Source organism: Necator americanus, chromosome III (assembly GCF_031761385.1).
Source record: "Necator americanus strain Aroian chromosome III, whole genome shotgun sequence".
NCBI lineage: Eukaryota > Metazoa > Nematoda > Chromadorea > Rhabditida > Ancylostomatidae > Necator > Necator americanus.
In genome coordinates, this window is record NC_087373.1 from 36,079,217 (window position 1) to 36,223,395 (window position 144,179).

Consider the following 144,179-nt stretch of genomic DNA (forward strand, 5'->3'; position numbering starts at 1 on the left):
CAAACAATGCGGAAACTCGTCCAAGATAAGCTGCACCCACCTTGTTTGTTAACAATCGGCGTCTTGACAGATAGTTGGTTATCAAGTGGAAGTTAAGAGAAATTAGGAAGAGAGGAGGGGGAAACTGATAAGAGCAGGAGAAAACGCTGGGCTTAGGAAATAGTACGATCTTCATAGTGACCAATTCCACAAAAATCCAAAAAATCAGAAAAAAAAAGATCCACAATTTGGTTGCATGAAAAAACTGAGGTTTGGAAAAAAGTGCTGTAGAGGTTTAAAGACGAAAAAAGAAAGAAAGATGAAAAACGAAAGAAAAAGAATAGCAGAATGAACAGAAGAATTCATGTAGATCGTGAAAAAATCCAGAGATTCAGCAAGTTCTCAAGGAGAAAACCCCCCATTATGATGGAGAAAAAGCTCTTTGCGATGGTCCATAGGCAGGCAAAAAAACGTAATCCAGGTGATAATCCTTCCTGGTTTATCGCTAGATAGAAAAGCGCCGAAATGTGACGAAACCAGACAAATCCTGTTCTATGAAGAGAGGGGAGATGGAATCATCGTTGTCGCGATTTGCTGCTGGTCATCGCGTAAACACATGAAGGACATACGAAGAAAAAGTTCGAAAGAAACGCGAAATATATAGATAAAATAAAAAGTAAGAGATAGTGGAGAAGTGAGGACCTACATACCCCTACTCCGATCCCTCTACAGAAAAACATAAAAGAAGATTACAGGGAAAAGAAAAAATTTTAGGGTAAAGAAATGTAGTGAGAAGGAGAAAATCCTCCAAAAAAAGGGAGTTTCGATTATCTCAATGAGAAAAAAAAGAAAAAAGAGAGGTTCCAGAAGAAGGAAGAAAAAAAACGCGATCCGGAGAGCGAAGTGAAACCAATCTGGGATGTTATTGTGGCGATAATCGACAAAATCGCGTAGCAGACGAAAGACCACCGGCGCCAACCGATAGATCATGCAACGGTGGTTCAATAAAGATCAATTGTGGACTCTAGCAGAAAAAAAGTAGGAAAAGTAGTTCGCAAAAAAAAAGAGAACAACCTAATGGCGACTAGATATCCGCGTGTGCATCCATAATTCTTCTGGATGAGACACTTGGTGAAATCAAAACTAGTCGAATATGGTGCCGAAAGGTATGTAATGATTGACATCCTCGTTGATGAGGGATATAAATGGAGCGAATATTTCCCTATTTTGATTTTTAATTTTATTTTCATTATTTATCTCACACTATTATATTATTATATATTATATTTTTATTTACTGCATTTTATATTTTATTTTTTTATTTTTTTAAATTTTATTTTCCTTAAAAATACCTATTAACGATACCGAAATAATGTTAATAAGTAAATAAATAAGTCAAAAAGTAAACAAATAGTACATAATAATAAATTGTAGTAAGTAAATAAGTGAAAAAACAAATAAATATGTAAATAAGACAGAATCAAGGATTTGTCGAAAAAACTGAATAATTCGAGAAACATGTCGAAATGTTTTTAATTTTTTAGATCTCTATTTTTTATTTTATTTTTTTTCGGATTCTAGATACTTCGCGTACAAAGTTTGTGATAAATAATAGGTAATAAAAGTATAAGGAATAAGAAAAAAGATATATAAGGATGGTAAATAAGTCCCTAAACTTTTTTTGGGAAAGTTTTAAAGCTGGAAAAGTGAGAAATTTGAACTGACGCTATAGCATTCAAAAGATGTTTTTCACTTACAGTAGTAGTCTACGGTATTAATTTTTAAAAGTTCTTTTTTTCAAAAAAAAAAGGAACTGTAGCTCCTATTTCCAGTACGTAGCAGTAGAATCCTGAGGTAAATTGAGTGCAATCACGTGAAAATTCCGCAAAAACATCTCTTCGCTCACTTTTATTACAAGTTCGACAAGGCTATGGCTACTATAGCGTCAGATGCTCTATGCCGTAGTCACGGACTTTACGAGCATCGTCAATGTATCGTAGTCGTAGTTTAATTATTCATCTATGGTGGAAAAAAGCGTCTTAAACAACCAAAAACCGGCCGGATATGTGTGGCCGTCGACCTCGAAATGTTATGACCACCCGCGGTGAACTGTTTGGGGATTAAGGGTATACGGATGGGTTGGGTGGTGAACAACACGGAAAAAAAACGCCAGAGAAAAGCGGCGGGAAAATAGCAGATGATCGATACAAGAAGACAATAAAATTTGCTTCATTTTAAAATTATTGCAATTTTCTCCTGGATCCAATGTTTCTGGAAATCCAGAAGGCAAAAGATAGAAGAACTCTTAACTTTTTTTGTTGTTTTTTTTTAAAGATCCGTTCCTTTCATCTGACTAGACGCTGTGGGACCGCAACGATGAGCGTGGGTCCCATAGCGAAACTCTATACGCAACCGCTCCAGCAATTTCAACAGATTTTAACTAGTTTTTATTCGATTGTAAGCATTCTGAACAGCACCACAATAGATTTATGACTTTGAAAATTTCGATTTTTGAGATCACAGATAATTTTGGACGCTCGTACAAATGAATTATTAATTTTAATTGTTAAATTGAATGACGTAACTGTAATAAATACGAACCACTACCATCACAAAAAAAACTGCCCCCCTACGCATTAATTTATCGCGGACGTCATACAGCGCGTACTGCAAACAGAGGTGATTTGTCGCCATGGCTAATTAGAAATTCGGTTCTAGCGGGTTTTTTTTTCTGGAATTATTCCCCGGACTGAAAAATAGTCAAATTAACCACGAAAAAAACGTTGCTACCCACAAAAGCGTAGAAAACACAAAACAGTTGTGTATTGAGCTCAGGATCAGGATGATTTGCAAATTTTAGAAAAAAAAGAGAATTAAATTTAATCAAATTTAAACATTATTCACTGTCAAATTAGTTAAAAATTATTAAATTGGCTAAACATTGTTAAATTAACTAAGTATTATTATTATTATTATTATTATTATTATTATTATTATTATTATTATTAAGTTGAATTAGTTAAATACTTTCAAATTAATTAAAATTCTTTAGTTATTGGCATCACTTGAGTGTGTCGGTATTTTGAATTATTCGTTGATGCTCAATTTATAAGTTTTTAATAAATAATTTAACTTATTATTATTAATTTATTTATAATTTATAATTTTCGTAGATTAATGTGCAGTGTTTAACTCTCGCAGGGCGACCACTATGGTCTGTAATATTAGCTCTTAAACATTCCGAATATTATTCACTACTTAGGACAATGGGACCCTAGCTGGTTACTAAATCCTGTAGGATTAGCTATTTCCCTTTCTGAATGATATTCACTGCATAAATGAACAATGGGACCTAAGACGGTTACCACGCTATATAAGTTGAACGCGATTTCTCTTTTTGAAGAAAATATTCATTAGTTAAGACAATGGGACCCCGAGCCAGTATAGACGGTTAGCGGTTGCGAAACATAAATTGCTGTCAAGTTCTATGATTTTTCCTGTAAATCAGGGTAATCAGGGTTTATAGTACATAATTGGAGGATGTGAGGATAATTATGAGTGACGCGTTAAACATGAGGAAAACGCGTTAAACGATGACATTAACGAGTATTTGACAGGTTCACACACGTTTATGGACTCAATCCAACATCCAGAATTTTCCAACAATCCAGAAACGTCCCGAAGCACATCTTCACTCATCTGCATTTAACAGTTATTTTTATTTGCTTTTCTACTTTGTTTTTGTTTACAATTGTTTATTGTATATTTATGTATTTAAAAGGGCTAGTTTATACTATGGCGTACAACTATGTACCTAATGGGGGAAAAATTGTTCAAGAGCGAGAGTTGAGGTAAAAACGGGAAATAAAAAATAAAGTTTTATTTTTATAAAAATAAAAGTAATAGAAATAGGAAAATATAGAATAATAAAGATAAAAAAGATAAAAAAAGTAATATCGAATAATGAAAATTGAATAAAATAACAATAAAAAATAGAAAAATAAAATGATAATAATAAAAATAATAGAAAAAATACCTTTCGGAATATAATAAGGATTTCCTCCTCGATTATTCGTAACCCCATACTTTCAAAGAAAAATAATGGAGTTTTTTTCTGTGAACTTTTTGAAACCTCAAAGAAACTATGTAGATCAAATTGGCGGCAGCAAAGAAGTGCGTGGGCGATAATAGTCGTTCAAAACGGGGAAAATCCGAGCTGAAAACCATCCAGGTGATTCTCATCACGTACATATCGTCACCTCCTCAAAAATGAGGTGAACTTCCTTATAGTGACAGGAACGACGGTTGGAACCAACCACACACATTAATTGACTAGGACGTTAAATGACCTCAGAATCTGTGAAATCTGTGAAATGTCCGATCATCGTGTGTTATCGTTCTCCGGATGCACATGAACAATTTGGAAAAAGTTACAGTAATAGTACAGTAAAAGCGGATGAGAATGAAATGATGAAAAGTGAAAGTTAGCAGCGATTGCAGCGATGCGGTGGTGATTGTTGTGAAAGCTTTGATGAGCCGAGAGAGATAGAAAAACCACCCACGCGGTACTTGAGTGGAGCCGACAGTTAGTCAGGAAAACCCCACCCAGGATAAAATGCGTCAATGACGCAAATCGTTCAGCTGCTGCACAGCTGTACCAGTACCAGGGTAGAACTTGCTTTCGTACCGCTTGACGAAGAATACTGTATCCACAAAGTACTGTAAGGACCACCGTGTAGGAAATGATGTCGTCACAACTCAATACCACATACGTATGAAAGCAGTTATTGCACTGTCGGTGCGCTTCCGTCCGTCCGTCGTCGAAAAGACGTTTCCTCCAGGAGAACCTGGAGGAAGCGGCACGGGAAAAGCGCCGGGCGACCACACGCGAAACAGCGAAGACGCAGACAGGTTCGGTAAGTAAACATTGCCAACGGAGCCGGGCGATATCTGCTCTGTATGTACGCACACGCAACGGTATCTCGTCCCTGTGTGGTAATAGAAAAACGCAACGGAACACACATAAACCGTCGCCGTTTTGCTTTGAGAAAAAAAAACACGGAACACTCAAAATAACGCGATGCCGGAACGTCTTCGCTATAGGTATGGACAAGGGTATGAAGAAAGAGCATTCGTTTTTTTTTCAGCAATTCATTCGAAATTTTGTATGGTGATTTGAATAACCTAGTCAGATCTGTCAAAAGAAAAGTCGATTGCAAAAAGAAGTCGAATATTCATTCACTCGACGTTTTGTGATCCGGTTCGAATATTTCGGTTAAACATTCGAAATATTGGAGAAATCCATTCGCTATCCTTTCATATAGAAAAACACTTTTGAAAAAATACAAAAAATCGATTTATTCGGAAAGTTGAATGATTCGAAGATCCTTTACCTTATTGTGAAATAAGTTTGATTATTCAAATATTCGACGTCGAATAATCGGATATCAATGAATAGAACTGTGATACAGGGTTCACATAGTAATTATGTAGTAATATTAAGCGCTATTTCAGATTCCTTACGAGAGGCTTCAAAAAGATTTTTCTAGAAGAGAATTCAAAAAAAAAAAGCAAAAAGAAATTAACCTCAGGTGAAATTAAATTTCATTACTCCGTAAATCATTAACAGAGTTATGAAATTCGGCAGTCATTCGAACATTCGAATAGTTCGGATTTCGAATATTTACCATTCGAAACCGTTGAACAATTTAAAAAACCCATCATTATTCGGAAGTTTTCTTAAAAGAAATTTATTTATTCGTCAATAAATTAATGATCAGCGCAATCAGATTTAGCAAAAATTCTACTTTTTACTTTATTTTCATAATAATTCAGGATAACTTTTTTTCGAAAAAAAAAGAACCTCAAACAAACATTTAACTGGTTTTTCTTTGTTGCTTTTTTCAGTTTCTTAGGTTTTTTGAGGTGTGGATTTTTCCTGCGGACGCAGCACAACTCTTGGTCGCATTAGCAGTGTAGTAACATAAATAATGTAAATAATAATGTAAACAATAGAAATAGATTATATATATATATAAGTTAATGTTAGTGTTATGTATATAACTTATAGTAATAGTGTTATGTAAATTATAATACGGTATAATGGTATATTGTATAATTATGGTATAAATAAAGATATAGGACCCTGTTTAAAGAAATCTGTAGTGGAAAATCCTTAGTGAAATAGTCCTGGGTTTTCTTCCGCAGTGTTTGAGGGTTCAATCACATGGATATTCGAATTTGAAAAACTATTTTTATAAATTAACTTTTAATAATTAATAATATAGTAATTTTTAACAATAATTAATTTTTATTTTTACTTATTTATTTAAAAATACCATTCACCATTCAAATGAGTGATGCATTTTTGACCATATCAATATTTGAATATTTGTATAAATAAATATTCAAGGACTTAGCAATGAAAGCGCGGATCACCCAAACAGAATCAGCCAATAATTTACTTTTGTTATGTTTTATAAAATAGTGTTATATAAAATAAATATAGTGTCATGTAAAATATAATATTTATAATGTGGATAGTAAAATTTACTTTTCCTATAGATAAATGGAGAAAAATCTGCCCAAATCCTTTTATTTTTCCTGGGTCTTTTCCTGTCTTCTTTTCTCTGTCCACCACGTTGCACACAGCTGTAGCTGGTCATTAACGACACAAAACAAATACGGGGGAAAGCTGTGTTAGGAGCATAATCGCCTTAAAATTTGGACGAGTCCAGTTTGGATGTGTCGCATGATCGTATTATGGTTGTTTGTCCAGTGAAAAGCTGTTTTCCCGGCTCGACAACACTTTTTTCACCTTTTCCTTCTGCCCGGTTGTGTTCGGAAAAAACTAAACACTAACAGGAATGTTAGAATTAGTTCCGTGGATCAGGAACAATACGTTAGCAACTTGTTCCGGAAATGAAGACTAGTATTAGGAGAATTTATTTGTTTTTATTTATTTATTTATTTTACTTATTTATTTAGTTTATTTAGAATTTAATTTATAATATTTTAGCAATATTTTCCGAGGAAAATTTCATCCAGAAACTTTCTTGTTTTCATTTGAAACAATTTTTGTTTTCACATATATATTTTAAGGATTTTACTGGCTTACATCCTCGTTTTAACCTACTGAATTTTTTTCCTGTGCGGAAAAAAAACAGAAGAGCAAATTAGGCTAATTTTGATAGGGGGTAATCCGCGGTTTTACTCCCATGTCCTTGAATATCCATAAAAATATTCAAATATTGATTAGTTCGGAAATGGATCACTCTCGAAGAGTCAAATTTTCGGGTTTTTTTTAAAATTTGAATCTTCAAATGATTGAACTTTTTGCTTTTTTGAAGCGCTGCAGAACAAAATCCAGCTCTAAGTCACCAACTATTTTCCATTAAAGATTTTTTTAAACTTTTATATTTATTATTATATTTACTATTTAATTTATCTATTACTATTAACTACTATTTAATCACTACTGCCTCTCTTACTTTACTGTTTGATTTTATAATTTTAAGAGAACATTATCAAACAAATAATAATTAAATTAAATAGTTCTGAATCTGATCCTTCGCTCTGTTAACGTCACGGAATCTCAAGCTTTAGCGCTAGTAGCGCGGCAATTTGAATTTAAAATAATTCTCATGCTACCATGTACGTAAATTTAAAATTAATTAGAGACATGTCATTATCAGAATTAACAATTCAGCAGCCTAGTTTTTTTTAGAATTAATATTCTTTTTTTAATATTTAGAAGCACAGGAGGGTGAGATGAATTGTTGTTTTTGTGTGGAATGTCTTCGTTTTAAGTGTTTTTCGACAAGCCAGGCTCCAACCGTGAACGAAACCAAAAAAAAACCCACACACAGACACACATACGAAAATTTGGGTATAATCTGGAAAGGTCAGCGGTCGCTGAGACGATTCCGTCCGTCCGTGAAGAAGGGGACAAGTCTTAGGGACAAGGTCTACGTATGTACGGTGCCAACCGGCTATTTGCACCTTTAATTGACCGTAATTACCGTAACATGACGAAGATCAATTGGGCGTGCGTAGAAATGTGAATAGAGCAATTTCTAGACTTAATAATGGGAAATTTTTCAACATAATTATTTACTTTGTGAAGTGATTTTTTTTCGCGAAAATCCAGCAAGGAACGAAGTTATCCAGGACATTGTACTGGAAGTAAAAGGCGAAGAAGTGGAAATATTTTTTTATGTCACCTAAGCAATTAAGGAATATTCAAGCATAATTGTTTGTTTATTTATTTTTCTTGTGTGGAGAGAAAACGCCTGTTTTAAGAAATCTGCACCGAAAAGTCGTAAGTCAGACATTTCTAGATTTTTTTTCACAATATTTCAAAAGTTCAAAATTTCAGCCATTCGAATATTCGACATGTTTAGCAGAAAGAACCCAATGTTTCGAAGGAAGAAACAAATATATGTATAAATGCAATATAATACAGCAATAAAACATATCATACATATCTACCCAGGAACCATTAAGAGAAAAAAAAGAAAAAAAACCGAAAAAAGGTCATCCAGGCAAAGTTTAAAGGATAATTAAAGGACTCGTTCATATAGCAGACGGCAATTTAACACTGCCAAAGCTATAAAACTTGACATATGTCATAGTGTAACAACAGCATACCACAATTACAACCATAACTCGCTTTTTTACTGTAAAAAAGTGACATTAATTAAATTATCGTACAGTTTACAGTGATATGGTACTGTGAATAAACGCTTCTACTACTACGAGTTGATTTTAAAATAAAATAAACACAAATGTTAGAAAATAAACAAAAAATAGGAAAGAAAATCATGCAGCAGAGTGTAGATTACATAAACACATTAAAACGCATTTTAAACAAGTAAATAGACGTAGATAAGAAATATAAATATAACAAATAAAAATGAAAAGAATGTAAATAAAGGAAATAATTAATAACATTAACACGTACAGTAATAAAATCCAAATAGAACATTAATTTTTGGTGGTTGATGAATAAGCAACGGCGTTTATTTTACTTATTATTTTTTTACTTATATTTTACTTTTAAAAAGTTTTTTTTACCCATTTTTATCTTAATTTAAACTCGCGCACCGGAAAACAGAGTTTAGCCCTATGCAAGGTGTTGTATGAAGGAGTATTTCTTTCTCTACAAGAAGGTGTTTCTAGTTTTTTTTTAAATGCTGATTTAATTTTTTTTGAATATTTAGATCAATAAACACCTACCGGATAAATATAAAACATACAAACACAAGGTGGATTTAGCGGAAATGATGCCATCGATCGATGAACTGTAGATCATGTGGATGTAAAATAAATAAAATCATGTATGAAATAAAGTGGATCTAGTGGAAATGATGCCATTAATCGATAGACCGTGGATCATAGAGATGTAAAATAAATAAAATCTTGTGTAAAATAAAGTGGATTTAGTGGAGAAGATGTCATTAATCGATAAACTGTAGATCATATAGATATAAAATAAATAAAACGTATAAAATAAAGTGCATTTGGCGGAAGTAATGTCACTAATCGATAAACTGTAGATCATGTAGATGTAAAATAAATAAAATCATGTATGAAATAAAGTGGATCTAGTGGAAATGATGCCATTAATCGATAGACTGTGGATCATAGAGATGTAAAATAAATAAAATCTTGTGTAAAATAAAGTGCATTTAGCGGAAATGACATCACCAATCGATAGCTATAGATCACATAGACACACCAGATTGCAGATCTTATTTGCACTTAAATTAGGCGTACAAAAGCGAAGATTTCCACCCCCCGTTAGCGCTAATCGCCGACGAAAAGAAGAAGAACTGAATGAGTGTGGAGGGAGGGTGCTTTGACCTGTTCGGTCGGTCGGTCATTCCCACCACCACCACAGCACAGCAGCGATTCACTCTGACCGATCGCCGCGATCGATCGGTAGTTACTTTGGACGACGGATGGGCGAGGATTTGGAGAGGTACACACACGACTAGTTAGCGGATAAATTGAAGAACACAAGAGCGGGACGAAAACAAAGAAAGAAAGGAAGAAAAAAGAGGATTTGAAGGAGAAAAAAGAAAATTTCTCTAGGGAAAAGGATGATATAAATCATAATCTATATCTCTGTTAACTGTTTTTTTTATCATAAATTCTTTTTTTTTCCCAAATACTTTGTTCTCTAAGACATCCATTCGTGTCCATTCACTAACGATTTTCTTATCTTCTCTCTCTCTATTTTCTGGATTCCTTTTCATACACAGGAAAAAAGCTGCGAAACACAGATCTACCACCAATCAAACTTGTTCTATGAGAGAGGAAATTAGGCTTATTCTAAAGAGAAATAGGGATCAGAAAGGAAAGATCTGGAAACGCTTGTCGCTAGCAATTTTTCAGGAAAAAACGGTATCATTGACAACGATGTAGCCTAATTATTCCTGAAAAAAAGAAAACGGAGTGATATTCCAGAGAAAAACTAGCGAATAGTCTATCTATTCTATGGATAAAAGGATAAAAAATTCACGGAAAAACTGTGCAAGGGGTATCCCGAAAGTCTTCTTCAAGAAAATTTATTTTATATGTTGGAAAAAACAAATTTGAGTGAAATCTCAAAAAAAAAAGAGTGACGAAATTCTATCTAGTCTAAGGATAAAAAATCCACGGAAAAACTGTGAAGGGGTATTCCGGGAATCTTCTTTGAGAAAATTTTTTATATGCTTACAAAATTCAATCCAGCAGTCAATAATTTAGAAATACGAAGACGAAAAATTGAAAATGCCTGGATAAGATGGGCAAGTTCGATTTATGGTACCGATAAAATTTTTGAGTGTATTCTTCCTCTCAAACACTTCCAAAAATTACAGATTCGTTTTTTTTTCATAAATTTCCATACTTTCACATTTTTATTCACTGAGGAACACTGCGAAAGAAGCGATTTTTAATTTCCGTGAGGATTTGTTTCCTGGACTTCCCTAAACTTCGTTTTTACTGCTATAAATGCAAATATTTTCCTGTTTTCCTTTTTTTTTAGAAGATAATGAATTTTCCACGGTATGCATTTTTCGAGACAAGAATTCTTCATTATTCATTACATCATTCATTGTGGAATAGGAATTAATTAACGCGCCTTCTAATTAATGCATATTGATCGATTTCAACCGTTTTCACGTGGCTATCATCCATCCATCAAAAGCAATCATCTGTGCATGAACAGAGACGATTAGATAGCTCGATCGAATGGAATCAATAACAATAACAATAGTGCAGTGTTATTCTATAAAAAGGAACAATTATAGTGCATTGGATCAAGCATGGTAACAATAACAATGAAGTTAGATAGGTAACAAATCAATAAATCGATTCGGAATAAAATCTCGGAAGGAAAATTATGGCGTGACCCAGTGCAGAGCATTTGAGTGGCCCATTGTTTGCGTCATAACTAGCACCGTGGTGGACGGGACAAACAAATTTTTGCGCAAAAGTAGGACGTAATGGGGCCGGTGATCCATAGATTTCTTGGATCAACCGGAAAAAATCAATAACACTCACTTGCACATTTAACTATGTGTGTCCGTGTTGTGGTTTGTGTTGTGGTAAGCAGAAACTTCCCCCCCCCCCCCCCCCCCCCCCGGGACAAGGAATGCACTACGTCCGGAAATATGAGGTGAGTGGTGGAGGCCCCGCCCCGTTTTAAGCGTTCACCCGTCACCGTGGGTGTGTAGAATCGCTTGTTTTTCTGCACATTTCCCCACAATTTGTGATTGATGAATTATGGGCGGGGACTGCGGATGCCATAGGAGAAAAATGACCGCAATAAGTGGGATTTTTCCGGAAAAAACGATGGAATTTTGACGCTGTTAAGGGTCAAAATGGCCTAATTTAACAAAGACCTTAAGAGAATAATTTTTTCCTCTTATGCATGGAATGTTTCACTTTAGAAGACTTTAGACTTTTTCTGTAAGCATACTGTAGAAATATTTTTTCCCATTAGAAGCGTTATTTACATGCATTATGCGATTAGTAGCAAGATTTTGGCGGGAGGAGAGGTTCTTCCCAAAGGACATTCGGCGGTAACATCAAAAGATTCCCGTCACTCTTTCGGTGCCTCTGGTTTTATGATACCGTAATAATAGTTGACATGAACGATTACGCCAAATACAGAGGTATCGAGGAATTGCATTTTGCAATGCACAGAACATGTTTTCGGCGAAATGTCCATACGTTTTCCTAAAAATCAAAGAGGAATCGAGGTGGAAAATTCCTCCTGAAAACTTTCCAGAACGATAGAAAAACGCATGTATAGAAACTGTAACTTGTTGAATAGTGGAAAAGGGCAATATAAAGAGTTTCTCAAGGATGAAAATTACCAGAGAAAAAAACTTCATTTAGTTGTTTGTTTACAAGTACAAGCTGAACGCTGGGATTAATAACTCCCTGCAGGTCATAGAACCTTTAAATTAGCGAAGATACTCCGAAAAGGGGTGGAATGGTGCTGAGAGATGATCGTAAAAGAGGAAAAGGAAAATGGAGCAGTGGACAAAGTTGGTTCGAAAAAAACCAGAAAAAAATCAAAAGGAATTATGGATTTAGAAATAAATAGATGGAAGCGATTATGGAAAAAAAACAATGGAAGAAATGAGCAGAAATATGAAAATTTACTTTTTTCAGCTTCCTTAATTTCTTCTTTTTTCTTCGAAATCTCAATCACGTGCAGTTCAAAAACTTTTCTAAAAGTGCTTTTATCCATTTTAGAGGGAATAGAACCAGAATCTTGGATCCAAGAAATACTAAGATGTTTTTTCCGAGAAAAATATTCCCAGAAATTGTATTTCAGGCATCACAGATCCGTTTCGGTTTCGATCCACAAATGAAGTGTTGGTCGAGTTTTATCACTTTGGAGGCGTGTTTCCTCAAAGGACAAATGAACGGTCAAATATAAAAAAATACGCTTTTTTGCAGTTTCATAGACAAATTTTTGGAATAATCGACAAGAAAAAAACGGAGTCACAAGGACCGCACCGTGAAATCTACTTAGAAACGTCGTGTTTTTTTCTTCGCGATACTTTTCTTAGGGTCGACAAAATTGGACTGGAATTTTTAGTCTCCTTACGGATACGTCAGCAGAAAAGTATCGAAAAAATTACTTTTTAGTCTCCTTACGGATACGTCAGCAGAAAAGTATCGAAAAATCCTATCCAAGAAGTCTATGGAAAATTTTCTATGGATGTCTGGATGAGAGGCGAGCGGACTAGTATCGGTCGTCTTAAAGCTAACCATACATAACAATACATCGTATCGTATATAAGAAACCTGTATAGATTAGCATATGAATGGAGAGCGAATGCATTAAGGCTTTTCGGGGTCGGCGGTGGTGGCGGTCGCCGACCGCCGCCGCCTCCACCGCCACCGGCCGAGAAGCTCACCGAAACCGCCGGGCGTGATCTAAGAGGAATCCCCAGAAGGAGGCGTTCTGGACAACTGCATCTTTAGTTTCCCGGAGCTGAACTGATTCCACTAATTAATTCTGACAACTTGCTAACAGACTAAAAAGTGGTCGTATGTTTAGAAATGTTTTGAAGAATGTTTTAAAGAATGTAACCGGTTTCTAGCATCGGAGCGATTCTGCAAAGTTTTTCCCTCCTTATTCCATACTCCTGTACATATTAAGATATTCTACGAATAAAGTGAGAAATAAATTCTGTAATTATCCTTAAAAGTAAAGTCACTGGCGTATCAATCCACTCGGGATGCGCCAACGCGTTTTACTGGAATTCGTAATCGTTGAGGTTTTGATGCGTGTTGGCCTATAATTAACCTTATTGTTAATATATTACATCAGTAATTTTGTGTCCATTTTGGAGTGGCAAATAAAAATAATTCGACAAATTCTACACCTCATTCTTCAAAATTAGGATAAACTGAAAATTAAAAAAATCTGAAACATCCTCTCTTTCATTTTTAATTGTGTTGTTAGATTTATTTTTTTGCCGAAACAAATAGATTCTGGATTGAAAATGAATTTGAAATTGAACACTGAACATTGAAAATCTGCCCCAGCACAAAAGGAGAAGGCGAGTATATTTTGAAATAGAAAAATGTTCTAGTCATAATAATCCTTTATGAGAACTCTAAGCTACTTGTATTTATTTATTTATTTATTTGTTTATTTATTTATTTATTCATTCATTCATATATGCCCAAATGGTGAACCAAAGAAAGAATAAGAAAATTTCGTTACTTTTTATTTATACACATAATTATTTTTAAGATAACGTTAGCAGGAGTAGATTCTGAAGCAAAAATCATAGTTCAAAATCAATAAAAGCATAAAAATAAAAAAAGAAAACGACGCTATTATCAATTCTCGTAGGTACTAACTATTAATAAAATAATTAGCATCTAATCCGGAAAAAGTGTCTCCAGAATATAAAATATAATAATTATAATGATAATATTATAGTAATAAATAACTATTATCATTATCCCAACAGAATACCGTAGGATACACTTAAAAAGAATTCCAAAGGAGTCTCCCCTTCAAAAATTGAATAATTATTTTATCACATGATTCCATTTGCAGCAAATCAGTGCATTAATTAGAAAAACTGGAAATTAATCACGAAATCCATTAAATTTCTCAACATTCACTGAAAGGGCAAATCTTCTTTAGCGCTAGTGATTTTCGGAATGTCTTTCGGAACAGACTAAAAGTTCTGTTTGATTTTTCTCTTAATCTCTCAAAATCATTGTAAATATGTATGTAGGAGAAAATACTAAATAAATATAATACTATGAGAAAATTCTAGAAATTCTTTTCTTGCACTTATGTAAAATGAGGACGAGATAACGGAATGTCGATTTAAATGTCGCGATTTGATGAAAATGTAGATAACACAAATGTGAAACACGTGTGCATGTGAAAGCAAAAATAAACGTTACTGTTGTGCAGTGCAGCAGAATTTGCGGCGAAAACTGGTCCCTATTTCGAGCTATCAAGCTGAATTAGATAGTTTCAAACTGAACTGTACAGCTAAGGATGATCTCTTTTAGGTTTTAAGATCCTTACTTTTCATAGAGCTGGAGAATAAAAATCGATATTCAAGCAAAATCTAGATTTTTGAGTAGAAGATTTTAATCATTTTAGATCATTTTTGTTGATTATTCATTTTCACAATTTTTCCATTTCCTGCATAGAATTTAATGAATAAATAAATACAAATTTAATCAGACGAATATTATTAACGCCGTGTAACACTACATATTGATGTCAATCACGTGGCTTCTTCTCTTTGTCTTTCGAATAATCGTAAATATTTGGACATACATACATGAATACTTCACTTTATTCGATTATTTTCAAAGGTGAATGGAAAAGAAACTGGATAAGTAGATCCCTTTAAAATGAAAAAAAAATTCGGAAAGGTTTTTGAAGGTGGATCCATAGTGAAGGGGAAATTCTTCAATAGAATTCTTTCACAAAAAGCAGTAAGCTTTAAAAGAAAAGGTTTAGAAGAAAAAGAGAATCTTTTTTTGGTAGTTTCTTCTGATGGATTCGGAAAGAAAAATAAATCTGTTTTAAGAAGAAAAGGGGAAAAATGGTGGAAGGCAGGAAAAATTCTACAGAGGAAGGAAGTGTAGTGAATGGAAAGTTGTTATGGATAAAAAAAAATAGAAAAAGAAAAGAAGAAAAGAAAGAAAATTAATGAGTTAGGAGGATAGAAATCTGGGAATGTTCTAAGAATATCGGAAAAGAACTCTAACCAAAATCCATTTTGAATCATATGCTTCAAGATTCACCGTTAGAGAAGAGAAAATGTGGAGAGGAAGGAAAAAAAGTCACAGAGAAAAGAAGTGTAGGTCATAAAAAGTTGAGTTATGAACTAAGAAAATAGAAAAGAAAGAATAAAAATTGTGAGAAAAAAAATTGGGAAGTGAAAATTGAAAATCGAGATGGAGGAGGGATGCTGTGTAGTGTTATCCACGATAAACCTAATGATGCAAAAAAAAACGAGCCCAAGGAAGTTTGAAATTTCTTGGCGGTAGTGTAAGAGCAAAAGATGAAGAGATTACCTTTTCAGAACTTTTTTTCCGTTTCTTTTTATAATACTTTGCGATGCACATGTAGAACGACAGGATCGAGCGATTTTACATCCAGAAACCCCAGTTAAAAACTTCAAAACTGCTCTACAGTATCTCATTGAAGAAAACCGAAGAAATTTGCAAAGAAATGCAGAATTGGGACATAAAGATGAAATGAAACAAAATAAAATAAAATGAAATAGAATAAAACGAAAAAATAAATAAATATAATAATAAAAATAAAATAAAATAAAACAAAATAATAAACAAATAAATATAACAATTAAAAAACAAAATAAAATAAAATAAGATAAAACAACAAATAAATATAATAATAAAAATAAAATAACAAATAAATAAATGAATAAATATAACAAGTTAAAAAATAAAAGAAAATCCAGTATCTCGAAAAAAAATCCTCTTCTATATATATATATATATATATATATATATATATATATATATATATATATATACGGACCGGGTGTGGCGCAGTCGGTTAGAGGTCCGTAGTAACTACACGGTCGAGGGTTCGAAACCGCCGCCCTAGTGGAAAATAAGCCTTTCATCCCTCCGGGGTCAATAAATTGCTACCAGAGTTATCTGGGAGGATAAAAACTCTGACTTCGTCATTCGCTGACCCCCGCAAGTCATTGTTTGGGTTCCAAAACCTCAACGATTACGAATTCCAGTAGAACGCGTTGGCGCATCCCGAGTGGATTGATACGCCAGTGACTTTATCCTTTTATATATATATATATATATATGTATAGAGGAAAAAATCGTCCCGATAAATCGTTCCTGAGAGCTTGAACGTGGATGAAAATCGCAGAGGGACAGCGAGTGCTGAAAGGAAGATCCCTATAAATATATATGTGGATGTAGTGAGGAATTCGACCTTGTTCATTGAGACAATTCCCAGTCACAATCAACCTAATTTTTTTCCCGGCTCCATAATCGCAATCAGGTTGCGCTGTTGTTGTATCGTGGTGGGAAAAAGTTGCGAATACGCGCACACACGCACACACATTTGCGCAATGAAGATGATCATCATATTGCATCAGCAAGAAGTAGCTAATCGTTCAATCGATACGTATCTTTACTGTAGTCGGTTGGCTATGCTTTTCAAAAGTTTCGTAAAATATTGAATGATGTGTGTATAAAACGTTTCTTCTATTGTATCTATGTACTACTATTTATGTTTTACAGGGAATGTTTGTGTTGTGTGTTCTTGTGTATACCCTTAAAACATACATGGAAAAAATAAATAAATGAATAAATAAATAAATAGATTAATAACACACTGTAGGAACCACGCATGAAATGGAAAAGTCATTGGGTTCGTTTCGGAACTTCCGCCAGAAATTTCTGGAATCTCCAACAATGCAGCAAACGGGACCCCATCGGGTAGTCCCGGTGAATAATCGGAAGCGAAGCTGCCATGTGAAGGAAAGATTAAGCTTCGATCCAAATAAACAAATTTTTTAAATAGCAATAATAAATAATAGTAAAAAAACAAATAAACAAATATATGGGGAATACAATGACAAAATTTGTATTCCATTAATTGTACATATAATTTTTGCATCAAACTAACAACATCGTTGAACTTTAGAATTTTTTTTTCGCAGCGCAAGAGTATAAACGCAAATAGTAACAACAAATAATAATGAAAAATAAACGAATAAACAAATATGCAGAAAATACAACTACAATATTTATGTTCTATTACTTGTACATATAATTTTTGCACCAAACTAACAACATCATTAAACTTTAGAATTTTTTTTTTCCGCAGCGCAAGAGTATAAATGACGTAACGCAGCAGAACCGAACTCAAACGTGAATTTTTCGAAAGAATAAAAAGGTTCCAAACACGTAAAATAGAGACTAGATTTTAAAAAACTCATAAAATAGAAAACAAACACCTTAAATAGAAATTAAAATGTTGACGAATAAACTAGAGAATAGAGGCGAGCATTATTTGATTAAAAACACTGAAGAAGTCACTGTTCCAAGATTTTTCTGTCTAGGACCCAAAAAATATCATGTGTTTGTGGGAAGAAGACGAAAATACATATTCTAAAAATTACATTATTATAATTATAGTTCATAATTATTACTTTAATAATTAACTTATAACTATTACAAATAAGATATATAAATTAAAAAATTAGAAAACTAGAAATAGAATAATAATTAAAAAATAACTAAAATTAAAAAAATCTAAATTTAATTGTGAAATAATTAAAATAAAGAAATCTAAAAATAGATAGATGAAAAAATAGATAGAAAAATAGATAGATAGAAAAATTAAATATTAAATGATAGTAAATGGTAATAATTTTAAAAAATAAATAAAATCATAGAAATCGCAAAAATCGTAGAAATATTATCTATGTGTAACAAAAAAATATTAGTGGCGGTGATTTCGCAAAATCACGTGAAAGCTAGTGAACCGGACCGGTCACGACACTCGAGTAATGCGAATGACAAACAAAAAAACCACGAATCTGCACCGCATCGATATGAATGGATGACCTCAAAACAACCGCCATCGTACCTACGATTGTATGCGAGGTCCTGGCACGAAAAGAAAAAGAATCGAGAATCGAGAAGAAGAGAAAAAAGGAGAGAAAATCGCTTAAATGGAACACAACACGGAGAACAAGGCGGTTCGAGATGGGTCACAGAAATCGGAATTCGAACGAATACTCGAACGTCTTGACATCTACAGGATCTACAGCGAACGGCGAGCGTTCGAATCATTCGAATACTTGGGGAAATTCGAGCATTCGAACACTCAAATGAATTCGAATCCGAATAAGCAGTCGAGTGCCAATGTATAACAAACTAGGAGAAGAGAAGTATGGCCGGGATTTGCTAGGATTTTTTAGCCGAGACAAAGCTGCAGGAATTCAACAGAATTCTGCGCCAAAACGTTTTTTTTGCATCGAATTTTAGCAAATTGATTAGAGACGCGTTTCCTTCTATTTTCCAGTTTTCGTCTTCCTGGAAATTTTCAGGTAACACGTAATTATTTTCAGGTTTCTGTGAAGGGGATGGAGGTGATTTTTACCCGATCGATTCTGCGGAGGGAATCTATAAAAATAATCATAGGATAGCAACTTGTTGATAGTCGAATTTAAGCAACAGCCAAGATTGTTAACAAAATTTATTACGGCTAACGTTTCGGCGTTGTCTCCTTCGTCAATCATAGGATAAAATAAAATGTTTTTAGAACGCAAGGTAGAATTTAGGCAACCCGGAACATTAGAAAAAAGGATTTTAATTGTGGACTGAATCTTGGAAGATCGATACAGTAATTGACATGGATATCGATCGATGCGATATGCGAGTACAACGAGAAACACTGGAATTCTAGTGTCGCAAGCAAATCTTTTTTGCTCACTTCTACACATTACAGCTACCATGGTAGCAAAAAACTGAACTAGACACTACAAGGCATAGATTCTTGCGATTCGAGGGATCCACTCGACCAGAACTGATCACCGGAAGAATTTTGAACTTAAAAAAATACGGAAATGATGAAACTAAGGGAGAAGGGAAGAAAATGTCATCGTTTGTGTTTGTTTTTTCTTTTGAATCATAAAAAATTAATACTTTTAAATTTTTTCCTTTGACGTAATCAGAAAAGGTAATAAAATGTTAGATAAATGGGTTATAAAACATTTTTAAAGAATTTTCTCGTTCTATTCACAGGAAAAGTCAAATGCGGTGCGGTTAACCGCACTAGGAACGGTTTTTTATGTCCAGAAATAGCTGAGAGGGTGGAACCGGCAGCGCATATTCTTTGGCATGTTCTAGGATATAACATTTCAGTGAGGATTCAAAAACGCTCCGGAGGAAAACCTGAGTTACAGCATTCACATCTATGAACGACCAGAACTACATATGCACAGGAAAATCAACCGAGCAAAGCATTAAAACGGGAAAATCCGGATTCGAGGGAAAAACGAAATACAAAATGCGAAAAAAATGTACAAACAAAATATATGTATGCTACGCATGAAATCTGTAATCCAAACATAAATAAATAAATATAAAAACATGAATAAACGCAAATGATAAAACATAAATATAAAAAAGTGGATAATCCTCAAAATTACCACATGCTGTTCACTAGAATTAATTTAAAAAGAAATAAATATATAAATTTATAACTAAATAAATATAAAAACATGAATTGACACACATAAAACAAAAAAAATGAATATAAAAAACGTGGGTAATCTTTAAAATTACCACATCCCATTCACTAGAGTTATTATGGTTTAGAAAATCTATTTTCCTTCAAAATTCCACGAATCCCCGCTGAATTGTCTATTGCTGATTGATCACTTAAATATTTTACCACTAAAAAAGTAGTAGTTTTTTGTAGTTGCTTAGTTGATCGCTACGACTCGAAGAATTGGAGCAAAAAATGAGAATTCAGAAAATTTTTTCATCAGTGGAAGTATTATTCTTTCAAGATAACCAGTAACAGTTTGGTTCTTTTTTTCTAAAAGTCTTTTTTCTGCCATTTTTCTTTTTCTAAAAAAGAAAGAGAAAACTTTATCATGAGAAAAACTTTATCAATCCTGGAGAATTGCATCAAATTTTTGACGCTATTTGAATGCAATTTCCTTGAACATGTTTAAAAAAGTCATTTCTTCTCGATCCTAACAATTAACGTAGCGGTCGGGCACCTATTTTTAGGATATAAATGTTCAGGGACAAAACAGATCCCTTACAAAATAATAAAATATCCTTAAAAGCAGAGTTGGATGGAGGAGAGTGTTTTTTGCTACGTTACAGAAGCAAATCTCTTTATAAAGTTTTTAAAAATAAAAATTAAAATTAACTAAATTTAAAACAAAACTAAAGCAAAAAAATTGTTTTCAAATTACCAAAATTTAAAATTAAATTACTAAGTTTAGTCTCTGCTGCACCGCTGGGCTTTTTCGATGTTTTCTCGCTAGGAAGCAAAATTGTACTGTAATTGATCTGCTACTTATTAGGATAAGTATTAGAATAAGTTGAACTGTCGAAACGTTCCAATAAGCCTTCTCCTTTTTATTTATTTATTTATTTATTGAAACACCTGCAGGTGTGCCATAAACAGAAAAAAAACAAGATGGAACAGAGTTCACTAGAATTTCGCCTGAATTTTACACAACAAGGCTGGCCCTTTAAAGCATGAGGAGTGCTGGGTTGGCAGGTCATTTTCCTGCTACAGAAGGTGAGAAATCCTCACGCGAGGTCCTTTTTCCAGACCCAGAACGCTAGAACGATAAACAGATACCAGGGTTTCGGTGACCAACTTAATCTCGAACGGAGGAGTTCGTCAGGGACCGTGAGCGAACGGATAGGGGGACCACAAGCGCAAGGGCTCACCAACTTTGCTATCCTTGAACGGCTTTCCACCACCAAGAGAGAATAAGGACCAACTGTGGGGAGAAATGAAATTTCCCTTAATTATTTATTATTTGTTTAATTAATTGATTATATGTTAATTATTGATTAATTATTTGCGTATTTTTGAATTAGTTCATTACTATCAGATCAAATCAGATATCAAATGAATTATTATTAATACATTAATTATTGGCCCATTTTTAAATTGGTTCATTATTATCAGATTAAAAGTGCTTGATCGAGGGAGATCGCATCCGTGGAAGGACTTTATTTCTCCAGAATCTATGCTTAGAGTGCAAATATACAGTTGATATTGACAACAAAAAAATCTGCACGACAAGCAGCTGAATAGTGTATCGAAATTGAATACGAGGCAAGGAAAAATTTCTTCAGGATTCTCCGGACCGGATATTACAACACACACAACGAAAGGAAAAAGCGAGAAACGTTAAAGAACAGTACTAGACGGCCGGTCGGTCGAATTCAATGGTGGAGGTGTAGACCACTTGAAATACCCGTTGGAAGAGGGGATCGAAGGACTAGGGTAAACAGAAATCTCCACCAAATACGGGATCACCATATGTACATAGTATCGAGGTCAGATTTAATTTTGGGAGTCGAAATATTCGACGAAATTTTTAGGGGGACCTTCAGATTCCAAATCCAGAGAAAAGCAAAAAATCTCGCGTTTTTTTTTCGGACGGAAACGATTTCTTTTTCGCTTATGGATAAGGTCCGTACCTTATGATATCGTCAATTTTAAAAATAAATGATAAATAATAAAAATAAGTGATTTCCGCCTTAGAACGGCGTTCAGTAGTGCTCTTCGTTTTGCCACGATCACGTGATCTACCAGAGTGAATCATCACGATGAGATGAAAATTTCCATGATACAGGATCACATACGTTCCACAGGGATAGGAATCCATTACGAAATAGTAAATTTGACCAAGAAATCCAGGAAAATTTATAAAACAAATCCTTACCTCTAGTGACTTCATTATCTCCGATTCCTCTCATTGAGAAGATGAAAACGAGACGATGAAACGGGAATTTAAACATAAAAATTGATTTAAACATTAATTTAATTTAAACATCTTAACGTAATAATTTAAAACTCTTATGAATAAAATAAAATTCTATTTCAACATAGTTATTAAGTTAAAATTCCTAGCCTCCTGGCTATGGGTTATGTGCATGGAAATTATATCATAAGTACATGAACAAGGACGTCAATAATTCCCGGGGGAAAAAAATAAACAAATAACAACAATTCGTGGGAAAAAAAAACCGAAAAAATGCAGCAGATGAGGATGTTTTCGATTGATTACAGCAAATAAATACATTAAGGTGAGGGAAAAAAAAACAGGATTCAGAAATAGGCCGGGATCAGAAGTGATCGGTCGACCCTAAGACCCTGCGAGTCGGGTGACCGTTTGAATTGTGGATCGATGGTAGATCACGTCAATTACTGGTCGATAACTCTTCGATAGATCCACAGGAAATTGGACCACACATGGCTCGTTTTATGGATTGCTTTCACAGTTATTTAAAAATCATTTATCACTTGTAATTGATTATTGACTATCTAATCATTATTTACGTACTTATTTATTATTCGTTCTGTTATTTTCACATTTATTTCCAAAATTCACTTTTTTCTGCTACTTTACTTACTTTACTCTTTTATCACTTTTTTTCTGTAATTCTTCTGTGATCACGTATGTCTACGATACGATAATCGATACGATATACGAATACCTCTGTGAATATTTTAATTTCTTATCAACAATAATTCTTAATCTTCTTAGATTTTAATTTTTACCTTTTTAAATTATTTTCGTATTTTGTGTCATTTTATTCATTTGTATTATTATTTTATTGTTTAATTAGTTATTAATTGTTTTCTAATTAATAAATTTATGGGTTGCAGTCAATCCTAACACAGTTCCTGTAAATATTCTTAATTTAAATATTTTTTCCGAAATTTTCCCACACATTAAAAATATTATATTTATACCGTGGGATAAATGCTTCAAGCAAATGAATCGCACAAAAATACGACAAAATTACGTTGACCCTTAAGTATCGTGGTTCAAGGATTCGATCCGAAGATATCCGCTCCTCAATCATTCCTTGCCGTTGGAACATGAGCTTTTGCATGACTGGCGAATGTTCTGGAATAGATCATTCAGGGTTTTTTCCCCTTTGACCCATAGTAAACAGTAGTTGTTTTTCCTTCGTCGCAAGCACATACCGTATGATGACAGGTAAGACGAATAATCCATGAAATAATCCCGTAGCGACAACCAACACCGATGTTCGTGCAAACATTCGAACAGCATTTGAGGGAACAAGAATCATCACAACAATCGCTGCAATACCCGAACGGAAGGTGTTTATAGTCAGCGGGAAATTTCTCGTGGATTGCTGTGAAAAATTACCCAGGAGAGTGGAGCTTCCCGCTTGTAGTACCGGCCATGCTATAGCGCCCATAGCATCACGAATTCGTTCATTCGGATCCTTACATTCCGATCGATAAATACGATATCCGACATGCGTGGCAAAATCAATACATTGTCCAATAGACATCTAAAAAATAAAACAAATAAAAATAAATAAATAAAATAAAAATCTTTGAACAAACTGCTAAAGGAAGGAGCTGGCCGTAAAACGTCAAAAATATGAAAAGGAATTCCGAAGAAAACAAAACTAATTGGATAGTTTCTTTTTTTATTTTTATTATTTTTTATTATTTTCTTTTATTTCATACAACCTCCTTATTTGTTACAAGCGACGTGATTAGAAAATAGAGAGAAAATAAGAAGAAAAGGATAGGGAAGTCTATGTGAGGTCTAGAACGACCTTCTTAGCGTTCCTTATTTATTTATTCACTTATTGAAAACAAATGCAGGTGTCCGATAAAACAAAACAAAAGAACAGGATGGAAACGAGAGCTCACTAGAATTTCGCCTGACTTTTACACCAAATTTTCTTTCACAATTTTACATTACATTTTTTACTACATTTTTACATTTTTACATTACATTTTTTACAATTTACAATTTTACAATTTTTTTCACAATTTACAATTTTACACTAGCCCTTCAAAGCATAAGGGGTGGTGGGTTGGCAGGTCATTGGTCTCCTGTTACAGAAGGTGAGAGATCCTCACTGAAGATTCTTTTCCCAGACCCAAAACGCCTACGGTAGATAACGAATAAACGGATTCTTTCAAATTCCTCTTTATTCGTCAACCTTTCGATGCCTTTAATTTGTTTGTTTACTGTACTGTTCATCTATTTAGTGTTTGTCTTTGTTTGTTACTGTTACTAATGTCACAAGCGGCTGGATTGTTATATTATTTATTATTATTATATTTATTAATTATTATATTTATTAATCATTATTATATTTGTTTTATTATTTATTTTTTACCTATATTTTTGAATCAAACTATCCGTCTTCCGTGTTTTCGAATAGTGTGCCTGCGAGGTTTTTTTTCAGATAGAACTTTTATTTATGGGCATTATCATTTTGTTGTTGTTATTTTTTAGGCACACTACTTTAAAAAATAGGCAGAATATGCCGAAGTTTCAAGACAAGGGAACGTTCAAAAACTACCCAGCTTCTACTTTATTTGTCTGCCTTACACTAGCGTTACGCTTAAATTTTTGATCCGACGTCGTTGCTATAGTCCGGTCAGAACGACATGAATCACGAGTGTAGTTGCGGTGCGTATGCGTACGCGTTCGAAACGGCGCGATGGAGGGAGCAGTTGGAACCGAGACGGGACCGTCGCAAGCAGCAGCAGTGGTTGGTGTCACCACGGGTTTGACCACGCTCTTAGCCGCTACGCTCCACCGAAGCGCCTCGAAACATTGATAACTCCTCTGGCCTTAATAGCTAACATCCTGAATTTTGGACGCGTTTGAATACTAAATCATCTTTGTTCCAGAATCGTAAACGGGACAAATCCTTGCTCGTTGTATTCTTGTTGCAGTTTTTTTTACCATGTATTTTCTGTATTTGTTTATATTCATCCTTGTTTTCACACCCTTTCGACATGCCATTGAACGTAACAAACAAATAAAAGCAAGAGTGAACCGCCCAAGGTGACTAGAAAATAAACGCTGACCATACTATTATTTAGTCAATTGCTTCTTTATTTGCTTGTTTTTTTTTAAAATATTTTCATCCATTAATTGTTTTTTTAGTCACCTTTTTAGATATTTATTTACTCATTTACTTCATTTATTAACTTATTTCTTCCGCATAATTATTATCTCGAACCAAAGAATGGCCACAGGGTCCAGGATGAGAAATATGTTCCAAACTGGAAATAAAGTGAAAATTTTCCCTTCGTTTTTTGAAATTTTCGGACACCAAGTTTATGAGATAACAAACAAAGCGGTCAATTTTCCAGAAAAAAAAAGTGGAAGAAATTCCGTAGCAACCACTCAGGAGAAAACAATAAGGACTTTGAAGTACGAATAATATTGAAAATAATAATAATAATAATAATAATAATAATAATAATAATAATAACACAGATAATGGGTACCTTCGCAAGAAACTCACCAAAATGTTAACGACAGTGGTAGGATCGAGATCAGCACCCCATAATGAGAGGAAGCCAGCTGTACCGATATCCATCGAGATCAAACTGAACGTTACCCAGAAAACTATCGACGATTCCGCAACAAAAAGTATACATACTGGAATTATAGCGAGGAATTAGCAGATACATCCGAAAAAATCTTTTTCTGTTTACTCATACTAAAAATCAGCAGCAAAAATGCGAAGAAAAAAGGAAAATAGCAATAAGAAAACACAAAACCTGATATCAACGTGAGAATCGCGGTTCCAAGTGACTGAAGAGTAGTGGTTTGAAGTTCGAGCATCTGAAAATTACGATAGTATCTCGGACCTCAACATTATTTATTGAGAATTGAATTTACTGCGAAAGAATGTTATTTATTTATTTTATTTTATTTATTGAACATTTATTAAGGACCTCGGACCAAAATCCTCAATAAATCACTCGAAAAATCGCGAAAAATCGAGATTTAAGGGGAATTTTTTCCCGTAGAAAACGGACTAATTAGAAAAAAAGGAAAATGTTACATAATGGAAAAAATGGAAAAATGCTGCACGAATTGAACGCTGAATATCATGTTAAACTCATTGAAGCATTGAAGAAAGTATAGGTGAAACTCCGCTTACAAAGTATGGATAACTCTTTAAAAATTTCCAACAAAGTTGCATAATATTATAAAATTCGTCGTATCTCTGGAATCCTAAAAGTGAAGAAAAATTTGTATTTTATCCAGATTTTTTCTACCGAGTACAGTCGTAATTATTAGCAAAAAAAATACACTTTTGGTGCAAGCGCTCATATTACATTTGCGTCAGTATGTTAGACCGGAAAATGCTTTCCAGTATTTTTTTTTACAATTTTTGAGATTCTTTACAATCTCTGAAATACAATGTTCGAAATGGGATGAGGTAACTTTGCAAAACGTTGTTCTCTGGATGTTCTCTCGAAGTTTAGATTTAACTCCGAAATCGTTTAATTGGTCATATCTGGATCATATCTGGCGAAAATACTCGTCAATATCGCAGCATCGTTGAGTTTATATTAATCTATAGAAAACTAACTTTTGAGAGGTATCTTCTACAATTTTCTTCTAATTTATCTTTTGGATGCAGATTTAGCGCGGTCAGGAAGAGGTCCGGCTACGGATGTACGGTCGATGTTTCGGTACCGCCCTAGTGTTACTCAAACCTTGATATCCATCCAGGTTTGATAAATTGTTACGAAACTTGTCTGGGAGGATAGAAACACTGTCGTAACGGATTGGTTTACCATCGCAGGTTATTTCGAGGCTGCATACGTGTTTAAATCGAACGCGTAGACGTATCCCCGTCAGTATCCATTAACGCCTTGCACTTGATCAACTTTTCTCCTTTAGTCAATCAATTTTCGACTCGAACTAGGAAAAAGGGTGGTAGCAACGCAGAGAGCATTCGATTGCTGTGACCGTCGCTATCGAAAGAGGGTCCCGTCGGGAGATTAATTGTCACTGTTATCGAGTTTGAGTTCTTCCAGAACTTTGAATTCTATCGCGATTCGCTCGTCGTTCCACACAATTAGAGTGGCCGGGGACATTACCCACCGCGTCCCACAGGCAATATATTCGGCCTCACACCAGCAAGCCGGCGCATTGCCTACTTTCTCTCGCGTAGCTATTCCCACTCAGACCTCAGCTACCTAAGGGCAGTGTATCACGAAATTGACATGGTACGGAAACCCAAGGGAAATCATAGGCTTTGGGTTATAGGTTACGGAAACGAGCGTGACCATGCTCAATTCCTCCTAAACGTCCTAGAAAGTGGCGTGGGAACTGCTTTAGTTCCTACGAGGCGCGTTAGAACGCGCACTCTTGTGCGCGCCGTGGTCCTCTTGCAGCCTACTCAATGATTCTGCTCAACTAAGCTGATGAGAAAACCCCATCAATCCTCGACCGCTCGCTCGTTGACGCGGTGCGTGCAGAAGTCTGGCGCACTGCAGCTGATTTCGTAGGAAAGAACATCGTCTTCCACGCCATTTTTTAGGACAATCAGAGGGGAATGAGTGGACCCACGGTTGTTTCCGTAATCTACTACCCGAACTCAATGTTTCCGCGGAATTTTCTGCAATACGTCAAATTCGTGATACGATGTCCCAGCAGTTCCGGTTATCTCTTTTGTGCTTTTATGGTTCCACATCAATCCTTCGAAATGGTCGTCGTTTACATTCTTCGATTACCGTCCATTTTGAAATCGCTGGTGCATTGATAGAGAGATAGTGTGTTGTATTTCGTGATACCATCTGAATTTGTTGTGGTGCACATGTTGTGCGCGTGCTGGGAAGATACAGTATGACGGAAAAGCGTTCAAGTGTCGACACAAAACAATGGACGGAGCCGAACCGTCGCCGTAAGGCTTTGGCGGAAAGCGGCTAGGACTAGTAGGCATGATCCAGTACATATCTTTCTACCATTTTCGTAGCCTCCTAGCTATTCTTAAGATAATAAATTAATTCTTAAGGTCGTTCTGCGGTCAGTAAAGAAGCTAATCCTGCGATACAATAACGCGCTTATTCTGTCACGTGTGTATGTGTCACGAAATTCCAAAAAGAGAGGAAGACGGCTCCCAGATTAGTGCGTCAGCGCCAGAAAGCTATTAAATGGAGTGGTACGGGTCCCACGTCGTCGGATTGGTGCCAGAAATTAGAGTCAACAGAATTATTGTGCCCCAGCACTGCTCAACAATTCCACACGATAGTGTCGTAAAGTAAATGGGACATTGTGAACCGTTTTATGGCCGTGACACTGCAAGCAATTAAATGTACGTCTCCGTATGCCTACTCGACTGTTTTTTACCTTCACCATGTTTGCCGAATCCTTCGTTCAAAGACTGGTTACATTTCACTCTTTGAATGAACTGGCTTCCTTTGAAAAAAAAAACACATGTGTAATTCTCTGACAGAAACTTACGGGAAGTGGTCCTGTTTTGAATTTGTACTTATAATTGAAGTGAAGCGGTCACCAGGAGAAGTCTGAAGTCCGGCTTCAGCCAGACGTTCAGACTGGTAAACATATAAGGCAGGTTGTGGTGCTGAAGCGTGTGAGGATACACAGGTCGTCTTACGGTTGGAGACAGTACACGATTTAAAGGCATCACCCCACGAATCTGAGGTGGTGCAGATTTCAGATAGAGTGTTCAGATGGGAGACTACGGGGGGGGGGGGGGGTGATTACGTTTCTTGCCGTAAAAAACGGCCCGAAAGATGCGTCTCCGCACAAGGCTGGCGCGCTCCAGTCCAACTCCTTGTGGAAAATAGTGCGCCAGAACGTCTTAAGCCGTATCTTCCGGGCCGTTTTTACGGCAATTACGAGAAGAAATGGACGGAATCACCACCTTCTCCATAGTCTCCCATCCCGTATACGAATACTCCACCTGAAATCCGCACCACCTCAGATTCGTCGAGTGATGCCTTTAACAGCGTAGACACAGTGGGAGCGGGTGCAACTGACTAACACGGAGTGGAAACTTCGATATCAACGATAGAGGGAACCTCGAATCGCCACAAATTCTAAGAGCAGGACTACGAAGAAGAGATCACACCTAATTCCAGTAGTGTCCTTTCTGCTTTCACCGTTCGATAGAGAAACTTACGAGAGTTATGTTAGTTACGAGTTATGAGGTCAGAAAAACTTTGATCCTCTGAGACTGTCGTTCTTAAAGGCATCATCCCACGAATCTAGGGTGGAACGGATTTCAGGTGGAGAGTTCCTATACGGGGTCGTAGATTATGGAGAGGAGGGTAATTCCGCCCATTTTTTCCTAATTCCCGTATAAAAAACGACAGGAAGATGCCGCGCGTGCATAACTCCAGTCGAACTCGTCGTAGAAAGTAGCGCGCCGGAGCGTTTGAAGCCTTATCTTCCGGGCCGTTTTTTTTTACGGCAATCAGGAAGAAATGAACGGAGTCACCCTTCTCTCCATAATCTACGATCCCACATACGAATACTCCATCTGAAATCCGTACCACCTCAGATTCGTGGGTTGATGCCTTTAATGGAAATAAAACTGTTACTAGACATGCCTAAAGGAACCTCCAGTTCAGTATTAGAGTTCAAATTTAAAATGGAAGGAAATTAAACTTGAAGAAATTAAAATAAAAAGGAAAAATATTTTTAAACAAGGCAAAAGATGCGGGAGACAGCAGTGAAATATAAGGAATAAGTAAATACGATGTCACCTGATCCGAATAAAAATTGTTCTCATCGAAAACAAATGCTTGCAGATCCGGATAATGACTGGTGATATTTCTCCACATCAGCAGCAGTTCCGTTCGAACATTCCAACTTGCTATCTTGAACGCTGTGGTGAATACAAATTTATCCACACGTTCATTCTGTAACAAAGGTACAATGCGAGTAGGAAGTAATTTTAAGGATTATCTAGTCATCTGCTCGGAACTCTTGCTTACCTTTTGCCCGTAATTCGCCCATTGAATATCTGTTTCCCAATGGTTGTTGAATGAAACTTGTAAGAAGGATTTCAACGTGGAATAAAATCTGAAGAAACCTGAGAAAAGTATTAAAGTTAAGAAAATTTCTCCGAAAAAACCTTTGCGCCCCCCACATTTCCACAAAAATGCAGAAAACAAAAATAAAAAAAACAACTGAACACATGAAATTAAAAAATGATAATTATAATTGAATGTTTTAAAATTAAACTCGACCACAGAACGGTTCTTTGAAATAAGTCGGTAGAAAAGACAAGGAGGGAAAAAGAAAAATTGTTTGTGATTTTTTTTTCAGAACGTGCAAACCTGCTGGTGTACAGGAGGAAACATGTGTGCACGAATAAGTGTTTGGTTTGAGAAAAAAAAATGGGCGCAAAAATCTATTTTTCTGAAAGAACTCATATTATATTCTTAATATCCCCGTTCCGAGGGTGCATACGTACTTTGATTAAGTTTGGAATTTTTAGCTTCGGAGGAGGAGTAAATTTTACCGTAGAAAATCATGGAATTCACAAGATCTTACCATAAGGGATAGAATAGAAAAAAGTTGTTTTCTTTCCTTTTTAAAAAAAAAAGATTTCGTTGAAAGTGGTAAAATAAACTATTAAAAAAATAAAGAAAACAACATACGGAAACCTTGTTATATGATAAATATAGGGGCAAAGTCATCAGAGATTGTATAACGACGTGACACGGCAGTAAAAATCAAAGAGTGATGATCGGAAGAAAGATGTCAATTTTTTTTTCTTCGGAAGAGAAATCCTTAAACTTTTAAAACGAAACATTTTATAGTTAACGATAATTTATTCAGGGGATATTGGTTTTGGTGTCTCGACATACAACGAAACGAAGGATTTAAATAAAAATAAAGATAAAAAATAAATAATACGTTACTATACACACATATGGTACCTTTCATTATCATCCACAAAATACTGCCTGTAGTTGTTGAAGTCTTTTAACCAGAATGAGGTCGAATTAGGTCCCATCGAATACGGTGTGCTTTCCAGATCATGAACAAGATTTAGGACTCTTTCAATCTGAAATCTCTGCTGTAAATACTAAAAAAACCAATGAATAAATATCAGAAACTTTTTCTTTTTTTTCAAGAAAGTATGAATGTGATCTAATGTGACCAGTACCTGATGAGGATCCTTAAAGTCCGGAGCTTTATTAATATATACTCTTCCGATCAGACCTTCTGCCCAAATTCTATTTTCCGCTAGATGGAGGTAATGAAGAAGAGGGGAATCGTCGACCACTAGTCGTGATGGCGTTAAGTTCGGCTCCAGTTGCGCGCATCCATAGAAAGCCATGAATATGTAGCAGATGTAAACTATAACCTAGAAAAACGGAGAATTTTCTCAAAAAAATTTATGAAAGTGAGGCATGACGGTTCCAGAAAACTTGCAATAGTAATTCTAGATGCCGGATGACAAAGAAGTGGAGCAAATACGTTGCAGAAGAAATGTCGCGTAGGAGAAATAGCATCCGGAGCTTTGGCCTGGAAATGAAAATAGTTAAAAAAACAAAAAAAATTTTAGTTCTAAAACTTTCAAAGAGGGACCATGGGATGTGTTCCAAACCTTCTCAATTTCGCCCTTTTCACATCTTTTCCAGACAAAAATACAATGATATCCAGCCGCTTCTCTTCTCGCTCCTAAAACCATGACAGCAGCGAAGAAGGTCAACTATAACAGCACAAACTTCGCCATAGATCTATCATTCGTTGTATAGAAAAAATCGATAGGGGCGGAGCCTGTACCTGATAGAACCAATCAAATGCTACTGCGACCATGATGAATTTACAAAAAATCGATATAGCAGGTGTGGAAGAAAAGGAACCGATTCCAAACGATAAAATCGAGGTTATTGAGGTGACGGAAATAGCGCTGGAAATATTTACTATTATTTATAGGAATGTGAGAGAGTTTGACCGTGACAATACCTTCCCGCTTCTTCCAGAGCTAGCGCCATTCTCTTTTCAGGAGATAAAGTACGTCGTGTGTCCTGCCAAGCTCCCAGCATCACGTAGACGTCATCTACACCAATCGCCAACGCGATGAAGGGCATAACTGTGACCTTAACGTGTAGCTACTAGCGAAAATAGCAGAAAAAAGACAAAAATAGGAGGAAGTCGGCCGCATGCCGCCGGTGGGCCGGCTGCAAGCCGCGCTACCTCAGCGCAAAAAAAGAGGAAAATGTATCAATCCAAAGAGAACATCTTCGAAAATCGTCACCAGCTTCGGGCAAACACCTACCTGATAAATAAAAGGCTCACCAAGAGCAAAAAGAACGCCGCCAGCACTGATGATAGCCATTGTGGATGTGAGTACGCCAATCATTGCTTCAATCGGTTTCGAAGTGATCCAATCACCAGTCATGCTGAATCCCGACAAATGTAGCTTACCGTATCCGCATGTCGACGAACTATAAACGCTGTCACTAACCACGATCCGACGGTGAAACTGACAAGCAGCAGAATTGTCAACGAAATAAACGGTATCGTATAGGTGGCATTTTTTTGCATTTCCTCTTTCAAAATTGAGTGACTGAATATTGAGGTCCTGAACGGAGCCAGCGGAGTGCCAAGCACATTACGTAACGCATTCGAAAATGCTACGGACACATCGTCTGATGATGTCTGGAAGAAGATACTGGATTTCGAGACATCGTTTGGGAAGCTGTCTGAGAAGGGGAAAAAAATGAACTGACATTATTGTATGAGGGGATTTGATAGATCAGATGAACCATTTCAACGTATTTGATCTCATTTTTACCGTCCAATCGTACACCATAGAGATGTGTTGGTAGAAACATTTTATTCTCGAAGAACGTCATTATTGGATATTCGATTTTGATCCGTGGATCAGCTCGAAGCTGTAAAAAAAAGATTGGTTCAACTCAACAAATCTTTTGAATCAACCTTCTAAACCACTCAATCCATCTTTATTACTTTGGAGAAGAAGAAAAAAAAATGAAAAATTGGAATGGCGTCCAAAAAAATTTTCTTAGCTGCATATTTACAGTTCAACTCAAAATCACTAAACTGTTCATTGGTTGATTGGGGAAAGGGGAAAAATTACCGTACTCGACTATTCCAAAACGTATCAAAAAAGATATCGGCAATAGTGTTGCTGAGAGTGCATTGTTTGAGCGATGGACATACATCACTTCCAAAATTCACCTGAAAATTATTTTTTGATATCTTTTACTTTATTCTATTCTTTTTATCCTATTTAAACTGTTCTAATTAATACTCAGAATAAAATTGTGTTGACCTACTTGAATTTTAAGTCGGAAATTTTTTCAAATATTTAGTCATGAGGGTTACTAACGTGTTTACAGCGTTTCAATCTTTCCAGAATTTACGAATTAAATGTCTTCTGAGTTCATAGAATCAGCTCTAGGGATAGGGAAGTAATATAATTCTCAGAAATTTGTGAAAGTTGCTAGGAAAAAAGAAAAATGTGGTGGCAAATGACGAAGGATAGTGTTGAGAAAGCTGCTGCGCAGAAACAATAAACCAAAGTGTTCTTTTGAACGAAAAGACTTAGGTGAACTTTTTCAAAAAATAAAAAAATTATGTTGATTCTGCAGTCATTCATGAAAGCGTGCCTACCTAGGAAAATCAGCCGACATAACTGAATGAATAAAATTTTAAATTGAATACGAACTTAATTGGAAACTAATTTATTTATATCCAAATTAAATGACGTCAATATTAATCTCCCATAATCCTTCATTTAAAAAAATAAATAAGGTAAAAAAGCTGCAGATAAATAAATAGAAATAAACATCTGTGTATATAAATAATTGATGAATTAGATGAGGTAGGTTTGGTTCAATACTTCGAGAAAATCGTAAATCTTAAGAAAAATCATTTTTGCTTTGTTCAGGAGAGCAAATGAATTCTCTTGAGTCATATTACGGATCGCTACCGTGAATTAGGCAATGGGACCCTTGCAAGGTACGGGAACGTAGGTTATAAGTTATAGTATTCGATAATCAAAGTTATAGGCTGCGTTGAGAGATGTTGAGGTCCCTTTCCCTCGTCATCCAGAAAAAAAGCATGCGAATTCGCCTGGATTACGGTAAGAAGGGGTCGCTAAAACTGCTTTACACTCCGCGTGGGCGGAGCACGTCATTGTGCATTTCATTAGTTCACACATTATAATTCACATCTAAATTAGGATTACGATGGGACTGAAATACCATGAAATATTGCGCAGGAGTTATCGAATCTTCTAGTTTAAGAGTAAACATCTTATGTACTACAAAAGAATACAGGATTAGAACGATCCATAAATAAACTCACCTCGTCCCCGTCAATGACTATGGTCATGTTTTCCAGCACGTATTTATTTAAATTCCGGATTAGGTGGCATTTCTCCTTGTTCAACAGATTCTTTTCATCATCCATGGACTCCAATGTCACGGAAACGAATGAGCTGGAATTATCGAATAAAGATGGGAAAGGACGAAGGACAAAATGCAGCGTTGATCAATCCGCCTGGGACCTAATTACGCGTTCGACTTTAAAGGCAGCATATCACAAATCTTGGGTGGTACGGATTTCAGGTGGGATATCCGTATACGGGGTCGTAGATTATGGAGACGGAGGTAGTTCCGCTCATCTTTCCTTGAATCACTGCAAGCAGCCGGTCCCTGAATGCTGTTTTGCACGATGCCTTCTATTGCAGCGCGCCACCCTTGCACGCGTAGCGTCCATTACTGCCTATCGGGGCAGTCCGAATTGATTTTGGACGAATCGCAGCGCGGAGGCGGCGCAAGAGGTGGAGCGTTCCAACAGATGGCGTCGTACAAAACAGCATTCTGGAGGCGGCTGTTTGCAGTGATGCAGGGAGAGATGAGCGGAACTACCTCTGTCTCCATAATCTACGACCCCGTCTACGGATTCTCCACCTGAAATCCACAGATTCGTGGTATGCAGCCTTTAATTCAGACTTGTTTGAGGTTTACGCAAGGACCATCAATGACTAGTCACAATATATCAAGAGAATTTCTGATTGATTTGCTTGAAGTGTAGCCAAGGATGCCAACGATCCTTCTTTGTTAACTAGCAGCCATCAGTGTTATCCCCTTCGTCAGAGACTGGAAAAATCAAAGCTATCAGTGATTTTTCCTCTAAAACGCCTCCTCTACAAAAAGATAGACAAACTCATAGGACTACACATCGGGTAGTGTTTATCTCACTTGCTGAGCCTGGTAAAGTAACAGATAGCCATGTACTACAACTACTGATCACAAAGGTTCTAATAACGGAGTTGATGGCTCGCCCACGCACAGGTCTTGATATGGGGATAGTTCGTTTGTGATTGCTCTGCACTTGCGCTTTTTGTCCATTTGGAGCGGAAATATTGCTGAGAAGGATCTTGAACCGCAACTGTAGTAAGTTTCGGATACTTAGCAGCAAAGATAGGGATTTTCTTTCCTGCCGCACACGTGCACAGTACATGATTGAGTGATGACAAGTGCTTCAGTTTTTTTTAATCGTTTTTACCCTAAACTTGACGGATGTTTTTTATCATCGCACTGAGCCCGATCATTAGAGCTCCTTCTCGAACGGCCATTTAATATTTTCCAATTTCAAATTCCTTGTTTGATAGAGTTGCTGAAAACAAATGAAGCATGTTTCTGACCGAAGATACTGACGCGGCGCCAGAAAATGAGAAGCAGAGATTGGATTAATGATTATTTACCAGACCAGGACAATGAACAGCTTCATTTACCAATAATTCCAAATTGGAAAGTACACTATGTGCAATTTTTTCCCATATTCTCCACTATCTTCTCTTGCGGTCAACATTTATTCAATGCTGCGTTTACGAGAGAGCAGAAGATAGCTGTCAGAACTCAATTCTAGATTTAAAGATCTGCTAATATATAATATTTGAACAAAATATGATAGTTTGAAAAAATCTTCTTTCCAAAACGAAGTTGAGTACAGCAGGAATAGAGAAGCGCCGTGTGTTTTTTTTTCAGCTGTGCTGATCAGTGCTTTACACAGAACTTTGTTCATTTTCTTCTGGTTTAAATGCATCACTCCACGAATCTGAGGCGGTACGGATATGAGGTGGAGTATTCGTATACGGCATAGTAAATCATGGAGATGTGGGTGATTCCTTCCATTTCTTTCTATTTGCCGTAAAAGACAGCCCGGAAGATGCGTGCACAAGGCTGGCGCGAATCGAACTCGTTGTAGAAAGTAGTGCGTCGGATTGCTAGAAGCCGTTTTTTACGGCAATTAGAAAGAAATGGACGGAATCACCCTTCTTTCCATAATACCGATCCCGTATACAAATACTCCATCTGAAATCTGTACCACCTCAGATTCATGGGGTGATGCCTTTAACTTGATTTGTCTTCAAAAGCGGACAAAACTTTATTATCCCTTCAATGATCTCTGTAATCACTGTGTTGGTGTTGATGATGTTGTAGCCAAACTTCCTCTCATTTCTACGTTGTTTTTGTTGAACAATGGCAACGTGCTAAATCTGCATTTGATCTCAACATACAGGATCACAGAATTCTTTTCCAGCTTAACCTTTACCCAGCACCCCAATGAAACGATGAGCAGAAGGAGCAACGTTTGACAGATGAATGACAATACACTCTTCATTCGCTGAGGAAGGTTCCGTCGCAAAATGTAGGCGGTGTTGGTTTTGTTGCACACCCATCTGTCGTCCATCTTGTCGATTCTCAAGAGATCCTGTAACATCGTCTGGCCATTCTTCGCCTCCGCCCTCTGCGCCAAAAACCCATCAGTATCATCAACTGCTACCCACTAACATCAGTAGCTGATGAATCCGCATTGGAAGCGTTTTACGAGGAGCTGGAGGAAGTGATCCGTAACGAGAAGTCCTTCTACAAATTCGTTGTCGGAGACTTCAACGCAGAACTAGGGAAGGCCACAGAAGAGGAATGCAGGATCGAAAGATTTGGGGTGCGGAACCGAAACGAAAACGGCTGTCGTCTCGCAGGGCTGCAATCCGCCGCTCGCCTCTTTCATGAGAATTCTGTTCTCATGAAGAAAGGTCGTCTTCGGTTGACATGGGAATCGCCCAATGGCCCGATTCATGCGGAGATTGACCACATGCCCACCAACCGACGGTGGTGTCTACTTGACGTTGCGGTAGCACTATCTTTTTGTAGTGGCTCTGGTCGCCGTCCCCTTGTGTAAAAACACGACTCAACCTCACGATGGGAAAGAGCACCTGATATCGGCAACGAAGGAGAAAAGGAGTCGTCTACGACGATTGCATACTCAAACGTGGACTACGAGATGCTGTTCGGATGACTACATGCCTGAGCTAACCGTGTCTCGAAGCCGCATACGACAAACTTGGATCGAATTTCGACGACCACCAAGGAATTGTTGAAAAAAAGTAGGACTTTGAGGCTTGATCCAAATGCATCGCACATTGAGCGGTTAGTAGCAAACACTAGCTGCAGAAAAGCGTTACAGGAGGATCTCTCGCAATGCAGACAGAAGAAGATTTTGGAAGCAGCACAAAGAAGAACGAGTCTAAAGAAGTGCCGCAGGGATCTCCGCGAATATAACATTTAGCTAGCAGCTTTCCTGAGCGAAGACGGGACTTGCACCTTCTCTTCTCTTCGTGAGATGAAAATAATTACAGAGAGGTTCTACTCAAACCTTTTCTGCTCATCAACTCCTGTGTCAAGCCCGATCATCTCCACTGGTGAAGTCCCAGCACGGATTTTTCCTTCGGGAGTACGAGTCGCTATCAAGAGCATGAAAGCTGGCGCAGCCGCCGGACCTAGTTTTATATCAGCAGACTTTTTTCGGGATGGTGGCCATCCACTTCATGAAGTCAGCGGCGTACATGACGTCCTAAATTCAGCAAGAAAGGATCCTAGACCAGTGAAGGACCTCGCGAACCGTTCTTATCCATAAGGAAGGTGACCGAGAAATCCTTCGGAACTACCGTCCGATATGCTTGCTGAGCGTGTTATACAAAGTATTCACCAAGATCATATCTAGGACGCTGGATGAAGTTCAGCCTCAAGAACAAGCTGGATTCCGCCAGGGGATCAACTGCTTGGGCCAAATCCAGACCGTGTCGAGGGTCATTGAGGTTCCACCGCCTCCTCACCATACTCATTGCAAAGGGGATGCGACAAAGCGATACTGCATGGTCGAAGCTGTTCAAGATGGCTACATCACGTTACGGAGGAAATACGAGAACAGCGTGGGCACATTTGCACCTGTCAGGGAAGCTACGGATCAAGAGCTCCATGCTCATCTGTTTGACTTGAAAGTTCTTCCGGCAGCGAAGACGCAGTGAAGACGTTGGCAGACACCTCTGCATGTCTAGAAAACCACGTACTACCCACTTCTGAAGTTTAACCGAGGCACACAAGCAGATCCGCAGCTTCGACTTAAATGCAACCCTTCGTCTTCGCGAAGCAGCGGAATATGCATCGAAAGTAAAGCATAGATGGGCCGGTCACATTATGAGAAGAACCGACAGTATATGGACTGGAAAAACGCAAGAGTGGATCCCAAGAGATGCTAAACGCCCTTGAGGAAGACGAGATCCACTGAAGACAGGCCTTTTAAGTATCTTAATACGTAAGTAAGTGTCACCAACGGAGAAGGGTGGTATGAAAATAGATGACAGTTGAATTCATTGTTCAACGTTCAGATTTGGTTTGATTTTCAGTCAAACTGTCTAATAGAAGATTCTTTTGGAAAAAAGCTCATCCGCATAAGAATAGCAACTAAATTTGCAAGTATATAAAGCGTCTAGTTCGAGATGATGGTTGAATGTGCACACGTGGCAGTTGCAGTCGAATCACTTAGTGCTTGTCCTGAATCGAAATGTTCTATAATGATTTGGATGAAAATTGTTGCAATACATTACGTAGGATATGTAGTGCACATTAATTGCTAGTTTAAGGTCAAACCTGTAGGCACATCCCCACAGAGATTGATCAGTGCTGCGCATTTTATCCAAAACTTTGGTGAGTTCTCAATCTATTTAATTTTAGCTTGTTTAAAACTTGTGTTGAAGGAGAGGGATGCGATAGGATTCATGGAACGCTGTGTCCAGCTCATAACACAGGCCCACGTTTATCACTGTTTTGCATTTTCTAGTTGAGACCTCGTAATTTCGTAATTGAGATATCCATTGAGGTCATCCATACCTTTTCTGGTTCTTGCATACCTTTTTCTTTTTTTTGGTGAACCTTTCACGAGAAATTGCTAAGTTCATGAATTTCTGTCAAAATCTTTTCCGAAATGAGATCAGGATTTTTGCGCTATATTCACAGTGCAGCGTTGGTGGATCGGTTCGTGTTTCAGGCATCAGGGTATGGCTGATGTCTCCGAAGTTCGTAGAGTTTGGTTGGCCGGGAAATGGTAGATATATCACAATTCATAGGTGAAGCTTGCACTTGCAATGTTGTCACGTAGCGAACACCTTCTAATAGCGGTCTTAAAGGGATCATTCCACGAATGTTGTGTGGTACGGATTTCCGGTGGAGTATTCGTATACGGGGCCGTAGATTACTGAGAGAAGGGTGATTCATTTCTTCCTAATTTCCGGAGAAAACGGCCTGGAAGATACGGCGTCGAGCTTTCCGGCGCGCTATTTTCTACAAGGAGTTCGATTGGAGATCGCCAGCCCTGTGCACTCGCCGCATCTTCCGAGCCGTTTTTTTTTAAGGAAATGGACGGAATCACACCCCTCTCCATAATCTAACATCCCGTATACGGATACTCCACCTAAAATCCGTACCACCTCAGATTCGTGGGGTGATGCTTTTAAGTTCATGAGGGGATCGGCACGTACTTTCATCTGATATTTTGTAGGAGACTCGTAACCCCACTACTGAACTATTTTCGTAGATGAACAAGATTTCAACCCAAACAATTAAGAAAACAGTGTTTTTCCGGTTTTTAGAAGATTCTGAAAAATGTTTCGGTTTGAGATTGAATAAATTTTTCGAGAGCTTCTCTCGCTGCACACCAAACCCATTAAACGCAATGGAAAATTGATATTCTGCTTCTAACGTTCATTTACACTGGCATAAAAGAAGAGCACAGTCACAAAACTCAGCAACAAAATGAAACTTCTTCTACTCGCTGCCGTTGTTCTACTCCAGGTGAGTTGCATAGCGCAGATATCGATCGCTACACACTTTTGTTGCTATGTGATAATAAATAATCTTAGATCTGTGCTGCATTCGGAGTTGAACGGAGAAAAACGACATTCACGGTTATGATAGTCACCAATAAATTGTACGAGGAGGAAGAGGTAGAGAATGACTTAGAAGAGTTGAACAACGAGGTAATTTACATTAATTAATCAATTAAGCATTAAATCTATTCAGCATTAAGCATTAAATCAATTCATTATTCTGAAACAAATATGGACAGAGTTACAGCAGTTCACTCTCATTCTCAGCTTTATGAACTTTACAAAAACTATGGAAATGAACTGGACATCACTGGTCCTTCTATGAAAAAAAGCACAAAGAACATCAGCGGCTTGTTTTCCGCCGCTTACAGAAGCATAATTAGACTCGAAGATTGTTCGAAGGTAAATTTAATTGTTATTTTGAAAAAAAATTCATATAGAGCACTTTTCCTTAGATTTGATTCTCTATTGCACATCCCTAACATGTTGATATGTAGACTAGATGAAGTGCAAATTTTCGTAACTTCTTGAAATTATCATAAATTTCTAAACTTAAACAAAACTGTAAACTTAGCTTAAAAGCTGTTTCTGGATATTTCTGGATAAAACAATGCATAACTTAAAATTCTACTTACTTTCTCTCTGTTTCCTTGTAAGAAAAAGGAAGTAAATGATTATTTTCAGATAAAAGAGTCCGCAAAAAAAGTTCGGCTGGAAAAGAATTCCATGATCCTGTATGTTGAGATCAAATGCAAATTTCGCACGCTGAAATTCATCAACAAGAAGAACGTGAAAGTGTGAGGAACTTTGGCTACAACATTATGAACACTAACACAGTGATCACGGAGATTATTGAAGGGGTTTTCGATCGCCATGGAGGACAAATCTAGTTAAAACAGAAGAAAATGATCAGAGTTCTCTGTAAGGCACTGATCAGCACAGCTGGAAAAAAAAAACATACGGCGCTTCTCTATTCCTGCTGTACTCAACTTCGTTTTGGAAAGAAGATTTTTTCAAACTATCTTATTTTGTTCAAATATTATATATTAGCAGATCTTTAAATCTAGAATTGAGTTCTGACAGCTATCTTCTGCTCTTTCGTAAACGCAGCATTGAATAAATGTTGACCGCAAGAGATGATAGTGGAGAATATGAAGAAAAAATTGCACATAGTATACTTTCCAATTTGGAATTATTGGTAAATGAAGCTGTTCATTGTCCTGGTCTGGTAAATAATCATTAATCCAATCTCCGCTTCTCATTTTCTGGCGCCGCGTCAGTATCTTCGGTCAGAAACATGCTTCGTTTGTTTTCAGCAACTCTATCAAACAAGGAATTTGAAATTGGAAAATATTAAATGGCCGTTCGGGAAGGAGCTCTAGTGATCGGGCTCAGTGCGATGATAAAAAACATCCGTCAAGTTTAGGGTAAAAACGATTAAAAAAAACTGAAGCACTTGTCATCACTCAATCATGTACTGTGCACGTGTGCGGCAGGAAAGAAAAACCCTATCTTCGCAGCTAAGTATCCGAAGCTTACTATAGTTGCGGTTCAAGATCACTCTCAGCAATATGTCCGCTCCAAATGGACAAAAAGCGCAAGTGCAGAGCAATCACAAACGAACTATCCCCATATCAAGACCTGTGCGTGGGCGGGCCATCAACTCCGTTATTAGAACCCTTGTGATCAGTAGTTGTAGTACATGGCTATTTGTTACTTTACCAGGTTCAGCAAGTGAGATAAACACTAAACGACACTACAGTTACACTAAGTTACACGATAAACACTACCCGACACTACAGTTTCACTAAGTTACACGATAAACACTACCCGACACTACAGTTACACTACAGTTCAAGCAAATCAATCAGAAATTCTCTTGATATATTGTGACTAGTCATTGATGGTCACTGCGTAAACCTAAAACAAGTCTGAGTTAGAGGCATCACTCCAAAAATCTGAGGTGGTACGGATTTCAGGTAGAGTATTCGTATACGGGAGAGTAGGTTATAGAGAGAAGGGCAATTCTGTCCATTTCTTCCTAATTGCCGTAAAAAACGGCCCGGAAGATACGGCTTGTGCGTTCTGGCGCACTATTTTCTACAAGAAGTTCGACTGGAGCGCGACAGCCTTGTACGGTGCCGCATCTTCCGAGCTGTTCTTTAGGAAGAAATGACCGGAATCGCCCTTCTCTCCATAATGTACTATCCCTTATAGGAATACTCCACCTGAAATCTGCACCACCTCAGATTCGTGGGGTGATGCCTTTGAAGTCGAACGCGTAAGTGCGTAAGCCGTAAGCCGATTTCACCCGCCTCCGCCTCATATCGGCATGTAATATCGCTTTGATATTCATTTCGTGTGCGTGCAATGGTGTTACGTTGCGTGTCGTGGATTGACGAGGATACTGCGCAGGTACACACCACGTGCTTAGGAAAGAACAGTAATCTAAGAAAGATCGAAGTGGAACGCAATGTAACAGGGAAAGCTACGCCATCGCTATAAGCCTAGGTGGCTCGCGGCAAGAGCGTGATGGTATGATTCACATGATACTTTTTTTCTCCCTCTAAGAAGTCTCCATAGCGTTTCTCACACTTTGCAAGATACTGTATTGTGTAACAATAGAGAAAATAATAAACATGCAATGATGCAATACTGAGGCAGAAGAAGGTACACGAAAGACAGCCGGCCCAAAGCCAGAGACCTGAGGCACCTAAGTAGCGTAGATGGAAAGTAGGAGCAGGTACACTGACCATCCGGAGGTAACCCCTTAAAGGCAGCATACCACGAATCTGAGGTGGTGCGGATTTCAGGTGGAGTTTTCGTAAACGGGATAGTAGATTACGGAGAGGGGTGTGGTTCCGTCCATTTCTTCCCAATAGCCTAAAAAACTGCCCAGAAGATGCGGCGCCGCACAGGGCTGGCGCGCTCCAATTGAACTCCTTGTATAAAATACTGCGCCGAAACGCTCGAAACCGTATCTTCCGGGCTGTTTTCTACGGCAATTAGGAAGAAATGGACGGAATCACCCTCCTCCACATAATCTACGACCCCGTATACGAATACTCCACCGGGAATCCGTACCACTCCAGATTCGTGGGGTGATGCTTTTAACACGGAACTGAGCCACGAGTGGCAACATCATCGTAAGGATAGTTAACATTTTATGTGAATTTTTCATTAAAAAATAAACCCAAATGATTCACTCTTAACCGCACATAGAGGAATAACGTTGCACGAGAACCAACTTACTTGTTTGATGATGCTCCTGTGAAATTTTTATGAACCTGATATTCTAATCTAGATCTGGAATGTTCCGGTGAATACAGGAAACGCAAGTCGTCCTTAAGAAATGCATGAAAAGAGAAAGATAAAAAAAAGAGTACAAGGAAAGAAAAATTGAGTATTTTGTCTTCTTTTCACCTCCATTCTGACGTTGAATGCTCCCAATGCAAGAATACATGTTAAAATTAGTGGCCCAAGTGCAAATGCACGTGGATGTTTGCTGATAAAAAGTCCGTACTCATAGAAACATTCGGCCAAAAAATCCTGAAGGATCCCAAAGGGATTCACACAAGCGAGCAATCCCATCACATGCGATCAGTCTGGAAATGGAGGTCACTATAATATGTCCCAAAGAATGAGAAAACCGACGAAATTCGATTTGAACCTTAAGACATCAATTGACTAATTCACCATCAATAACGCGAATAATTTTGTGGAACAGCTATTTAGGAAACAAAATAAAAACCAAAAATAAATTAAGACAAAATAAATAAAAATGAATAAAAATAAAACAATTGAAAGCACGAAAGAAACAACTTTGGTTCAGGATTATTTAGTCTTAATGTTAATTACCATCCACAACGGTTTACCGCCTAATAGTGGCGTGGAGGTGACGCTGGGCGTCGAACTGCGATGCACAGCGGATGTTCGTCCTCCGGCAGGGTCTCTCAAGCTGAGAAGGAGTTCGACACATCCGACATTCCGACTTCTCGGAATCGGAAGCCTAGCTAAGAGTAAACCACTGCTAAGATTCACCACCGTCTTGGCAAAATGTCGCAAGGTGGTTCCCTGATCCATATAGGTTTGGCGACGACCTGTGGTGAAAGCTAAGCTCGCCGTGGCATTGCTGCTTAGTTTGGGGAAAAGTCTCTTTGCCACTCCAGCATATTCGCTGCCTCAGTACCGTGCACACTGGGCCCTGCCGTCTCAGACGTCGGACGGTATGGCGACCGGTGAGAGCTGACCAAATCTCAGGTTGCTCAGGACGTCATTGATTCTGGACCAAGGCGACACACGCACGACTCGCCATGGAGACTGTCTCAGACTGTGTACTTACAACGCGAGAACAGTTTCCACAGACGCCGACCTGCATGCCCTTCTCGGAGCTGCAGAGCGTATCAAATTTCACGTGATTGCTCTGCAGGAAACCAAGTGCAGAAGGAGCGACGTACGTCAGATGAATGACGGTACACTCGTCATTCGTGGAGAGGAGGTTCCGTCGCGAAATGTAGGCGGTGTTGGTTTTGTTGCACATCCATCTGTCGTCCATCTTGTCGATTCTCAAGAGATCCTGTAACATCGTCTGGCCATTCTTCGCCTCCGCCCTCTGCGTTAAAAACCCATCAGTATCATCAACTGCTACTCACCGATATCAGTAGCTGATGAATGCGAATTGGACGCGTTTTACGAGGAGCTGGAGGAAGTAGTCCGCAACGAGAAGTCCTTTTACAAATTCGTTGTCGGAGACTTCAACGCAAAACGCAAACAGGAAAGGCCACAGAAGAGGAATACAGGGTTGGAAGATTTGGACTAGGGGACCGGAATGAAAATGGCAATCGTCTCGCTGGGCTATTGTCTGCCGCTCGCCTCTTTCATGGGAACTCTCTTTTCATGAAAAAAGATCATCGTCGGTGGACATGGGAATCGCCCAATGGCGCGACTCGTGCGGAGATCGACCACATACTCACCAACCGGAGGTGGTGTCTACTTGACGTCTCAGTAGTACCATCCTTTTGTAGTGGTTCTGATCACCGTCTCCTTCGTGCGAAAATACGACTTAGCCACACGATGGAAAAGAACATCTGCTATCGGCAACGAAGGAGAAAAGAAGTCGTCTACGACGATTGCGTTCTCGAGGACTCCTTGTCCCAAGGTGACTGGCACATCGAGGAGGACCCAAACGTGGACTACGAGATGCTGCTCAGAGGATTACGAGCCTGTGCAGAACGTGCCTCGAAGTCGCGCACGACAAACTTGGATCGAATTTCGAAGACCACCAAGGAATTGTTAGGAAGAAGAAGGGCTTTGAGGCTTGATCCGAATGCATCGCACATTGAGCGGTTAGTAGCAAACACTAGCTGCAGAAAAACGTTGCAGGAGGATTTTTTGAAGTACAGGCAGAAGAAGATTCTAGAAGCAGCACAAAGAAGAACGAGTCTAAAGAAGTGCCGCACGGATCTCCGCGAATATAATGTTCCGCTAGCAACCTTGCTGAGCGAAGATGGGACTCGCACGTCTTCTCGCCGTGGGATGGAAATCATTACGGAGAAGTTCTATTCGAACCTTTTCCGTTCATCATCTCCTGTGTCAAGCCCAATCATCCCCACTGGCGAAGCTCCACCACGGATTCTCCCTTCGGAAGTACGAGTCGCTATCAAGAGCATGAAACCTGGCACAGCCCCCGGACCTGATTTTATATCAGCAGACTTTCTTCGGGCTGGTGGCCATCCGCTTCATGTAATATTAGCAGCGCACATGATATCCTATCTTCAAAAAGAAAGGATCGCAGACCAGTGGAAGACCTCGCGAACCGTTCTTATCCATAAGAAAGGTAACTGAAAGGACCTTCGGAACTACCGTCCGATATGCTTGCTGAGCGTGTTATACAAAGTATTCACCAAGATCATCCTCACACGCATATCTAGAACGCTGGATGAAGCCCAGCCTCAGGAACAAGCTGGATTCCGCCAAGGGTTCAGCTGCTTGGACCACATCCAGACCGTGTCGAGGGTCATACAGGTTTGCCGGGAATACCGCCTGCCCCTTGTTCTAACCTTCGTCGACTATGAGAAAGCCTTTGACAGCGTAGAAACGAATGCAATACTGTCAACGCTGGTCGATCAAGGTGTGGACGCGTCGTATGTGAGGACATTAGCCAATTGCTACGAACGATGCACGACTAGGATACAGCTTTTCCACCGCCCTCTCACCATACCCATTGGAAAGGGGGTACGACAAGGCGATACTATATCGCCGAAGCTGTTCACGGCTGCATTGCAATGGATAATGAAATCACTATCCTGGGAAGAAAGGGGCATACGTGTTGATGGAAGATTTCTTTCGAACCTTCGTTTCGCGGACGACATCGTTCTCTTTTCGAGCAGTACCAATGAAGCAGAAACGATGCTCAACGAATTGAACGAAGCAGGGAAGAGAATAAGACTACGAATAAACAGAAAGAAGACACAGTTCATGAAGGACGCCCACTGCGAGGACGGAGGAGTACAACTTGAAGGCTCCCAAATCGTGGAAACTCCGTCATACGTATACCTCGGACGTTCTATGAACATGGAAAACGACTTGAAGGAAGAATACTGAATACTGAATACTGAATAGAAGAATGAGAGCAGCATGGGCAGCATTCGCAGCCGTCAGGGAAGCTACGGACCAACTGACAGACCAAGATCTTCGTGCCCATCTGTTCGACTCGACAGTCCTTCCATCGCTCTGTTACGCAGCGGAGACGTGGGCAGACACCGCGGCCACGTCTAGGAAGTTACTTACTACCCACAGAGCCCTTGAGAGATGTCTCCTGAAGTTTAACCGGCGCACACAACACCTTGCCGGTCTTCGTAGCTCCGACTTAAGAGGAATGTCCCGTCTTCGCGACCCAGCAGAATATGTATCGAAAGAAAAACATAGATGGGCCGGTCACATCATGAGAAGAATCAACGATAGATGGACTAAAAGAACGCTAGAGTGGATCCCAAGGGACGCTAAACGCCCCCGAGGGAGACCGCCAACGAGATAGGGTGACGTGTTCGCTGCACGGATGGACCAACTGAGAGCTCAGCTGGATACGGCCCAAGGACCTCGTCAACGTCACTCACGAAGCTTGAGAACATCTTGGATGACAATGGCGAGACAACGAAACGAGTGGAAGAGATGCTGGGGCCCGCACGTCGAGTGAAGACGGGCCATCTAAGCATCTAAGTATCTGAGTAATGTTAATTACGGTGATTGAAAAAATTGATATGAATGAGTTGTTCGGAGATTGCAGCTGAGCGTAATATAAAATCTATGTCGGAATCTAAATGTTTCAAACATATAAAATAGAACAAATACCTGTGCTATAAAGGCTTTTATTCAAAAAAGAAAAGAATTTTACGTTTTTTCCAATTCCTTTCGAACAATTGATATAATTAATGTAGTTGAAATCGTGGTAAAAGCAAAAATTATGCACAATTCCGCACAGCGTTTTCGAGCAGCGCTGTGGAAGAGACAGAAGGAATACCCTAACAGCTAGAAATTGTCCGATTTCATCATTTTCGTGGACATAGAATCTGAGCGTTCTTCTTTTGCTCCCTCGTACAGAACCATGCGTGCGTTGGTCAGTAGGTCGTAGTCCATGTTAATGGCCTCCTCGATGTGCCAGTCACTATGAAACAAAGAGTCCTCGAGTATGCAATAGTCGTATAAATCTTCTTTCCTCCTTCGTTACTGATAGCAGATGTCCATTTCCACTGTGTGGGTAAGTCATATTTTGGCACGAAGAAGACGGTGATCAGAAAAACTACAAAAGGATGGTTATACTGTGAAGTCAAACAAACACCGCCTCCGGTTGGTGAGTACGCGGCCGATCTCGCACTAGTCGTGTCATTGGGCTATCCCGATGTCCACCGACGGTGATTTTTCCTCATGAAAAGTGGATTCCCATGAGAGAAGCAAGGAGCTGACTACAGGCTTGAGAGACGATAGCGTTTTCATTCCGGTCTCCCAGTCCAAATGTTCCAATCCTGTATACCTCTTCTGTGGCATTTCCTAGTTTTGCGCTTGTTTCCAACAACGGATTTGTAGAAAGACTTTTCCATCATCTCGGATTCATTAGGTGGTGATGTTGGTGAGTAGCTGTTGATGATGCTAATGGGTTTTTGGCGAAGAGGGGTGGAGCCAGATGAGGTGATAGGACCTCATCAGAACGAACAAGATGGATGTACAACAAAACTAGTACCGCCTACATTTCGCATTTCGGAACCTTCTCTCCTCAAATGACGAGTGTACTAACATTCATGTGTCGTACATCGAACCTTCTGCTTCTGGTCTCTTCCAGAACAATCACGTCGAATTTGATACGCTCAACAGCTCCGAGAAGGGCATATAGATCAGGTCTGTGGACCAAATTCCGTGTTGTAAGTACACACGGCCAAATGCTGGGGAAGAACCTTAGCGTTCGAGTTACCGGATTATCACTGTGATAGTGAGGATGAATTGCACATCAAAAGTGACAAGGGATAAGAATAGATAGAAAAAATACTGCACAAAACAATTAGATATGTAAGCATAGTGTCAATAATACTAACTAAAGTAAATAAACACGATTTGTAGATCTCGCCCCTAGAAATCGATTTGATCGCAGGTGAAATGATGGACACCGCATGGGGCTACTTAAGGATCGATAGCGTGGTGGTAACTACTACCATCGTTTCTCCTCGTGTACAAACTATCTGATTTCCCTCTGACTTCTTTCATCGACCCATTATAGACTGCCCATCAGTAATGGTACCACTGATTGTTGTATTTTTGTTAGTGCCTTGACCCCTTCACTGCCCAGATTAATTGTTCGATTGAAACCAAAATTTTTCTCTCAGGAAATTGCGAGCCCAAATGATTTTTTTTCATAACACTCTTTTTTTCTCCTTTGTCATTAGATCCAGGGATGATTCGGTTTCTGAAGACGAGGTCTATAAAACTAGTTCAACAGTGTACTTTGAAAATTTCCATAAATTTTCTGCCACTTCCTAGTGCGGGAATTTTACAAGGAACTTGTACCCAGCGTTCTTAACTACGCGACAAAAAGGAAGGAAATTCTAGAAGATTTTTTCTCCAAATTTCCCACTTTTAGTAAATAACATACATATTTCGCATTTAACTGTGCACTTAGCTGAGTATGACACCTGGACGAAACAAAAGAACAAAAGAAAAGTCGGAAATAATGAGAAAAAGGAATTATACATTCACTCTTTAGTACTACATTACTGTAATATATAATTTGTTTTTACATGCTAAAAAAGACTTATTTTTATTTTTAAAAAAAGTTTATTAAAAAAACGGAATCATATATTAACTATTGGTTCGTTTTGTGGTTGAGGAGTGATGAGATAAGTCAACTCCTCTTTTTTCCATTCGGTACTTAGCGTCTTTAGCATTTTATGACATGTGATTTAGAAAAATTTTGAAAAAAAAGTCCTCTTATATTTCCGAAAAAAGCCTCATATTTCTGAATGTGCGAGCCTGATCAGCTTCGTATGTATCAGATGATCGACATTGATTCGGACTTATCGATCACCGCCAATCTCGTCTATCACGCCAAGTTTTTGGCCCCCGTTCTCAAAATACATATTGAAACTTATAGAAAAAAAACAGAAAAGTAAGTGGTTTTTTTCCGAAATTTATAACTCGAGCTAATCCAAGGAGATTCGTAACAGTATGTAATATCAGACATAATATTATCACCTATATAAGAAACTTTCTCTCATTGTGTAGCAGTACGGTAGAAAGAAAAAGAGATCAGGTAAACTGTGCCCATCTCTATTCTATATTCATGGAACATGGCTGAAAAAATGCCGACAGAGAGAAAATCTAAAAGATGAAGATGAGACTTCAAAGGTAATAGCAGGGGAAATTTTCTAAAGTGATAGATAAGTAAAAATTTAACAAACATTAACACATGGTTTAAAAACAACAAAGAAGTAAACAATACAAAAATTTAAACCAATAAAAAATAAAAATGCATGAATAAATGGCCGAAATATTCGTATTTACGGAAGAACGGCGAGCTTTGGTCAAGCGATATGAATTATTGCAATAAAGGACAAAAGCCAGTCACATGAGCGATGATGATGCGTGGTTGTAAGAGTGTTGATGAATTTCTTTTTCTCGTAGGTAGAAAAGTTATGGTCACGAGTCAATATTTTATAGGAAAGAGTAATCGATAGAAACGAGAATCGATAGGGGAAAATGAATCCGTTCGAGTTATAGCGCGAGACGCGACCTCTTTTCACATCCATCACGTCCTTGAACGGCATGTACTCACACACACACACACCACGTCGACGATGGTTGTTAGTATACGACTAGTAGGTGAATTGAGAAAAATATTTATTTATTTATTTATATTTTGTCGTTTATGGTTAGAATAAGATGACTTCGCGTACAAAAGGACCAAATAAGATCCCTTAGCGGGCTATCGTATCCACTTGCCAGGAAATCTCATCTGTTTCTGCACAGTACGGTCCTTCACGTACGTGTTCACGTATTTCTCACGTACACGTTCCTGCTTTCTCGCTAGTTTCCATCAGTTTTTTCGGAGTCGTGTTCCTTGATTCAATGACAACACACCACGAAATCAACAATGCTGCTGGTCTCATCACAAACAGGAACGGGGCTGTAGATCACAATGATCCCATCTGCCCAACGTTGCAACTTAGTACGCGATAGAATGAATGTGAATCTTGTTGTCCATCGTCCGTAATCCAGCCAGCACATTTTAAATAGTTAGCAGAAGTTGGACTAGTCGCAAAAACGTGGATGTGTTGCATATTGCACCTGTTGTTGTTCTGTTATCCGTAATCAGTTGCATCGTAGGCGAGATCACACAAGATTGCTTAGCACGCTTTTTTCTGGACTAGACTACTAAGAGAAATTCGTGGTGTTCACGATTTTATTCGTCTTATACTAGTGAATTACACCTTCAGCCATATTTATTCGTGGAGAAATCTCACCATTGTCATTTGGTGCTGCGTTGCTTTTAATTCAAGATTGAGCACGCATTCAAAGAGAGATTTTCACGATAACCACTGCGACGATAACACTTTAAGGGTTGAGTCCGTAACTTCATGTTAGCCTTTTATCAACTTAGCAAAAAGATCCAATCGTAATCGCTGCAAATAAAAAATATCTAAAAAATATCTATCTAGGATAATAAAATAAAGAAAATAATGAAAAATAATAAAAAAATAAAATATAATAATAATAGAATAAAATATAGTAAAATATTCGAGGAATATTCGTGTAAAATATCCAAAGCCGGATTTATCAAGCTTACCTCACAGCGTCCTTTCTCTTCCAAGTGGATTTCACAGCATAAACGTCCGGCGCCCCGCTTCAATCCCCGCCTGAACTTCGCCGTCGTGGATGTAAAGAAAACATGGGAGACTCCCCTACGCCGCATTGAAGCAAGCGAAACTCTCTAGCACCTGAATTTAAGAATAATATTTAGATTTTCATCCAATTTCACTTCGTTTATAGTTGTTAGAAGGCGGTTACTGGGATAGCGTCGTGACTAGAACTCGGAGAAATCGAAGAGGAAGAACAGGTTCGACCTTCCTTTAACCATTTCGTAATAAGACTACAACTTGAAGGTAAAATTTATACAGTATGCACATATATGATACGTATAATTTCAGTATGTACTACAAATTATTTGTATAGCGTATATATTTTTTGTATTCGTTCCTTGTATGCTTCATTCACACGCACACATGGATGAGTGTGGAATGAAATGAATAAAAGTGAATTATTAAAAAATAACAAATAATAATAATAAGTGAAGCAAAGGCTAAGATTCTTACCACTCTTTACTGCAGCTAACGTTTTGGGACAACGTCACCTTCGTCAGAAGGTGGGCAGTCAGAACATTTGTATCATATCCTCCGAAATGATCAGGACAAGAGATCATCTCGTAAGAGATCAAATCCTAAAACAAGAACTAAAAAAGTCCAATTCGTTGGTTCAATTCTTACCTGGTTTGCTGCGTTCCCACGACTAAAGGAGTGATATTTATAAAAAAAGAAGGAGGAATTATTTATTATATTTATTTATTTATTTATCTTTATGAAAGATTGGATATGGCAGAAGCCGTTCGTGGAATGCACAGATATAAGAAGAACGGCGACTAATGCATCAAATAACATCGTATTGAATAAAATTAAATTTGAGGAAAAGGTGAAAACGTGACGGGCGAAGGAGAAGTGAAACGACAACGTCGCAACTGTAAGATGTTGACTCAAAGCCGATCAGCCAACCATTTTTGATCTACTTGATTCAATAAGCATGCTTAAGTGTCATCCTCATCGTTTTCTCTTTTTTTCTCGCCTCATAGGGGTTAAAGCATGAAACTTGTAAGAAAAAGTCTTCTGTTCAATAATGCTTATATCCATAACGACTTTTGTACATGGTGTTATCCGAAAAAGAAATGTTTGCAAATATCAAATGTATGAAATTACAATGTAACACATAACAGTTCAAACAACGCTCAATCGATTCATGTTATAGGATTTTTCTCATAAGCGGCGAATCCATCATCGTTAGGCGTGTGAGCGAACAACACATACACTGAAGAACGATTATTTAGATCTTAACTGTTCACACTGTATTTGTTTACTTGTTTACTTATTTTCGCATTTATTTTCGGATAATGTACCATCGAAGCAGCATCAAAATGAAGGATTTCAGCAAAAATTTTGACAAATTGTTGAGGACTCATTGGGAAAGCACGAAGGGGTTCTTGCAGAAGGAGGATCATTAGGTAGAGGGAAAAGAGGAGAAGGAAAAGAAAAAGCAAGAGAAGATGTATATTTAGAAATTAGATCACATTCCAGAAATACGCTACGAAGGCTCATACGGATATGTAGGAATTCTAATTTTCTTTGAAACGTCCAGATGCGTCCTCATTCCACCTCTTTCATTTCCATTTGCTGACGGAACATTGAGAAAAGTCAACGGCGAAAAGTGATAAAATGTGTGCGAATTTTCCATTTTATTCTATTTTTATTTGCATTTACAAAAAGATGTTAATAAGATAAAGTGGTATTTAGAATGATTTTTCAAATATTTGCACTATGAAAAGTTCAAAGTTTTTTAATTGTTATTCGATGTATAAAAGAGAAATATGGGGTCATTTTTCCACTTTCTGCGTCTGAAAATGATTCGCTTTATAGCGTTTTTCACCATCATCCACGTTATTTTGGTGAGAAATGCGTTTTATATATTCCTGTTAGTCAAGTCAAGTAATATGTAGCTTATAATGGTTTCCATGATTAAAAAGCGTTGAAAATTTTCAATGGAAAAAATTTTCCTCGCTTTCTCCATACCATTAGTAAGTACAGCTTAGAAAAGCAGCAATAACACAAAATATTCTCCTAAAAATATTTGAATCAGAAGCAACAGCAACGCCCACGGATTTCATTTCATCCGACTAGACAACTATTTACACTCGTAGGGCTAATAAAACTTACATTAAAGGCATCACCCCACAAATCTGAGGTGGTACGTATGTCAGGTGGAGAGTTCCTATATGGAGTCGTAGATTATGGAAAGCGGGGTGATTTCGTCCATTTCTTGCCGGATCGCTCGAAGCCGTATCGTCCGGGCCGTTTTTTACAGCAATTAGGAAGAAATGAACGGAATCACCCCTCTCTCCTTAGTCCACGATCCCGTATACGAATAATCCACCAAAAATCCGTACCACCTCAGATTCGTAGGATGATGCCTCTAAGTGACCGCATTAGGTGTAAAGAGTTGCATTTTTGGATGAAACTGTCTGATTTCCGAATGTGTGGAGATATTCCGCGTTCACATAAAGATACCTTCAAACTACATAGCAAACTTTATCGACTATCCCAATTCCATTGAAAAATTTTACTTGTAAAAGTAAAGCTAAAGTTTCTGGCGTTAATCAGTCCGGTTCCGCCCCCACGTCCACTTCAATTCAGAATCGTTTGAGGTTCACGAACGTGTAACTGGCCTATACAATGGCTTGCGGGGACTGGCCAATGTGTCAAGTGAGTGTTTTTATCCTCCTAGACAAGTCTGGCACCAATTCTGGAGGGATAAAAGCTTGGTGAGCACTAGGGCGGATTCGAACCTCCGATCGATCGTGCAGGAAGCGGAACCTCTAACCGCTACACTACACTCGCCCCTTTTTAGTGCTTAATATAATTACTAGTGAATCGCATTCTCGAATTCATTCTCTTTTGCGATTCACTAGTAATTATACTAAAATTACAATCATACTATTACATTTATAACAATATGAATAATTATTAATGGTACGTTTTTATTACTACGAGGAAGAGTACGAGCCCGAAGTCATGCGTTTCTACGATCTTAGAAACCATTTACAAAGAACCACTCCTCCCAAAACTACATCCAGCCAAATTTTCTCGTCGTAGTCTCCCCTTCATTATGTAGATTACGCTGTTAAGATTTAGCATTACCTCTCTTTTTCTTAAAAAAATCGCTTCAGTCTCATGAACGACGTTTCCACTTCTTATCGTAAGCGGGCAAAACTCAAACTTCTCGAGCAGACGACATATTAGTCGTGCTTAGACTTGAATCTCTACGATAGATACCATTTTATTTCCCTGAAAAGTAATCACGTTGAGAACAAAGGCTGATCATTCTCGAGTAATTTTAACGACAGTGGAATTTAAATTCGCAACGAAAAATTCACGAAAAGAGCAGAAAAGTTCAGTTACAGTACTTTTCTCCAAGATTGATGTGAGAGGACAGACTATTTGCTTAAGTTTATTGAAAAAATCTAGTCTGCACGGCGTAAAAATATTAACCAAGTTGGAAAAAAATAACATTTTTGGTGAGTTATAGCAAAGAGAAGTTCGTTTAGTCAATATCGTAAAATAAAAGAGAATACGCAAATCAAAGTAAGAGGTAAAAGAAATTCTAGTGTTGGATCTTTTCCCTCTCCTTTTTTGCTCTTTTTTACTGCGGGAAACAATGAATTCTAATCAGTTTTAGCATGAAAAAAATGGCTCATTTAATTTTAGGGATGCGGTCCTGCGACAGGACCACTACTACCGGCAATGGTTGCCCTGTTCACTGATGAAAATTTCGACGCAGCAAAAACTGCCTACTACAAATCATTGGCAACAGATCTAGTTAGGCAACCGAATAACCTCCGATATTACTTCCATAAATTTCAGACAATTTCACATTTTTCAGATGAAGAATGTCTTTAGTAAATATGGGCTCCCATACATAGAAGGTTGGGCGCAAATAACACCACGAAATGACGGCGGGATGGTCACTATAGATGTGAAGATTTCGAGTGTGGATTGTGGACAGGTGTGCCTCAGATACAGTATCTTGTATGGTTGCATTTTCTTAATTAAATCCAGCTACATCAACTTGTCACTCTGCTGAAGAATGAAATCTTCCTCATCGAATACGCGGGTTACCGATGTGGATCGAATCCTATAGTTTATGTACGATAAACGAAAAGAAATTGCAAGAATGCAGACTTCGGAGAAAATGAAAATTCTCCCAATAAAGAATTTCCTTAGAGAAAACTTTTACCGTATCCTACAATAAATCATTAATGCTATGATTCAATATTTCTGACAAAAGCGGACGTACTCGACACCTATAATAATCGATCAATCGGTCATAACCGAATTCAGATCGTGGTTTAAAATCATGATCTGAAGATTTTCGTATAACATTCCGCGACGCTATTTTTCACTTCTATTTTGTGCCTATAAACTCATCAGTTTTGACGTTAAATATCTTCTACTTTCAAACACTATGAGACTGCTGTAGCGCAGTTGGTGGGAGGTTCAGCTGCGATTACACGGTCGATGGTTCGAAGCCGCTCATTAACAACTGAAGCTAACTGGGCCTTTCATCTATCCACTATCGACAAATTGATAACACACTTATTCGGGATGATTGGAATAGGAATATTGGTATGATACCGATTGGTCAGCCACCGCAAGCCATTCTATATGCCAGAAACATGTTCATAGACCTAAGTCAGTTCTGAGTCAACTTAGGTGCTGATCCTAAACTAACAGATGCGTCCTATCCCTAAGAACTTAAAGTATTTGATTGGTAATGGTAACTTTTAGTACACTGAATAGTATGTCTTAAAAGAACGCGTTGATCTAGTCAAATCAAACGTGGAACTGTATCAAAGTGCTATTGATGAGTTCAAGAAGAAAAAGAAAACTGGAGGATGTCCTATGAAATATCTCGGATCTTTTTCAGAAGCACGAACACAATTATATCCAAGGCGGTTCATGTTGTGTATCATAGAATTATTTGAGTACTCCTTCCCTGAATGTTCCTGGTTCTTTTACTAGCAAAAATGTGTGCCCGGAGTAGGTATCGATCCGGATTTTGTAGGCGACACATCATAGAAAATACATTTGAAAGGCTCTTCTCATTAATACAACAGGACATTCAACGGTCCGTAACATATTACTCGATCTACAATAATTGAAACCGTCATATTCTAGTATGAAGAAAGAAAATGAAGAGGGTTAAGAAAAGGAAGAACTGAGCAGGTAGTGATCCTAGTTTGCCTCCTCGCTAAGAGATCAAAGATCGAAAAAAAACTCTATACTGTTGATCTATACATCCTTCTCTAACTTGTCCACTCTCCAATTTGAACTGTTCTGCCCCTACTTTGGCATGTCACCGAAAAGCTGTAATTTGCGAACTTTTTTTTGGATCAAAGACAGCTGTTCAGCTTCTTCAAAGGTACCATACCACACCATTTCTATAAGTACAGCACATCCGTGAGCGGGAAAGTCAAAGCAAATAAGGCCTCCCCTGCGGCATGCAAAAGGGATAGGTTGCTGAGAGAATCGGTGGCTCTCCAAGCGTGGCGTTCTTAGGAGAGTTTGTGCACTAAAGGGTTATTTTCAACGCCGTTTCTTAGTAGTGACTTACTTGTCGTAATCGGCGTGCAGGAGTTACAGCATATACATCCGCATCTTCGATGGGAGTGTCGTCCTTAAATATGCTCGAGCCGATACTGTTCGATCTTCAGTTAGAGTTCGCACAGAATCTACCCATCCGTCGCTATTCCACAAGCGGCGGAATTTCACGTCTTGACCGAACTGTTTGTCAACGCCTAGTGTCCTCAGATCTTCCTTCATCACCTCCGTTCAGAGGTTTCTTTTCCGATCAGGAGCCCTTTTCCAGTAAGAGTCTGGAAACATCCTCTGCTGCAAATCCTACCTCACGCTTCAAAGCGGCGCATCGGTGACTCTGGCCGTCGGACGAGACTGGTGGCGAGACTTCGTCTCGGCAGGTTCAACCATGCCACAAAGGTGTCCGACTAGTAGCCCGGTCCTTGGGCCAAGGTTACAGGCTAGCTAAGTTAGGAGGTAGTGCGACGATTCAGGTGCCAGGCTGCTAGCTTGCTAGTGTGACAAGTCGACCGATGACAACACCCCCGTCACGTCATACTGCTAATGTCTATTATGTGTTCTTCAGGAGCTATTGTACCCCCAGAAGCGACGCGATTTGTCCTCGCCCGGGCAATGTGACAGAGGACGGAGCTGACCAAAGAAGTTAGTCCGTCATCGTCAACAAAATCCAGTGCGCTTAGCAACACTTAAGGTTGGAACGTTTACTGCAAGAAGTCGTGAACTGGCAGACAGTCTCAGAAAACGCCGTGTTGGCATATGCTGTAAACAGAAGACTCGCTGGAAAAGCTCCATGTCAAGGGAATTGGGCGATGACTACAAGCACATCAAATAGCAGTTTCGTTCGTATCATATTGAACGAGTCGTTTAGAAACAGCGTCACAGCGGTGGATCGACTATCGGATCGCCTGATGGCTGTAAAAGTGGACACGAGAGAAGTGGAATTGCGAGTCGTCTCTGCTTATGCGCCACAAGTGGGTTGTAGTGAAGAAGAGAAGGTGTGCTTTTGGGAAGATCTGGAGCAGTACGTCCAACCCCTGGAAGGCGAAGAAGTACTTCTAATCGGAGGAGACGTCAACGGACATGTCGGTTCTCGGAAAGACGGGTTCGAGAGTTGTCATGGTGGATACGGCTGTGGAGCTCTTAACGACGACGGGTTGCGAATCCTGGAGTATGCTCTTGCAAGTGACTTGATCATTGCCAACACGCAAAATCGGGAAAGAAAATCGCATTTGATCACTTACACCAACGGAGGTCCTGAAACACAAATAGATTTCTGGATGTTACATCGACGAGATCGCCGACTACTTCGGGATTCAAAAGTCATCCCTACAGACCATGTCGCTGCCCAACATCATTTGCTCGTCATACACTTGAAAATCTTCCGTCCTAGGAAAAGACATCCAAGGACTGAAACACAGCGCATCAAATGGTGGAATCTGAAGGATCGAAAGAGGTATTTTTCGCGTCCATGGCTCCATCTACACTTTCCCACCCTACTCGTAGTGTGGAGGAAATGTGGTTGTCTACTCCCAGCGTCGTACGCTTGGCCGCGGAGAACACTCTGGGGAAAACGATTCTACGAAAACGATTCTAAGCCAATATACAAAAGTCTACGTGTTTCAGAAACAAGGACGTTCAGGCGGCAATTCGTGAAAAGAGGTCCAAATGTAAGCTCTGGTGGAGGATACGTCATCCTGAAGATCGTGATGCTCACCTAGCAGAGAAGAGGGAGGCCAGGAAGGCAGTCTTCATGGCGAAAACCGACCGCTACAAGGCTGTGTACGACATGCTTGATACCAGAGAAGGCGAGAGGGCAGTGTATCGTATAGTCAGAGCGCGCCATCGCTTAACGTTGGATATGGAGCACACCGAAATCGTTCAGGGAATTCTGATGAAGCCGTTCTGCGCCGCCCTGGTCAGATCCTGGAGAGGTGACGAGAGTACTACAATCACTTGTGTAACGAAGAATTCTGTCATCCTTCCATTCCAATTGTTCCCAGGGTCCTGTTCTACCCAATACTGCACTCGAAGTTAGTGCCGCCCTCCCAAAAATGAAGACAAACAAGGCAACCAGTCCTGAGATCGAGGGTCTGTGTGGTTCGCAACTCTTTTTAACAAGATCGTTGCAGAAGGACGGACTCCAGACGTTTGGCAAACTTCCGTGAACGTGCCTGTCTGAAAAGGGAAAGGAGACATTGTTGATTGCAATTCGTACAGGCCTATACGACTGCTGTGCCATACGATGAAGGTCTTTGAGCGGGTCCTGGAAGCTTGTCTGAGGAAAATTGTCAGCGTTTCACTCAACCAGTGCGGCTTTTTGAAGGACTGCAGCACTATAGATGCTATCCACGCTATCCGCATCCTCCTGGAGAAGCATCGAGAGAAAAACCGAAGTGTGCATCTTGCTTTTCTCGATCTCGAAACATGGAAACATCCTCAAGACAACTCGGACAAGACGATTTGACGGTTTCCGCATAAGGTGACCAAAAAAGTGAAGACATTTTTCCGCGACTGCTTCCGCCGAGCAAGATGTTAATGTTCTCCACATGTCATCCGCCGATACATCATATCCACCTTCGAGCAAAGTTCTTTGTTATGGCACACCATCGGCCAAAAGTAGACTAACAGTTGTCTAAACAGCTTTCCTTTCATAAAATAAAGCTTCTCCGCCGACAGGTCGCCAAGTCTCCGATCCGTACATAATGATAGGGTGATTAGCGGATAGGTATACTCGAAACTCTACTTTGTTGGCGGTGGGAACGCGAAGGAACTTGGTCAGTGAGTTGAATGCCGAATCATTAGGTTGAGTACAATGTTCTCGGACAATGTGGCTGTGGAATTCTAGGGATTATAACTCAACAAAGAGCTAACGAAAATGGATGCACGATCTACCGCTTGTTAGAGTATAAAAGGCTCTTCAAGAGGCTAACAAACAAACCAAACCAGTTCCTTTCCTGCCACCAAGCCGTTCAATTTCAAGCTGTTTCAAGCTCCACATCTGCAAAGCCATACCCTTTCTCTATCTATCTGGCCAAAAACCCGCGGATACCTATAGACGCCTGAAGGAAGTTTACAAGGAGCACGTTCCCACTAGAGGTACACTCCACAAGTGGCACTCGAAGTTCGCGTCGGGCGACTATTCCACCAAAGATGAAACTCTGCATCTGGTAGAGAATACACACAGCAACGAAAAGTGGGAGCAGTGAATGCAGACGTCTACACTGAGTAACTGAAGAATTTAAAGGGAAATCTCGAAAATGCATGTCCGCAATAGCACGAACTCTACTTCCAGCACGACAACGCAAGAAGGCAAAGCCTTGCAAGGCATTGCAAGAACGACCGAAGTTGAACTGATGAAGTTTGGCTGGACAATTTTACCACACCCACCGTATTCGCCAAATCTGGCTCCCTCAGATTACAACCTTTTCTACTATCTCTAACGTCATCTGGATGATGTCAAGACTCCCAAACCCGCGACGACATCAAATAAGCACTCGAGCAATTCTTTAAGGACTGTGTACTACTTTTTAAGCAGAACCAAGATTGTTATTGATCTTTATTCTGGCTAACGTTTCGGCGTCGTCGCCTTCTTCGGAACCTAGAAAATCAAAGACACGCGTAATCTACTCCCTCAAACGCCTCGTCATCGCACAAGATATGACTTCGCGAACAGATTATTCAAATGCAACGTAGCCATAGCGCTCACCTTGATAGCCACAAAATCGTGATGTTAGCGGACCACCATTTGTTAGAGCTGCGCCGCTAGTATTAACTAGTAACGATGCCCCCGCCTCTAATCCCTTAGTTCAAAACCCGCAAAGGTCTTGATATGGGGCCAGCTCGTCGTTCACAGCGATGCATTCTTCTTTACGATTCATGATGGGACTTTTGGCAGTGATATAAAACGCTTCCAATGTATTCAGCGCCAGAACATCTGATTCGCGTGCTGAGATCCTGACAGCTATCTTGAAAGAGGTGTTATCATGACACTGTCTGCAATGCAGCACGAGGAAGCTTATGACAGGCGGGTCTGCGAGACTCAGTCAGAGTAGTGGACATACCACCTGCGAAACTGAAGCAGCAGCTAGTCCATTGGTACATTGGTGAAACAGGAAGATCACTATGTATCCGCGTCAAGGAGCACCTAGATGGGCTCGTAGAATCAAAAACATCATCGCCTCTAGGTGCTCATCGCAGACAGTGTCATGACAACACCCCTTTCAAGATAGCTGACAGGATCTCAGCATGCGAATCAGATGTTCTGGCGCGGAAAACATTGGAAGCGTTTTATATCACTGCCAAAAGTCCCATCATGAATCGTAAAGAAGAATGCATCGCTGTGAACAACGAGCTGGCCCCATATCAAGACCTTTGCGGGTTTTGAACTAAGGGATCAGAGGCGGGGGCATCGTTACTAGTTAATACTAGCGGCGCAACTCTAACAAATGGTTGTCCGCTAACATCACGATTTTGTGGCTATCAAGGTGAGCGCTATGGCTACGTTGCCTTTAAATAATCTGTTCGCGAAGTCATATCTTGTGCGATGACGAGGCGTTTGAGGAAATAGATTACACGTGTCTTTGATTTTCCAGGTTCCGAAGAAGGCGACGACGCCGAAACGTTAGCCAGAATAACGATCAATAACAATCTTGGTTCTGCTTAAGAAAGTAGTATACAATCAAACTCTACGGTGCCAAGATTCAAAGAAGGTCGAACTTGGAACTTACTCTTTAAGGACTAGTCCCCAGCGTTCCGAGCAAGGACATCTACGATCTGCCTAAACGTTTGTAGAAGACCATCGATGCTAACGGGACATACTTCAAATGATTCACAGTTATCGTGTAAAAATTGTAAGATAAATAAAATATTGCCAATTTGTCCGAAAAGTCTCGACTCAGTCTAATAGCTTAAGCGCATCTTTGCTGAATATCACTCTCGTAGCTGCGATCGTTTTTCGCCATACGGGCCAAGTAACGGGACTCATCCACGAGTTCAAAAAGTTGCCCATCCACCCTGATTCCTGTTGAGGTCCCGAGGAGATCCACATCTGCCTGCATTCATCAGGCGGAGTTGCAATCCGTAGCCTGCAGCCAAATTCAATACAAGGTTGACAACATGTTGTAACTTCGCGAATATTACTACATCGTCAGCGTACTCAAGACCCACCAACGGACGTGCAGAATGTGCTAGAATGACATTGGCGGGACAATGCTCAAGTGTTCTACGCATTACGATACGAATTACGATAGCAAAGTTGAACAGAAAGGGTCCCGCCATAGTCCCTTTTCTCATTCCAGTTTCCACCTTGAGCGTTGTGTTACTGCTGGTGCTCAAATCGCAGTAATCGGTCTTCTATTCATGTCGCTCATTAGGCGTGCGATATTTCCTTGAACTCCATCAGCGCATTGAGAAGACAGCCTCGGTGAGAAGAATAAAAAGCGGCTTTGAACTTCAAAAAATCTAACTGTAGAGAATTTAAACACCCCTGCCACACTTCAATCACTCTCTTCACAATAAAAATCTGATCAATGATCGATCGTCCTGGGCGAGAGCCGGATAGTTCAGCGCGGTTGGTTTCTTTGCGATATCGGATTAGCCGATCGAGGACAATATGCTCCAAAACTTTGTATATTACACAGCAGTGATATTCCCCAGTAATTCCTGAGTTCCGTGACCGACATCTTGTTGATAGCGCGTCTCCACGAGTCAGGTATCCTTTCGTCAATCCGTATTGAACGGATGATCTGATGATGATACTCTCGACCATATTTTCCATTCTTCATTTTTTGAGTACAAACCAGAATCTCCGATTGCGTCGGCGGTTCTTCGCTGACCGCGGTGTATGTGCCTTTGGGAGTGCACGAATTCAAGTACTGAGGGCGCTTCTCGGTTAAGGAAAGTGTTGAAATGTTCCCTCAAGATAGACAGGGCTGTCTCCACGACAGCGACTCCGTTGGCAGTGTTTAGGCCAGGCAAGCACCTCTTCATCTTGCCACTATACCGGCTTAGCAGAGTATATACTTTTCTCGTGTTCATGTCCTCCCATGCCCCCGTTTCTTCGCTGTTGATGTTCATTCGTCCTCACAATCACGTTTCAGTAGACGACATTGCGTCCCTCTCATACTCTTCATCTAGCTGAGGGCATCAGCACTGCGAACAACAGATACAGAGTTGTACGTGGATATTGTTTTCTTTCTTCTTTCAGAACTTCTTTCTACTCTCCTCATTTTCGGGCCTGCCGGGTCTAGCTTCCGTTCATATTCAACTCCACGGTTTCTTAGTTTTATGAAGGGAAATTGACCGTGAACACGCTCGTAATCTGGACCTTTAACTTCGATTGTGGCATTACAGTACAATTGGAAAATTCTGGTCGTGATGTTACATAACACAGATGGTTTAATTGCCGACTATCATCTTTCAATCCATTTACAGCTTCCGCGTGACATTATCGAGAGTGACCGTGAATATTTCAGGTGAAATTGTGTCACCCTGTCGAACCCCTCTCTTCATGTCGATGATGATATTCTTGTAGAATGGTGAAATTTCGGTCGTGAAGTTACTGTAGAACTCTCGAAGTACCTTCGTGCATATAGTAGGAACGGCTTGGTTAGTCAATGCCTCTATGACCGCTTCCGTTTCCAACCAAATCGAACGCCTTCTCCAAGTTGATGGAATTGCGACGCAGTGATATCCTATGCTCTTGCTGTGCTTTTGTGAGTTTTGAAACGGTTTGTACGTGGTCAGTTCTGCTCAACTCTTTTTGACATCCAGCTTCCCGGCACAGGTGCCTTTAATCTAATGTTATTTTAACGCTGTTTAAGATTACTCTTGAGCAAAACTTGTATACGACAGACAGTAACCAGATTGGGCGATAGTTGCAGATGTCATGTCATGTCATTTCCGTTCTTTGACGCAGCAAGATATTGCTGATTTTTTAAATTATTTAGGAACCTTCCAATCCGACAGGTAAACGGATAACAAGCTTCCCAGGTGTTGTTAAGTAGTGGCGGTAGGTTCTTCAGACTTCAGACTTTGTCAGAGTGGAGGACGATTGTTCACTGACATAATGGAATGCCGGACATCGGAATGGAAGAACTCTGGGATGGCATGTCCATCTTCTCTCAAATGGTGAGGAGCCGAGTGGACGAGGCTATGAAGAGATATTAGTAGAAGTCGTGAGTGAACTTCATCATTCCTTTTCTTGATGCTGTTGTTGCTCCATCTAGTTTTAGAGAGCAGTCATTTAAGTTTAACGATTGGCGAAGTTCCAACGGACGTAACGAATAACCCTCCATGCCTGTGCTGCTTCAGGCAATACTGCTGCGCTTCTCTCTTTTATGCAGAACACACTAAGGAGACTATATGTGCAAATTCTAACTTTCTTTGATCCTCTTTTTTACTCCAGTCTGACAGAAAATAGGGAAGAGTACATAAACTTTGCAACTTTTCCGGTCCATTCTATTTTTATTTGCATTTAAGAAAGGGTATTAATAAGATTAAAGAGTGTTTAGAGAATTCAATATTTGCGCTATAAAAATTTGAAAGCTTCAATTGTTATTCAATGTATAAAAGAGAAATGTGGGATCGTTTATGCACATTTTGCTTCCGAGAATGATTCGCCTTGTGTCGTTTTTCGCCATTACTTATGTTACATTGGTGAGAAATACGTTTTATGTAATTGATTTTTTTCTTAATCAAACAATAGGCTACGCTGTTTTTTAGGATTAAAGGTAGTGTTTGAAGAAATGTTCGATGTGTGGTCCCTTCTACTAGCATGTACTTGGAAAAACAACTTGGAAAAACAACAACAAAGAACAATAACAGAAATAAATATTTGAATCGGAGAGATCAGGGATCCCATTTAACTCGACTAGGCAACAATTTACAGTGAGAAACTATAGTCGATTTTATTTTTGATTCACTTCAGATGACTTTATTTTTCTACAGTAGGTGTAAAAAGTTGCTCTTTTGAGCAAATTACTTAGTGTGATGCTGCGATCTCGATGTGAATTCTGGAGTAGTACGGATATTTTGCACTATCACCGTGATAGCTACAAACTACCAATTACCGAATGCTATCGACTACTGGCAAGGAATAGGAATAGCATTGAAAATTTCCCAGTTCCTTTGAACAAATCCAATGTTATTATTAATTTTGATCATAAAAAGAAAGCATGAACAGAATGCGAGGTTTTGCAATCTCAAAAATCATTTATGGACTATTGTCGCCACCGAAAAATCCTTCCAGACAAATTATTTTCATCGTATGATGTTATCTAGATTATGTTAAATGGACAAAGTCTAGCAATCGTCCTTCCTTTTCCCTTACGGAAATAACTTTAGACTCATGAAAAGAATTTTCACTGGTTACCGTATCGGTACAGGCTCAAACTAGATGTAGACTAGGTATCGCCCGTGTTTGGACTTATGTATTTCCTAGCTTAGCGATAGAACCTACTTTATGTTCTGAAAAAATAATCAAAGTGAGATCAAACGTTGATCATTTTCGTGCAAGGCGACGGCGCAACTTGAATTTTCAAGAAAAATTTTACGAGGAGATAGAAAAAGTCTTAATACAGCATTTTACTCAATGCAATTTTTTAATTTTAAAGTATTCACTTCAAAAAAGGACAAAAGAGGATAGATTTGACTTTTCCTCCAGCTTTGTGGAAATGTTCTAGTCTTTACGACCGCAAAATTATTCCCGGACTTAGGGGAAAAACATTTCCAATTAAGTAATTATGACTAGAAAGAAGTCGTTCACTCATTGACGTAGAAAAAGAAGAAATTCACAAACAAAAGAAAGAGTTGAAAAAATCAGAGAGTTGTTGCCTTTTCTCTTTTCTTTCTTTCTCTTTTTACTACTGAAAATATTGAAGTGTGAACAGCTCTACCATGAGGCAGTGGAAGGAAAGCAAACGATCGCAAGCTCGTTAGAGATCCCATCCCAAATCGTTGCTAAACAACCGAAAAAGAACAGATCCTACGAAAAACCGTCCACAGTTACATTCGAATTTCAAATTTCTCAATTTCCGCATTTTATTTCAGGGATGTGGTCCTGCGCCGGGAACACCACCACAGCAACAACAATCGGCAGTCGTTGGTTTGTTCACTGATGAAAATTTCGACCCAGCCCAAGCCGATTACTACAGAACTTTGGCCATAAATCTAGTTAGGGATTCTAATGACCTTTGAAGTCATTTCCCGTAAATTTCATAGAACATGTTTTCCAGATGAAAAATGTCTTTGAGTCCTACGGAATCCCTTACGTTGATAACTGGGCGCAAATATCGTCACGAGATGATGGTGGAAAAGTCACTATAGATGTGAGGATTCCGAGTATTGATTGTCAACAGGTACGACACATCCAGATACAGTATCCCGTACAGTTGCATTTTCTTAACTAAATTCAGCTACATCAACTTGTCACTCTGCTGAAGAATGAAATTTTCCTCATCGAATACGCCGGTTACCGGTGTGGATCGAATCCGATAGTTTATGTACGATAAACGCAAAGAAATTGCAAGAATGCAGACTTTGGAGAAAATGAAAATTCTCCCGATAAAGTATTTCCTTAGAGTAAACTTCTATCATATCCAACAACAAAAAAATCATTCATGCTATGATTCAATAATTCTGACAGAGACGGACGACATACCCGACAGCTAATCGATCAGTCGGTCATAACAAAAATCAGATGATCGCGGAGATGATCAAAGAACTCTCGGATCACATTCCACCAATCCGTTTCTCTTCAGTTTCAAACCATTCCAACGCTAAACACCTTTCATTATCAAACTCTATGAGACGGATGTAGCGCAGCTGGTAAGAGGTTCGGCTGCGACTACACAGTACTCGATGGTTCGAAATCGCATGTTCTATGTACTCCACGAACAGTCATTAAGGCTATTACAATCTAGTGAGAAGAACGAAAAAAAAGGAAGAAAAAAGAAAAAGAAAGACTAAGAGAGTCTCATCATATGGTGGTACTACATAGTTTGGCGCCTCGTTGAGAAATCAAATGTAAAGAAAAAAAATCCATACTACTGATCTCTACATTGTTCACTAATGTGGCCAATTTCTAATCGTTGGCATCGGCTCCCTTCGCAAGAAAAAAAAACTCTCTACTGAGAGAGCCGACGCCTACAGAAAGGTGGCGTTCTAAGGCGTCTTGTAGGGAAATTCGTGCGAGGAAACTCTTTCCTACGCCATTTTTCGGGATGATTAGGGGGATATTGAACGTGATCATGATCATCCATGCAATCTACTCTGCCTTTAACCTTATCTTTCCTTAGAGATCCGAATATCATTAGTTCCGTGGCACGATGTCTCTGAAAAATACTATTACTATAAAATAATAAAAGAAATGAGCAGTTACTAACACTTCGACGACAGTTTGTTCTTTAACTCTTAAAGCTTCTTAAGCTCGAAGCACTTTCGAATATTAGGAATAATAAATTAAGGATAATAAAGGTATAAGAGATAATAAATGAGAGCAAATATAAATGGAGTGGGTGTAGTGTAGCGGTTCGAGGTTCCGCCGCCTGCACAATCGATCGGAGGTTCGAATCCGACCTAGTGCTCACCAAACCATCTCTAGATTGATTGATTAACGCCAGAAACTTTAATCTTTTGTCCTTTAAGTAGATAATGTCAATATTTAGGGATTTCACGATTTCTCCAGCTGAAATACTTCAACCCAGTACACGAAAGTGTACAAAAAGCTAATGTACAAAAAGGTTGATCTACTGAAGAGCCATTAGTTTGCTTCTGTTTACGGAACACACATGGATATTTTCAAGCAATTAAAAATTTAATTGATTAAACGAGTAAATTTAAAAAATGAACAAATAAAAATAAATAAATGGCAAATTAAGTAGGTTGAAATTAAATCAAATTAAGGTGTCAGAGATAACAAATTCATTTAAAGACATCACCCCACGAATCTGAGGTGATGCAGATTTCAGGTGGAGTATTCGTATACGGGATGAGAGACTACAGAGAGGGTATGATTCCGTGCATTTCTTCCTAATTGCCGTAAAAAACGGCCCGGAAGATGCGGCGCCGCACAAGGCTGGCGCGCTCCAGTCGAACTCCCTGTAGAAAATAGTGCACCAAAACGCCTAATGCCGTATCTTCCGTGCCATTTTTTACGGCAGTTACGAAGAAATGGACGGAATCACCCCCCTCTCCATAGTCTACGATCCCGTATACGAATAGTCCACCTGAAATCTGCACCACCTCAGATTCGTGGGGTGATGCCTTTAAATTCTGTGTACCAACATACGTTGTCCACTAAGAGCCGGTTGTCTTAAAGGACCAACGGGGAAAAAAACTACCGATCCCGTGCATAGATGTGAAAAAGTCGCATTTTAGAGCATTTCATATCATCAGTGGGTACCAGTGCAGACCCTCATGAACTTAGTAGTGGGTCATCATGTCAACGAACATCTAAGAGTTGTTATTGGAAATAGTGGAAATATTTATTATTTCGTTTATTTCATTTACTGTAAACACAGAGATTGTTAGTAGATCAATTTACTTCTTATTTTCTCCCTTATACATTATTTTTTGACGTAAAACTCTTTAAAATTGCATTATTTTACTGTGCCTGCGAAAACATCCGGTAAACACGTACCTAGTTAGATGTTCGGAGACCACACCTATTTTCATCAATGAAAATAACAGAAAAATCTCAAAAAAAGAGAAAACAATCTCAAAAATGATCATGTATGACCTCTTTGAAACTTGGGGAACAGAAATAGAGAAATTACCTTATAGGAGGATATAATGATCTATTTTTATCTTGCCATTCAACCGTTTTCGTTATGCACTTTTCATTCCCAGGCTGAGGAGAAAAAATAAACAAAGCATTTCTCTTATGAATTTAAATTATTTGTTGGAATAGTTGATGATAAGGATGTCTCACGATTTTATTAGAATATACTATAAAATTTTTGCAGCCAGCCATTGAACGTGATCATTTATGACCATAATCAAAAATAATGTGTTGTTGTCTGCAGATGTGCAAAAAATGTGGATTTCCTTGCCAATTGGACCTGATCCAAGCTCCGAGTAACGTAAAAAAAAGTTCTTTCTTGTTGAATAAATCGCAGATAATTCTTTTAAAGGCAGCATACCAGGAATCTTACGTGATGAGGAAATCCAGGGCGAAAAAACTAAAGATGTGGATGTTGGCTGCGGGATCAGCGTTGTTTCCTTTCATCTCTCCCTAATCGTCCCAAAAAAAAACGGCGTGGGAACCATTTTAGTTCATACGAGAAACGTTAGAACGCTGCTCTAAGTATACGTTCTGGTCCCTCAAGCAACCTATGTAGGGAGAACAGGGAGTCGAGGAGAACTCACCGGATCTCGACCGCTGCGCAGCTGGATGCGGCGCGTGTACGAGGATTGCGCGTTGCAACTGACACTGTCGTGAAAAACGGAGTCCTTCATGTCTTTCTTTTTCACTACGATTAGGGAGAGATGAGCGGAACCAGATCTGATCCCGCAATCTACGATCCACGTTCAGAGCTTGTCCATCGGAAATCCATACCACGTATACCGTACCCACTTCAGATTCGTGGGGTGTAGCCTTCAAATAAGAATAGAACAAGTCAATATGTCTAGAAGAACTATTGTATCCCACCGAGAACGACCTGTTTACTCGTTGTTGTCGGTGCGGTGAAAATATTGATCGGTCAAGGTTCAGGTTCTGATTGTTTGAAATAGACAGTGATCGACGGCGACGGATGGCGGGAACTTCTTGTCGCACACGCACACGCACGCACACATTTGCGCAAAATAAATTGGTTCTCCGTTAGGATCAGGTGACAGTCAAGCGACTTCTTCAAATGGAATAATTCTGCAACAAAACTGTGCGTGTTCTATGCACCTCTGGATCCAGTTCCGCTTGCGCCTCGTACTTAATTTTTTCATTTTATTTTTCAACTTTTCTTTGTTCTTTGACAGGAATCTCGATTACGATCGAGTTATTGCTGTATTGCTTTGCAAAGACAGCAAAAAAGAGGTGTTTTAAGGCGGTTCACTAATTTTTTTTCTATTTTTTCTTGGTTTTTGTAGCCTAGGAGTTCGTTAAGGGGGGAGGTGGATCAAATTTGAAGAAAACTTGTGTATAAACAGTACGAGGACTATGAATTAATTGGAAAGAAGAACGAAGATGATTTAAGAAAAAAAATTGAAAAGAAAACAGATCAGAACAACGTCCGTGGATGCGGTCATCATTAATCACGCGGAGATGATAATAACAAGTTGGAGAACCCGAGTGTTAAAGAAACAAGGGTCTTAATGGACAGTACATATTTATATAAATATAAATAATAAATAAATAATAAGTAATAAAATTAGGAAATGATTGTGATCGTTTTTCGGATGATTGTTTGATTCCTCATAAAGTAACTATAAGTGTAACGCCAGACCTCAGAGTTCGGAGATTCAGGGAGGGGGAGGGGGTCTGCTGGAGGGCTTGGCCACAGCGCTAAATCATAGATCACTAGAGAATGAACATAAGAGGTTGAAGCTCGAAAATATAACGAAAATCACTTCTTTCACGTTCCATGGGGTTCAATGAAATTCTAATTAGTTTAAATAATTCGAATTTTGACGGGTCTTGGGACTTTATTCAAGTCTGTTGATAAATTAATTGTTTGTCAATTACTTTTTTTTACGAATTTTAGTGCTAAACGAGGAGAAAAAAAACGCTCACCAATGCTAAAGGATAAGAGGATAAAGTTTCTGGCGTTAAACAATCCGCTTGGGACCACGTTCACTTCAATTCGGAATCGTTTGGGGTTCTGGAGTGTGTAACTAGCCTATACAATGACCTGCTTAGGCTAGCCGATGGGTCAAGTCAATGTTTTTATCCTCCCAGACAAGTCTGGTGCCATTTTTTTGACTCCTGAGGAATGGAAGGCTGGGTGAGCACTTGGGCGGATTCGAACCTCCAATCGATCCGACCTCAGGAAGCGGAACCTCTAACCGCTACAGTACATTCGCCCAACGCTAATAAAGAACATCAGTTCTGCTTTTTTTTCTTGTTTATTCAAGCTCGTTCACCCGGTATGTGGGGTCTACAGGTGAACATTAGAGGGATCAGTTAGAGGTTTACAGTGACAAAAATTAATTTACGAATTTTAATTTAAGTCAAATTTACAGTGATGACAAAAATTAATGACATTTCTAAGCGGAATCTGGTGAAGAATCAATTATTGCAGAAAATTTGATGGAAAAACGAGTGGGACCTGGAGAAACTGTGAAGATCAAAATATGTTTGGATCCACGATAAGGCAGATTTCGAATCCTCTAAACTCACTGACTTCACTTTTATAGCTATAGTAGTTGACCTTTTTTCTTAGGGTTTTGTAACGAGTTACTTTAACGAAACAGTAACTAACGACTACATTTAATTTAAATTTAATTTTATTTTTCAGTTCCTTTGGGTAGTGGTAAGTAAGAAAAAATGGTAAAGGAAAAAAGAAAAAAAACCCAAAGATTTCACAATTAGTGTTGTTCTGTATACTTTCATGAGATTTTAGATTTTATACACCTTACATACACAAAAATACACACATACACACATACATACATACATACACACATACACACATACACACATACATACATATACACATATATATACACATACAGAAAAACAGACATAAACATACTCACAGACACACGCAGATTCACACATAGACACACATGCACACATACGCAAATACACACACATATACACATACACACATATATACATACATACATACATACATACATACACACATAGACACACACACATAGACACATACATACACACATACACACAAACATACACATGCACACATATATACATACACACATACATATACACATACAGACAAAAACACACATACACTTACGAACACACATACTCACAGATACACCCAAATACACGCATACACACATACACACATATACACATGCATAGATACACGCATACACCCATACACACCTACACATACACAAACACACACATACACACATACACGCTAACATAACCATGCACACATATGCATATACACACATGTATACATACACACATACAGACGAAAACACGCACGTACACATACGAACACACTTACTCACAGATACACACATACACGGACATACACACACATACACACAGACACACACAACAAGCATGCTTTTAAACCTTGTAGTGAACTGCGCGGCGCTAACAACTCCCCTTTTTGCTCTCTCCACCATTTGGCGGAAAATGACTATGGCATGATTTCTATCTTCACTTATGAGAGGTGCAAAAATCCCCTCTAAATCTAAAAATCATGTTGTTCAAAAGGTTTTCGTGCACGTGCATATGTTAAGCCACGCCCATAGGATCAACAACGAGATGATGATCTTCGTATGTCGTGGTGTACCGTAAGGCGCGTGACTACACACCATCCAAAACAACACCTTATGTGATGCTGGCTGTAATTTCCTTCGATGTCGTTCATCGTAGGTTCTGCAGAATCATGACATCTCGTTTTTTTCCCACTTTTCCTATGTAGTGCTCTCTCGAATTCCTTCTGCTGAACACGGCACTTTTTCCGTGTGGCGTCAATTCCTTTGCACACAGTGTATTTACGTACTCACGTAATATTTTAAGTTCTGTAGTTTTTCTGATCGATTTTGAGACATTTAAATGCAACTTTTGAGTAGTTCAAAGGATTTGGCCACTAATAATCGGAGATTTTTAGTCGGAAATAGAACAAAAAGGTTCCCCCACGTGGTATGTATGGATATTGATTGCCTCCTAAGACTTCTCCTATTGCCTGCGCATCAGGTGTTTTTCGTAAGAAGAACCTGTTGAGCTTGATACGCCTTATATTCCGCACGCTAATAGAGACAGGCATTGATGTGCGGTTATCCGGCTTCAATTTCAAGTCCTTTAAAATCCAACCTAACATATATTTCAATTAATTCTTCGTCTACGCTGTTGTTTCGCTCAATAACTCAATTTCAACCTCTATTGATTAGTTGATTGATTGGTAATCGCACTTGTACAAGGATGTACAAGAATTTCATCTGCTCCCTCTTCTTCCTCATGGTCAGCTAATCAATAGATCAATATAAGGTCCCATTTGTAGAATGAATCCACATGTGATCATGCTTGCAATTGTCAGTCATGTTATCGAATGGTTCCGTTTACTGCAGGTAATTTAAAAGTGAACTAACGCTTCTGGACATACTCCTTGCCTCTATAAATCAATAATTGATCGATTTAGTGCCGAAGAGCATACTGTTTGCTGTCGGTTGTGAACTATACAAATGGACTTATCATCGCGTCATGGTTATTTGGTGCTCATGGTGATGTGCTTGATCTTTTATACTGTATCGCATCGTGTCTGTTCGGAATCGCAGTCACCGCTCTATACTTGAATACACCATTGCTCATGATTCCAGATGTGATTTATAAGGTAGACTTTATTCACTTTTTTATGGATCTTATTGATGGTAATGATGTGGGCGAGCGATAAGCGACAGAACGCCGCTCATCCGGATGAGTATGGACTCTTTGTCTGGAAATTTATCACACGACAAATGAACTAAAGCGAGTCCTGTTAAGAATATATAAGCGCATAAATTGGATTTTGCCGCGAAAGCAGTGAGTTGAAATCCTATGGAAGCGGGTAGTGATTTAACACTAAGGCGAATATGATATTGAGAGGACGCGAGCGCAAGCGATAGTAACGACATAGTATAAACACTCACAGGCGGAATTTTGCTAGGTGTAAAAAATAATTAATATAAATAAATAAAAATATAATTCGCGCGAAAAAGAAGAGAGGAGAAAAAACGTGGATTACTTTGCGCTAGAAAAATAAACCAACCGAGCACATTGCATCGAGCGGCTTCAGAGCAGAGCGAGTATAAACGTCGATAGAGCGTAAGTAGATTCCAAATATTCCAAATTCTTGAAAAAAAGAAGAGAACAAAAGGAAAAAAAGTAGATTTCCGATTATTTATCTATGATATTTTCCACGTTCAGATGACTATTTCTTTTTGTGCACTGTTCTACGCCATACAAGAATTGGATACTGGAGCAGATGGAGCTCCATGTCATCTACTTCTAGTTGTAGCTGCGGTTGTGCTGCAATTCACTGAGGTCTGCTGCTTACTATAAACACCTTTTTTAGAACTATCACTTCCTTAAATGACTGTTATTTACAGAACTACGTTCTATTCTTATCCTTATCGGCGAAACAACTTGAAATGCAACAATTAGTACAGCGCCGACCACCGCCCAACTACGATCAGTTGTCCGTTTTGGAGCGGTGCCAACAATCCGGTACGACACTGCTTTTTCCCTGTTATTCCCCCGAGGCTATTAGTAGTTATTGTAGTGTGTTTCAGGACTACGCGTTACGGCTAAATTAACTCAGCTACAACAAACAAATGAGATAACTCGTCCAGAAACACCGCCACCCTGCTATGAGCTTGCCGTAGAAGCGCTTAAAGCATCATCACAGCAATGCTCATGATTTTCTGGAAATAAATTTTCAGATTTCTCTTCCTTTGCTACGGTTAATTTTGATCTTCTTCTTCTTCTTCTAAGCGGATTTCCATGAATTCTTCCTTCTCATTTTAATTTGATGTTTGTGATTTTTTCTGGACATCTCCTTGGAAAAGTCAAAAGATGAATTTCTGCTCATCCTGCATTTTACTACGGAATTCCCCTCACTCACTCACTGAACGGATTGCTCAAAGTTTTTAATTTTTGAAAGGATTTTTTAATGCATCGTAATGTTTTGTACATTTACATGCACTTTTAATTTTTCTTAATAGTATTTGGATCAATATTTATGGTTCATCGGCATCCATCTCAGAATTTTCATCTTTTTATTTCGCTTTGTTCCATCAGTTCCGGGTGCATCGACCATATGTGTCGCCGATTTGGTCATTTCTGAACTTTTACGTCATATACGTCGTATGTGACCGTGAAAGGTTTCTCTCATCTCCTCGTTGATCTCTTTGTTATCGTGTTGATTATGTTGTGTGTAATGTGGACCGTATTGTGTAATTGTGCGGAACAATTGTGATATTCACATGCAGGAATAAATGTCGATAAATCTCTTTGTTTTGGGCTTTTGTCAGCATAGCTGATCCGTATTGATTGGATATCGAATATACCAATAATTACTATACATTTCCGCTACTAGATACACAGAGATGAAAAGAGTAAAATAAGGGGAAATAAACAGGTGTAATTCCCGTAACTCCTAACCTTTTTTTTCAGAAAAGTTTAACTTTTGTTTCATGACTCAATATATGTATTTTACAAATGTGTATTTATTTCTATTTAAGTTCTGCATATATTTTCATAAAAAGTAAAATATTTATACATTTATGTTTATGAAAACGAGGAGGATATTTCAACTATCTTCGAGGAAGAATCAAAAGCTTCACGAGCACAGATAGGAAGCTCCTGACTTCTTCGCCTCAATATTAACGATTTTATGGTTGTTAGCGGCTTGCAGATGAAATAAATAATAAAATAAATAATAAATAATAAGTGTACATAAGTAAGAGTGAACAAGAATTCCTTCTCGTACGGAAATTTTTGATAAGAACGGATTTTAATGCGGAAAACAGAGGAAAAAACTAAATATTCCTTAGAAACTAAATATTTTTTCTGGCTGATGAACGTTTGAAAGCAATCCATTTATTTATTTTTTGTTTATTCATTGCACTCAGTGGTGCACTAACAGAAAAAAAGAAAGAAAGAAAGAGAACGGATAGAAAAATAAGAAGAAATGTCCATGAAGAGTGCAGGTGAAGAGCCCGAAAAAAAGGAACTTCTACCAAGCAAATTTTTTTCCTGTCACTTTTGACTCTCTTCGGTGTTTTTGTAGTTTGAGCCTTCTTTTCTTTTTCCTTTCTTTCTAAGCAGATTTTTTTTTGCATTAAAATAATCGTTTTTTTTTTGCTACCACCTTTTTTTTCTGTTTCACCTATGCTACAAAACCACTTTGTTGCTCTCTGGGACGATTTGTGGTGATCGAGCTCAATCAACCGAGAGCGGCGGTTCCTTAAAATAAATAATAAATAATAACTGTAAATAAATAGAGGTAAACAAGAAATTGAATATTTTTATATTGAAACGAGATTACGTTATAGAAATGCCGATTTGCAACATGTTCAAATAAATAAATAAGTAAATAAACGTACGTACATATAGGCATTATTCACACATGCTTCACGTTCATTTCTAGACTGCTGGGGGAAATTATTTTGGTTCAGTTTCAGAAATTTCTGGAGCTTGTGTTTATATTTTTGAATTTTATTCTTCGTACACTTATTAAATTTTACAAATTTTTTATTTCTAATTATTTATTTCACTCATTATTTGATATATTTTTTTGTTATATGAATATTTTGCTACTGTACTCGCTGGATCGTGTGCTAACTGCTCTATTCGCCTGTGGATCCGATAAAGGGAAGGTACAGTGAACCTGTAAGGTTAAGATATCGGAGATCCTCGAGGATACTGTAAAAAAACTTATTAGACGCTGAATCACAAGACGGAAGTTGTGGTTCCCAGCAAGATCTCGAGCTCCCCTTCATACTGTAAATGTGTGTAACGGATTTTTTTTTTTGTTTGTTAAGAAGTTGAACCGCAAAACGGCGAAAACTGAGCATCAGACCAACAAATTTGCCTTCTTCGGCAAAAATTATAGCATTGTTCCTCGTATTCGGATAGTTTTCCACATTTCGCTGAGTAAAGGCCGATAGTTCTGGTACTAATTAAATAAGAAATTAGAATTAATGTAATTTTATGCTCTTGCAGTTAGCACGTTGATGTGATTACTAAACTTATAGTTGGTCTATGGGAATTAGCGACGATAATCGCGTGAAATTTATTTTTTTTCCGATTTGTAGTATAAAATTTCGTTAATGAACAGCTGAGATCATCATATGATCCGGATTTTTTTTCTTCGTTTGATCTTCTAAGTGGAACACAGAACCATCAATTTTTCAAAATTTTATTTTTCAGAGATCATCATAATAGGAAAAGGAATGCAACAACGTAGAATTCTGTACATGTCAATCAAAATAATTGTAAAAATTAGTGGAGAAAAAAAAAACAAAACAGGAATTGAATACAGGGAACAAAGGGGAAGGGGGGAACGGCGCAATAACGCCATTGTTTACAGCGAATCACAAGAGAGCAATCCGAAAACATCAACCAATCAAACATTTCCGGCTTGTCTTCGTTGTTTCGCTTCTTTTTCTTCCAAATTCTTGAGGATATACTGACCAGATTTTGAGATGAATGAGAAGAACACAAAACCGCCAAAGATAATGCAGCCTGAAAAATCGATGTATTGATTGATTGCGGTAAGAGACGACGTCGAATTGAATTACCTCCAGTGGCGATTAATTGCCATGATGGTCTTGTGAAAAGGAATCCAGTTAGCGCTACTAATTCCAGAACGTAGACGAAACCGGCAACAACCTGAATGCGAAGTTTTATTATGGGTTACTAAGAGTGAAAGAAACAGTAAACAAGTAAACAACAACATTGCTGTTGTTTTCATATTCGCTCGCTTACAGCAATTTTTCTCGAAGGAGAACAAAAGACACCACGAAGTGGTGTTCGAGGGACGTTTGTTGCAGTCTTTGCTAACAAAATACGCTCAATTTTTTCATAAAAATATTCAGGATTAGAAGCCGCATTGGTTTTACTTTCTTACTTCACCGTTTTCTATATCGTTTTAGTATTAATTTCAAATATTATTTAAAAAAAAAACAATGATTCTATCTCTTTCCATCTTTCAATGCTTCGAGGGTTGTTCAGAATTAATATTTAGGGATCTCCAAATTTTTATTTTTGGGAATTAATTCAGATGATCCACCCATTAAAAGATACATATAGGGGAGTAGAGGCAGGATTTCAAGATCTAGACTTATTAAGAACAAATTATTAACATTACAGTACCTTTCGAATGAATCACAAGACGTTTCGTACGTTTCGTAAGTTCTTGTGATTCTTTTAGCAAAATGAGATGAAAAGGTCCTACATACATTATTTAGTGAAATTAAATGTGCAAATTTCACATTTTTAATTAAATCAAACTAAAATCAATTTTCTGTTGTGCACGTCTTTTTTTTGTGGATTTTCTGTTCGGGGAACGTCGTTATGAACAGTTGCTAGTTTTACAAAGACCAGTTTTCGCAATGCTGCGCAGAATTCCACCAATAAATTTGGTATCTTATGGTGCGATGAGCGAACGAACTGAATGTCCTCGAAAATTGCACCCGAAATGCACCGAAAACTGAGAACCGAAGAAAGGAAGGGTATGGAAGAGTGTTCGTGAACGGATATGATTCACCTGTCTATGTAGATGTGATCCGAGGAAACTTCCAACAGGTCCGGTGATCGATGAGACGGGAATTGATAGCGCGAAGTATTTCCAAGCCATCTCCGACACATCTCCCATCATTGCGGCACGATAGTAGAATCCAATCACAGCGTTTATTCCTTAAAATCAAAAGGATAAGCAATAAAGAGTCTAACGTTATTCAATCTGCTTAGGATGCGCCCCCACGATCAATTCAGAATCGTTTGAGGTTTACGAACGTGTAACTGGCCTATGCAATGAGTTCCGCGGGGTTAGCTGATGGGTCAGGTCAGTGTTTTTATCCTCCCAGACAAGTGTGACACCAATTTGTCGACCCCGGAGGGGTGAACGGCTCGGTGAGCACTAGGGCGGATTTGAACCTCCGATCAATCGTACCCGCAGCGGAACCTCTAGCCGATTGCGCCACACCTGTCTCATTCCTTAAAGGCATCACCCCACAGATCTGACGTGATATGGATTTCCGATGGTCAGAGACTATACGGGATCGTAGATTGCAGAAACGAGTGGGATCCTGCTCATTTCTTCCTGATCGCCGTAAAAAACGGCCCGGAAGATACGGCTTCGAGCGATCCGGCGCGCTATTTTCTACAACGAGTTCGATTGGAGCGCGCCAGCCTTGTGCACACGCCGCATCTTCCGGCCGTTTTTTACGGCATTTAGGAAGAAATGGACGGAATCGCCATCCTACCCATAATCTACGACCTCGTATAGGCATAACCCACCTGAAACCCGCACCACCTCAGATTCGTAGGGTGATGCCTTTAATATAAGAAAAAAAAAACTTCCACAAAATAATCCAGTAATAAATCGTCCAGCGCCACTTATACAGTTTTTTTTTTCTGGACCTTTATGTTTTCTTGTTATGCCAATGGGATTTCGGTGAAACATTAATTATTGGGCTGACGCTTCGACAAACTCATCTTCGGTGTTTTCGGGATGTTCTTGTTTTTTTTAAACAGTTTTTTTAGATCCCTTCAATTCGAATAGTGTACATTATACTGTGTGTGCATTGTTGTTGTTGTTGTTGTTTTGCCGATAACACCGTTACAGTTCGACGACTGCCAACGTATTCTATTTTTAGACACGCATAAATTTGAACCCCGCTGAGCGGGTTCTCGTGATCGCTATCGTCTGACGGGAATGGGAACGACAGCACCCGGCAACAACAACGGTGCAAACAGTTTCCAGTTAGGCCCAACACATACATAGGTCAAAGAACCCCGATCACCCTTCCAGGAAATGCATGCTGATGTTTACCTTTGAGCACAACAGTGGTGGGTGTGGCCGTCTTTTCCGTGACACGGAACAACAATGTGATGATTGAGAAGATGCAAATATCAACACCAGAACCAGCGAACGCATCGAACACGCCTAGAACAATCGATATATTGATTTTTTGCCGCTAGTTTACATTGTGAACAATTCTCGATTCCCTTCGAAATTTTCCTGAACATAAAGCAAAGACCAACCTCCAACAAAGCCGGTAACGAACAGCACGAAACCTTTCCAGAAACAAAACTCTGGGATTTCTCTGAATGTGGCCCTCTTCTTTTGAGAATTCAAAATCCCAAGCGCAATAGCGAACGCGGTCCAAATTGACACGAACAACATTTTCTTCTGAGGTCCAGAAAACAGTGGATCGATCTGCATTAAGTGAATTAATGTCGATGATCAATGTTGATCAATACTAGCGAATATCCGCGAAACTTACAAAGTGCACACCGACAACGAAACCTGGGATCGCTCCCAATGTTCCTAGGATAACAGCACGAGTCTCGATTTTCACTTTCATGAACAGCACACACATTAACGCTGAGGTCATGCCTAGAAAATCAATAATCGATCGACGGGAATGGTGCGTGAGGCAGTGATGGCGGAACTCATTGCTACCGTGATAAACAGGCGATCCTTACCGCATGACTGTATCATCAGGGAAAAGTCTCGGGCAATGCCGGGAGCGATATGCAGCGCCAATGTCATGACAGGGAACGCCACTGCACCACTACCCTCTGAGGTCATACCTACAAAAAGAGATGCTTATTGATCGATACATGGATTTGTGATCATCTATTGATTACCTCCAACAAATGAACCAAGAATCATTGTGACCGGCATGTGCCAATATTCAGGATACCATTGGAAGAAATTCCATCGAATGGCAAGCATCCACCAAAACGACTAGAAAAGCACGGGTATCGATCGTTAGGCGGTATCGATATTGTTCAATTGATAGTCGCAAAATCTTACCTGCATCAACACAAATGGGATCAGCATAGCAACAAATTTTCTGTATTTAATGAAGATCAAATCATGCCAAGTGGGATGTTCGGGCAGGTTTTGCAGTTCTTCCGCAGCATCATCTTCCAGATGTTGACCTGAAGATCACATTTGAATAATTCGTTATCTAAAACTGTATAGATTTCCTTTCGTACCTTCCAGAAAATATTTTCGGAACCATCGTTTCGTTTTTTGTCCACAAGTCATTGGTTCTGCTGGAACATAGGGGGTCTTGGGGGGATTTCCTGAAATCGAGGATAGCACTGTAACAGCAGTTGATTGATCAGCGTCGTAGCTGTTTATGGAAGGAATTTTCTAGTGGGGTTTAGATCAAACATGACTGGATTTGCAGCCACAATATTTTTTTTTCCAAAAGTGAATAGCAATGAAAATCCAATACCTCCCGAACGACTTATTTCCATTGGTTGAACTGTATCCATACCCATATTGTATGTAGCAAGTTCTCTGTAAACGTCAGGATTTTTCTTCCACACGAAAAAAAAAACGCGAAAAACGCCAAGAAAAAGCTGATGCAAGAAAAAAAACAGCGCATTGCAACGTTAACGATATGTTTTGATGAGAAATTTATCGTCAAAACAGAAACTGGAAGCAAATTAGATGTCAACAGGTTAGATGGTAGCGAAAAATTAATGATCTGTCAGGTATCGGCAGGAAGTTGGCCCGATGTTTATATGATTGTATGGTAATAATAACCATCATATAGGGGAAGAATCGGAGAGATTAACATATAATCCATCTGTGTTATGACTCAAACGCTACCGTTTATCGAATGTGAAAACAATTCTATTCTATTTTAGGTACATTTCCTTTTGTAGTGTAAAGTTTTTAATCTGCGCCGTAAAAAAAATAAACGGAAATTTGATGGATTTTCACCCAGCGGTGAAGAGTCGCCAACCGAGTACGGGACCTAGGACAAGAAGAAGTGTAGATGGCGAGATAAGTAGACCTTCACTAACGTGGTAGAACTAATAGAGCAAGAAACAATTTCCAGAGCAGAAAAAAAAGTGAATTGAAGATGGGTTCTGGAAGAGAAACTCGGCCGCATCCCCTTCAATAGCAACAGCATGGGCGGCTTTCGTTTCCTCCACGTTTTAAATTAAATTAAATTAAATAAGTTTATTTTCCTATTTAAATTCTATGATATACACATACAGAGTAGTACTAAAGATGATGATCGTCGCTCACATTAGAAATTTGATCAATTTTGTTCTTTTTTTTTCGAGAAGAAGGCTAATAACAGGACTCTCTGTCCCTTTCGCTTTCGATACTTTTGTACTTTTGTATAGTCTATTTCTAACAATTCCTGTAGATATGTGGCACAATCCTGAACGTAACTGCTCTCATTCATTTAAAATCCTCTTTCCAATTGACTGACTTACTTAGATTAAGTACAACCAAGAAATTCTCTTCAGGAAAAAAAAAACGGCAAAAAACTGATCAGGTTCAGATAAAACTTAGATATCGCTAGATTATTGATCCAAAAATAAATCCAATACACTCGGTAGATCCTTGTGCAGTGATAAATAAGAATTTCCACAATTTTTTCTCTAAAAAAAACTGTACAAAGCGCCAATGACCTTTCGAATTTGGAATCAATAAATTAAACCATGTGTAGCTCATAAATTAAACTATTCATAAAATCCATGTCTATCTTATAAACCTGAGTATTTTAGAAATAAAATTTTTCTTTTATAGTTCAAATTTTCTCATTTAAGCTCTGCAAATCATATTCGCAAATATTGATTAATCAAACAGTCGATCAGCTGTTTACAAATTTATTCACAGCCGCTGAGGAGAAACATCGAGAAGGCCGTTCCTTATAACAATTCCAGACACGCATTCAGCAAAGAAATAGCAATGTTAAAGATCATTTTTAGTTATTTATTTATATATTTATTCTCGAAACGACCTTACCGTAGTAAACTACCTCATTACAGTACCAAAAGTACAGTAAAAGTGGATTTTTAGTGCCTATACAGAGTGGAAGAGTCAGAAGAAAATATCTAAGACTACAGTCTTCCATGAAAAGAGCGGCGTCACTGATTAATTGAAGTTAGGTAGAAGAAAAACAGTGTTAAGTGCAAATAATGGAATACGGAGGGGTTAAATATCACATTATCGCTTAAAATTCCATGCACGCCACTAATAGTTCTAAGGACAACGTGTGAACTAAATCTAAAATACAAAGAACTAGGACAAGAACAGTTTCCGGTGATGTTGTGTGAAAGCTGCTGATGACTGAAGTAGGCGGTACGATGTACGCACGTCTTTTATACACACACCTACGTGGAAGTAATTCACGTGCACCACAAACCGTTGATGATAATGGCGAGAAACGGGTTCTTTCCCCCCTCCCAACGCTCACAACCCATCTCACCCACTCGCGCCAGCCACTGATCGCTTGTTACAATCCATCGAGCAGAGATTACGGTAGTTTAACGCTATCCTTTGTTCGCTTGCAGCGTAGTTTTACTGCTGACGTTTCGGGGGTGAGAGCAATGCCATGGTAAGGTTCATTCATCGGGTCGTAAATAATTCGTTTAATTGTCATTCAATCTTTCGAGTCGTTCATGAGATACGGTAGAACTGAAATGTTCTGACGTGTACGGTAAGAGTGAAGTTGTCGAGAGATTTAAGATTCCAGTGTCCGCCCAGGTTTCCTGGTATTCTTGGGAGTAATTACCATTTTTTTCATTTTATCTGGGAGGAAAAGAAGTTTAAGAAAAGGAGAAATTTAGAAACAGTAAAGAATAAAAAAGGACAGCTAGTAGATAGGGAAATCAATCACCGACAAAGAGAGCTGTTTTCCTCATTTAGGGAATTTTCTAGAAAAAAACTTTTACACCTTGTTTTTTTCTTAAAAAAATTCACCCTTTGAATTTAGTGCACAGTGATGAACATATTTTTGACATCAGCGACACCCATCCATTTGAAAAATTTATTCACTAAAATTACATTGAATTTTTTTTTCTCATAAACCGATCGCTAAAGAGATCGTTTGAGAAGAGAATTTCGTTCGAGTTTTCAAAAAAATTTCTTTTGAAGCAGCCAAAGAACTTAGGCACTAACCTTAAGCATGCGCACATTCTAAGTAAATAATAAACAAACTTTAAAATAAACGAATAAACAAACGAGTTTTTTTGCCGTTAAAGTGACAGTATTCACGTAGAATTACTCCCTTGTGTTCTTGATTTTTGATAACAAGAAAAGGATGGCTTGGAAAGATTGAAAAATCGCATTTCAAGCAAATTTATCAGAAGTTTCTCAAGACTAGCATTGTTGCATTGGAACCGCATCTTTCCCGGAGTTTCATTAGAAAAAAATCTCTTGCAAAATAATTTATATTCATGATGTCACGCTCGTAATCCATATCTGGCTACGTTTGTAAGCACGGCAGCGATTTTGTAGGATTCATTCAAGTGCTTCCCAACCATCGAAAAAGCGAGAACTGGCCCCTCTGGGAAATCCCCGAAGGGGAAATTAGATTAAAATGAATAGAAAAACGTCGAATAATTTGTAGTTTGAATGTTTTTTTTTTGTCTTGAACTCTCGGCTTATTCGGTCTGTGTTTTGCTATAGTGTGCCTGCGAGGTTTCAAAAGCCGAAACGTCAGGCAAATAAAGGTTCCATCTAAAAAACCTCGCAGGCACACTATAGCAAAACATCGAATATTTGTATTTAAACCACTTTTCATTATGTTTTTTCACGTTGTGCATCGATTATTCAAATTGACGAACGATCAGAAAAAGCCACTAAAATATCCACATTTCTTTGGATCAATCGATGATAAGTGCTCGAGATTTCCAGCAAAAGGCCTGTACTACCATAAGTAGGAAATATAGAAAGGAACATCACAAGTTGAGACATATGCAACCATACGGATGGTAAAAAGAAGTAAAATGTGAGAAAGAAACGAATAAAGGCAGTAAAGAAAAGTACCACACTACCATATGCGTCCTACCGTAACCACAGGTCAGATCGCCCACTTCGAAACTTAGCGGAGAGATAACCGCTATCGCTTGGTTATGGCTTATATATCAAGGACAGAGACGCAGAACCCTGATGAATCTGTCATCTGGTACTTACAGTAGAACCGTGCACAGAGCGCTCTATTATTATTTGATTCGTTAAATTAATTGTCTTGGAATGATTCATTGTCTTGCAGCGGATGTTACAGTAATATTTGTCATCGTTGTTATTTTCTTTTTCGTTCCTCATTCGAAAAAATCCTCTATTTGCAGTTCGCCGGGAAACGGAAACCGGAAACGATGACGTGAGCACACACACAGGGAAGCAGCTACAAATACACAGTATTGTGGTGTTTGACTGTAATATTTATTGTATAGACCGTAACAGTACATATCAATTAGGGTCCCAGGGTCCCCTAGAAACGATTATGATGTAGGTGTTTGTAGATATCGCATTGAGTAAGGAATAGAACGAAATGAGTTTTTGATCCGTGAACGAACTGACCATTTTTTTTCACATGACACGAGAGGATTTTTCCATGAAATTTGACAATCACCTGTGATTTCCATCCGATCACATTCGAGCGCAAGAATTTCCGGCTGCTTACATCACATGTCCAGAGATCACGACGCGACGTTGTCTTTCAATTAACGCCGCGTTGATTCGAGTACGAGAGAAAAGTGTCGAGGTCGTGCTATTCTTAGCATTAGCCGGAAGAAATAAATCTGTCGGCTGTCTTTACAGACGGTGCGTTATCAGCAGTTCTATTTGACTTATTAGTTCAACACAACAGTATCCTGGAGTGATTTCGGATTAGAGCATATGTTCGAGCGATTCCAAGAAGTTTTTCCAAAAAGAAAAAAAAAATTCCTTTTAATACAAAAAAATAATGAATGGAATAGAAAACATAAAATAGTAGACAAATCGTCGAAATACCTAAGAAATACCGCTTAGCTATGTACAGTGCATGTTTTATTCACACCACTCATTCTCTTTTATCAGAATCATCCAGGAATTTCTCGTATTTTCTCTTTTATAGAAATCATGGATTATAAAATCAACAGAAAAGAATCTTTCCTACACCTTTTTCCGATCAGAATAGCTCAAAACACTTCAGACTTCTTGAAAGATTTCTGTTCTCTATGAGAAACTTCTGTTACTTATGGAACTTCTCAATTTTTTTTTACACTTTTCAAAAAGGAACATTTTTTAAAGGCATCACCCCACGAATCTGAAGTGGTACGGATTTCCGGTGGAGTATTCGTATACGGGATAGTAGATTAAGGAGAGGGGATGATTCCGTCCATTTCCTCCTAATTGCCGTAAAAAACGGCCCGAAGATACGGCTTCGAGCGTTCCGGCGCGCTATTTTCCACAACGAGTTCGATTGGAGCGCGAAAGTCGTGCGCATCTTCCGGGCCGTTTTTTCGCCAATTAGCAAGAAATGAACGGAAATGGACACCTCTCCATAGTCTACAATCTCGTATACGAACCTGAAATCCGTACCACCTCAGATTCGTGGGGTGTTGCCTTTAAGTCCTATAAAATAGCCGAAAGTTTAATTGTGATAAACTTTCCGGATGCCAAGCTAACAAATGGTTTTTCATCCACTAACTGTAGTTATAATTATACTACGTCAATTATAGTGTGCTACAGTTCAAACACTAGGGCTCTAATATGTCCGGCGTTAGCTCCAGCGCATTCCTCTACTGTGAACTGTGGAGAAATAACAAATTCCTCAGATAGGTACTGTTTTTCATCAGTTTTATTACGGAATAACCCCTTTTTAATGTTTTGTTGTTGCTGTTTACCGTGATTTTATCGTTATGGAACTGATTTCTTATCAACGACCACAACGAATGTTCATAGAGCATAATTGATCTCTTCAGTTTTTTACTGATACGTGGGCCCAGGGGTAATACGAGTTTCCGGTGGGTTATGCCTACGCGGGGTCGTTGATTGGATGGGGAGAAGGTGATTCCGTCCATTTCTTCCTAATTATCGTAAAAAAACGGCCTGGAAGAAGTGGCGTATGCACAAGGCTGGCGCGCTCTAATCGAACTCGTTGTAGAAAATAGCGCCACGGAACGCTCGACTCCGCATCTTCCGGGCCGTTTTTTACAGCGATTAGGAAGAAATAAGCGGGATCCCACCCATTTCTACAGAAGAGGTGGGGGAGGAGGGGACGAGGAGGGAGATCGGAGTCAACAAGAGGTTCGACTACGAATGCACGGTCGTTGTTCGAAACTCCCCCAGTCCCCACCAAGCGTCTCACCCTTCCGGGGTCGATGAATTGGTACCAGACGTGTCTGGGAAGATAGGAACACAAGAGTAATCGTATCACTCCGACCTCTCATCCAGACGAGACAAGCGTAGTACCAATTTGTCGACCCCTTAGGGAAAGACCTGGTGAGCACTGGGGCGGATTCGAACCTCCGTGCGATAGTGCAGGCAGCGGAACCTCTAACCGCTACACTACACCTATCCAGACGTTATGTACTTACGGAAAAATTGGCAACTGCGCACAAATGTGGGTGATATGTGAGATTGGGAGCTTGACGTGCAATGCTACTTACACTAATTGAACCGGTAGAAATCTTGGGGTGAGAATTCTTGAGCTCTGGTCGATAATACCACATCGAAAGCCTGGATAAACGAAACGACTACATTGTGAAATGCGTTGTACTGGCCCAAGAAACAGAAATATATGCAACGAATACATTGTAGGGCTTATGGATTCTTGAAAGAACCCCTTTAATGACTAATAGTAGCGAACACTTGCCGATAAGGAATGAGTTCTTCCCATTTGTGCCGTTCTTTGACTAATAACTGCGTTGTTTTGCATAGAGTCAACAGCTGTATCGTTCCTAGACAACAACACTCATCCATTGGTAGCCTGAGTAAGCGATAAGGGCGTGCTACCTACTAAATCTGGTGGAACACTATGTAGGACTGGTTCAATGTATAAGACCGTTCCGTTTTCACTACTTTGAGCAATCTTCAAAATAATAACGACAAGGGTGATGTTAAAGGCATCACCCCACGAATCTGAAGTGGTACGGATTTCCGGTGGATTATTCGCATATGAGATTCGTAGATTATGGAGAGAGGGGTGGTTCCGCCCATTTCTTCCTAATTGTCGTAAAAAACGGCCCCGGAAGATACGACTCCGAGCGTTCCGGCGCGCTATTTTCTACAACAAGTTCGATTGGGGCGCGCCAGCATTGTGTGGCGCCGAAGCCGTATCTTTCGGGCCGTTCTTTACGGCGATCAGGAAGAAAGCCTCCGAAAAGGGGGAAAAAGCCGAAACGTCAGACTGATAAAGGTCCCATCCTGAATCCTCGTAGCCATGCTTTAAGAAAACTGTTCACAGCTACAGTTTATTGTCCTTAGATGTTGAATTCCTCTTACTTCCACAAGAAATGTGAATCATAACGCTGGAAAATCACAAGATCATTAGTCACAGTTTTTTTTTTCGACAATGTTTTGTCTACTACATCAAAATAAAATCACTACAGCTCTTTTTTGTGCAAAAAAAGAGAGAAAAATCAGACGATATTAGTCGTTGGAATGTCGCATGGGATGGCAACTATACAATGAATAAGACATTACTAGTTGCAAGTTTACTGAGCAACTATGTATAAAAATGCTTGTGGCTTTGAATCGACATGACACTCATCTACTGGCACAAATGCTGTTTCTTCTCGTGCTCCTTGCTTCCTTCCTTAACCTGACGCAGGTACGTTCCGAAAATTCTAGATGGTTTACAAAAAAATAATTGTTAATCTTCTAAGGGATGCGCTTCATCAGTTGACCCCGCGCTGCTGACGGTTCAACCTGTACCAGCAAACCGTCCCATCCCTAAGCAGTCCCAAGTACCCGTTAATCCTGACTTCGGCAAAGATAATCGAGACAATACTCGTGAAAATACTACCGAATCTACTAACCAAGGAGTTAGTTCGGGAAATTCTACAGCAACGCCTAGAACTACTCCAAGAAGAAGAAGACGTGAAGTGAAACACTCAGAGGTGACGGTGGTCTTTAATCTAAACTACGACCCGACAACAAAGAAAACAAATTTACAGAAGTTAAGGTCTCTGAGAACTAAGGTAGGCAGCTTGAAATTGGCATAAAATTACCAGCAAAAATCTGTGCCTTGTTTTTTTTTAGCTGGATGAGTATGCTGAAGCAAACGTTGTTAGGGAGAATGTAACAGAGGAAAACGGGAAGTTCGCTATCGTTTACACTGTATTGGGTGTTGACTGTGGAAAGGTACGGTAAGAAGGTTTTTTTCCCCGTTAGACAATTTCTCACACCACCTCTGAGACCCTGAACATTCTTAAAGGCATCACTCCACAAATCTGAGGTGGTACGAATTTCAGGTGAAGTATTCTTATACGGGTTATTAGAATATGGAGAGGGGGTGATTCCGTCCATTTCTTCCTAATTGCCGTAAAAAACGGCCCGAAAGATACGGCTTCAGGCGTTCTGGCGCACTATTTTCTACAAGGAGTTCGACTGGAGCGCGCCAGCCTTGTGCGGCGCCGCATCTTCCGGGCCATTTTTTACGGCAATTAGGAAGAAATGGACGGAATCACCCCCCTCTCCATAATCTCCCATCCCATATACGAATACTCCACCTGAAATCTGCACCACTTCGGATTCGTGGGGTGATGCCTTTAAAGTACTATAGGTCCTAGAAATGTGAAATCTGTTCTATTATTGTCGGGAATTTATCGAATTGAGCATTAAATATTAATTAATTAATAATAAATATTATTAAAGAAACCGGTGTGGATGGTTTTTAATCTAGAAATCTTTCCAATCAAAATGGTTCATTTAAAACCGCGTTTAAAAAATGCCTATTTATCTCGCCGCTAGATATTCTCAAAATTTTTTTTTTGCCCTAGAAGACAAATATCCCTACGACAGAGAGAGAAAAATTCTCTACGAGGAACATGAACAAATTTTCAGGTGCATCAAATTATTCGAAACGAGGAAAGTATAATGAATTTCATCACCGATGTGAAATGTTCAGACAAGCAGGAGATCAAAACATTTTAATCGGTTCAATTCAATTCAGCCGAAGAAATAAAGTTACTATGAATTTTAAGAGTTCTATAGTGTTGTACCATTCGGAATAAAACGTAGTTTAAGTAGATAAACTCAATTTTTTTGTCCGTCTTCTTTTTAAAGAATAAACCCGTACTTTTCTAAGCGTCTTATCGGAAATTTCTAATTTCAGTTGTCTTTCGTGGATTTGTTTCCGGATGTATTCGTATATCCGCCGACATGGAATACGTTCCTAATTTTGCCGCACGGCTTACGACTCTCAAGATGTTGTAGAACGAATGTAATAGAATTGATAAAAATGATTGAGAAAATTTTTCCAACTACGTAATTATGTATCAGAAGCGGGCATTCATAATTCACAGCGGCACTTTGCGTCATTTTCAAAATGTAGTTCTTTTTTTCCTATCAGACTGCATATAAACGTTTTAGAAGGTTTACTAAGAGATACTTGACAGTCTAAAAGGTAACTAGTGCATGAATCCATTTTCTATCTGAAGAAATGGGCACAAGTGTAGCGCAGTCAGTAAGAGGTCCAGCTGTGACTGCACGAAAGACTGATCGTTCGAAACTACTCTAAAACCAGCCAAACCTTTCATCCTTCTGAGGTCGATAAGTTGGTACCCCTGTTGTCCGGGCGGAATGGAACACTGGCTTGATACGTCGGCAAACCTTTGGAAGTCATTGGAAATGTTAGACACGCATTCGCTAACGTCAAATGATTCTAAATTGAAGTGAATGCGTTTAGTGGATGCCGAAAAAGTCCAAGGAAAGAAAAGGAAATTAATTCCAAACATTTTATATTTTATCCTTTTGCCTTGTTTATCTTCTTTTTGAATGAATGACAACAATGATGCGAGACTTTTCCTGATCTTCATTGGAACGTGCTTAGAATTTCCACGAAAGTCCTCTAGGGGCTATGACTAACGCCGATTGTCGAAGTATGACTAAAGTAATCCTTGATTTATTATAAATATGTATCGTACTTTACTACACTCCGTAGTCATATGTATTCTCATATTACTTACTTATTTATTGACTTGTTTGAGGTGTGGCCAAGATTGGTATTGATATATATTAGCAGCTAACGCTTCGTCGTTTTCGCCTTCGTCGGAGACTCGGAAAATCCATTAGTGATTTATTCTCTCGAGTGCCTTATCATCTACAGAAAGCATCCCAACGGTAGGCAAACTCACTACTTAATACTCACCTACTACTTGATCGGAGGGCTTATGTCATCAGCTGACGCGATTGCCTGCGTCTTCGCCGAGGTGTGCCGTTCTTGAACACAGCTCTGCCCAACCTTCTCGATCTTCTGCGAGAGTTTGCACAGAATCAATCCATTCGTCGCTATTCCATATTCTGCGATACCTCACGTCTTGCCCGAAGTGCCTATCCACGCCGAGTGTCCTCAGGTCCTCTTTCACCACCTCAGTCCAGAACTTCCGTTTTCGGCCAGGTGGCTTCTTCCAGCTCGAACCCGACGAACTCTTCAGAATTCGTTGGACAAGGCGATCTGCCGGTCTCCTTAATATATGACCAAAGAAGCGCAGCCAATTTACTTTAGCCACTTTCGATGGCGCTTCAAGATGTTGATATCTTCCACGTGTCATTCGCCGGTATACCACATCAATTTCTGCGTAAAGGTCTTCATTGCAGCATATCCTAGGCCAAAAGTAGGCAAGCAGCCGCCCAAGCAGCTTTCGTTCCGCGCAACCAAACCTTTCCATAACCGTAGATGTGCTGCCCAAGTCTTCGATCCGTACATCATGCTGCGGTGAATTGCGGATAGGTAGATTCGCAGCTTGACTTCGTTGGTGATAGGGGTCGATTGCAGAAGTGGCCTTAGCGCATCTTTGCTGAATATCTTTCTCGTAGCTGCCGTTATTCTTCAGCATACAGAACAGGTAACGGAACTCGTCGACGAGTTCAATTGGTTGTCAGTTCACCCCGATTCCCGTTCGAGGTTTCGAAGAAATTCACATCTGCTTGCATTTATCAGGGCGAATACATAATCCATAGGCTGCAGCCAGTTTCGATAGAAAGTTGGCAATATATTGAAGTTTCGTACTGCCCTCCGCAAATATAACAATAACGTCAGCGTACTTGACATCGGTCAAAGGGTGCTTTGATGGTGTAAGAATGATATAGACAAGATCTACTGATCTACTGTTCTTCGCATAACGTCGATTCGCACGCATTTAAATATCATTATTCATAGTGTTTAAATACATTGCTTGAAGTTAATGTTTAAATTTGCAAAACGATAGAAATTTTTTTAAATACTGTAAAACACCCGAAATTGTTACTCATCAATTTTTAAAAGATATAGTTTCCAGTATATTAATTTCCTAGAGAATTCTGTAACATTTTGAATACCGATCGAAAATGTCTCTTTCAAGGAATATGATTCATTCCATAAGTCATCGCAGTTATTGTTGATTATGAAAATTTTTATCAAATTTGTTTTGGCTACCAATAACCAACGAAATGAAATTACTACCATTTAAAGACATATGATCCGGTGATGAATCGAAAATACGTACGTCTTTGCTCGAAAACTGTATAAAAGACGCTAAGCTGTAGACAACTATGTTGCTCATCATCGGAATGCTTCTTCCTATCATCTTCAGCACAATCATCGTGTCTACCCAGGTACATATGTACGTTCAAAGCATGGTTAAAGGCATCACCCCACGAATCTGAGGTGGTACGGATTGCAGGTGGAGTATTCTTATAAGGGATAGTGGATTATGGAGAAGGGGAGTGATTACGTCCATTTCCTCCTAATTGCCGTAAAAAAACGGTCCGGAAGATGCGGCGCGTGCACAAGGCTGGCGCGCTCCAATCGAACTCCTTGTAGAAAATAGCACACCGGAACGCTCGAAGCTATCCTCAGGGCCGTTTCCTAAGGCAATTAGAAAGAAATGATCGGAATCACCCTTCTCTCAATAATCTGGGATCCCGTATACGAATATTCCAACGAAAATCCGCATCACCCCAGATTCGTGGAGTGATGCCTTCAAAGTTAAAAATACGGATGGCTGCTGTTCTTTTTACTGAGTAGAGATTTGCCAATCAGTCACCGTTCCTTAAAGTTGTCAGAACGAATGCAATTAAGTACATACAGAACGTTCAATATATTTTTATTTGTTATTTTATAATATTTAACGGCCTGCCGATTGACTAACCGCAATGTAGTTTGACTCATGCCAAGAGCAGCTGTCAGTTCGTGAGTGGATTGAAACGGATTGGCTTCCACCTGTCTCCGCTGCAAGACCCACTGGCGTAACGATGGTGTTCATTTAATTGCATTATTAATAGCACATAACGAATGCCCCTTGTAAATTTGACGTCTTTCAATATCCGCTTCTTTGGCTAATGGAGAAAGAATATCCCTTGTCTTCGCCAAGATGACTGCAAAGCATCAGCAAGAATGATGGGTTCGAGGCAGGATACCACGAATCTGGTGGTGGTGAGCGAATCCGCGGAGGAAGCTAGAGATGGGGTTATAGATTGCTGGATCAGAGGTGGTTCCGCTCACCCCTCGCTAGTCGTCCTAAATAACGGCGTGGGAACCGTTTTAGTTCCTACGAGCAACGTTAAAGTTAAAGCTCCTCTATGTATATGTTCTGGTCCACTCAGCAACCTACCCTCATTTGTTTCACTTGAATAGACAATTCGGGAGAATTGAATGGATTTCGACTGCTGCGCAGCTGAATGCGCAGCGTGTATAACGGTGGTGCATTGCAACTAAAATCCACGTGAAAAATGGAGTCCTTGACGCCGCTTTTTTTACAACGATCAGGGAGAGATGAGCGGAAGCAACCTTCATCCCGCAGCCCACAACCTCACTTCTAGCTTGTCTAGCGGTTTGCCTCATTACGTCAGATTCGTGACATGCTGCCTTTAATGAGTTTGGCCGCTTTTCTATCCACTTTTCTTCGAAGGACAATATAATTTCAGACAAATTCAGACACTCATTAGTACCCTACTTACGATTTTTCTCACTTTCATATAGCAGTGTTTCGGGGTAGTCCTCCCACCCAAAATTTGCCAAAGATTAAAGTTTCCTGCGTACCTCAAAGAAACAAAATATAATACAATGTGATTCTTTGCGAGTGGGTGCTATTCTGGAGTACTATATCGGTACTATAGATGGTGATTCATCCGAAAATTTTACTTGGTAAAATGTAAGAGTTTTCAGGCTTGTCAACCAGCAAACAGTCCTAACGTGAGAGGCAATTCAGGTGTTTCTTGATAGTTTTCTCACATCCACAACTGTTGGGATACCAAATGCTTTCAGACCTGGGGCCTCGAGAGGTTTTGGTGGTGGAAGTGATAACCGACAAGAATTTCAACAAAAAAACCCTTAAAACGGATAAGAAGGAAATAGATGATCAGGTGAGCGTTTTGCTGTAGATGTATGGTGATTGTAAGTAAGTTAAGTACTCTGTCGAATAAAAAAAAGATCCGAAATAAGCTTTAAGCCACTTTAAGTTGGCCAAAGTTGCGAAAGACAACGGACTTGTCAAAAACAGATTCATTGTGGGAGGAATTGCGAAGGAGAAGAACAACAAACTCTCCATAATATACAGTATTTTCGATCTACAACATGGAATAGTTTGCCAAGAGGTACGGTAGTAAGCGGGTTCTTCTGCTATCTTTTTTTCAACGTAAATCGAATACAACATATTAATTATAGCAACTGTCCTAAAATAGTCTCTACATAGATTTTATGTACATTTATTTTTAGGTGGACAAAACTCTTCGTAACGCAAAAGAAAATACAGATGCCATGAAATCTATCGAAAAGTTCCAGGTTACATGTGGATCCGAAATGTTTGAAGTATAAAGACAATCAGGTTCTCAAATTTCGACGCTAAACGAAATATCGAATAAATGGGAAATAAATAGAATTTGAAGGACTTATTTAAAATGTAACATGCAAAATCTTGAACAAATTGCTGCGTTATTAGCGATTCTCAAAATTTCCAAAGACATCGATTCGCAAATAAATAAATAAATAAATAAATAGGGATAAATAAGTAGGGAGAGTGTTGTCTGTGAAAAGAAAGTACATACAAGTAAAACGTCGTTAACGCAGCAAGTAACTTCAAAATTATTTAATTCGCATTTTGGCTAGTTCAATAATGCAGAAAAAGAAAGAATTTTTCTTCTAATTAATCAATGGTAATGAACCTGATAAACTCAGCAATTGTTGAATCAGAAAGTTATCAAATATATTTAGATAAACGAAAGGTATGCGTTACATCATCGGAAAGATCGTAATGTTGCTCCTCCCTAAACTCACTTATAGCGCAGTATTTTGCATTAAGGGTCATCGATAATGCGTGCTCTGTCGCTTGAAATTGAAGTAATGTGGGAACGACTAGCTATTTTGGCGACTAGAGATAATAAAACCTTGATCGCCTTGACTCCCGTTGCTCTTCGATCTGGTCGAGCGGGCACCATTTATTTTTGCACTTATCCCGCTCGTGCGCTACAGTCGCCCAATGGTTTCTCCTTTCACGTGGGACACGGAGAGCATCGACATTTTCCTTGAAGGACTTTGTGAAGAAGTGTGACCATTTGGTCGACAGTCCTCCTGGTGTGCGTTTAATATCGCGTGGAACCGACTCACTCACGACTCTTTTCCAACGGTTACCGTTGAAGCACATCATAGATCCGGCCTATCTTATCTTGCTTTTTTTGGCAAACGGTATCTCTGGTCTTCGATCGCTGTTGTAGAAAAGATCTTCGAATCCTGTCCCTCACTTCTGTGAAGCGGGATACTATTAGATTGCACTTTTGATTGCACGCTCGGTGACGCTAACAGCGTTCTTCTTGTTTGCGAAGTGACCAATTTTCTGACGCATAAGTCAAGACAGCAAGATGGGTGGTGCTGAAGAGGTGAGCGCGGAGCTATGTGTTCCTAGTCTTCTTCGTCATCGTAAATGCTTTTGTGATCTCCCTAAGCGTCTCGTTTCTTCCTGATCTTCTCGGATAAGGTTGTTCTTCATGTTTATTTCCAGACTCAGGTGAACGTAGCTGGTGCATTCAGATACGCTCGTTCCGTTGAGCCTTAATGGCTCACGAGACCCATTATTTTCGCATGAACAATAAGACTTTTGCAGATTCAGCTGAAGACCGATGCATCCACATATTCCGTCGAATTTGGTGAGCATTCGTCCCACTTGGATTATGTTTAGATGTTATTAGAACGATGTCATCAGCGGACTGGATGATGTAACTGTAAATTATCAACTTTCAATCCTGCATAGTCCCATTTAACTTTCGCATTGAGTTCTCGAGAGTGGTCGTGAATTTTTAGCGAGATTGTACCACTCTGCTCTTTGCGTGAGTGATGACATTCTTGTAAAATATTGAAGTTCCATCTACAACTCTCGATATGTCCTAAGCAGAGACGGCTCGGCTGTTCAGAACTTCTATGACCGCTTCCGTCTCAACTGAGTTAAACACCTTCTTTAAAGGCATCACCCCACGAAACTGAGGTGGTACGGTGGATTTCAGTTCGAGTATTCGTATACGGGATATTATATTACGGAAAGGGGAGTGATTCCGTCCATTTCTTCCTAATTGCCGTAAAAAAACGGCCAGGAAGATGCGGAGCGTGCACAAGGCTGGTCCGCTCCAGTCGAACTCCTTGTAGAAAATGGTGCGCCAGAACGCCTGAAGCCGTATCTTTCGCGCTGTTCTTTTACCGCAATTAGGAAGAAATGGACGGAATCACCTCCTCTCCATAATCTACTGTCCCGTATATGAATACTCCACCTGCAATCCGTACCACCTCAGATTCGTGGAGTGATGCCTTTAAGTCGACGAAGGTAAGATATAGCGACGCTTTGTACCCTCGTGACACCTACCTGAGTTTGTTTGGAAACAATGTTAATTTGATCAATCGTGCTGAGTCCTTTCACTGAACTCTGCGTTCTCGCATGGCTCTCCTTCATGCAACACTGCCTGAATCGAAATTTTCCATAAAGGTTCGGTTAAAAATTGTGGCATTAATTATATGGAATATGTAGTGCACATTTGTTGCTAATTTTAAGTCGAATATGTAATCACATTCTCATAGAGATCGATCATTACTGCGCAAGACAATGGTAAAGTTCCGATCAATATAATTTAAGGGTGTTTCAAACTTACTTAAAATAGAGAGATCCGATCACATACGTTTATCACAGTTTACATCTTTTGATTGAGATATCGGGACTTCATAATTGAGATACCCTTCCTGAAAACGTGTGCCAAAAAAGAGCTGTATTCACGAATTTCAGTCCAAATTTTCTCATGAATGGGATCAGGACATTCGTGTTACGTGCACAGCGTAGCGTTGGTTGATCTCCTAGTATTTTAGGTAAAAAAGATGGTTGATGTCTACGAAGTTTGTAGGGTTTGGTTAAAAGGAAAATGATAAATACATCACAATCCATAGGTGAAGCAAGTACTTTCAATAAGCACGTCATTATCTCTTCCCACTGGTCTCTCCCCAACGAACTGCTTCTAATAGTGGTCCTATGTTCATGAGCGGGATCCTACGTATTTTCATCTGACAGTTTGAAAAAATCTCGAAATTTTGAAATTGAACTATTTTTATGGACAACTCATCATGGATCACTCAAGCAATTAAGAAATCAGTAATTTTTCATCTTTTGAGGATTCTAAAGACTGTTTTGGATTGAGACTGAATAAATTTTTGGAGAGGTTGTCTCGGAGCACAGTATACATATTAATAATCAAAAAATCAATATTCTGCTCCTAACCTTTATTTCACTGACATAAAAGGAGAGCATAATCACATATCTCAACAACAAAATGATAGTTCTTCTCTTCGCTGCCGTTCTTCTTCCCCGGGTGAGTTCTAAATGCGATCGATACACATGTCGATCACTATGTATTTATCACTAATATAAGATCTGCGCAACAAATGGAAAAGATAATAAGGAGAGAAATGCATGGTAAAGATGGTCACCAATAAAGAACATAAAAAAAGAAGAGACCAAGAAAGACTCAAAAGCGTTGAACAAGGAGGTAATTTATATTAATATATTAATTAATTTACTGTTTAAACAAGCCTGTTTCAACAATCTATCTACAGATGAAACGAAGCCAAAGCTTGGTCAAAGGTAGATTAAAATGTTATTTTGCACAAAAATTCTTGTAATGCCCTTATCTTTAGATTTGATTTTCTGTTATTTGTGCCCAACATGCTGATGATACACTAGATAAGGTGCAAATTTTCGGAGCTACTTGAATTTATCACAAATTTCTGAAATTACAAAGGCTGTTTCTGGATTTAAGGAAGATGTAAGGATAAAGGATAAAGTTTCTGTCGTTAATCAATCCGTTTGGGATGCGTTACCAGGTTCACTTGAAATGATGATGAAACGCTTGGTGAACACCGGGGCGGATTTGAACCTTCGATCGATCGATTGCGCAGGAAGCGGAACTTCTAACCGCTACACTACACAGGCCCCAGAACAGAGGAACCTTGATGAGTTCAGTTAAAATTCAGTTTTCTCTTAATTTTTTTTTCAATTTTTTAAAGGGAGTCAGTTATATGATTGTATACACTTACCTTAGGAAACCTTTCTAAATGTACAATTTTCATTGCATATAGAATTTTTCGTGTGTAAAACTTGGTGTGTAAAAGCGTATTCAAGTAGCGTTCGATGAATCATCTGATCTTTGGTTGAATGTGGCAACAATTGGTGGTTAATGAAAAATATTCAAAAATTTTTATTGCTTAAATAGTTTGATTAAGCCGTCTTCCACAGCGGTTCCATTTCACATCAGCCTCTGGTCGCTCCCCATACACTCATTCCAAAGGCTAAAAAAAAACTGCCACTAAAATTTATTGACATCAAACTAAACAAAAAACAATTTTGACGAGAGGGTGAGGTCTTACCAGTGGCGACCAGCAATATACCTGAAAATTTGAATAACATTACACTCTTCGGTGAACAGAAAAAAATAAAATTAATGTCACAGTCCACTCACCAAGTGGAATAAGAAAGAATTTATGTTTTTTCATACCAACAGTCTTCTTTACTTCCTTAGAACTGAGGTTTCCTAGGAATTTTTACTTATTGATAGCAGTTGTGTCTCATGAACCCACCATCCTACCTCAGACACTTTGCTACCCCTCCAACAAATCGTTATTAGTGAATTCTGGTAGTAAATGATCATACTCACCGATTCTCTCTGTTTTAGAAAAGTCAGACTTTAAAACTTTGTTGAGCGAGAACGCATCGACAACAAGGAGGAGTAGAATCAGCAGAGCGACTTTCATATGTGTTTCTGCGTTTTCTTTTTAAAAAGACGTCCACAGGGGTTTTGTCAGTTCTGATCCACCAACTCCACCTCTTCATTGATCGTGAACGATTTGTTCCATTACTGAATGCAGAATTCGTATATTTCTGCATTTTCGAAATCTGTGCAAATCCACGTGTCCGAATTTGAAACACCGTTAATGCTATTGAAAACATTAAACTAATGTAACTTTATACAACACTTTTAGCACAATGGACTTATGCTAAACGCATAGACTTATGCCAAAAAAAATTGCTATTGTTGAAATGTGGATAGAATAATCAGAGCTTCTTTGTATTTTTTGGAATCTTTCTGGTCTTCGGGGAGTGTACTTACATAGTGATACGACGCTACGGGTTGTTACGGTGAAATTTTTTCCCCTAAAATTTCTTCTGACCAAAGTTTTTGACGCCCACTTCTTTTTCAGTTATATTGGAGGTGCCGTTTCTACAGCAGTTTGACTATAAAATACACTATCATTGCAACCAACAGCTCATCAACTTTACAACAGCAACCTTACTACTACTCTAAAAATTTACTACTTAAAGGCATCACCCCATGAATCTGAGGTGGTACGGATTTCAGGTGGAGTATTCGTATGCAGGATCGATAGATTATGGAGAGAAGGGCGATTCCATCCATTTCTTCCTAATTGCCGTAAAAACATCCCGGAAGATACGGGTTCGGGCGTTCCGTCGCGCTATTTTCTACAAGGAGTTCAATTGGAGCACGCCAGCCCTATGCACGCGACGCATCTTCCGGGTCGTTTTTCCACCAAAAAAAAAAAAAAAGGGATTCCATCTACTATAGCAACCCCTAAAACCCATTGTGGGGGTTATTGCGACCCGTCTGTCCCAAAATCGGTCTCAGATGAACTACGGACTCGGAAACTTTGTATGAAGGCAAAAAAAAAACTGAAAATACCATTCAAAAGCGAATGAGCCGCTGATTTCGCATATAACTCCAGAGTCTTGTTATAACAAATATATGGCCTAAAAACCGGCAACGTTCTCCCAACCCTCGTTAATTTTATTCACACCCCCGCGTTTCTAGGATTTACATATCACTTGAATATATCTTCGGAACGAAAAGGCACTGATAGGAATCGTTAGGATTCCTCAAAATTTCAATATGTTCGTAATCAAGAGGTTATTTGGAATATTTTGGCCCTCACATCGGATCTAGGTTCGAAATTTCCATTTTCTTCGGAAATTGACGAATATGCTGCACTTAATGTTAAGAAGAAAGTCCTTTTCTACCTGTGGAAGACCTGCCCTGCACAGAACTACTCAGAACAAACCATTTGTTCTTAAAAACAGTTCAAATTGAAAATTTTAGAATTTCCTCAGTTTTTTCAATGCCAAATTTACAACTTTGCTCTATTTCGTTATCAATTACAATTTTTGGTAAACGTTTAAGTCTCGTGACTTGCAATCAGCTTTCTTTACAAGATCTACCTAGAACGACAGCTTGCAGTAGTTTCTAGTGACCAAATTGGACGAAACTTTGGCTCCATTCTTAAAAACGTGATTTTTGCAGCCTCTATGGATTACTTCCGTGCTTATAGTAGCCAGTTCTTTTGCGGAAAGACTATCTTTCGAATGTTGTCAAATCCATACCATTCTTCAGCTATGCGATTTCTCTGGCGATTCCGCGCCACAGAGGCCGACCGTTATATTTGAAGGAAAACGAGCGGTGAAGACAATTCACAGGTTCTTGCTCATAAAAACAGCAATAGCGATCTGAAACGTTTAGGAAGGAAAACGACATGCTAACGAAATGAAACTAAGAAAGAAAAAGGGAACGAAATGAAAGAAGAGAAAAAAGAAATGAATTTTAGAAGAATTAAACCGCGGAACATGAAAAGTTCTAAGACTTAGGAAGTTCCTACTGTCTCCCTCAATGGAAGTCCTTGATTTGCTATTTGCTTTTCTTTGGTTTTTCGAAAAATTGTTCCACTGGTTTGAACTTCTTCTGGAAAGATTGCGAAATTGATATGTAAATGGAATTATGGAAAGAAAAAAACTATAAATAAAAAAAACTTGATTCGGAGCTACATCCGAATACCCGTATGTGCTAAAAAAGGCAAAAGATCACTTCTGTCACACTTACAGGCCAGGAAAGTCAAATCGCTCTCTTCTAAGAAGCTTCTCTTTCTCGCACTGCAGAAATTTCATCCTACATTTCTTTTCTGAAGATCTCATATGGGTAGTTGCGTGCTGGTGGGAGTAGAGATTAACTCTTAAAGTTAAGTTCCTAACCAAAACTTTGGCAGCAACAGCGCAATTATTGAATGCTCGTAGTTATATACTGCTTCGCTTCGCTAAATCAATTCTACATTTTCACCTTTCGTCTTCAGAATAGGAATACGAAAATAGAACGTTAGGCAGTCTTGCAATATATGTCTACCACTCCGGACGTCCGGCTAAAGACGACTTCGAGCTTTCTGTAGTATTCTCCTCACTCGCCACAAGTGATGAATGGAAATTAATAGTGGTGGCATTTTCTGCAAAAAAAATGCCTTCTTCTTTCTTTTTTTTTTGCAAATTTAGGCGAGAGATTTCAAAGCTCTCCTTTTATTAGCGCCATTTCTACATTTAAAAAATATTCAAACTTCACCTTCAAATTCTGCTTTGGTACCAACATAATAATAGACACAATTTGAAGGCGATATCCAAAGTATTGGGTTTACTCTTGTTTTCTCCAACAGTTATCAAAGAATGATGTTTTGGCATAAAGTGTCGTGAAAGACATCATCCTACTGATAAAGATAACGTTCCACGTCAGATCACATAAACATCTTGCTACTATTTAAGCAGCATTTTGCATGTGTGTTTCCACTTTCTGAGAACGGCATGCTACAAACTTGAGGCGAACGAAGAAGGAAATAGACGTGCGGAGGAGTCATAAAGGTGAAAAGCAAAGCGCCCAGTTGTAACGGCTATGAAACGGCTGCGACCATCTATCTTTTGCGTCTTGCACACGAGGTTATCACGCACATTTTCGACGCCGGTGGGCGTACTGCACTCTCTTCTGTAGGTATCTGGCGCAGACGCACCAATTTGACGCCGGTGGACCCGCTGCACCCCTTTCTATAGGTATCTGGCGCCGGTGGACCCGTCGCACACGCTTATATAGGTGTCTGGCGCCGGTGGACCCGTCGCACCCCACTTTATAGCTTTCTAGCGTCGAGGCACCAAATCGAGGCCAGTGGACCCGTCGCACCCCCTTTTTTGAATTTCGTGACTGACACACACACACACACAGACACACAGACACACACACATGTGGCAGAATAAGCCCGTTATTGTATATCATGATATCATGATCATGATCACGATAATTCAATAGTTGATGATCTTTAAGAACAAAACTGTACTTTCACACTTCACTTTTGGTAAAAGATGAATTACCAAAAGTGAAGTGTGAAAAATTGGTGAGGCAGACGACTGTACGGCATTGCTATAGTTTATTTAATTCCGCGCTAAACATGTGGCGAACAATATATTAGCGAAACGGGGCGACCTCTTTGTACTCGTATAAAAGAACATCTAGATGGGACGAAATATTCAAACGCAGCAACCCCTCTCGGAACTCATCGCAAAATATGTCATGAAAATGCTCCTTTCCGCACAACTGCCACGATCCTTTCGTACGAACCGCAGAACTTTGGAGGCTCTTTTGGATAAACGCTAAAAGTCCAAAAATGAATAGAAAGCTGGGTCTGTGTCAAGACCTTTGCGGGTCGTATCCTAATGAGTACTAGCGGAGCAATTTTATCACGCGGAGGTCCGCTAGTATCACGGCAACGCGGATACCTAGGTGACTAGAACGATTTCCACTCTTTTGGTTACCATCTTAGGGAATGACGACTTGTGCTGGATGAGTTGGGGGATGTATTACAAATGATCTGACTTTCCAGGCTCTGACGAAGGTTCACAATCTTGGCTCTTGCTTCTATTTTACTATCGAAAAGTTGCAATCTCTACGCAAAAGAAGATCAAACTTTCTGAAAGACAACTTTTTTTGAAAGAAATGTAGAAATGGTCAGTAGTTTCTTTTTTTTATGAATCCACTATTAAAGCGACAAAACGTACCCTAATAACTCGAATTTGAGGCGTCAACGTTCATATGATCTGATATGTAAGAAAGATCGATATCAATATTGCTATTATTACTCCCTTGCAAGTACCAGGGAGTTCAGTTCATGCATTCAGTAGTTAGTTCTAAAACGAATAAACGAACTGTACGATGAAGAGAATAAGGCTACTGGTACACTTCAAGAGCACTGAATTCTTCCCTTCCGTCAACCAGGAAACTTCTACCACTTTTTCTTTAACTTTTCTTTCCTTTTCTCGATGAATCACATACGTCAAAGTTCACATACATCTTAATAAATTTCTCCCAAGGGAATGAAATAATTAAGAATGAGCTATTTGTAATATTTCTACAAGTTCTCCATCCTCTAATTCTTTATCGGGTTGCTTCAAATGTCATCCCTGAGAGTGTCGCGTCCAATCCCCACGCTTGACGTTCACAATGACTTTCATATTTTGTTTCTGCAGTGAAAATGACATCGTCCCCAAAACTTCGATTTGTTCTGATTATCCAAGAGTCGCCTCTCCACTGATCCCAAATGATTTAATGTGTTCCATTATGAAATGTAGATATTCGTATTCCTTTGGACTTTCAAGCTCAGTCCACGTCCACGTGCCCCATTTTAAAGATGCTTTTAATGCTAGTTAAAGTGGGCCTACATTGGTATTATTTTACAGCAGTCATAGAAGAATCATATCAAAGAACATCTACATACCTTGTGTCCACAAAATTGGTATTGCTGTATAAATGAGAAGTCAAAATTCTGATATATCTTACTAGGGCATTTTCAAAAACCCTTGTTTTGATGCGATGAATGATCTTGGGTTACATGTTATTACATGCGAACAATTTATTCCTTGAACTTTTTAGTCTTTGCACTTCTTGATACTTATATCATCTCCAGAGATTTGGAAATAGAAACAGAAGTTTCTAAAAGAACTACCGAGATCCTCAAATTGTTCGTGGGATCCATTGATTTTATTAGTGCTATAAATGATTCTTGAAATGGCACTTTGAGTAGAAAAACTACACAAACTATTTTAATAGCTCGATAGCTAGTTTTCAGAAACCATCATTCTTCATCATTGTAGCACCGTAGTTCTCATGAGAAAAAAAACGCCATGCTGTATGGTAACGAGTTTTTTCTGTCTAGTACATATTTCCGTGTTTAAAACGAAATTCTCCAGAACAGTGAGACGAAACATATTGAAAGGATAAAAACGCTCGTCACTTTTGCTCTGGAGTGATTAAAGTTCGAAAAAAAGTACTGTCACCCAAAAGGACGGTGCTGCGCAGTCGGTAAGAGGTACCGTTGTAACATAATCTGTTGGCTGCAGCATAATCAATCTGAGGTTTAATTCTGCAATAGGATCAACCAAGATCTTCTTCCTCCGGGGTTGGTAAATTGGCACCAGACTTATCTGGGAGGATAAAAACACCAAAACAAAACAAAACAAAACAACAAACAACAACACTTGATACATGGGGTAGTTTTCGTACTTCTTAAACGATTCCAAATTGAAGTGAACGCTGAGCCGCATCCGTTGAAGATTGATTCACCCCGAACACTTTATCCCATATTCTTCAAAATCATTTAAAGAAGTTAAAGGTCGGCAATTAACCTCTAACATGAAAAGACAAACTTTTTGGTTCCAAATATGCTGAACAGATAGGGGTGAATTCTGCCATGCTTTATTCCCTCACAGCTCCATACAGCAAAGAAAGCAAAGAACTCACGGAGCACAATCGTAGGCATTTGATGCTTTGATCCTTCAAACCCTAGTCTCGAGTATTAAAATTGTCTGCGAACATTGTTTGTAAATAACAGCACAGGATAATGGATTACCTGCTGACTACGTCTGACTCCGCCTTGATCATTCATTACAGATGAGGAAGCAGTCGAGCAGATCCTAATGTGTGGGATGCTGAACAGATGGGGTCAGTTTTTTAATGCTTCTTCATGCAATCACACACAGCTTGCTGACTGTAATCAGTTTTAAACAACTTGAACACGTGAAAAATACATCGTTCAAATGCGTTTCAAAAGTGTACTGAAGTGCTTCCGCTACATTATTTAGTTTTATTGAGTTATTGAGTTTAGTTCCTGTTCGATTCTTTCTTAATTTCTTCCATTTTCTAAAGATTCACTTAAAGGAAAGTTTACTTTCACCTACGGGAACTTTCTTTAAAATGTGAGTGGAGTAAAAACGAGTAATGTGCAATATTTCTATTATAAAATTGACTCAGTTGAGACGCAAGCGGTCATGGAAAACTTGGACAACCAAGGCGTTTCTACTCAGTACATGAAGGTACTTCGAGAGTTATACAGTTACTTCACGACTGGAATTGCGCATTCTACAAGAATGTCATCATTCAGAAGTGCAAAAGTTCGACTTTCTTTGAATCTTGGCATAGAGATTGCAACTTGTCGATAGGTCGCATCCTAATTAGTATTATCGGAGCGGTTTTATCACGCGGAGGTCCGCTATTATCACGGCTGCGCAGCTAGGTAAGCAACCTAAGTAAGCACAACAACTTGGACTCTTTTGGTTTCGATTTTGGATGTAACATTTTAGGGAATGATGAATTGTTCTGGATGAGGCATCTGAGAGGATACATCACAAATGATCTGATTTTCCAGGCTCTGACGAAGGCGACGACGCCGAAACCTTAGCCGTAATAAGGTTTGTTGACAATGTTGCTTAAACTGGACTATCGACAAGTTGTAATATCATCATTGACGTGAAGAGGGGGTCCGACAGGGTGATACAAACTCACCCAAAATATTCACAGCCACCATCGCGAACGCAATGTGAAAGTTGGAGTGGAGCGACATGGGAGTGAAGTTTGATGGTCGGCAGCTACACCAATGCCGATGACATCGTACTGATAACACCTAGCATCAGCCAAGCGGAACGAATGCTGACCGAATTCGATGAAACATGTGGTGTATCGGTCTTCAGCTGAATTTGCAAAAGACGATGTTCATGCGCAACGGCATGGGGAGCATACAAAAGCATAGAGGATGAAGTGAAGAAGACCAAGAACACCCGCCTCCGTGCTCACCTATTCAACTCCACCGTACTTCCTGCTTTGACCTATGCTTCGGAAACGAGGGCATTTTGCAAGCAGGAACAAAATTCTGTGAGTGTCATTGAACCCGCAGCTGAGATGCAAAGAGTATTCAGTTTCACGCAAGTGAAGGGCGGGATTCGAAGTTCTCTCCTACGTCAACGATGGAAGATTAGAGACCCTGCTGCGTTGGCCAAGGAAAGTAAAATGAGGTGGGCCGGACACGTGGTGCGCTTTAACGACAACGGTTGGACCAGAGCCGTGAGCGACTGGGTTCCCAGCGATATTAAGCGCACTACAGGAAGACCGCCGACCCGATGGTCAGATTTCTTCACGAAGTCCTTCAAAAAATTATGATGTTCTTCGTGTTCCATGGGAAAGTATGAACCACTGGGCGACTCTGGCACGCGATCGGAGCAAATGGAAGAATTACTGGTCCCGCTCGAGCAGTTCAAAGATCAACGATAGTCAAGGTGATCAAGGTGATGGAAGGAAATGTTGTAATTGCAAGTGTATCCGAGGAACTCGCCATTTTATCTCAGATACCCCTAACAAACCGTTTCTCTTGAATTACAGTAGTGAATTATGGTAGTGAATTAAGGAGTAGAATCATCAGAAAGGGGTACCAGCTTTGAAAACACATCCGTCAAATGGTTTTTATTAGTTCCGATCATTCCGGCCCCCTCTCCATTGATTATAAACGATCAAATGTGCTCTACTTTCAAAAGTAGAAATTCGAATCCTTCTGCATTCTCGAAATCTGCGCAGTTGTACGTGTCCAATATAAAACACCGTTAGTGCTGTTAAATAGATTGCTTTAACTTTACATTACACAGCACTTATACCAGGAATAAGTGGGCTAAACACGCAGACTTGTGATCTGAAACATTGTTATCGTTTAATAGCTAAATAATCACACTTACCTTATTTGTTTTTGATTTTTTTTATCATGTCAGAGATCATATCGTTGCAGGGCAGAGTGTCTGCCCTGCAACGCTTGCATTGACGTGGACTCTACAGGTTCTTACGATGAAAGATTAAGATAATAAAATAAAGATTTTCTTACATTTTTCCTTGCCATAGTTCTTGAAACTGACCTTTTCCTCTACTATTTGATGGCGGTCGCTGTTTTTTCTATCATTGTAACAATGTAACATCATTAAATCATTTTAATGCAGGAACACACATTAGCACAATCCATTTCATGCAAATGCCAAATTTCTACTTTTTTGGATGATAAAGCCAGCTCCACCTCCATCACAGATAAAAGCCTTGTGAACGATGTTCATTCAAAGTTGGCACCCAGTATGAATGCCGTTGTTCTAATTACATTCCTCCTTGTGGTAGATGTGTTCTCGCTTGACAAAACTTGGACTCACGATCATCCTGAAACGGGCATAATCGGTGAGTTCAAACGTCTACAACTATTCACGAACGGAACGCTTTAATTGGAGGTAAGAAGGGATTCCGAAGTAAAATGGTAAGTTTCGGAGATAGCATCTGTTATGGTGCTTCCTCCTATACTAATAAGAAATTTATAGGAAACGAAGTAGTTCTGCATTCTGAGCAAGAAAGGAGGACTATTGCTAGGAAGAAACATAAAGTTTTCCCAATTGTCCCTGTTCTCAATGGTCTTTTATGGGGTGGTGAGAAATTTAAACATAATTTTTGTCTTGTTCTGTGGACTGAATGGTGGGTGTTACTCAAAATTTCAGGAACGGCGGTGTCCGCATATTGTAAGTACTCAACCTCTTTTCAAAATTAGTGTTTGGTTTAATTCGGCGTTATTAAATTTTAATTTTTTTTAAGATATTGGTAGAGGTGTATTCGGTGCAATCAAAAGATATATAGGATGACATCCGTCAGCAGCAACGTACGAATGAAACAATAAAGATTTTGTGAACGACGTCTGTTTACTATCAGTTGCTGCCAAAAAATGTTTCTTGCTGATTTAAAACATTCCATTGATTCATTTGTTCCTATGTAAAAATTACTCAAACGAATAGCTAAATTCTCTGTAGATTACTTGTAAATTCGGATATAATTCATCGTGTCGATAACTTTCGTTACCTCCAAACAATGCCGTTACAGGTCAGGACACCATTTCGTTTTGGATGCACTTTAAAAGAGCACATGAGAAATTTTTGAGAGAACTACCGAAATGCAACCATTCAACTGAAAAAAAATAAGTGAGTCGACTGATAAACAGGATTTCTATAAACACCTTAATTTTCGAATGCATTCAAAACAAGTAGTCGTTTATCTCCACACAAATTATTCTTAACACCAGTATGAATGTCCGGCTAAAGCCGGACTTCAGACTTTCGGTGGTTCTAGCTTCGCTCCCTATCACTGATCAATGAAAGTTAATAGTAGTGGTGTTTTCTGTAAAATTAGATTTTTTTTAACAACGATTTCCTTCTCTTCTTTATATTATAAATTAAGGCGAAAGATTACGGAGTTTTCTTTCTAAACGCATCAATTCTAAATTTGGAGAATATTCGACCATCAGCTACAAACACTCCTTCGATGCCAGAATAATATAGATGCAATTTGAAAGCATTATTCGAAGTATGGGTATTCCTCTTGATTTTCCCCAATAGTTATCACAGAATGATGTTTTAACATAAAATGACGTAAAAGACATCATCCTACTGACAAAGGTAACGTTCCACGTCAGAACACATAAACATCTTGCTACTATTTAAGCAGTCGTTTGCATTCGGGTTTCCACTTCCTGAGAGCGGAATGCTACAAATTTGAGGCGAACGAAGGAGGAAGTAGGAATGCGGAGGAGTCATAAAGGTGAGGAGCAAAGCGTTCAGTGGTCACGGCTTTGAAACGACTGCAACCATTTATTTTTTGCGTTATGCACACTGAGTTATTGCGCACCAATGACCGGCTCCATCGACGCCTGTGGATCCGTCGCCCCCATATTACAGCAATCTGGCGCCGGCGCACCAACCTGGCGCCGGTAGACTCGTCGCACCCCTTCTCTAGGTATCTGACGCCGGTGGACCCCAACAACATCAGTTTTGTGATACGTACTCTTTAAATGCTTCTGGAATGAAGTCGAAAGCTTAGTCGGAGAAGTCTGCTCATGTACTTTCTAGGTTGTACCCAAACAGAAATGAAAAATAGTGACCTATTTTTTGAATCAACCTCGGAAGAAAACGACGACGTCAATAAGGAAAGATTTCATCGCATTGACGAAGTTCCTAATTCTTTTTATGGGCTTCCTTTTACGAAGTTCAGTATCACGAGGGGTGATTAAGTCATTCATTTCTGATGCGCTACCTCTCAATACTAGAATGATTCCATAATTTGGTTTTGGGTGACGTGAAGGTAGAGGAATTTAATACCATATGGATAGTGACGGTATTTTATGAGTTGATGACGATGAGTAAAGATGAGTAATGAAATTCTTGCTTTTTGATGTGCCAGGTACAACTGAAAAGAAAAACTTGCCATCTACTACGACAAGAAAATTTACTACTCATTTCCAAAAATGAAGGGTGGAAGTACAGCTTTGTTCTTAACGATCATCAACTATTGAATTATCATGATATATAATAACGAGCGTACAAGAGCATCGAGGATGTAGTGAAGAAGACCAGGAACACCCGGCTCCGTGCTCACCTCTTCAACACCACCGTACTTCCTGCTTTGACCTATGCTTCGGAAACCTGGGCATTTCGCAAGCAGGAAGAAAATGCGGTGAGCGTCATTGAATGCGCAGTTGAGAGAGTGATGCTAGGAGTATCCCGTTTCACGCAAGTGAGGGACGGGATTCGAAGTTCTCTCCTACGTCAGCGATCGAAGATTAGAGACGCCGCCGCGTTTGCCAAGGAAAGTAAAATAAGGTGGGCCGGACACGTGATGCGCTTTGATGACAACCGTTGGACCAGAGCCGTGAGCGACTGGGTTCCCCGCGATATTAAGCGCACTACAGGAAGACCGCCGACCCGATGGTCAGATTCCTTCACGAAGTCCTTCAAAAAATTATGATGCTCTTCGTGTCCCACGCGAAAGGAGGAACCACTGGGCTACTCTGGCACGCGATCGGAGCAAATGGAAGAGTTACTGGCGCCCGCTCGACCAGTTCGAAGATCAACGGGAGTCAAGGTGATCAAGGTGATAATAACGAGCTTAGTCCGTGTGCGTGTTTTGTTCTTAAAGATCATCAACTATTGAATTATCATGATCATGATCATGATATCATGATATACAATAACGGGCTTATTCTGCCACATGTGTGTGTGTCACGAAATTCGAAAAAGGGGGTGCGACGGGTCCTGCGGTGTCGGATTGGTGCGCCGGCACCAGATACCCATAGAAGGGGTGCGACGGGTCCACCGGCGCCAGCAACCTATGGAAGGAGGTGCGACCGGTCCACCGGATAACTTTTTATAGAAAACAGGGGGAAAACCCACATTTCGCGTGATACTTTTTAATTTTGTCTACAATGTATTGATAAGGAGTGTTTGAAGCTGAAGTTCGAATGTTCTCCAGTTGTAGAACTGACGCGTTGAGAAAGAAGATTATGAAATATTTCGCTTTTAGTTATAATATAAAAAAGGAAGAAAGATTGTTGGAGTCCAATTTCATGGAACTAATAACACTAATATTAATTGCCGTTGATTAGTGAAGGCGAGCGAAGCAAACAACACAGAAAGTCTGAAGTCCGGCTTTAGCCGGACGCTCAGACTGGTAAACATATATGGTAAGACTGCTTAACGCTCCATTTTCGTATCTCTATTCAGATTTAGCGATGCGAAGCGTCGGTATATAACTACGAGCATTCAGTAATCGCGCTGTAGCTGCTAAAGTTTGGGTCAGGAACTTAACTTTAAGAGTTAATATCTACTCCCACCAGCACGCAACTACCCACATAAGATCTTCAGAAAATGTAGGATGAAATTTCTGCAGTGCGAGAACAGAGAAGCTTCTTAGAAAAGCACGATTTGACTTTCCTGGCCTGTAAGTGTGACAGCAGTGATTTTCTGCCTTTGTTATCACATACGGGTATACGGATGTAGCTCCAAATCAAGTTTTTTTATTTATAGTTTTTTTCTTTCCATAATTCCATTTACATATCAATTTCGCAATCTTTCCAGAAGAAGTTCAAACCAGTGGAACAATTTTTCGAAAAACCAAAGAAAAGCAAATAGCAAATCAAGGACTTCCATTGAGGGAGACAGTAGGAACTTCCTAAGTCTTAGAACTTTTCATGTTCCGCTGTTTAATTCTTCTAAAATTCATTTCTGTTTTTCTTTTCTTTCATTTCGTTCACTTTTATTTCTAAGTTTCATTTCGTTAGCATGTCGTTTTCCTTCCCAGACGTTTCAGATCTCCATTGCTGTTTTTATGAGCAACAACCTGTGAATTGTCATCACCGCTCGTTTTCCTTCAAACATAAGGGCGTGGCGCGGAATCGCCAGAGAAATCGCATGGCGGAAGAATGGTATGGATCTAGAAGAACTACCGAGATACTCAAATTATTCGTGGGATCCATTGATTTTATTAGTGCTATAAATGATTTTTGAAATAGCACTTTAAGTACAAAAACTACAGAAACTATTTTAATAGCTCGATAGCTAGTTTCGTTCTTCGTCACCGTAGCACCGTGGTTTCTCATGAGAACATCACTGTAGCACCGTGGTTTCCCATGAGAAGCAAAACATCATGCTGTATAGCAGCAAATTTTTTCTGTCAAGTACGGATACCGTTGTAGCATAGTCTGTTGGCTGCAGAATAATCTATCTGAGGTTTAATTCTGCAATAGGATCACCCAAGATCTTCTTCCTCCGTTGTTGGTAAATTGGTACCAGACTTGTCTGGGAGGATAAAAACACTGACTTGATGCATGAGTAGCTCCGGCAGGTTTATGGATGCATAACTATGCTTTACATCATTGCAAAGGCTAGCTACCACATAGTCAATATGTGTGGGATGCTGAACAGATGGGATCAGTTTTTCAATGATTCCTCCTTCAATCACGCACAGTTCGCTTGTACTCTAATCAGTTTTAAACAAACTGAGCACATAAACATTTCTCCTTCAAATGCGTTTTAAGAACGTATCGAAGTGCTTCCGCTACATTATTTAACGCGTAGAGTTTAGTTCCTGTTCGATTCCCTCTTAATTTTTTTTTCCATTTCCTAAGGAAATGTAAGTGGAGTGGACATGAATAATTTGCAATATTTCTATTATTTCTTTATCAATCAACTCCTCTACTAATGATTGCTTTGAATATGTGTCTCTTCTACTGCATTTAGCATTTTTATGTATGTAAAACATCGCGTGTTTAAAAATTCTTTATTGTTCAAATATCAGTTTGTTTATCTCTTGCTCCACAGCGGTATTTCACTTTAACCTCTCCAGAGATTCAATAGACCCATTCCGACCGCTAAAAAACCACCGCTAAAAAAATAAAATCGAAGAAAAACCAGTGTTTACAGAAACAGTTAGGCCTTACCACTGCCGACCATTGCTAGACCTGAAATTTTGATTAACATTAAACGATCCATACAACAGAATAAAGAAAATTTATGTCAAAATTCTTTACCAAGGAAGGGGAGAAATTTTTGTTTTTTTGGATCAATAGCCTTCCTCATCATTAGATTAAAATCCGGAACATTTTCGGTTCCTAAGTACTTATATTTATTAGTATGGAAGGAAATGCTGTAATTGCGAGTGAAAATCCCAAGAATTCATCATTTTACCTCCGACACCCTCTACCATATCGTTCTTATTGAATTACATTAGTGAATGATCGTATTCAGCGATTACATCTGTTTTTGAAAAGTTAGAAACAAACCTTGGTTGTTCGACATCACATCAACAGCAAGGAGGAGTAGAATCACCAGAAAGGCTTTCATACTGGGTACCAGCGTTGAAAATACATCCCGTCAAACGGTTTTTATTTGTTCCGATCATTCAGCTCCACCTCTTCATTTATCATGAATGATTAAATGTGTTCCATTATCGAATGTAGAAATTCTAAACGTTCTACATTTTTGAAATCTACGTGCAGATATACGTTTCCAATCCAAAAGACCGTTAGTGCTATCAAATAGATTGCTCTAATTTTACATTCTACAATTTTACATCAAAGTAAGTAAGTATATTATTTGCTACACGCAGATTTGTGCTCTAAAACATTGTTAGTGTTAAATAGCTGAATAATCACAATCACCTTATTTGTTTTGATTCCTTTTTTATTTAACGGCGGACTGTATGCCCTGCAACGCTAGGAATGACCTCGATCATACAGTTGTTACGATAAAAAGAATTATTTTCTTACATTTTTCTTTGCCAAAGTTCTTGAAACTCACCTTTTTTCTTTTTGGGATTTTTAATTTAAAAACAAAAAAAACAACCCCCCCAAAATTTAAAAAAAAAAATTTTTTTTTTAAAAAAAAAAATTTTTTTAAAAAAAAAAAAAAAAAATTTATGGAAAAAAAAAAAAAAAAAACAAAAAAAAAAAAAAAAAAAGGAAATAAAAAAAAAACTTTTTTTTTAAATTTTTTTTTTTTTTTTTTTTCGTAGATTCATGTAGATTTTTGGAGGGAAAAAAATTTTTGGGGGAAGGTATAGCGGTTAGACCTCCTACATCGATAGGGTTGGAATCCGCCCCAGGCTCACTACTTTATCCTCCGGTCGATAAATTGGTACCAGCTTGTTGAGGATAAAAGACTGAGTTGCGTTCGTAAACCTCAACGATTCTGATTGAAGTGAACGGTAGATTGACGCCAGAAACTTTATCCTTAATCCTTTATGGATCTTGTATGGAGAGTTGTGTGCTGGTAGAAGTAGATCGCAACTTTCACGTTGTGAACAGTTGTAAGTTTAGCAACCATGTAGTGTTGGATGCTGAACCACAAAAGTTTACGGCAGCGATGCAATTAATGAGTGCCCGACGTTATTTATTGCCGCTCTGGTCGTCAATCCTACATTTCCACCTTTCGTTTTCAGAATAAAAAAATACAAAAATAAAACGTTAAGCAGTTCTAAAAAATAAGTTCAGAATTCAATAGTTGGTGATCATTGATAACACAGTCCTATGTACTTTCACATCACTTCTGGAAATAAATAACAAGTATTCGGATGTATTTACGTATCATTCTAGATGATGAGCATTTTCTAATTGTGTTTTGACACATCAAAAAGGAGAAAAATTCTTAGTCATCGTTGCCAACGTCCACGATATTGTTTTTATTCATGGAGTATGTAAAGGGTAGGGATAAAGGTTAAAGGATAAAGTGCCCGGCGCCAATCAATCCGCTTGGGATGCGCCCCCACGTTCACTTCAATTCAGAATCGTTTGAGGTTCACGAACGTGTATCTGGCCTATACAATGACTTGCGGTGGTTAGCCAATGTGTCAAATCAGTGTTTTTATTTTCCCAGAAAAGTCTGGTACCAATTTATTGACCCCGGAGAGACGAAAAGCTTGGTGAGCACGAGGGCGGATTCGAACCTCCGATCGATCGTGCAAGAAGCGGAACCTCTTACCGCTACACTACACCGCCCTATGAATAAATGGCTATATTGTATGTATTATGAATGCATTATATATTTAAAGTTAAGTAGTAGTACTTAAATTAAAATAAAGCATTTTTTGACTCCCTCCTCTCCAAACAGTATTTTGAAGTTGCTTTTTTTCAACCAGTTTATCTCCTAAGTATACTATCCATGCCACAAACTGCTTACCAACTTTACTACCACTCTCGTGAACTCTGATAAATTCTCTGATCTACGAATGTACTCAATGTTCTTCCCCGTCGCAACACTTCTTTTTTGAAATATAAGATAAGGGTAACAGTTTTAATCAGCCTGGGACGATTCGAATTAATTCGACCCGTCCTGTACATACACAGCTGTCGGTCTACATACATACATGCTAAATCGAAATTATTGAGAATTTCCGTTACACCTTCATGGCGGTGCAAAATTTTGCATAATACGGCATTGCCATAGTTTTCCGGACACCACTAATAATCAGCGATCTGCTACGTTCAATTTGATCATAATTCAGTCGCGAGTAAATAAATACATTATTATTATTATTAGAAAAAACTGAAAAAAAAACTGTTAAAATTAGATCTAGTCAAGATGAATGCCTCATATTCAATTCAGTGTTATCCTGGGTTGGATCCTGTATGTTACAGTACGTTCGCAATTACGGTTGTGCAAGTCAGTTGTTTTTGACATTATTGACTTCATTCCATTACGTGACTCCTCTCTTTGGGGTAAAAGATCTTAAAACAAAAGTTTAAGACTATCCTTAACAAAAATCGACAAGATCTCGTCATCCACTTTAGAATCCAAAGTATACCTTAATCTATCCGATGACTGATCCATACATACGGCTTCAAAAACGAATGAATGGGTCCGGGCATGGAAATTTCGACCGAAGACATAGTCAAGGAAAAACACTTTTTAGTAGCGCAGTTGGTAAATGAAATAAGTGGTCCCTCCACAAGATTATAATATAGAACTTTATGCAGTACAGAACCAAGCAATGGGGATTCTCGGGTGCTCAAATAATCTTTGATAATCATACCGTATAATAATGTGCTTAGTATGTGTTTGTATGTGCATATAATTTGTCCAACGACGTCAAATTAGTGGGCCGTTGACAGAAAGTAATGAAATGATGTGGGAAAGGTCCCATGACGTCAAATTGCTGCAACTTGGCGCAGTAGTGCAGCACAATAACTCAGAGTGAATATGTCAGGAAGAAAATCAAATGTTGTCAACCTTTTCATGAGAGTGAGATCAGCCAAAAAAAATTCCATTTTACAAAAACTCAAGCACATCTAATTTTTATTGATTTTCAGTGAAAGCGGAATCGTGCACCACAAGAAGTGTGTTGTTAGCCGGTGTTTATACTGTTAGAAAAATATCTGAGAGCAATTATAGACACAACCTTCTATGGTGAAAGTGAAGTGAAAAACATTTTTTTATTCATATTATTAAAGTAATACATAGAATAGAAGGAAAGATAGAAAAGTTTAACAGGATGGTATTTTCTGTATGTGTGTATGACTCTAAAATGATTGCCGTCAATTTTTCAATGCTCCTTCTCCGGAAAGCATCCATAGTTCGATTATACTGTGAGTAGCTTTGAAAAGAGCTTATCGCGTGCAAAAATGAAGTCTCCAGGTGCTTTTCAGAAACATAGATGAGCTTCTTCCGCTTTCAGACGTAAGGAAGCTTCAAATTTGTAGCAGTTCAGTTTTCCTCTTAATTTTTTTTCCATTTTCTAGAGAGTCAGTTGTATGAAAGTTCTCATCCACCTTAAGGAACTTTACTAAAATTGTAATTGGAATAAAATTGACTAATTTACAGTATTCCTTTTATTCTTCTATCCGCTAACTTCTCAATTAGTGGTAGTTTTGAATATCTGTTTTTGTACTGCATGACGCATTTTTGTTTTGTGAAACTTGGTGTGTGCAAATGCGCATTAAAGGCATCACTCCACGAATTTGAGGTGGTGCAGATTTCAGGTTGAGTATTCGTATACGGGATCGTAGATTAAGGAGAGGGGGGTAATTCCGTCGATTTCTTCCTAATTGCCGTAAAAAACGGCCCAGAAGATATGGCTTCGGCGCCGCACAAGGCTGGCGCGCTCCAGTCGAACTCCTTGTAGAAAATAGTGCGCCAGAACGCCTGAAGCCGTATCTTCCGGGCCATTTTTTACGGGAATTAGGAAGAAATGGACGGAATCACCTCCCCCCTCTCCATAGTCTCCCATCCCGTATACGAATACTCCACCTGAAATCTGTAACACCTTAGATTCGTGGAGTGATGCCTTTAATATAGTGCTGATATGCACTGAAAAAGTGTTTGATGCATACTAAATGTTTTAAAGAAGATCGAGAACTTCGGTTGAACTTTGTCAACAATTGATGGTAAATAAACTGTTGTGTTCAAAAACTCTTTATTGTTTAATCATTACTTTGTTAATTCTTCCCTTCACAGCGGTATTTCAACCTTCAACCACTCCTAAGATTATACATTTGTAATCCAGCCACTAAAAAAAAGCCACCATCAAAATTTTATGACATCGAGCTAAACAGAAAAACAAATAAATTTTGACAAGTGGATAAAGTCTTACCAGTGGATAGCAGTCCTAAGCCTAAAATTTTCTTAGTAACATTTAACTGTCTAGTCAATTCAAAAAAAAAACAAAGTTCAAAGTTGAAATTTCTTACCAACAACAATGAAGGTACCGAGAAATTTATGGGTTTTTTTATAGGAACAACTTTCCTTTTATTCATAGAATCCAGAGCTTTTTTGTTTCCTATGAATTTATCAGTGTAGAAAGGAATGCTATATTAAAAAATGTGTCCTGGGAACAACATTTAGTAACTTCAGAACCCTACCTTTACCTCAGTGACAGTTACAGCAGCAGTAAAAGATAAGGCTCACCGATTCCGTCCGTTTTTGAGTGGTCGGATTTGTTGAACGACAACAGATTGACAATAAGGAGGAGTAAAATCAGCAGACTAACATTCATGTTGGGTTTACTCTTTGAAAACGCATCGTTTGAGAGGATTTTTATAAGTTCTGATCATCCTCAGATCTTTACCTCTACATTGATCTCGAATTATTTAATGTGATCCATTTTTGAATGTTGGAATTTTTGAAGGAATGAAATTCGAACCTTTTCGCATTTTTGAAATCTGTACAGAGTCATGTGTCCAACATTTTTGATTTAAAGTTTTCCATTATCAAATGTAGAATGTTTGGCTTTTCCATTAATTGGATTGCACTAATGTGCTTTTCTGCATTAAATTGCTAATATTTAGCTGTTTAGCCAATCTATTTCTTCTAAGAGTGCTGTATAATGTTACATTATACAGTACTCTTAGATGAAATAGATAGGCTAAGCACATAAATTTATGCTCTCAAACATTCCTGTTGTTGAATAGCTGAATAAAAATAGTCACAGCTTTCTCTTGTGTTTTTGAAATATTTTGTTCTCCGAGCAAAGTATCTACATAAGGAGCTAAAGATAATCCTACAGAACAGGCTGTTACGGTGAAAATTTATTTTCTATATATTTGCTAACCAAAGTTGTTGATCCCCACCTCTTCTTCAGTGCTTTGGACTGTTTTTCCAGCAATTTGATCATCAAATAAACTATTCGTGTTACTTGTCGGCAGTCAAATTGAAGCAAGAGCCATGATTGTTAACAAACTTTATTACGGCTAATGTTTCGGCTTCGTCGCCTCCGCCAGAGCCTGAAAAGTCAGATTATATGTGATATATCCTCCTCTCAGATGCCTCATCCAGTACAAGTCATCATTCCCTAAGACGCTACATCCAAAATCGAAATTAGAAGAGTTGAAATTGTTGTGCCGAGTGATAAAATCGCTCCGCTAATACTTATTAGGATGCGACCCGCACATGTCTCCTGTAGATCGAAACCCGCAAAGGTCTTGATACAGAGCCATCTCGTTGGTCACGGCTATGCACTTTTCCTTTCTATTCATTTCTGGACCTTTAGCGTTCATCCAAAACGCCTCCAAAATCCAGCGAGCCACAATTTCAGGTTCGTACGATAGGATCGTGACAACTATGCGGAAGGAAGCATTTTAATCACATTTTTTGCGGTGAGTTCCGAGAGGGGTTGCTGCGTTTGAATGTTTCATCCCATCTAGATGTTCTTTAATACGAGCACAAGAAGGTCGCTCTGTTTCGCCAGTATATTGTTGTCCCATGTTTTGCACAAAATTAAATAAACTACACCAAAGACCATGCAACCGCCTGCCTTACCAACTGAGCATATTACACAGTTTGGAATCAGGCAAATGCGATCGTACATTCTGCTTCGGACTAACTGTTTCGTGAGATTTGTAGGAGGTTAATAAATCTTTCTGGAGCCGAGAATAGGAGGAGAAGCTTCTGGAATTCTGAAAAACATAGCTAAACTGTCAACAAAAAAGCTCAAAATCCTTTCAGAGAAAATCTTCAAAATCTTCCCAAATAAAGTGTCAAGAACGAAAAAGTCTAACGAATTTACTGTACTAGAAGATTACGCGAAGAAATGTTAACTGGCTCAAAAAAAAAACACTTTTTGATAGAAAAGAATGAAAACTCACGCTTGCCTGGAAAATAGGAGTTCTCATTTGTTACGTTTTTCTATTCACGAAAAGTCAGATTACGGTTCACACTACGATGTACAGATAAAGGATTTGTATTCTGGAATTGGTGAGGATAGTGGGGCAGAGGCTAAGTGAGTTGCAAAACGTTCTAAGCTTTCTCAGTCTCTATCAATAAATTCTGAGAAAATTCTTGAAAAGTCATTTGATGACAAGAATTATATTTCCTAGGCTCTGCTTCCACCTTCGGAAACCACACCACAAATTTGAATGGATCTTTTTTTTCAGATCATTTATTTTTTCGACGATATGCATTCATAACCAAACTCTGTGATCGTTTTGATTTACTGTTGAATGTGATCGCAACAGTATATCTGAACTATGTATGTATGTATGTATCTGAACAAAGACGAAATAAAAGTTCGACGAGGAGAAACGACAACACCTGACGCCACAGCGTCAACAGAATCGTCATGAACACCAAGTTAACATGATCATCATTGTCGTAGAGAACTAATTAAGGGAAGTGAGTAGAAAAAAACTCATTACAGGCATCACTCCACGAATCTGAGGTGGTACGGATTTCAGGTGGAATATTCGTATACGGCATCGTAGATTATGGGGAGGAGAGTGATTCCATTCATTTGTTCCTAATTGCCGTAAAAAAACGTTCCGGAAGATACGCTTCAAGCGTTCCGGCGCACTATTTTCTACAAGGAGTTCGATTGGAGCGCGCCAGTCCTGTGCGGCGCCGCATCTTCCGGGCCGTTTTTTTACGGTAATTAGGAAGAAATGAGCGGAATCACCCTCCTCTCCATAATCTACTGTCCCTAACAAAGAATACTCCACCTGAAATCTGCACCACCTCAAATTCGTGGGTAGGTGCCTTTAATTCAATGAGTTTTTTTTTCTATTTTAATAAGCACCAACCAGTGTGCAATGGCACGCTTTATCATCGATGTAAAAGTGAAATTTGCGGAGGAACTGAAGTTTGTAATCAATTAATCGATTATCGATCTGTTGTGGGCAGCGAAGTCATGACGAAATCAAAATCAAATCGGGATGAATTAAAGCGCGGATACACTAGTATCCACTACGTATAGCCGAAGACGGCAAGCTCTACGATTCCTTCTACAAACACGATTTAAATTTTAAATGTCAATGCAATTTTTTTTTATGCAGACTTCTCAGTTTTCTTCAATAAATCGTTTTTTCACTATGTTTGATTATGTCTGTGTCACACGTTAGGGGAAATTTTAAAGTATTTTAGTTGTGAATTCAATTTGCGGCATTTTGCGCTTTGAAAATGTAAATTTAGAAATGTGAAGGGAGAGATTACGTTAAAAAGCTCCCACATTTACATGAATTGATCTCCAAAGGAGCTGTAATGGCATAGTCCATGATAGGTCGAGTCAATTAGGTTGAGCTTCTGTGAATCTGCTTTTATGTGCTTTTTCAAAAAACTTTTTGCAGTTTCGTGGGAATTTTCTTGAAAAATCAAGAAGTGAACACGACGAGACTGTAGAGGACCTTTGTTTCTCGCCTTCTCGAAATCATACGTCGTGAAAGTTCGCTCCGTGTTAGAAATAACGGAAAAAGTCCCCGATTTTGGAGTTTGTATTATTCGTAACTATGACATGCAAGATACGCGAGAAAAAAAACATGGATTGCAACGAAGTATGATGTAATCCAGGATTGGTCTCTAAAATTCGTCTGCCATTCGTGGTATGGAAATTGCGACGGATTAACGTGTTCTGTGGTTTTTAAAATAATGAGAAACAATAAAAGAGGTGCCAGGAAAATCGAAGAACAGAAAACGCCGGAAAAAAAAACAAAACCTGTCTACAAAAACATTCGGTGAGTAAGAGATTTAACTGAATATTTTATAGAAACTTAAAGCTGTCATTCATTATGATTAGATCACTTGTTTCTTCCATTAATTCCGAAAGCAGAGAAAAACGTATATTAAAAATTCGTAAAACAAAAACAGCAGCATTAGTGACAGTCATGTTAAATTGAGGAAAAAGGTTAAGACCAGTGGTCTTGAAAAAGGTGTAGAAAAGTTCTACGAATTTTTTTTTTCCAGAAAATTATCTTCCACCTTTAAGGAGATAGAAAGAACGGGAAGGAGGTCTTGAGGGTGTAAGGAAATATATAGCTGATAAATGAGGCTTCTAGCATAACCGTTAACGCTCAGAAGCAAGTACATTAGCCCACTAAACGTCTATGAAACAACAAAAGAAAAAATAAAGAGGAATCGCGTGAAAATTGACCACAGAAAACCAGGAAAAAAGATTTTTGGAAGTACTATATTTTGAAAGAAAAGTTTCTTCGGCCTATCTCTTTACGAAACAGAACAGCACGCAGAATTCAGAATTGTTAGAGCACTTCTATTTAAATTGCAAACTACACATGTTCAGACAATTTACCATACAACCTTCCTAGTCCTTTAAAAACCCATTTTAAATGCATCATCCCACAATTCTGAGGTGGTGCGGATTTCAGGTGGAGTGCGAAAGTTCGACTTTCCTTGAATCTTGGCATAGAGATTGCAGCTTGTTGATAGTCGCGTTGTCGCCTTCGTCAGAGCCTGGAAAGTAAGAACATTTGCAATAAATCCTCTCAAATGTCTCATCCAGAACAAGTCATCATCCCCTAAGATATTATACCGGAAACAAAACCCAAAAAAGCCCAAATCAGTTGTGCCTACCTCAGTAGCCGCGTTGTCGTGATGTTAGCGGATATCTGCGTGATAAAATCGTTCCTTTAATACTAATTAGGATGCGACCCGCATATGACCCCGTAGATCAAACCCGCAAAGGTCTTGATACAGAGCCAGCTCGTTGGTCACGGCTAAGCACTCTTCCTTTCTATTCATTTTTGGACCTTTTGCATTTATCCAAAACGCTTCTGAAGTTCTGCGAGCTATAATTTCGGGTTCGTACGATAGAATTGTGACAGCTGTGCAGAAAGGAACGTTTTCATGTCATTGTCTGCGGTGAACTCCGAGAGGAGTTGCTGCATTCAATTGTTTCATCCCCCTTAGATGTTCTTTAATGCGAACACAGGCTCTGACGAAGGCGACAACGCCGAAACGTTAGCCGTAATAAATTTTGTTAACAATCTTGGCTGTTGCTTAAATTCGACTGTCAACAAATTTCAGGTGGAGTATTCTTATACGGGATAGTAGATTATGGAGAGGGAGGTGATTTAGTCCATTTCTTCCTAATTGCCGTAAAAAACGGTCCGAAAGATGCGGTGCGTGCACAAGACTGGCGCGCTCCAATCGAACTACCTTTAGAAAATACCGCACCGGAACGTTCGAAGCCATATCTTTCAGGCCGTTCTTTACGGCGATCACGAAGAAATGAGCGGGATCACCCTTCTCTCAATAATCTACGATCCTGTATGCGAATACTCCACCTGAAATCCGTACCACCTCAGATTCGTGGAGTGATGCCTTTAAACCTTGCCGGTTAATTCATTTCCGTCGCACCTATGCACCGATCCTTGATTGTTCGTGTTTTTCTGATTAGCCCCTTTTTCCTTTTTTCCCAGAACATCTCTGAGAACTTGAATCTGACGCGGAGCATAGGGATCCGGTGTGCAACACTACACCCCAAGTCGCTAATTAGCGTAGTCAACGCAGGGTTCATCAGGAAAACAACAGAGAAATCTGCCAATCTCTGTCCATCTCATCGCTACTTTTTTTCTAAGAAGAGTAGCACTCAAAATTGCATTATTTCGCGTCACTTTTCGTGCAGAGATCTCTCCTGTTTCCGAACCAACTGCCTTTCCAACAAACTTTATTTATATGATTATTTATTTATCTATCAAATGTACAAAGATGAGAGCCTTCAAAAAAAGAACACACGTTAACCTCTTACAAAAAAAAGTTGTTTGTGAACAAGAAGAGCAAACTTTAAGCTGTGATTTTTTTATGGTTCAAAAAAAAAATCCGCACCCCTTTTCTTTGAGAAAATTTCAAGCAAGAGATTCCAAAGAACAACCATAGAAGTGATTCGTGAGTCTACATCCGAAATTTTACAGTTATTCCCTTTGCAACTCTCAATTTTTTTTTTCGAAACGTTAACGCAAATGTCAACATTCATCCTGCCATTTCTATTTTTCTTCTTCTCACTTCTTTCCACTTCTAGTCATCTTTCTTTTTTAACAATTTGATTACCTTATCTAGTTGTATTTTTAAAACGTTATGCGTTTAAGGCTTATGCAGCCTCAAAAACCTATGAAAAAATAAAAATTGTAGTAAAATACACTCTGCATATTGATAGAATAGATCTCCGTTCGTGTTACCATATTCAATAATAAGTGGTTTTGAATACTCCGTACAAATCGCTTCTAAAGAGGTGCTTCAGCGGACAATAAGTGCGCCGAGCGGACATCGACGACAAAAATTCGAATTTTAACCTACCGATACAGATCAATACCGTCAAAATGAACGGCAGTAGTGTTTTGCTAGCACTTTGGGTGATAAAATGAATCTTCCATTAGAACTCGGAACCACGGAACATGAAAAACTTTTAGGATTGTAATTAGACGGATCAGTTCCACTAAATTTGTTGTTAGTGCACTAATGAATTGAACAATATCTTTGTCCGAGAGGGGGAGCCTCACAGTGCCATATGCGAGACTGGACTGGAAGTATTGTTAGGAACATGCGACTGTAAAAGCAGTTGGTGGAGTTGATGTCCTTGTCAACACGAGTATGGCAAAGGCCATGCACTATTTCTAACGGCTTACGACCCGAATCGGGTGTCTGAGAAGAAGTCGAGGGTCTCTACATAAATCTGGAGAAGTTCTACAGAGAAGACCACTTATCACTTGTCGGTCCCTCCTCAATGAATGGCAATAGTGTTTTGCTAGTACTTTGGTGATTAAATGAATCTTCTATTGAAAGTGGGAACCACGGAACGTGAAAAATTCTTCGATGGCTGTAATTAGACGGGTCTGTGACCACTTTACAAGGTCACTGTACTGGTGATTTCAATGCTAAAATTAGCCCGAGGAAAACGCATTGGACCGTCACGAAACTTCACATTGAACAAACGGATTACAATGGAATGAACAGGGAGGGACTTCAGGAGCGTTCCCCCTACGCCGCACGTTGGAGTCACCAAGTGGGGAGCAAAGTTACGAAAATGACCACATTTCAGTCTTTGAAAGGTCTTCTGTGACGTATGTTTTACTAAAGTTTTTACTAAAGACGGATCGAGCCATCGTCTCATCTGTTTTATAGGATGGAAGGTTCACAAAGCGAACTCCCAGAACCATCACCGACTGTGACCTGTTCGCTTCGCTTGTCGGCTTTTGGAAAGATACCGCCAGAGTTGTCAGCGACTGGGTTCCACGTGATATTTAACGCACCACAGATAGATCACCGACCCGATGTTAACACTTCTTCACGAATTCTTTCAAACGCAAATTTGATGCTCTTTAGGTCTCTCGTCAAAACAGAGAACAGGGCTTCACTTGCGAGCGATCGGAGAAAATTACTGCGAACCGCTCAGCTAGTTCGAAGAAGGATGGGAGTCAAGGTGATCAGGGTATTTTGGGCTCACAATTCGTTCTGAATCAAAAATCAATAGCCCAAGAAATTTTGCTTTATAGAGCTTTGTTCTAATTCTGTTGGTCCGAGAGTACTCCTCTCTCTGCTCCAATTCCACATAGAGGCACTACCCCTCAAATCTGGCGTGATATGGATTTTCGTTGGAGTATACCTATACAGGGTCGTAGATTATGAATACAAGGGTGGTTCCACTCATCTCTCACTGCATCACTGTAAACAGATGGCCTCGGAATGCGGTTCCTTACGACGTCCTCTATTGCAGCGCGCCTCCCTTGCGCCCCGCCCCCGCCTGCGATTCCTCGAATGGAATGACTTGAATATCGGGACGTCCGAATGGATTTTCGACCAATCGTAGGCGAGGGCGGGGCGCAAGGGTGGCGCGTTGCAATAGAGGACGTCGTAAGAAACATCGTTCCGGAGCCGAGCATGATGCAGGGAGAGATGAGCGGAACCACCCCTGTACTCATAATCTACGACCTGCCATAGGTATACACCAATGAAAATCCATACCACGCCAGATTCGTGGGGTGATGGCTTTAACGAGTGGAGAGAAATATTGATTTTTTCTTACCAGCCATCAATTTCGACTCCACAAAGAGTTTTTTCGCACACCATTGCTACTTCTGGACTGCTTCATGAAGTTCCTTTTTAGCAGCCAAGCTCATCTTTCTCTGCAAATATGGAGCAGTTTACAATTCCTCTTCTGTGTCTCTTCCGTATATGAGGTTTGGCCGAGAGGGGTGTTCTACGCTCTTTATCAACCGGTTGTCATTGAATTTGGAATGAGGAGGTTATGTGTACGTTACGGCAAGCACTCTTTATAGTACTTATATGTTTGTACTCTTAATATATTACTTTTATTCATACTTATCCTGCTTTGGAAATTTCGTTTTAGCATTAATTAATTCTCTTTTCGATTTTGTTGAATCACATTTGCAATTACGATGTTTTTAATTAATTTTTACTGCAACTAATACTGAGAATAATAAGAATGTCACCTACCGCTTTATCCCAGAATATTCTCTGTCATCTTGCATATCGTTCTTGTGGTACGTTCCGTAAGCTTCCTCCATGATTTTTCGGGACAAGGCTTGTATTTGAATTAAAGAAGGCTTTGAAATACAGAAGCTGGCAATAGTGAAGCAGAAGTTAATCGAGTATTGTTTTTCCATATGGAGCGACCAAGACGTGCATAACTCAAGACGTTACAAATTTGTGTTTAGTCAAAAAAACGGGCTTCAACAGGGGAACTTCCTGCTTACTGTTTTTTGCTGAACTTCTGTCCGGATCATTCCTACATTCACTTTGTGATTGATTCTGATTCATTATTTCTTACTTGTTTCATCTAAAATTCTTGAATACCCTGAAGGTACGAATAAGTGAATACATTACCAGGATACTAATATAAGATACCAGCCTGAACGTCCGACTAAAGCCGGACTCCAGACTTTTTTTTGTGCTGTTCGCTTCGCTCGCCTTCACTAATCAATAGAAAATAACAGTAGCAACATTTCTGTAAAGTTAGAATTGCTTTTTTATCAACGCTTTGTTCAACTTTTTGCTCGAAAATTTAAGCATAGATGAAAGATTTTAAACGCTCAGTTCTATATTTAGAGAACAACCAATCTTGATTTTACATCTATTTTTCTCTCAAACCTCCACAATTTGGAAACATCACTCAAAGTATGAGTTTCCTCCGTTCTCAGCTATTAGCAAAGAATGATATACTAACATGAAGACGCGAATATCACTATTGTAGTGATAAAAATAGCGACCCGCGTCAGATCGCGTAAACTGTTGGTTACTATGTATTGTATTCACGCAGCCGTTCGCACGTGCGTTTCTTTTTTTCTTGAAGAAAGGATGTTAGCAGCATCAGGAAGACATGCTGGGAAATAAATATGCGAAGGAACCACATAAACCCATTCTAACGCATTGTGAATCTCGCGCACCACCCCGTGGGATCCATCTCACCCCATTTTACAGCTATCTGGCTCCGGGCACGAATTCCACGCCGTAGGACCCGACTCACCCAATTTTACCGCGTTGGGGCTCCAGCGCTCCAAACCGACGCCATGGTATCCGTCTCCCTCTTTCTTTGGGATTCCTTGACTGAGACACACACATACACAGACGCACACACGTGACAGAATTCGCCCGTTATTATACAGCATATTATTATACCCGTTGTTTTACATAGCTTTGGACAATGGTGAAAAGGTAGAGTCTCGCCTATCAGGTGCATGGCGATCGTTCGGCACCTCACCGGTGCAGAGTTTTGCAACATTATGGAGTATTTTCGTGACACACAGACAAAAAAAAACACACACACAACTGACTAAGCGCGTTATTGTGTACCATGATTCTACATCCAATAAAAAAAGTCCTGTTTTTCCTTCAATCGGTCGACGTTGGCTCGAACTCAGCGCCCTTTTTTATTATTAGAAGGAATAAATTAGAAACTGTGAAGTTATCAGCAATAATAAGTGTATTTCTTCTTTGACATCTTACTTACTGTTTTCACTGTTACTTTAATATGTTCCTCTATCTCATAAAACATATCATAGTTATTATTTATTTGAGTAAGAAATACTTCTTCTAATGAATATTCATGAAAAGATGATTTTTTATAGTTTGATTCACCAACACTTTACACTTAAAGCTTTGAGATCGAGGACGAATCGAACGCATTAATTAGTCAAAAAGCCATGAATGATAAATCTTTCCGGTTTTCTTTGTGTTCTTGGCGTCTTCGAACAAATTTCTCAATTTTCCCTTTCAAATTCTGGTTTCATACAATCGAGGTCGAGCTCATCTTGACATCAATTGAACCTGTTCAACTTGACGTTCTCGTATAATTGTCCAATTTTCCCGTTTATTTTTAGGCAATTTCATTTTGTTAGTCTTGTAGTTTTGAATCATATTGTATAACATATTCGGGCCAACCGAGCCAACATTTTAGCTATAGAAATTTGCAAAAAATTGTAGGTCTTGAAAAAAAATAGAAAAAACTAAAATATTCCGGGAAAAAAACTATTAAATAACCAAGGTCTAACAACTAAAATATTAATAATGAAAATATAATAAATGAGCTTTGTTTATTTTTATAACTTTTACCTATTTGTAATCTCGTTATTCGTCGATCTTCACTTTATTTCCTGTAAGATATGCCTTCTCCAAGCAAATAATCTTTCAAATTTGGTAGATAATTTTTCTTTTGGCCAATCAAGCCAACTTTTCATGTTGATTAGCTCCACAAATTTGCGAAAAATTGTAGGTTTTGAAAAAAAAAGTGGAAAAATTCAAATGCTGCGACTTCGCTTATTTTTTTAAATAACTTTTACCCGTTTGCAATCTCATTTGTTGTCAGTCTTCTACTTAATTTTCGGGAAAATAAGGTCTCTTCAAAAAAATTTTCTTTGGTAGGTATTTTTTCTTTTTTCAACCACTTATTTTTGACCTAGAGGAGCATATTTTATTTGAGCAATGTTCATCTAATCATTTCTACCTCTGTGGTCACACTTTCCACTTGATCTTAGCTTTTGCTCCTTTCAACAAATATCATGAAATCCCTAATTGATAACGTACTTTTTCTAGCTTTGAACATCTCACCTTTCTTGTCCCACCGTTAGAGAGACCAAATCCAAGGAATTCCAGGAATTTTCTGTTAAATCATGACGTGATGATCCCTCTCAAACGGTTATTGTATTATGTTCGAACTGCGTTACGCTGTACGCTGCTTTCGCACGTCATTTTGAACCATCATCCGATCCATGACGTCACAAACCGCTCTCAAGGCTGTTTTCAGTGATCTGTGTGTATGTGTTCAAACAATCGAACTTTATAAGAATCGATAAGAACAAAATATGATCCGCCATCGATCATGTCAACAAATCAGCTGTTATGTAGTCGTCGAATACTGTAGAAATCACTTATTACCGGCAGAGACCATAACAAATGCTGTTATCAGCGACGCGATAAGAACTTAGGTTCTCTGTCGACACCTACACTCCCGGCCCAGTATATTGGTGATGTTACAGCGGTGCCCAATCAGGGATTAGGAGCCCAGCAGCAGCAGTTCCTCAAAAAACCTAAGTAGTTATTATGAAGAACAGTATTTCCTCTATGTACTTGGGAATAAGTTCCTACTCTGACATCCATTTTCTTAAAAGAAAAGGTAGTTGGGAATAATCAGTATAAAAACGTAGGATTCCTAGAAATTGGAAAAAATCAAGCAACTCTTACTTAAAGGCATCACTCCACGAATCTGACGTGATATGGATTTCCGATGGTTAAAGACTCCGGAAGATGCAGCTTCGAGCGTTTCGGGGAGCAATTTTCTACAACAACTTTTATTGGAGCGCGCCAGCCCTGTGCACTCGCCGCACCCTCCGGGCCATTTTTAACGGCGATTAGGAAGAGATGAACGGAATCACCCTTTTCCCCACAATCTATGACCCCGTATAGGAATAACTCACCCGAAACCACCTCAGATTCGTGGGGTGAAGCCTTTAAATCTATAAAAAAAATTTGCTGAGTTTTTTTCTCACTGTTAGCTACCTCGGTGGTCAAATTTTGTTGAATTTCAGATGTAAATTTAAAAAATTAGACATTCAAAGGAGTTATGAGTAATGAGACTACTGAAAGAAGCGTGATAGAACATTAGAAAAATGTTCTTTAATGCAATAACTAAGTACTGAGTACTAGGTTTTAGCGCTAATGATAAAATTTAGAAATTTTTATTATTAATAAAATTTAGACTTTAAAATAAAGAAATTTTTATTATTTATGAAAAAAATTAAAAAGAAGGAAAAAAGAAAGATTTTAAAATTGTACTGCACAAGACTGTAAGACGCTTCCATGGCAGAAACTGTTGTTGGTGAAAAAAATTAATTGTCAACAAATTTCTTGAAATTATTAGAAGAAAAAAAAAACAGTAATGAATTTTTATTATCATGGTCAAGATAAACATTATGATAGTGAGCAGTTTTGGGAAATTGCTTTTACGATAAATGTCTACCCAAACAATAATTATTATAGATTTGGACGAAATCTCTACGAACCAATTTTATTTCTTCCTCAGACCCTGTTGAACACATGTTCAATTTATCTCGTGCAATTCAGTGCGCGTCAAAACATCCACGCGCGCTCTGTCCAGACATCATAAATTTTTCGCGCAGGGATAAAAGGAACATTGAGTTTCACTTTGTTGTTTCCACGATTTTTCGTCATTTATCATGAATACACTACAGATCATAAGGTTCGTTCACAGAGAAAAAAAAAGAAGAAATGCAGTTAAAGGCATTACCTCACGAATCTGAGGTGGTGCGAGTTTCAGGTGGGTTATGCCTATACGGAGTCGTAGATTAAGGAGAGAAGGGTGATTCCGTCCATTTCTCCCTAATTGCCATAAAAAATGATCCGAAATATACGGCTTCGAGCGTTCCGGAGCGCTATATTCTATGACGAGTTCGATTGGAGCGCGCCAACCGTGTGCACACGCCGCATTTTCCGGGCCGTTGAAATTTGAAGTGATTTGTGTCGGAGTTATGCTTTAAGGTTAGTGGCGGCTAAAGAGCAGTATCGGGAAATGATTGTGGAAACACGGCATGGTTCCTACGGATGTAAAACTTGGAAAACTACTGTGCCGTTTTTAAGGCAATTAGGAAGAAGTGGACTGAATCAGTCTCCTCCCCATAATCTACACTGCCGTATGCGAATACTCTATCTGAAATCCGTACCACCTCAAATTCGTGGGGTGATGCCTTTAAGCGACGCCCCCCGTAGGAGCAGCTTCGCTCCTTTTGTCTTTCAGAGCATTTGTTTTCTGAGGGGGTCCCACAGAGTCTATTGTAAAGCTGTTTTCGAGGAAAAAAGCAGTCTAAGCCAATACAGTAATCCGTATAGTTCCGCTATCACTGCGTCCTTCAACAGATAACGCAATACGAACGAACACGTATCATGTACGCACAATGCCTAATTTGAATGCATTATGGCTATTGTTATCAGCTTGGGGCGCTCTTCTATTCCTGGCTATATTTCATAGTACTACTGGTATCAAATTCTCGACAGCAAAAAAAAAATCCGTCATATAGTCTTATCGGTAGCGTTAGCTTGGTACAACAACGTCACAAACGTGTCACGAACCATGAACTTTGTGCCAGTTGTCCTCAGCAGCGACCGTCAATCTTCATTTCACTGTTACTCATTGTGTGGTTTTCCTTGATGTTCCTGTAATTTTTAGCTTTCTATCTTTACATTAACCATAAACTTGCTTAAAATTCCTTATTGACGAAATTGATAGAATTTTTGCCTCCAAAGAGAATGGACCCTCATTTTTTGGTGCTTCAAAAAGATCCCAAGCACTAAATTACAGTATTAGTCGCCGTTACTGTATTAGAATTTCAGAGATCTAGCCTGAGCTTTTAAAATACTTCTTCCTCACAAACCCAACCACAAAGTCAAAATAAAAATTAAAGATGTTGATAAAGGATAAACTGTCCGGCGTTAATCAATTCAATTCAATCAATTCCGTTTGGGATGAGCCACCACGTTCCACAATTCCAAATAGTTTGAGGTTTACAAAACGTGTATAAAATGAATTGCGGGGACTAGCCGATGTGAAGTTAGTATTTTTGTCCAGCCAGATAAGTCCTGGTACCAATTTATCGACCCCAGAGGGATGGAAACCTTAGTGAGCTTGATGAGGCGAGTTCGAACCTCCGATCGATTGTGCAGACAGCGAAACCCCGAACCGACTGCGCTACACCCGGACGAATATAAAAATTTCTATGATTTTATTATAGAACAATTGAATAAATATACATAGCTGAAAAGAAGGAGAGTTGAGAAAGTGAATCTCCGAAAATCAGTTAATAGAACGTCTAATAGAAAAAATCAGTCATCTAAAAACTAGGATTTAAACTAGAATTTTTTTTTGTTTAAGGAAAAGGGATCAAGTGTCGCCTTGTCCATAATTTCATCGCTTTTAACTATATTATCTTTCTTATAATTTTTATACTAGCATGTTTAAATTAACAAATAAAAACAAGTAAAGACGAAAACACCAATGAAACAAATAAAATAAATCGTTTGTGCAAATTATGTGACTGAAAAATGAAAAAGTATGGAGTGCAGTTTCGAAATAAAAAAAACAAATGCTGCTTTTCAGCGCTAAAATTTTACTTACAATCCCTCACTTCTTTCTTTCTTCCTCCTCTGTTTTTTCCTTCTGTTTTATTCTTATTCTCTCCTCTTCCTTCTTATTCTCTCCTCTTCCTACTTATTCTCTCCTCTTTTCTATGTGGTCCATTTCTGAATGTGATTTCCTTTCCTTTCCAATTTTTTCCCCGGTCGATAATTCAGAAAAAAAAATCCCTTCACATCCATCCGTACATTGTACACGTGTTTTTATGTGCAGCTAGCAGCTCCTAGTCGATCCATCTTCTACGTACGTATGTCGCGAGTCTCTCCGACATCAACTGGAACAACTACATATGTTCTAATGATAGATGTATTTGTTTTTCTCGGTTCTTCTGCATACATTTCCTGGTTTGAAGCTATTTTTTCTCATCCATCGGTTTACGATCTTCAGCTGCTTTGCTTTATTTTCTATGTAAACTCTAAGAATAGCAGAGTAATTAATTACTGTCGATTTTGTTGTCAACCATCGGTTTTTCAGAAATATTGCAGCTATTTATTTATATTTAGCTTAGAATGAATCTATTCATAGCAGATCTCGGAAGTACAGTACAATCAAATACAGTTTCGATCGGATTTATTCGGTTATCCCATAAGTTTCTTTCCAAATTTTTTATTCACAAAATCCGGAGTCCACACTTTCAGTTTGCAGCATCCTGATTCCTATGTAAATCAAAAGGATCAACGATGATCTATCAGATCGATAAATGTAGAGTAGTATACTCTTTTACTGACTACTTTGTTGATTAGAATATCGTTATGGACGAATTTAAAAAAAATATAAATATCCGAAATGTTGGGAAGAGACTTATGGGGCAACCCATTAGAAACCTTATTTTTTCGGCGACTCGCACAAATCCTATTTATTGAAGATTCCAAAACACATTCGTCTAGTAAGATTTTTTTTATTAATAGAAGTCAATACGAAGATTAATTATAGTTGGAATAATTAAGTAATTAGTTAGTAATTAATTAATAAAGTAATATTAGTTTAATATATGAGAACTTCTCACAAAATTCCACAAAACTTCGACAAATTGCAATTGGATTGAGAAAAAATACAGTTTTAAAGATATAAAAACTACAAAATATAATAAAATAATTCAAAAGATAGCAAGTAGAAATTAAAAAAAATTTATAATATAACGATGAGAAATAATATAATGTATAATATAAAAACAAATTAAAAATACTGTCTACTAGGAATTCTCGGGCTTACTCATGGATCTAAACATAAACCATTCAATAATATAAATATACTATAAATATAACATATTACTATAACAATTATATATATATTTTTACGGCATTTGTATTATTTAATTGTATATATATATAATAAATAGTAGTATAAACGCATAATTTAATAATATTACATATAAATATTCGATAATATAAATATATAATGTACAAATAATACACATATTTATGTAGCTGCGGGAAAATTTCCGTCCCTTTTACGACATCCTTCATAACAACGCTGACGCTAAAGATCCTAGGGTTTCTCGGATGTTGACGGCTTCTCATGAGCTACGATCAGCGCTGCGAACTGATCTAATCATAGAATCCAACTTAAATTTAGCGTGTTTTTTTTTCATCAGCTGATCTCAGTGTATCCAGCCAGCTCAACCAAGAAAAACATCCAACTATGACAATTGTTAAGTACGTTTGTAAGCGGGAAATCACAAGTACATAGTGCATTTACACATGTTCACATGTGTATTTGCCCTAAGCTCAGAGAAGAACGCTTACATGTGTTCTTTTGCATTAGTGCTTGCCCTATGTTCAGGGAAAAAAAACGTTGACAAAAACGTGCGGACGAGTTTCCCGTTATTCATCAAATTATCGTGGTCTCGACAACGATATCATGTGAAAGCTGTTCACTTTTGTGAACGAACCTTTCCACCAATACTGGAAGGAAAAAAAGATGTTGTACATAGTAGGCACGTAAATATTTATTTTGTGGAATTTCTGGAAATAAAAAGGATAAAAATTATAAAGTCCCTGGCGTATCAATCCACCTGGGATGCGCCAACGCGTTTTCCTGGAATTCGTAATGGTTGAGGTTTTTGGAACGCGTGTTGGCCTATACAATAACTTAACAACAGCAGTAATTTTTAACCAATGCTTATCTGCGTGCTTCATCATTTCCTTACTGTTTACTGTTTACTTTGTTTACTTATTCACTCATACTTTTTATTCATTTAGCAGGTTAACAGGTACTTTCAAGACGTTCGAAATTATAAAAGAAAATTAATAAGAACTGCTATGAAAAAAAAATAATGAAGTCAACTTGCGTTAGTAAGCTGATTAACAGGATTTAATCAGATTGAAAAGTGAAAAAAACAGTTTTCTTTTCAAAAAAGTGGTTTGATTAGAAATCTACTTCACGTTTTTATGTTGTACAACCTTTTACAACATTTTTTTTTGTCAAATAATCGATTCATTTTGTTCTGTTGAGTTCTTAGAACCCTCCGGAAAAAATGAATCTATTCATAGCAGATCTCACAAGTATATGTAGTGCCATCAGTTTCTATCCAAATTTTTTATTCACAACATCCTCAGTCAACACTTTCAGTTTATTTTAGATTTTCGTATTTTTTATTCATGTTCATATTTTTTTAATTTTCAGTACACACTTCAAAAATCTAGTCTTATTAGCGGTTAGAGCTTTCAAGATAGAAAATGCGCGTATTTTATTGACAGTAAAAACGGAAACACTAAAAAAAACGAAAGTACTAAAATTTCTGTGTAAAAAAGAGAAATATCTCTCTCTCCCCTACTCCTTCTACTGACAAAAATCACATTATTTGGGGAAATTTTTCTAAGTATATCGCGAAATTATTTGCTCAAACCCCTTTCTTTCGTTTGTTTTCTCACAAACTTGAGTATATTGAGGTCCTGCGACGAATGTTACACGTACATACAATAACATGTTACAACATGAATAGGTGTTAAATTACCAACTGAATACATATCTTGTCTGTTTAAACATGTTCAAACAAGTCAGTCACATGACAAAAACACTTGTCAAACCTGTCAACATCTTTCAGTATGGAATTAGTTGTGCGTTCTTCGAACGCTGTTTGCGTTTCGCTTCCTGACTTTCCGGTGGAAAGCATTGATTGTTTTTTTATTGATTTTATTCCCATTATTATTTGCTTATGCTATCGACTAATTGTGTTATGAAAGTGTAACATTCGAAATTTTTCTCGAATGTTCAAATATTCGGCGTGTGATCGGCAACTATTCGGTCCGGTCTCATAAATAATGTACGAATATGTAGGAAGTCAGTTTTATTCGACTGAACCTGAACAGCTCGAATATTTCCACTTATCTAAATGATTATATTTGAAATTTCAGAATTTGAAATTTGAAAAAAAAAACAATTTCAATGTTCTAATAACATTCAATTCGATCCTATTGCGTCCTATTTATCCTTGTTTCCTTCAGTAATCTTCTCTGATATTTTTGTTACTTATCCAGGCTACGGTGATTGATCAAGATCGAATATTGATTCGAAATTTTGAACGACATTGTAAAGGACATGTGTATGGCCCAAAATTCCAACATTTTGTATCCTACATATACGACAGTAAATCAGGAAAAAGAAAAAAAGAAGAAAGAAAAGATTAAAAGCAATACTTTTAAGAGGTAAGAAAAACCCGACTTACGCATAGGGGAAAAAACGAATTCCAGGATTTTTCAAAAGAAAGGATTTAAAATTAGTGGATAGCATTAATAACGAAAAAAAAAAAGAAATGAGTCTATAGGATCAATCTTTGAAATAATATACATGTATATACCAGAACTACTCTATATACTCTATATACTTAACTCTATATACTTAATATATAGACGCCAATTTTTAGCAAAACGATAAGGTAGAATATATTAGTTTTAGTTATAAAATTCAATAATAATATGGAATTCCTCATAAAATTTGACTGCAAAGAATTACTGCATCCAGGAAGTGTATTTAAACAGAAAATGTAGGATTTTTCCTCTGTTATACTAGAAAAAAAAAGAATATTCCAGAAAATGTCGTCAAAACAAAGTGTAATATTTTCGCTATTTTTCGCAACTTTACACCTTTATACATCAATATGTACAGATCTGCCTTTAGCGAGCGGTCTCAGTGAAAACCTTTAAATAGAAAATTTGCAGAAAATTCACCATTCAATTCAACATTCATCATTCATTCAAATTTATTTTTACTGTTCTATGTGCTTATCGTAATCTAATTCTGATCTCTTAAACGTCAGCACTCCCGCAGTTCGAATGGAGCAATTTTTACAATGTTGATTTATGGTTATTAGAGTGTGGGGTTCAATCCAATGTTCACTTCCTCTTCCTATCAGAACAATCCTGGCGCTATAATAAAATGTCAATTGTTGTTTTGAGTTAAAATTCGACCACGCCGTCGCAGAAAAAAAATGTGGAGAAAAACAAACCACGAACAAACTCATCTTTACTGTGATTTCATCCTGTTGTAACGATTTTAAAAATCCATTGCAATTCGAATTCCTCACTTTTTTCCCTCTTTTCCTTTTCCTTTCCTTTTTTTCCGTTTGCCCTTTACAAACGCACATACGAATCCAATACAAAACATAGGTAACGTAAGTAAAAGCATGCAAAAAAAAAACATAAATCCAAGTATCATTTTAAAAAATATGGTTTAGGTTCTTCTACAAGCCTTTAAAAAATCCGGAAACAGAATTTTTTAGGACCTACTTCAACGGATCAAAACCTATCCAAATTTCTCTGATTCAGAGAAGCGGAAATTCTCCGGAAAAATCCGGGAACAGAGTTTTTTCAGGACCTAGTTCACCAGATCAAAACCCATCCAAATTTCTATGATTCAGAGAAGCGGAAGTTCTTCGGAAGAGGTTTACTCACCTTCCGCGTGAGCTCTTAGTCTGACTGGACCGGTTGGTTCAGGGCCCGATCGGAAAACGAGACGACTCAGTGCCGTTTTTGTTGACCCGTCGACAGCACCCACTTTGTTTGTTCTTTGAATTATCCTGATTTCTGGCTTCTTCCTGCTGAAACAAATAATAAATCTTCAATAATGATATCTATGATAACCCTTTAGATAACCCTCGAGTTTTCTTGATGGATTTTAATAATTTGCTCCGTCCATGTCCATCCATAAAAATCCGATCCCAAATGCTACAAATTAGTCCAACATCAAATAAACGGCTGTTTATACTTCCTTGCGCTCTGCGCTCTCCACTTACAATACTCTGTTTATTAGAAAACATTTCCATACACGTGCGTACATGTGAAGCTGAAATTTGTTATCTCGCCTTTTCTGAACTCGGATAAACTCAAACATAAACAAAATTTTTGATCATTGGTCAAATTGTTTACATAAGTAATCATACTCAGTCTAATAACTCGTTTACTTCACTCATTATCACTTTCTATTTGCTCTAAAATGTTTTTGTTTACTCAAAAGTTAATTTGACCTTGTTTATTATTCACACTATGTTATCCTCACATTATGTTTTTTTTTATATTTATTTTATCATTCTAATAAAAATTTCTAATTCTTTATTTCTAATTATTCTAATTTAACATATTATTCTAATAAAAAATTTTACTTATTCACACTATTTACAGTCATACTCAGACTAAATAGAAAAGAAACAAGTTACTAGTTAATATTTGGTAACTGATCAATATCGACCCGAAGTCAATGATAAAAACAAACTCAAGTTTTCAAATGAATTAATCAAGTAATATCAAATAAATCAGCATCAAATAAAAATTTATAATAACAATAATAATAATAATAATAAAATCAATTTACATACAAGTGATACATTTCCATCTCGTCCCTGCTTCACAACAACATCAACAACGTGTTTATTTTGAAGTGTATCGAGCGCAGACTACAACACAATCGCGGTGGGTGCTGTTTATCTTGGCAAATTGCCAATGTACAATTCAAATGTGATTTGCACTCTTCAAAAAGTGTGTAGATCACATAGCACATGCTTAAATGTCAACATGAACCTTTCAATCTCGTCTCAATCTCCGGTACAGTACGCCGTTTCCGTTGATCCAACCGGTTGCCTGTGATCTTAGTGGAAAGAGCGGGGCAAACCCTCAACCCAAGCAGGAAGCAGCTTCCGCTTCACTTGGACGATTTTTTTCTTCCTCCCGGCTTTTTTTTTTCGTTTTGTTCTCACATTGGCTATTGCAAATTTCCATATTTCTATCCGTGTTTTTCACGTATTTCATGCTAATTTCCTTCCGTAGTTCCGACGAATAATCGCATGTGATCTGATTCTGGATTTGTTTTGAAATTTCTCTGGAATTGAAGTGGTCTTTTTTTGTCGCAATCAAATTTGGCGCGAATGTTTTGAAAAACATATTGTCAGGCACAGGATTACCATCATATTATAGAATTTTGATTAGATTTATTTCGGAGAAAATTCTCCAAACTTCCGGACAATTTTCCCTGAGTGCCTTCGAGTGCTAGGAATATTAGACGACTTCCTTGCTTTTCTCCGGAATTAAAAACCTATCGATCGGTAAATTCTCGTTCTCCAAGTTTTTTTTTACAATGAAGCTTTCCAAATAGAACCAAAGAAGCCATTTTTAGTACTTTTCGCGGATATTCGACTTCAAATATTTATTTTTTCAAGCTATTAATTTCTTTTTCTATATCGACTATGTATATAGCACTCTTCTTTTCCTGTAATCCTAGGAACAAAGTCAAAAAATGTGCGGGAATTTTGGGATAAATTCAAAATTCACTACCTTATGCCACGTTGGGAATTATTAAAGATTTCCGTACAGCTAATTTTTATTTCTCTATTACAGTAAAGTATTACTTGTTTCGCAACAGGAGATATCCTATTAATATCCGATATCCTTACAATCTCGGCTATTTTTGCGCGGTTCCATCAATTTGTATTCAAATTCATGCGTGTTGACTACCATAAACAGTCAACAAGTAAACAAGCGTTAAACAACACAAACGGAGCGATGGAACGAAACTTTGGAGTACTTCATACTGCAACCGCAGCAATCCCAGCGAGATTCCAAACAATCCACACACTCTTGCGCCGATAGCGATCCAGAGAAACTATTAAATTAGATTATACGAAAAGATTAGATTGTATTTGTGATTGCATTGAATTTTGTGCTATCCTTTCTTTTCATAAAATCAGATACTTATTCTAATCAATTATTCGAAGAATCCGTAAGCGTGGGCGGGTCCCATAGGCTTACGCACCCAAACGTCATGCAATACGATAATTTCTGCAACTTTGTGCGATCTATTACTGTCAATACCACCTTTCTGCAAGGTTGTTAGGCTATCCGAGAAGTAGTTAAGGATTTTAATAAATAAAATAAAATAGGCCACGGGCGCTTAGGCTTAGGGCTTAGAGCGGGTGTAGCGCAGTCGGGATGAGGTTCAGCTCTGTCTGCACGATCGATCGATGGCTCAAATTCGCCCTATTGCCAACTAATCTCAACCGGATTGATTAGCTTCAGAAACTTTATCCTTTATCCTTAATCGTTCATCTGGGAAGCTCACGAAGCACAGTCATTTAAGTCAGATTCCTTACAGTCTGTCAGAATGACCAGTTTGTGTAAAGGAAAGAATTCTGTTGACGCATCGGCTTTGAATTCAGAAGAAAAGGAAATTTCGTGCTTTTTTTCTCCCATATTTCATTACCAGTAGATCATTTTCTTCTCTGCAGGATGCCGGAATTTTTTTTCTCACTGATGATATGGAATTCTTTGAAAATAGTGGAATAGTGGAGAAAATATTCTTGATGTACACAATTCTCCTACTCTTCTCGAATCTTATACATTAATATATATTTATGGTTTCCCTAAACAAAAATGTGTTGAAGATTAATTCACGTTTAGGTGTTGTTGAGTAAAATTCGCAATTTTGCAGTGAACTCACTGCATGAGTTGATTAATTCTTCATTAAATATTAATAATATTAATACCAAACAGTTATCAAATGTCTCCTGATTTCTTTTTTCCTGCTCTTCACTCAATTTCTGCTTCTTCATTCGATATTCCAGCAGTCTATAAACCAAAATTAACACCAAATAAGCCCTGAACATATTGAAGTGCATACTGGGACCAGTTCTCGCCCTCCTATGAGATCAGTGTAAAAAAGATGTGAAAATAGGTTTTTTTTTAGTATATGGAAACGAGAACAGTTATGCACCTTCAGAATTGATACTTAGTAAGTATATAATAAATAATTACCCACCCAATTGCCCCATAATTAAGTGTTAGGAAAAAAATTAACTAAATTAGTTATTTAAAGTGAATTTTAACGAGTTAAAAAGGATTGTATCCTCTTTAACTCGCTAAAATTCACTTCAAATAACTAATAAATTTTTGTATCTGTTGAATCCCTTCGCTTTAGGTCCACTTTAAGGGCATAGGTGAGAGTCAAACAAAATACTAAATTCTTTAGAATCCCAGGAACAAAAAAAGATATCACTAATGATTAAAAAAAACTTCAAAACTATAATTTCTGACTACTTATCTGACATTTACACAATGAGTCTCTTTTTAATTTGCTGAAAACGTAACGTTTCAGCTGCGATCCAGGTGACAACCTGTTGATTGCTTTATTTAATGTACAAACTTTAAGAACCAGGATTTTTCATGAATTCTAAAGCTCCACGAAGGATTAAGCACTATGTAACCATTGTTTTCAATTAATTTATTTCTTTCTATTTCTATTTTTTACCCTGCTTTATTTATTCTTTATTTAACCACGATATGACAGTTCCCCGACGTTTGAGGTAGTAAAGTAGTTTCTAACAATTTGCAGTTAATTTTTTATTTAGATTTTCAGTGATTAAATTTCAATTATTTTTGTTTTTTTATAATTTATTTATTTTTTAATTAGATAATTCTTGACTGTCTGTCTGCAAAAAAATTGTTGAGTACTTTTCCTTTCGAGGTGAAACCTCTACTATTTTTCTCACTCACTCTCTTCTTTTTAGCAAAATTTTAAGGAAAATGATAGAAATTTCTGTACTTATCGTACTGATTATTTCACTGATCCTGAATAAATGTTTTAGTCCTCACTGACCCTTCCTTTCTAAATTTTGGGTAACCAGCTGAAGAATGTCGCAGTTTTTTTTTGTGTATGAATTGGACCTGGTAAATCTTTGGATTCAGAGAAATCTAAACTCTCTCTCTCTATTAAACGATCTCCTTAATTCCTCTTAGAAATAAATAAATAAATAAATACCCATCAAAGGATCTGCTAACATCAAATTTTAGATCCCTGGCTGGATTTTTAGCTGACAGATTACATGCATAATTTTCCTATTTCCTGGACATATTTTATGCGAGATTAATCAACACTTTAGACAACAAACGTGTGATGAATGCTCGCTCACCAGGAAATCCCAAACAATACGCACGAAATCTAAGATCCAGATCCCATAGATCGAATGAATACTGATCAACAACAACGCAATAACAACCAACAATTGCAACTAATTTATCACCACCTTTAGATAAATAAAAATCGTAGTTTAAAAGACGCTTTCTGTAAATCAACAAAAAGAATGAATAAACAATGAAAATAGGTGATAAACAAACAACAGCAAGAATCTATTAGCGATGTCTAGTTGAAAAATTCTTATCTATATTCCAGTTAAGGGTGTGGCGCAGTCGGTTAGAGGTCCGCTGTAGCTGCATGATCGATGGTTCCAAACCGCCTTGGTGCCAGCCAAGCCTTCGATTTTTCCGGGGTCAATAAATTGGTGCCAGACTTGTCTGGAAGGATAAAATCACTGTCCTGACACATCGGCTTTCCTGGCCAAGTCAAGGGAAAATTATCCTAAGAGCTTGGATTGGGCCCCCGAAATCCTGATACGGTAACGGCGAGTGACGACGCTGAATTTTAGAACTTGGGATCTTTTTGTACCGAAAAATGAGCACCTTTTTTTTGGATAGAAAAATTTCATATAGTCAGTTAGGAATTTTAAGCAAACTTCTGATTAAGGTAAAAATGGAAACCTAATATTTTCAGGAACAATGAATGAAATCCTCCGCAAATCATTCTATAAGCCAACACGTGTTCCAAAAACTTCAATAATTATAGATCCCAGAAAACGCGTTAACGCATCCTGAAGAGGATTGTTACGCCACTGACTTTATCCCTTATCCTTTAAGAACGCTTTTTACTCTTTTTTAAAGAGACAAAGTGAGTGGATAAATGAATCTCCACTTCGCACTGACGTATAATCCTCGGATTTTCCTGAAAATCTCGCCGCTTCTATTTTAGCCTCTCACCGCCACCGTAAACAACCACTTAGGATTTTCGATTCTCAATCTCTCCTCTGATGACGACGACGACGGACCCATTCATCAACTTTTGTGATAGTACTGCTTGATCTACAGCTTATAGCTGTATGTAGTGTCCGGACCGGTTTTAACTTCTCCTCCAGCGATTATTTGATGTCGTGACCTGTCGGAAGTAGCTTAGTGACGGCTTAGTGACGTTACGTTGATGATGACATCTCAGGAGGTAACCGGCTCCAACGGAGCTTAACACTCATGCTCCACGCTAACGTCAGTCGCGTAGTTTTCTTCTTTTTGCTGATGCTTGCTTATCTGCTAAGCACCGTCGTCGTCATCGTTCACGATCGTCATTCGCAATTTTGCCACGATCAATCGCAGAGAATAATGCTTCGACAACAGCAATGAGCGGTTTTTGTTACTTCTTCAACAGTGTACGAGATATATACGGTAATCAATATTATCTGCAAACGTAAGCGAACAATTGCTAGCTTTACTTTGGTTTTCTGTCTCATCCACATTTCTTTTTTTTTCTAAACTCTCCTAAACTTGAAGATTTCTTGATTAGTAGGTACTAGACTGAGAATTTTATTTTATTTTATTTTATTTTATCTAGTCTAATACTTCTAAAATTTGCAATTTTATCGCCCTGAACGTTTTACTTCAATTATAAAAAATTGAAAAAAAACAGCAGCTCCGTGCAGTGGAGGAGGAATAACGAAGAGCAGCCGTGAAATTACATATATCTATATCGAGATTCCAAGCTCCTAAATTTCTTTTTTAGCGCTTTTTGCTTTTTTTTTCTTTCTTGAGATCTTTCTCTGAGAATGCGCAGTTAGTCGCACATTTATTTATTTATTTGGTGTAATGTTTAGAAATGTCTTTTTCTTAAAGAAAAAAACACATGTGAGGACGATTCAGGAAACTGTTGAAGCTGTGGAACTATAACTACACCAATATTTCATCTTCCTAGTTTTTTTCCTCTCATTCTTTCTCTTCCTTTCTTT

At 38.5% G+C, this 144,179-nt stretch overlaps 19 protein-coding genes across 24 annotated transcripts; 12 read left to right on the forward strand and 7 right to left on the reverse strand.

The window, feature by feature from the left end:
• Positions 1-23,602: 23,602 nt before the first annotated feature.
• On the reverse strand, positions 23,603-38,335 carry RB195_012055 (uncharacterized protein; the record flags this gene model as incomplete). Its single annotated transcript, XM_064193734.1, has 19 exons — positions 23,603-23,654; positions 23,735-23,852; positions 23,922-24,069; positions 26,059-26,195; positions 26,318-26,381; positions 30,287-30,442; positions 30,518-30,605; positions 31,469-31,596; positions 31,699-31,899; positions 31,968-32,060; positions 32,143-32,247; positions 32,322-32,448; positions 32,505-32,638; positions 32,818-32,941; positions 33,007-33,200; positions 33,272-33,436; positions 33,648-33,743; positions 34,875-35,007; positions 38,235-38,335. The coding sequence occupies 19 exons, from the start codon at positions 38,333-38,335 to the stop codon at positions 23,603-23,605; spliced, it is 2,364 nt and encodes a 787-aa protein (XP_064051317.1).
• Positions 38,336-38,388: 53 nt separating this feature from the next.
• Positions 38,389-38,886, forward strand: RB195_012056 (uncharacterized protein; the record flags this gene model as incomplete). 2 transcript variants are annotated; one of them, XM_064193736.1, is made up of 2 exons in its annotated part: positions 38,389-38,429; positions 38,583-38,886. In XM_064193736.1, the coding sequence occupies 2 exons, from the start codon at positions 38,389-38,391 to the stop codon at positions 38,884-38,886; spliced, it is 345 nt and encodes a 114-aa protein (XP_064051318.1). The 2 variants fall into 2 exon arrangements, with proteins under 2 accessions (XP_064051318.1, XP_064051319.1); XM_064193735.1 differs by having other exon boundaries at positions 38,389-38,411.
• Positions 38,887-40,669: 1,783 nt separating this feature from the next.
• On the forward strand, positions 40,670-41,668 carry RB195_012057 (uncharacterized protein; the record flags this gene model as incomplete). Its single annotated transcript, XM_013452387.2, has 5 exons — positions 40,670-40,708; positions 40,777-40,893; positions 41,011-41,145; positions 41,428-41,540; positions 41,602-41,668. 5 exons carry the CDS (start codon positions 40,670-40,672, stop codon positions 41,666-41,668), a joined length of 471 nt encoding a protein of 156 aa, XP_013307841.2.
• A 314-nt stretch (positions 41,669-41,982) lies between these two features.
• Positions 41,983-45,328, reverse strand: RB195_012058 (uncharacterized protein; the record flags this gene model as incomplete). Of its 2 annotated transcripts, XM_064193738.1 has the most annotated exons (4): positions 43,992-44,087; positions 44,167-44,292; positions 44,602-44,843; positions 45,049-45,328. In XM_064193738.1, the coding sequence occupies 4 exons, from the start codon at positions 45,326-45,328 to the stop codon at positions 43,992-43,994; spliced, it is 744 nt and encodes a 247-aa protein (XP_064051321.1). The 2 variants fall into 2 exon arrangements, with proteins under 2 accessions (XP_064051320.1, XP_064051321.1); XM_064193737.1 differs by lacking the exons at positions 44,602-44,843; positions 45,049-45,328 and adding an exon at positions 41,983-42,064 and having other exon boundaries at positions 43,996-44,087; positions 44,167-44,334.
• Positions 45,329-45,414: 86 nt separating this feature from the next.
• RB195_012059 (uncharacterized protein) lies at positions 45,415-47,346 on the forward strand (the record flags this gene model as incomplete). The annotated part of the gene is made up of 2 exons (XM_064193739.1): positions 45,415-46,579; positions 46,640-47,346. 2 exons carry the CDS (start codon positions 45,415-45,417, stop codon positions 47,344-47,346), a joined length of 1,872 nt encoding a protein of 623 aa, XP_064051322.1.
• Positions 47,347-47,368: 22 nt separating this feature from the next.
• On the forward strand, positions 47,369-47,779 carry RB195_012060 (uncharacterized protein; the record flags this gene model as incomplete). The annotated part of the gene is made up of 1 exon (XM_064193740.1): positions 47,369-47,779. The coding sequence occupies one exon, from the start codon at positions 47,369-47,371 to the stop codon at positions 47,777-47,779; it is 411 nt and encodes a 136-aa protein (XP_064051323.1).
• A 6,171-nt stretch (positions 47,780-53,950) lies between these two features.
• Positions 53,951-56,258, forward strand: RB195_012061 (uncharacterized protein; the record flags this gene model as incomplete). The annotated part of the gene is made up of 4 exons (XM_013452386.2): positions 53,951-53,995; positions 55,812-55,922; positions 55,987-56,109; positions 56,163-56,258. 4 exons carry the CDS (start codon positions 53,951-53,953, stop codon positions 56,256-56,258), a joined length of 375 nt encoding a protein of 124 aa, XP_013307840.2.
• A 1,508-nt stretch (positions 56,259-57,766) lies between these two features.
• RB195_012062 (uncharacterized protein) lies at positions 57,767-62,364 on the forward strand (the record flags this gene model as incomplete). Of its 2 annotated transcripts, none has more annotated exons than XM_064193742.1 (5): positions 57,767-58,032; positions 58,393-59,154; positions 59,325-59,616; positions 59,702-59,789; positions 62,294-62,364. In XM_064193742.1, the coding sequence occupies 5 exons, from the start codon at positions 57,767-57,769 to the stop codon at positions 62,362-62,364; spliced, it is 1,479 nt and encodes a 492-aa protein (XP_064051324.1). The 2 variants fall into 2 exon arrangements, with proteins under 2 accessions (XP_064051324.1, XP_064051325.1); XM_064193741.1 differs by lacking the exon at positions 57,767-58,032 and adding an exon at positions 58,090-58,133.
• A 2,948-nt stretch (positions 62,365-65,312) lies between these two features.
• On the forward strand, positions 65,313-67,210 carry RB195_012063 (uncharacterized protein; the record flags this gene model as incomplete). The annotated part of the gene is made up of 4 exons (XM_013452385.2): positions 65,313-65,357; positions 66,750-66,872; positions 66,935-67,057; positions 67,115-67,210. 4 exons carry the CDS (start codon positions 65,313-65,315, stop codon positions 67,208-67,210), a joined length of 387 nt encoding a protein of 128 aa, XP_013307839.1.
• Positions 67,211-73,844: 6,634 nt separating this feature from the next.
• On the forward strand, positions 73,845-75,238 carry RB195_012064 (uncharacterized protein; the record flags this gene model as incomplete). The annotated part of the gene is made up of 5 exons (XM_013452384.2): positions 73,845-73,910; positions 73,982-74,173; positions 74,746-74,862; positions 74,928-75,045; positions 75,111-75,238. 5 exons carry the CDS (start codon positions 73,845-73,847, stop codon positions 75,236-75,238), a joined length of 621 nt encoding a protein of 206 aa, XP_013307838.2.
• A 2,709-nt stretch (positions 75,239-77,947) lies between these two features.
• RB195_012065 (uncharacterized protein) lies at positions 77,948-81,843 on the reverse strand (the record flags this gene model as incomplete). 2 transcript variants are annotated; one of them, XM_064193743.1, is made up of 11 exons in its annotated part: positions 77,948-78,066; positions 78,123-78,213; positions 79,091-79,239; positions 80,378-80,491; positions 80,590-80,764; positions 80,832-80,944; positions 81,034-81,141; positions 81,199-81,298; positions 81,368-81,495; positions 81,553-81,642; positions 81,798-81,843. In XM_064193743.1, the coding sequence occupies 11 exons, from the start codon at positions 81,841-81,843 to the stop codon at positions 77,948-77,950; spliced, it is 1,233 nt and encodes a 410-aa protein (XP_064051326.1). The 2 variants fall into 2 exon arrangements, with proteins under 2 accessions (XP_064051326.1, XP_064051327.1); XM_064193744.1 differs by lacking the exon at positions 81,798-81,843 and having other exon boundaries at positions 81,553-81,604.
• A 7,190-nt stretch (positions 81,844-89,033) lies between these two features.
• RB195_012066 (uncharacterized protein) lies at positions 89,034-90,451 on the forward strand (the record flags this gene model as incomplete). The annotated part of the gene is made up of 4 exons (XM_064193745.1): positions 89,034-89,126; positions 89,182-89,496; positions 89,558-89,659; positions 90,362-90,451. The coding sequence occupies 4 exons, from the start codon at positions 89,034-89,036 to the stop codon at positions 90,449-90,451; spliced, it is 600 nt and encodes a 199-aa protein (XP_064051328.1).
• Positions 90,452-91,695: 1,244 nt separating this feature from the next.
• RB195_012067 (uncharacterized protein) lies at positions 91,696-92,355 on the reverse strand (the record flags this gene model as incomplete). Its single annotated transcript, XM_064193746.1, has 1 exon — positions 91,696-92,355. The coding sequence occupies one exon, from the start codon at positions 92,353-92,355 to the stop codon at positions 91,696-91,698; it is 660 nt and encodes a 219-aa protein (XP_064051329.1).
• Positions 92,356-93,049: 694 nt separating this feature from the next.
• On the forward strand, positions 93,050-95,312 carry RB195_012068 (uncharacterized protein; the record flags this gene model as incomplete). 2 transcript variants are annotated; one of them, XM_064193747.1, is made up of 5 exons in its annotated part: positions 93,050-93,112; positions 94,665-94,707; positions 94,764-94,861; positions 94,958-95,092; positions 95,214-95,312. In XM_064193747.1, 5 exons carry the CDS (start codon positions 93,050-93,052, stop codon positions 95,310-95,312), a joined length of 438 nt encoding a protein of 145 aa, XP_064051330.1. The 2 variants fall into 2 exon arrangements, with proteins under 2 accessions (XP_064051330.1, XP_064051331.1); XM_064193748.1 differs by having other exon boundaries at positions 93,068-93,112.
• A 3,961-nt stretch (positions 95,313-99,273) lies between these two features.
• Positions 99,274-99,773, reverse strand: RB195_012069 (uncharacterized protein; the record flags this gene model as incomplete). The annotated part of the gene is made up of 4 exons (XM_064193749.1): positions 99,274-99,311; positions 99,390-99,410; positions 99,482-99,553; positions 99,677-99,773. The coding sequence occupies 4 exons, from the start codon at positions 99,771-99,773 to the stop codon at positions 99,274-99,276; spliced, it is 228 nt and encodes a 75-aa protein (XP_064051332.1).
• A 1,940-nt stretch (positions 99,774-101,713) lies between these two features.
• Positions 101,714-106,911, reverse strand: RB195_012070 (uncharacterized protein; the record flags this gene model as incomplete). Its single annotated transcript, XM_064193750.1, has 4 exons — positions 101,714-101,767; positions 105,738-105,816; positions 106,670-106,752; positions 106,819-106,911. The coding sequence occupies 4 exons, from the start codon at positions 106,909-106,911 to the stop codon at positions 101,714-101,716; spliced, it is 309 nt and encodes a 102-aa protein (XP_064051333.1).
• RB195_012071 (uncharacterized protein) lies at positions 106,156-107,320 on the forward strand (the record flags this gene model as incomplete). The annotated part of the gene is made up of 4 exons (XM_064193751.1): positions 106,156-106,200; positions 106,269-106,341; positions 106,533-106,575; positions 106,870-107,320. 4 exons carry the CDS (start codon positions 106,156-106,158, stop codon positions 107,318-107,320), a joined length of 612 nt encoding a protein of 203 aa, XP_064051334.1.
• Positions 107,321-108,270: 950 nt separating this feature from the next.
• On the forward strand, positions 108,271-108,819 carry RB195_012072 (uncharacterized protein; the record flags this gene model as incomplete). Its single annotated transcript, XM_064193752.1, has 4 exons — positions 108,271-108,367; positions 108,505-108,609; positions 108,679-108,699; positions 108,773-108,819. The coding sequence occupies 4 exons, from the start codon at positions 108,271-108,273 to the stop codon at positions 108,817-108,819; spliced, it is 270 nt and encodes an 89-aa protein (XP_064051335.1).
• A 4,515-nt stretch (positions 108,820-113,334) lies between these two features.
• On the reverse strand, positions 113,335-113,844 carry RB195_012073 (uncharacterized protein; the record flags this gene model as incomplete). Its single annotated transcript, XM_064193753.1, has 4 exons — positions 113,335-113,372; positions 113,442-113,462; positions 113,532-113,612; positions 113,784-113,844. The coding sequence occupies 4 exons, from the start codon at positions 113,842-113,844 to the stop codon at positions 113,335-113,337; spliced, it is 201 nt and encodes a 66-aa protein (XP_064051336.1).
• Positions 113,845-144,179: the final 30,335 nt, after the last annotated feature.